We start from the raw sequence: 144,179 nt of genomic DNA on the forward strand, positions 1-144,179 counted from the left end.
TATATAATAACTATAAAAAGAAATTTAAAATTAATTCAATCCTTACCGTTGTCATTAAATGTAGACCATGAAGAAACATATTATTTATTTATTTTCATTTTTAACATGGAGATATTTTAAAAAATAGACTGATATTCATATCCTATGCTATTCCTTAAAATCAGACAAGTATGTTTCTTTCAATCATGTTAAGTATGTTATGTTAACCATCTGCAGAACCCAAAGCATTAGAAAACTAATGTTCTTCATGCAATTTTATGTTTCGGGGAGATAGTTCAACATCACATTAAGATCTTTAAGTATAATATTTCTTGACAAGAATATGTTTATATATGTAGTGATCTGAAGTCAAACATGGGTATAACTGAACAAAATCAGATATGAGTTAAAGAACCTTCAAATTACCTTAAAAGACTCTAATATCTATTCATTCCTTGTGGGAACTAATAAACATGAAATAATATTTTCTGATTAATTCATTTTATAAATTATAAGAAGTATATTTTATATTTTTAATAACGGCATGCAATAATTCTTCAAAACTGGATATTCCAATCCTTCATTGTGCAATTTAGATATATTAGTAATAGTTTCTTTTTAAATTAAATGATTGATTTCCATTCAAGTGCCACAACTCTTTAAAGGCCCTAAAATCGCTGGTTTTTCAGAGGCAACTAGGACATACAGTTTAATTAATATAGGTTTGAATTGTATATTTTGCAGGGTCAATATTGTAAGTAAATCATATTTAAGATGCAAGCTCTCCAAGACTTTTTTAAAAAAAAACTATTAGAAATAAACTGATTTTAGATGTTGATCCTTTATTTGTTCAAGATTCCAATGAAGCATCTTCTCCACTATTTTGAAATTTGGGTTATGCCACAATGTGATTTTCTCAAGAGAATTGGGATCAAAATATTATGACTGTTCAAAACTGGAACAAAGATTCTTGTTTATTATACCTGAATGCTAAGACTTGCCAAGATTTTGGAGCTGTTATATGTTTGTTGTCTAAATAGGCCTACAAAAGAAAATATTGATAAAAGGTCTCATTCCTAAACAATAAAGATGATTACATAGTTTTGAAACCTAATAATATAGTTTTAAAATCTGGTAGGATGAAGCTACTATCATTATAGAGTAATTTCAACATGGCTAGGGTTATAGCCCACTATAAAGATATTATCATTAACTAATATAGCTGTGTAAAATACCTATTAGGGACATCTTTCTTAAAATGTATATTAATCTCAATGTAATATTCATTTTGATAACATTAATCATGCCTCAAAAGTGTTAATGGAAGTTTAACCATGGAGTTCTATCTACTAAAAGTACCATCTATGTATTTGGATATATTTAATTTTTAAAATCATGATAAATTTCAAGACAGATTGAAACCCAAATATTTTATGAAGCCTGTACAAATTGTAAATCCCAATTTAGACTAAAGGTATAGTAGATCTGAAAAGCAACAAATTAGAGTTGATATAATTAAATAACAAATCTCATAACATCCTTCTAGCCGATTTTTCGTAGTTGCTTCTGCACACGCAAATTACTTAAGTACCCAGAATCATTGAAGTCAATTTACTTTTATAAATTTCCTGATATACAGTATCTTAATCCCACTTCCATATAGTAAAGTGATTTGTATTGAGAAACATTCATTTATCACACAGTTGACGTTACTAACCAATATCTTTATATAGCATTTGCATGTTTTGCATTCATATTAAGCCTGCATCTCTGTGTGTATCCCCCCCCCGAATGCTATCACTCTGCTAAACAACTAATTCCCACAACACTGTCAAACTATTTACTAAGATTGTTACTAAGAATAGTAAGACTATTCATTCTTATTACCTATATCCTCCCACTTATGACTATAACCTTGTTGCTTGTATCTCTACAATTTATATTGTTTATTTGTTTCCTAGTATGATTTGATACTAGGAAACAAATAAACTTTTAGTTTTTTTACTTTTAGTAACCTATGACTATCACTGTGTTGTATCTTATTATTCTTGATGTATGTACTTTTTTATTTTTAAGTATACTGACAGCACCAAAGACGAATTCCTTTGTGTCCAATCACACTTGGCCAATGAAGAATTCTATTCTATTCTATTCTATTCTATTCTATATGTGGTTTTTTAAATAAGCATAATAAGCATGTTGCTTCCAAAAACATATTGACACAGTCATTCTGACTTTTCTCCTTTTATCTACACCATTGTTTCCTTCCACTTGCTTATTTTAGGAAACATATCAAGCTATCATCACAGATTAAAATACAACAATGTAAATCAGTACAAAAAACTGAATCCGTCAACCTTGATGCTGCATAACTGTAATATTTTTTTAAGAAAATCCTTTCTCTTACTAATTGCAATATGTAAAAACCAACCTTATTTTTTTTCCATTTTCAGGAACTTATTGATAAATGTTTCACAGTAGAGACTGTAAAGGACAGGAAGCCATAAATAAACAATGAACATTTTTAAGATGCTCTTTTAAGTTGAAAGAACCATCCATCAACCCATTCAAAATCCATCAGCCCATAAGAAACTGCTACCAGGAGCAATTCAGTGCTGATATTAGTATTTCACTTATTTCTGGAAGAGTAACATTACCAGTCTACATAACTAAAGAAAAGTTTGAAGGCACACATCTAGGTCTCCTTTTCTTCTACTCATTTGCCTCCAATTTTAAATTGATTTTTAACTGGTAGAAGTAAAGAAAAAGACAAATCTACTTGAAACAGTAGGGGGCATGAGGTAATTGCATATTTGGCTTGCCATTCATTCTAGTTAATATTGGATCCTACAAAGTGAAAGAGGAAGGAAGATGTTGTATCTCAGGTGTCAATCAGTGCAGTAAAGAGCTCTCATTGGTCAAGACACACTGAGTATTCAGGCAGGAGAATTACACGTTCTAATTGGTTGCCGGTTTGACAGCTGCCATATAGAAAGCTGTCAAACCGGAGTGGTTCTGTTACGTTTAGTTGTTTGAATAAACTCTTCTGGTTAACTTGCCTCTCGCCTCAGTCCGTGATTCCTTGTTCAGAATACACAAAACTGGTGACAAGGATGGGATACTAATTTCCCTCAGCCACCTTATCTAACGATAGAATTCCAGCCTCAGAATGTCTACTATGCCACCTTTTGCGCCATTTAGCGCAGAGAGAGAATCTTAGGAAGCCTTCGTAGAATGGTCTGAATGCTTCCTAATGGCTAATGACCTGGCTGAAGTACCTAGTGACAGAAAGAAAGGGTTTTTCCTAAGTTCCTGCGGGCCGGAAATGTTTGGCACAGCTCGGGCGCTGTCAGTGCCAATGTCAATAAATGCAGTGCCATGGGATCTGCTCTTAACTAAATTAAAAAATTACTATGCTCCAGCCCCAGCAAGGATTACCAGAAGACATGCTTTCAGACAGTGTCTCCAAAGAGAGGGAGAATTTATAAGCCATTATATGGCAATACTTCGTAGGGAAGTGATCAATTATGAGTTCCCTGTGTTAGATGATGCCCTACTGGAACAATTTGTGCATGGTGTTAGGGACTTGCAACTACAATGGAGGTTGCTGGCTCATTCTGAAATCACCCTCCAGATAGTGGTCGATGAGGCTAGAGCTGCTGAAATGGCTGAGAGATATACAGCTCAAATTCAGTGCTATTTGGCGGCTGCCTCCTCCGGGCTGAAATCGGCTGCTGTCAACCAATAGGAAAGCCCTGAGGGAGAGAGGGACAAGGACTATGAGGAAATTGACTGCCTCAAGACCTGACTCGCCAAATGGCCTCAGGAGGGTTGCCTCAGTTGTGGAGGCAACCACTACAGATCAAATTGTGGTTTTAAATCAGCCATCTGCAGACGCTGCAGGAGGAAGGGCCATTTGGAGTGTGTATGCTGTTCTACCATGCCAGCGGTCAGCCAGGCAGGGGACACCTATGCAGGAAAGAAGACCGCTAGGCAAACCAGGAGGCCTAAAGTGTCCTGCGCCGCTGTAGATGATGACCCACCACAAGGAGCATGGGATGTGCGATCCACAGGAGAGCGTGCATCTAAAGGGAATTTTTTCCCCTCACATTGCTGATTGAGGGATCTCCAGGCAAAATGGAGATCAATACCGGGTCTGCCAAATTGATCATCTCCTGGCACACCCTGAAACACATAATGCCTAACCTTTCTAAAGACTCTCTTTCTCATTACATTTGCTGTCTCCACGATTACCAGGGGAACTCTATTCCTGTGCTGGGCAAGATTTCAGTATTGGTCGAGCGCCTGGGGTTTAAAGGACACTTGCCGCTCATCGTAGTTGCCAATCCACTGGCTGACTGTTGCCGGCATTCATGCATCTACCGTTTCTGATGACTTTGATGACCTAGCTAAAGAATTTGCAGATGTCTTTGATGGGATACTTGATAATTATAAGGGCACCCCTATTACACTAAATTTAGATCCCCAGGTTTCCCCAATTAGGTTAAAAGCACAGAGAGTGCCATTCACACTCAGGGCAAAAGTTGAGGCTGAATTGGATGTTGATCAGCCAAGGAATCCTAGAACCCATCAATCATTCGCAGTGGGAGACACCCATAGTCACCCCTGTGAAAACTGATGGGTCCATTAGGATTTGCGCTGATTACAAAAATACTTTAAATAAAGCATTGCAATCCAATCTGTATCCTGTTCCGGTGGTGCAACACTTATTGCACTCTCTGGGGCAGGGACGGCTCTTTACTAAATTGAACATGGTGCAGGCATATCAACAGCTGCCTGTTGATGAGGCTACTGCCAATGCCCAAACAATTGTGACACACAAAGGAGCCTTCCAATGCCGCAGACTCCAATTCAGAGTCTGCGTGGCTCCTGGTATTTTTCAATGTTTAATGGAATGACTTCTCCAGGGACTTGACAGAGTGGTCCCATATTTTGATGATATCTTGCTAGCTGCAAAGGATAGGACAGATCTCATCCTCAAATTACAGGCCGCACTACAGCGTTTTAGAGATGTCGGGTTACATTTTAAAAAAAGTAAATGCCAATTGGGTGTGTCCTCTGTAGAGTTCCTAGGATTCCTAATTGATGCTACCCAGTCCAAAGTGGAGGTCATCCACAATGCTCCTACCCCTAAATCAAAGAGTGAACTCCAAGCATTTTTGGGCCTGCTTAATCTTTATGCGGTTTTCCTCCTGCATGAGGCTTCGGTAGTGGAGCCTCTCCACCATCTACTTGGGTTGGCGGTGTGGCATTGGGGTGCCAGAGTATCCAAGGCTTTTGCTGCCATAAAGTCCCTTCTAACATCATTGGCAATCCTCATACAGTATAATGATCGACTGCCCTTGACTCTCACTTGTGACACTTCGCCTTATGGCATTGGTGCTGTCCTGGCCCACAGGCTACCTAATGGACATGAGGCTCTATTGCTTACTTCTCATGCACCTTATCGATGACTGAAAGGAATTACGTTCAACTCGATAAGGAGGCATTGGAGGTAGTGGCAGGAGTCAAAAAATTCCATGACTACTTGTACGGCCACTGTTTCCTATTGGTCATGGACTATAAGCCCCTACTGAGCATTCTGGACGGCAACCGACAGACCTCACAGATACTCTTACCTCACATGTTGCGCTGGTCAAAGTTTCTAGTTTCTTATTCATACCACCTGGAGCATCGGTCTGGAAAGAGCCTGGGGCACCCTGCCACTTTAAGTCATTGCTCACTGCCAGTCCCAGTGTAAGACCTTGCTCCCACATCTCCTGTTCTAGCCGTGGATGACCTTAATCTACCACTTATAGCTTCTGACATTGAGGCACACTCTCGCACTGACAAAATACTGTCCCAAGTCATTGATTACGTATGCAGGGGATGGCCTGCAGATTTGATAATGCAGGACTTCCTACCCTATTATTGCAGGTGGATGGAACTGTTGGCACTTAAAGGTTGGCTTCTCTGGGGCAACAGCGTAGTGGTTCCATTAGCTCTGTGGCCCCAAATATTGAAGAGATTACATGAGGGTCACCCTGGTATAGTACACATGAAGACCCTGGCCCACAGTGCAGTCTGGTGGCCACGAATAAATAAGCCCATCCAAGTGTGGATAGGGCAGTGTCAGACTTGTCAAATTTCCTGCCCAGCACCACCAATAGCTGAGGCTAGGGAATGGGAGACTCCACCATTTCCATGGTCCAGGTTACATCTAGACTTTGCTGGCCCAATCCAGGGTACCATGATTTTGGTAGCAGTAGACGCCTTCTCCAAATGGGTCGAGATCATGACCATGGGCTCCACCATGGCGGATACTACTATTAGGATTCTACAGAACTTGTTTGCATGCCACAGGTTACCGGACGTTGTGGTCTCTGATAATAGACCACAATGGTTGGCAGCAACATCCCAAACATTTTTAGCCTCACTGGGTGTTCGGCAGGCGTTAACTTCCCCGTTCCATCCAGCTAGCAATGGCCGAGTGGAACAAGCAGTCCGCTCAGCCAAGGAAGCATCAGGAAGGATGGGAGTAGGTAATTTACAGGACAAAATATCTCACTATTTGTTATTGCAACACACAACCCCTTGTCCTTTAACTAACAAAACTCCAGTGGAGCTTCTGATGGGCAGGAGACTCTGCACAACTCTGGACCGCATACACCCCAATTATGTCACCAGTCAAGGACCACTTAGAGAGTACAACACTCGGGGGTTCACTAATGGGGACAGGGTGTTCACCCTAAACTTTGCAGGAACATCAAAATGGGTGCCAGGGGAAATAACAGAAATATCAGGACCCTGCTCTTACAGGGTCCTATTGAGTGGTGCTGGGTGTGGCAGTGGCATATAGATCAACTACTCCACTGTGAGGCATCAATGAGCCTGGCCGCCGCTGTGCACCCAGGTTCCAATGAATCACTGATACCGGCAGGCCCAACCGCCGCAGAACAACACGGGATCAATGAACCTCCGCATGCCGCCTAATGGTCAAGTTCTTTGCCACCGCCATTCATTAGACCGACCACACCATCCAACACCGCAACAGACAACTCACCTGCTAAATCCATGATTCCATCGAGGGCAGAGTCTTGAGAAGGGCCGGGTTAGTGTCACCTTGCAGCTCCAGCAATGAACCCAACATCTCCTACTCCTGGGCTGACACCAAGCCTCAATCGACAACATTCAGAAAGGAACCAGCGCCGGCTGGCCTACCTTTCAGACTATGCATGCATAGTCTGGGGGGGGAAAGTGGTGTTGTATCTCAGGTGTCAATCAGTGCAGTAAAGAGCTCTCATTGGTCAAGATGCACTGAATATTCAGGCGGGAGAATTACTCATTCTAAAAGGGTTGCCGGTTTGACAGCTGCCATATAAAAAGCTGTCAAACCGGAGTGGTTCTGTTAGTTTAGTTGTTTGAATAAACTCTTCTGGTTAACTTGCCTCTCGCCTCAGTCCGTGATTCCTTGTTTGGAATACACAAAAGAAGAAATACTTCAAACATTTGGACTGGAGTGGAAGAGGCCAATGACAGCAGGGCAAGTGATACCAAGTAGCCAGAGTTTCTCACAGTAATCTCAAGAATAGAGTGTCACATTTGCTGTTTCCAGGCTGAAGCATGATGGAGAGATCAGCACAGCAAGTATCTAAGATGCTGCTGTCCACAAGAAGCCAAAAGTCATGATTGGACATTTGGGTGGGCATTTCAAATACTGACTTGGTTGCATAGACCAACATAGATTTCAAGCCACTAGTTAGTTTAGCTCTCCCGGATTTATGATGTCAAACCACAAACACATGTTAGCTCACAGGGGTGACACTGGTTTAGTGGTAACATTCTGATTTCATATCATAAATGTTGGTTTAGCTTCCAGAGACTTTTGATTTCATGTAGCTTAAATAGATTTACTGGCAGAAATGTATGATGTCATATCATAAAACATGCCTTTATTTGTATTTTATATCTCAAACATCAGTTCAGAAGCAGGGGAATTTGGTTTCTGTTGAAAATGTACTTCAGTTGTAGTCTTTCTCAGAGTCACATAATCCCACTGACAAGGTTCAATGAGGTTCCTCAGTATTTCGCTTTATCTCTTAGTCTACTTACTCTTTGTTTCTGTGATTGCTAATCTCACAATCTTCCTTCCCATCTCTGTTCTCTAGGCAAGCAGAAATGCAATGGAGGCGTGGTAGGATGCACGAGCTACATATGTATTTTCCATCAATAAATTTTCCGTGGGGTCTTTGATGCTCTCTGATCTTGGTGTTTTTCTTACAGACATTTCATTACCAAACTAGGTAACATCATAACTGCTGCTGTTATCTAGTTTCATAATGAAATGGCTGCAAAACCCCCACCAAGCTCAGAAAGCACTAAAGACCCCACAGAAATATTCACTTTTATCCAATAACTCTTCTTTCTACTGAAGTTAATAAGCTGCTTCAGTAGTCTTTCCATAGGTTGGAGTCCATTGTCCAATAACATAAAATGTTTCTTCCTAATGTTTCATATCACAAACATTACTTTAGCTTCAGAAACTACTAGAATAGAAATTGAAACTTGTAATTTGCCAACCACAGCAACAGTTTGGTAGAGTTTCATGATTTCAAGCAAAAAATACAGATTTAGGTGCCACAGATTTAGGCTATGAAAGAATACTTGAGCCCAGAGGTGGGTTTCAAATCCAGTCCGCTTATGCTCTCGTGCACACTTTGCGTGCATGTGACACTTCTGTGCATGTGCAGAAACATTGGGGCAGGTGGGCAGAGCCTCCCATCACTGCCACTACCAGTTCGGCCGATCTGAACCGAATTGGGAGCAACTCACCTCTGCTTGAGCCATTTCAGCTGATTGAATGATTAACAGCAACAGCACTTAGACTTATATGCCACTTCATAGTGCTTTAAAGCATTTTCTCAATGTTTTACAAAGTCAGCATATTGCCCCCAAAATCTGGGTCCTCACTTTACTGACCTTGAAAGGATGTGTCAGCCTTGAAGCCCATCAGAATCCAACTCCAGGCAGTGAGCAGAATTAGCCTGCTATACTGCATTCTAACCATTGTGCCATCATGGCTCTTGCACTTTTATTGTAGTTTTGCTCTCATAAAGGAACAAAAATAAACAAATTATGCCTCTGTTGCCCATAAACTAGGTCCTCTGCTTCCTGATTTAAAATATAGCAACATTGGTAAGAAATTCCTAAGGGCTTTTTTTCTTTTTCATAAAACAATCTCTCCGGGATTCACTTAAAATTCAACACAATACAATTCTTGGTATTTTGAACTTTGTGATTCCCAAGGCGGATTTATAGTAATCCTAAATGGGTGTACCCTTGTTGATCCAACATGATTTTGTTTGGGCAACACTGGTTTATAGTCTACCAGACTTCAAGAAAGTTATTTCCAGCTATGAAGATAATCCCACAGAGGTCAAATACTCTATTTTGAAAGTACAGTTTGTCAAAAGGAGCATTGTTCATGAGTTCCCCGACTTCAGGTGTTTTCTTATATCAAACATATTTTATACAACAAGTGTGCTTCTTAAAGGAGTTGCTGAAAGTTATGGATAAGCTCTTGTTCATAAGGCACAGGATAAATTACTACCTTGTTGCCAAATGAGCATGTATTTCATAGTTTATAAAAGCAAAATAATATTTGGGTGAGGTCCAAAATGGGAATGATAAAAACATTATAGTGTTGGTTTTACAGCTAATTTATGAAAGCATAGGACAAGAGAACCAAGTGATTAGTGTAAGAGCTATAAAATATAATAATGTTCATAATGTATAGAAAGGATGAGAATTGAAAAGCATTGCAGATACCTGTCAACGTCGCACTCCATGAGTATCAAGAAAAAAGGGAAGGGAAGTAGAAAGATAGGAAGGAAGAAGGAGGAAGGGAGGGAGGGAGGGAGGGAGGGAGGAAGGAAGGAAGGAAGGAAGGAAGGAAGGAAGGAAGGAAGGAAGGAAGGAAGGAAGGAAGGAAGGAGAGAGACTAATTTGGACAGTCACAAAGGCTGTGACATCTCTGAACAGTATGAATCATTCTAATTATCCCCACATTAATGCATAATTTTGAAAGGTCAAAATGTCAAGAGTCAAGCTATTGTAAGAGATATTTTTAAAAATATCAAATACTTTTATTAAAAAATAAAAACTTAAAATATATTTATTTTTTAATTTCTAACTACTAAATTACTCTAAATTATTTAATGGCATCTTCATCTGAAAAGTTTATTTTTGTCCCAGATGTGCATATTATGATTAAAATCACAAGCAGGGAAAATTCCAGAAGAGTTCTATCTCCTCCATTATTATTCATATCTTTCATAGGATAGGGAGGGTGGTTATTTGCTGGGAAGAAGTCGGGACTCCTTGGAAAAGCTCTCAGCATGGTTTAGAATAGTACAATTAATGTATAAATATTTCCATGACCAAAAGTCACCTTCAATTTGTATGGCAGTGATGGACGTATGGAGTTAGTACACTTGCTTCCCTATTCCATCACCTAAGATACTTAGAATGCATGATTAGGTTTAAAATTAAGAGTGGAACTAGATGCTGTTTCAGCAGATTTGAGGTCCATACATGGACTCATGCTATGCAAGAGGCCAGTAGAAGAAAGTTAACAGGCAGGCCTCACCTTGCAAAATCTTCTTCATCTCTGAATCAGCACTATTTTCCAATGTCAGGAGCACTATACATCTTTGACATTAATTTACTAGTAAGAAAAAAAGAGATATTGACCTTAATAACATAGAATTATTATTTGAACTTCCTCAAAAAGAAAATTGGGAAGCTTATCTATATCTGATATCTATGTCTATCTGTATAAAATCAACTTGAATTTAATTACTACAGAATAAAAGCCCAAGTGGGCTTGGGGTTGTTAATCTATCACATTGATCCAGTGAGGATTGTTAATAAACCCAATTCCTGCATCCCTAATCATCTTTGTTTCTCTTCTCTGCACTCTTTATAGAATCTCAACTTCTTTTTTTGGTGATCAAAACTGGATGCAATTTCCGGGGCAGTTGTCAACTAAGTCAACAACCAACAGCTCAGTTTCAAAGACCATGAATGCAGACAAGAATCCATTAAAACATAGAAAAGGGAGAAAAAGAAGCAAGGGTGGGTACTTGTATGGATATAAGTGGAGAATACCCCCCCCCCTTTCAGGCTAACAGAAGGCAATTAACTGCTTGGTCTAGTTTCATTCTAATTAAACTATATTATGTCATGTATTAGAAAGAGTTTGAGTGAGTCTAAGCCTAGCAGCCAAATTTAAGTTGTATGAGGTGAAAAGACTAGGAATTACTGCTAGATCCAGGTAATGGAAGCTGGACATTGTAGCAAGATAGCAGAGTGCCACAGTTTTCTGTTTTCAGTTGTTCAATGACAACATAACATATTGTCACCTATTAGCCTTCATTATGAGACATCATTATTTCTTGTGGACTGGCAGAAAGCGTCTTCCCTACTTTCTCTAGGAGCTCATTGTTAATTAATTAAAATGCTAATTTCAATATCTAGTGGATTTTTAGAATGGCAAAGTCCCAGACATATTTAGGTACATTAAAACTTTGGCAAGGTGGAGATTATACAGCATTTGTTCAGAAAAAGGGAGATTTGTTCTTGTATCACACACATGATAAAAGAACATTTTTGAATTGTTTTTTCCCACCTAAGAGTGAAGTATGAACATATACACTTCTAAAACTCTAATTGTCATGGCCCTTAATGATGAAACTGTGTATCACAGAGCAACAATTTTTGAACCAGTGTACCTCAAATGAATTTACAGAATGCATTTCAAATCTAGGACCCATGACCCGAGGGAATGAAATCTGGGACCGTTTGGGCTGCTTCAGTGCTACTGGCTACTTCTTTGCTGCTGCTGCAGTCATGTAATTTTAATTTTCATCATTCTGTGATAATTTCCCAGCCAGACTTGCAATCCATCACTCCTTCTGCAACCTATGAGCAGCCACATAGAGAGAAGGGAAGGGAAGGAAGGGAACTTTTCTGATGTTCCTACCAGATTCCCACAAGGAAACTAAATGGAAAAGCCACAGGAAATTAGATGAGGCTTTTGCTTTTTGCCTACTCTTGGCCATTCAGTTTCTTTGTTTAGATAAGGAAGTATCTCTGAAACAATGACCCAATAGTACACAGGTTGTCTAGTTCTATACAAATACATACGTCCTAACAGATACTTTCTTATGGATTTTTCCCCACCTGTTAAACCCAGGCCAAGTTCCTCTTTGAAATAAAGTGAAAAAAACAACATAATAGAATAGAATTCTTTATCGTCCAAGTTTGATTGGACACACAAGGAATTTGTCTTTGATGCAAATGCTCTCAGTGTACATAAAAATACAAGATACATTCATCAAGAATCATAATGTACAGCACTTAATGGTAGTCATAGGGTAGAAATAAGCAACCAAGAGATTAAGACAAATTCTGCTGTTTGATTAACACAGCATGATCTTTCTCCCTCTTGCACTCTCTCTTCTAGTATGTTGACCTTGTGGCCATTGGGGTATCATTACAGGTCTGTGTTAAGCAACAAAATATTTGGCACAACCTCTATGTATATTATCATAAGAATGTGTGAAAAATCAAATCATACTGATAGCAACAACACTTCTCAGAATCCATGCCATCAATTCGGGTTATAGTGAAATTCTAGGACAATAAGATAAAGCTAGTAAGTTTCAATCATCTCTTCTCTGCTCTTGAACTGTGTAGCAGTCCACCTGCCATTTCTTTTTCTGCTCTGCCATTTTTGAATGGCTCACCAGTTCTGTCCCACTCTTTCCAGAGTTTTTCTATACTTATCCTCATCCTCATCCTTACTGATCAAAGGGTAGAATATTTGTAATCAAAATAAATGCAATAAGTAATAATAAATTGATCAGATTGTATAAAACAATGGCACAAATAAATTTGGGAAAAACAAAGCGTTTCAAAGGTCTGAAACAAGCAAAGGCTATTAATAATGCATTCTCCATTTGGGTGCAGTCCTACCCCAATAAAAACAAATAAAACCTGGCAACAGTTAAATACATAAAATAATAAAAATGTATTATAATATATTTACAGTCACAATACAAATAATATGTATATAATTTGTTATCCGGGAGTCTTTGTTACCTCGTAGGGTCCCTGCTCCGGAGCTTGTCGGGTGTGAGTCCCTGCTGATAAAGTTGGACCTCAAGGGTCAAGTGGGTTTGCTGCTAACGTACCTGCCTCCCAACTGCGTTGCAGCATCCCTCCCCTCGCTCCTCGAGTCAGTAGCCGAGCTGGCAGTTGAGTTCCCCAGGCTTATAGTTCTGGGGGACTTCAATTTGCCATCGCTCGGTGAACGCTCTGATGGGGCGCAGGAGTTCATGGCTTCCATGACAGCCATGGGCTTGACCCAGGTAATTCGGGGCCTAACCCATGCAGCGGGTCACATGCTCGACCTCGTATTCCTCTCGGAGCAGTGGATGTGTGATCTTGGTCTGAGGGGTAATGAGATCATACCCCTATCGTGGTCAGACCACTGCCTACTGAGGCTTGACTTCCGGAGGCCAAACCCCCACCGTAGGGAGGAGGAACCGACCAGGTGGTTCCGCCCCAGGCGACTTATGGACCCGTTGAGGTTCCAGACGGAGCTTGGGGTTATTCCTGATACTCTCGCCCACAGTTCGGCGGAGACTCTGGTTGCCGCCTGGCATTCGGCGGCGTCGGAGTCTCTTGATCGGATTGCGCCACTACGGCCCCTCCGGGTCAGTGGATCCCGGAGGCCTCCTTGGTTTACCGAGGAGCTCCGGGAGAAGAAACGCCGGAGGAGATGCCTAGAGCACCTGTGGAGGTCCGATAAGTCCGAGGCGAACCGAGCACTTCTGACCACCTGCACCAAGGACTACGTTAGGGCATTGAGAACTGCCAAAAGATCATACATCTCTGCCTTGGTTGCGTCCGCCGAGTCACGCCCAGCCGCCCTGTTTAGGATAACCCGCTCCCTCCTTAATAGGAGGGATGCGGGAGACCCCTTGCAGGGTAGGGCTGAGGACTATGCTCAATTCTTGGCGGACAAAATAGCTCGGTTTCGGTCGGACTTGGACTCCACCGCAGTAGATCCAGCCGAGACACAGGAGGACCACTTGGCAAATCATCTCTGGGTTGAGTTCCAGGATGTTGCCTCTGGGGATGTGGACAAGGCCATTCGAGCTGTAAGTGCCTCCACCTGCATCCTGGACCCGTGTCCCTCCTGGCTGGTTGCCAACAGCAGGGAGGTGACACATGGCTGGATCCAGGCGGTCGTGACCGTCTCCCTTCGGGAGGGGCACTTCCCCGCCGTACTTAAAACGGCGGTGGTGAGACCCCTCCTGAAGAAACCATCCTTGGATCCAGCCATTTTAAACAACTTTTGTCCTGTCTCCAACCTCCCCTTTATCGGGAAGGTTGTTGAGAAGGTGGTGGCCTTCCAGCTTCAACGGGCCTTGGAGGAAGCTAGTTATCTTGACCCCTTCCAGTCTGGCTTCAGACCTGGTTACAGCACAGAAACCGCTTTGGTCGCATTGACCGATGATCTCTGGAGGGCCAGAGATGGAGACTATGCGTCCATCCTGGTTCTCCTTGACCTTTCAGCGGCTTTCGATACCATCAACCATGGTATCCTTCTGCGACGACTGCGGGAGGTGGGAGTGGGAGGCACTGTTCTGCAGTGGTTCTCCTCCTACCTCTCGGACAGGTCGCAGTCGGTGTTGGTCGGGGAGCAGAGATCGTCCCTGAGGCCCCTAACATGTGGGGTGCCCCAGGGTTCGGTCTTATCCCCCCTACTATTTAACATATACATGAAACCGCTGGGCGAGATCATTCGGAGGCACGGGATAAAATACCACCAATATGCGGACGATACGCAGCTGTATCTGTCCGCCCCGTGCCAACTCAATGAAGCGGTGGACGTGATGAACCAGGGTCTAGAAGCCGTTAAGAAATGGATGAGTGCTAACAAACTGGTACTCAACCCGGACAAGACCGAGTGGCTGTTGTGCTTCCCTCCCAATAATTTGGCTAATGTACCAACGCTTAGGCTGGGGGGTCAAATTTTATACCCCTCAGATAGGGTCCGCAACTTAGGAGTCCTCCTGGATCCACAGCTGACTTTTGACCACCAGCTGTCAGCTGTGACCAGGGGGGCATTTGCCCAGGTTCGCCTGGTCCGCCAGTTGCGGCCCTACCTAGATCGGGAGGCTCTCACAACAATCACTCGAGCCCTTGTGATCTCTAGGCTGGAATACTGCAATGGGCTCTACATGGGGTTGCCCTTGAAGTACATCCGGCAACTACAGCTAGTCCAGAATGCAGCCGCGCGAGTGATAGTGGGCGCACCGCGGTTCGCCCACGTTACACCCGTCCTCCGCGAGCTGCACTGGCTACCTGTTGGTCTCCGGGTGCGCTTCAGGGTACTGATGACCACCTTTAAAGCACTCCATGGTAGTGGATCTGGGTACTTGAGAGACCGCCTTCTGCCGATCACCTCCCTACGACCAATTAGATCGCACAGACTGGGCCTCCTCCGAATCCCATCTGCCAGTCAATGCCGACTGGCGACCACACGGAGGAGAGCCTTTTCTGTTGCAGCTCCGACCCTGTGGAACGATCTCCCCGTTGAGATCCGTACCCTCACCACCATCCAGACCTTCCGCGCAGCCCTCAAGATCTGGCTCTCCCAGCAGGCCTGGGGATAGGTTTCCAATTCACCCGCCCGAGTGTTTGATTGCTGAACGAAAGTTGTGTTTTTACTATTTTTCTTTGTTCACATTTTGTTTTGTTTTTTTGACACTGCACCCCCCTCCCTTGTGGTTGTAAGCCGCCCTGAGTCCCCTCAGGGAAAAGGGCGGCCTATAAATCCCAATAAACTCACAAACTCACATAATTGTGTATGTATTATATTACATTACATTAATTTATTTTTCACATTTCTGAACTGCCTGTCTTCCCCAAATCTTCCTTCTTCTCTCTAACTTTCTCAAAAGATTGACAACAAACAGATCTACCATTTAACTTTCCTAACCATCATTCTCATTATTTGCTCACATCTACTTCCACCAGTCTACCTATTAAATAGTTTCATTGACAATAGTACAATAGTGGTTGGTCATTGCCTTCTGGAATGCTTATTTCTGACCCCAATGTCGTTTACAGCTCCTGGATTTCCTGGTTGTCTCTTTTTAAAAATTCAGTTAAGGTTAGCTAGATGATTTTAATCTGGTACTGGCATTTGTTCAATAAACTCAGTACCTGCAGTGCAGGCTGTTGCGTGCCAAATGGGTCATGAGAAAAAACTTTGAACATAAAACAAAAACATATTCACAAATATTTTATCTGATTAGGTTAAACAAGTTTTAAGGTTCTTCTTTATTCAAAGATTATATGCAAATTAATGAAACTATACAATTATAATCAGAAATCAAAGGAACAAACCATGTGAGATACTCTTGAAGTGGGTTGGAGTTGATATATGGCCTCATGTTGTCTGTGACAATTCCACATAATTAATTAGAAAGAAAGATGTATTTTCTACTATATTTTTCATCATCACATATTTGTTTATTTTTAAAAAATACCACTGTCTCAGAAGAAGAATATTGAAAAGTATATTACAATCAAGTATAATAAAAATATAAACTTGGTTTTCAGATTCTTAGCTGCTTAAAATATAATTTAAAAAGACATTTCAAAAACATTATTTTATAGCATATATTAACATAGCAAAATCATAAACTCATTTAGGAAACTTCCTTATGATCAAGTTACATTACAATTCTCCAGTCCTTGAACTACCAGATTATTCAATGTACATATCTGTTGCTCCCATTGATGAGCCCTATCCTATCCCTGTGGACAAGATACCTGAATTTATTTATTTATTTTTTATTATTGTTGTTGTTATTTTAGAGATGGATTCTAAAAATATCTTGGTACCAATTACAACTGCATAACAAAAGATCAAATCCATTGAAGTTACAGCTTTTGCTATCAACATTGTAACAATGTATGATAGAAAAGTGACGGGAGGAGGAGGAAGAGATGATGATGATGATGGACCTGTCTAGTCAGACACAACAAATGATTGCTGCGGCAAAACATTTTGTAAGTTTCATAAAATTGTTTCTAGACTGTTTGCTTAGAAGCACAATTCTGACTGGCACAAGCCTTAGTATCTTCTCATAAATGGGAAGATTGACACAAGACATGAGGTGTGATCCCGGGGACACCTCAAAAGAACATCTGTGAATGATTCAACCTTTGTGTCTAAACAAAGGCAGAAGTGCTCTTGATAATGAATTCTGTAAAATCTCTTCTCCATCACCTTCAGGAATAGGCCATCAAATCACAACTAAATAAATGTCCTTTGGTGCCTGCCTGAAAAACTATTGTAAGCGTACTTGAGAGACCGCCTTCTGCCAATTACCTCCCTGCGACCAATTAGATCTCATAGATTAGGCCTCCTCCGAATTCCATCTGCCAGCCAGTGCCGGCTGGCAACTACAAGGAGGAGGGCCTTTTCAGTAGTAGCTCCGACCCTTTGGAACGAGCTCCCCGTGGAGATTTGTACTCTCACCACCGTCCAGGCCTTCCGCATAGCCCTTAAGACCTGGCTAGCCCGTCAGGCCTGGGGACAAAGATAGCCGCCCCTCCCGAATGATGAATGAATGTTGCCTATTATTTTTACTTATGTGTGTCTACGTTATTGTTTGTATTCCCCTTCCTGATTTTATTGTGAGCCGCCCTGAGTCCCCTCAGGGAAAAGGGCGGCCTATAAATGTTAATAAACTTAAACTCAAACTCAAATTCAAACTAAGCATATTTCATAATAACATAAGGAGCACTGATAAGGGTGTGATAATGATGAAATGATGATTTGGCCCTAACATCTATAAAACAATCAGCTAATTCTGATTATTTTACCTGCATATTTACTAAACCCAGCATAAGTCATGGATTGAGAGTCTACAATATTCTTTGTTTTTTTCAATTCAGGGTGAACTGAGCTAGAAATTTGCCTTCAAATATTTGTTTTAGCCAGTATTTCAGCCAGCTGTCTCCTTCAGGTCTCTAGCAAAAGGTTAGCCACAGAGAAGGATTTTAGAAATTTCAACTATTCTACTGTAGCTGGATCCTTGTGAGTAAAAAGGAAAGTCATCACATTACCTTTGCATAAATTACAGGGACTGATGGATTCTCCAAACATTATTTCCTCCCTCCCTTCTCCACTTCCAAATATCAGCCAATAATTCTCTCTATAAGATCAGTTGGCATTGAGACTGAGGTAAAAGATGAGTTTTGACTGATGCTAGATCAGCAGATTTAGCTATTTGACAAAAGTTCCTTTGGTTTGACATAGGTATGTTGCATAGCTGCAGTGAAAGGGAGACTGGTTGTCAGCTGATAATTCAGCTGCTTTGCAACATAGGTTTAATGTTATTATAAAAAAACACTAGGTCTGGAAACCACTTCTGGACTTTGTGCCTGGGGTGGAAAACTTTGATTTTGTGTTTTGCTGATTAGATAGGTTTGTTTTTATAGAAATGGCTGGCATATAGTACTATGTAAAAGTAAAAACTTGAGGTTGTGTGTTATTACTTTATTCTACTGCACTAAAAAGAGCAGAAGTCAAATGCTTTTCTTTTCCTTTCCCCTATTCCCCTACACTTTTACCTCTTCCTTTTTTGTCCCCTATTTTCCCATTATTTTCATTTTTCTTTGCATTTTATATCTCAATGAACTAGTACAATTTATAACCAAGATAAAACAGCACTAGATCCATGGACAGCTTGAAGCAGTTGACAGGCAGAAGGAAAATTATACTTGAAAAAAGCCGAGACATCTTCCTCTCTCCTGCTTTGCTACGTAGACCCATCCAGGGGTTAAAAATGAGTGCACATAATAATCTTCTCACATTCTTCTACCATAAGTATATCCACCTTAAATCCTGGTTAAGTCCCTTAGCCAAAAATGGTTTCCATTGCTTCATCAAAGTTTTCTTTTTTAAAAATTCCCTTTTTCATCTGACAACATAAATAACAGTCAGTATGAATTATGCTCCCCTCCCCGCTAATTTAATGAACCTAAGGTATAAAATATGGAGTAGGTACTTCATAATAAAATTCAATTCTTTCCTATGGTTGAAACACTTGAAATGGTTTTATTCTACTGTACTGGAGTGTTCCAGATTAAGCTCGACACAAAATAGGTTTTCATTTTTTGTATACTTTATTCTGTTGGAATGAAATAAAGGTACTTCATCTGAAAAATAATGCTTGCTTCAATTTCTTCCTTTTCTTTCATTAGAAAAAAAATCATTTCCTAATTAACAAGGGCCAATTACAAGAAAAGAACTGCTTAGCATCCTCATTATGTTTTTCAGGTATGAATTCTAACTCACTCATTCTTTTTTCAAAGTAGGCCACTGCCTAAATACATAGACTGTTTAAAATGCAAATAAAAATGAGCTTGTATTTATTTTTCGAAGCACAAACAAAAAAATGTGTCCTTATAGTTTTATTTTTAAAATACAGAAGCTACTTCAGTGATAATTAATTCTGAAAACCTGACCTAGAAGTGAACTTCACTGAATTCAGTATGACTTCTTTAAGAATAGATAGATATAAGATTGCACAAATAAACTTACAAAGGACTCATATCCCTAGCCTATTCAGAAACTACCTGTAGTTTTTAAAGATTAAAAGTACTGTGCAGTTGTATATCTTCAAATCCAACTACTACTCAGTAAGATTGTATAATAAATGCAACACTTCATTAAGGATCTGAGTGCACACTCCAGTATATCACTGTAAATGGAGGAAATGTAGCATCTCAGGAAAGTCATGTGACTTTTCTTAAACATTGCATACCTATATTAATAGTCTTCACTTAGTGTCTGCCTCGTTTAGTGTCCAAATGTGATGGAAAAAAAACCTTTGTGACCAATCTTCTCATTTATCTTTACATGTTTATAAAGTAATGGAAAACTAAAGTAAGATTATAAGCACAATGGGGTTTCACTTAGTGACTTAACAACTGCATTTATTGATCCCAATTGCTGCCATATTTGGTTTATTTAAAGTCAGATGTTTCTTAATTTTTAGGTCTTTTCTATATAGACACAATGAACAATTGTTTAAGGATAAATCATTAGATTTCTGCCAGAAATTCATCCATTAACCCCAAGACTGCAGTAGGATGCCAATCTTATTTTTTTGACATTAACCCATATTTGCCCCTAGTTCTGCTAAGTAGCATGTTTTCTTTTTCTTTTTTCTTTTTTTGCTGCTTAGTTTCTCTTTCATCAGATCACTATTTCTGTGGCATTCAAAAGATGTTCTACCAATTGTAAATTCACTTTCAGGTAATCTGTATCTTACCACCCATCCTGACAGATGGTCTTTAAAACCATTGGAATAAGTAACAGCTATAATGCTACATCTGAATTAGTAATGCAGAAGAGCAGGGGTGGTTCACCACAGCCATCATAAAAGGAGCCTGGGAAATACAAAATATTGAAGGAAAATGCAATATATGCCATATGTAGTTTCTGAGTATGTCAGAGATCATAATTATGGGATAAAATGCTTGTGCAGATTAGCTTGTTTTAGACAGCAGCCTGATTAGAGGGGACAGATGAAGGCAGAATTAATGCTTGAATAGGGCAGATTACTTGATCCAAATCTGATGGAGTAATATTTTAACTCAGTTTCAGTTAGCAAAATTACTTGGCAGGCCAGGGCTGTTGGCCTATCTCGTGCAGTACAGTATTATTACAATAATTGTGTCATTTTAAATTCAATTGATTCATTCTGGATATAGTCTAGCTTAAAATCTTCATACTGACCCTGGCTTCAAAATGTTATTTCTAGCCAAACAGTATTTCATGAAACAGGAACACGTGAATACATATATACACGAATCCTGCAGATAGCCTGAATATTTTGTCATTTATGTATATTTACTGTATGCCTGTGGAACACCCTATTGTTTTATCATTTATTATGGCAGTTCTAATATGTTCAGTAATATGTACAGTTTAATAGTTCTAAAATTTTAATTCTCTATTAAAATGCAGCACTGCAGGCTACTGCTAGATCAGCAGGTCAGCGGTTCAAATCTCACCGGCTCAGGGTTGACTCAGCCTTCCATCCTTCCGAGGTGGGTAAAATGAGGACCCAGATTGTTGGGGGCAATATGCTGACTCTCTGTAAACCGCTTAGAGAGGCCTGAAAGGCCTATGAAGCGGTATATAAGTCTACTGCTATTGCTATTGCTATAATAGCAATAGCACTTAGACTTATATACTGCTCCATAGTGGTTTACAGCACTCTCTGATTGGTTTACAAATGTCAGCATATTGCCCCCAACAATCTGGGCATTCATTTTATTGAGAAAGGCTGAGTCAATCTTGAGCTGGTGAGAATCAAACTGCTAGCTGAGGGCAGAGTTAACTCTGCAATACTGCATTGCAACTACGGCTCCCCACTGCGCCACCACAGAAGGCTGATGATCTAAAATATGAATACAGGTAGTCCTCAACCTATGACCACAACTGGGATTTCCTTTCCTTTACTAAGAATTTAGTATTTCAGAATACTTCAGAATTACCTTTACTAAGTAAGGTGGTTGTTAAGTGAGTCACAATCAATTTTACAAGCTTTTTGCCTTGATTATTAAGTGAATTTTTGTAGTTGTTAAATGCACCATGTGGTCATTAAGCAAATTTGGCTTCTCTCATTGACATTGCTTATCAGAAGCTGGCTGGTTTTTTTTTTAAAAAAAAAAAACTTTGTGGAAACCCTTAGATTTAAAACAGATTCTACTGGCCTAACGGATCTTACTCCAATGTGAGTGTACTTTGAATGACAGCCTAATTTTCAGAAGTGATTTTTTTGATCAAAAAGAACATGTAAGATTACTAGTGGGGAAAAAACCTTTTTCATTAGCTTTTGATTATGTATTGGTTTTGGGATTTATCAATAAAACCAACATCAGAACTTCTCATACTTATATTTCATTATTGTTTCCATGCAGCTTAAAATGTAAGCTAGACATAGAAGGCTTGCATATTTTTCATGTATGTCTAGTATCAATGAGACAAAAGTGAGCATCTAATAGAGTTTATTAACACAACATACACTTTTTTCTATGCTCTTTCTATGACATTTCTGCTTAAGAAAGGATCAGGTGAATGATGTCAATCTATAGGAAGCACTGCCAGTGTAAGTCATCAGGCTATACCAGGTCAGATGGATGCCTTTCACTGGGAAGACAATTTCTATGTTCTAGGATTATGGTGGTTTTAAAATACATAAATAATGTTTTTTTTAATGATCTTTCCCATAACTTTAAGCCCTTTGATCTCTAGACCTACCTGTTGGTGGCTGAATTGGTTCATCTGAAACATGTTTGTGATTCATTTTCTAAATTTGCTTCATAAAAGATGTGTGCTGACATCTGCAATGAGAGGCAGTAAATGAAAATTTCAATCTTCTTTTGATCTGTACTATTCAGATTCTTGGGCCACACCCATGGTAATTATATGTTGAGCACTCATCAGCAGCATATTAAAGTGTGACAACTTCTTCTCCATAAAGTAAACGTGCATGCAGATAGTTGAAAGCATTATTGTAAATTTTGTGTATAAAAGCATTACATTAATCTACCCAGGGTAGACATCAAGATATGTGAAGTGCAGGTGGTAATTGCCTTCTTCATTATTAAAAGCAGAAGCAATAACCCTGGGCTGTAATATCTCAAGGTTCTACACCATGAAAAAAAAAACCTCAGGAATGTGAGAGGAGAATGTGAGAAGAAATTAAGTTCTGTTCAGACTTGGACAAGTGCGCACACAGATGACCTTATTTAGCTCATGGACTATAAGGAGAAGGTTAGGGATGAGGGAGGGAATCCTTTGCCACATTTAACTTTCAAATATGTTGAACAGGATGTATGTATTTAGGGTAATGAGTGGCAAACGATTTCCTCCCTCACCATGGTTTGATTCTGTAATTCTTGAGGAAGTGGGCAGAATTCTCTTCACCATTCGTCCAGCCACCTGTTTATTAGACTGAAATGCCTCCTGGTCGGTTAGGGCCACCTGAAAATTGACATGTGGTTGGATGAATAAGCATTGCATTCATTTATGGAGTGAGGATAATTCTACCTGTTCATTAAATATAATGGTTATGACATATCCAATATTTCATATTCTCTTTTGGGGTAAGATTGTAAAGAAAGTTGTCTAGAAAGATCAGGAGAAAATGGAATGACCAACTTCAGTCAGGTTTCAGGCTGAGACACAGTAAGGAGACAGCATTGATCATATTTGTTGATGACTCTGGTAGAGTCAGAAGGATGTGATGTGGCTATTCCTAGTTCTTTTTGATCTCGGCGTATTTGATATAATTGATCATGGTATTTTTCTGGACCGTGGGAAGCATGGTTTTTCTCCTTTCTCCATAGCCTGTTTCAATCAATGTTGACAGGTGACAAGGAGTTGAAGCCCAAGCTCTTGGTTTGCAGGATGCCTCAGAACTTGATGGGCTTGCTTCTCCTGTTTAACATGGACTGAAACTACTGGATGAGGTCATTCTTTGACATTGGGTCAGATACAATAATGATACTCAGTTGTATTTCTGGATCCCTAGTTGACACGTGATAATGTTGAGGTCATGTTCCATTGCCTGGAGGCTGTTCAGTTCTGGATGGGAAGGAACAAATTTAACCCTGACAAGACTGAGTGAACATAGGTTCATGGTTGTTCTGGTCTTGGTGATTTTTCATGATTGATTCTAGATGAGGTGGCACTTTCCTAGGCAGAACTGGTGAACAGTTTACGGTAATACTAGCCTCAAAGCTCCTGTTAGAAAGGAGATGGCAGCTGGGCCAGGATGCTCTTTACTCAGATTCATCTAGTGATCCCTTTCTTGTCCTAGACCCAACCAAATGAACTTTCATCTCAATAAATCTGCCACATCCACAAATACAAATACAAATTCTATTTTTATCTGGGAACTTACATAGTATATCAAGCCACCTTCCTTCTTTCCTGCTAAAATAAATCTATCACCCACATTTTTATAAATCAAATATTTTATATCCTTTTTTGCTAATATGCGTCTCTTCTGGACAAATTATATCTTGTTTTAACCCCCCCCCCCCCAATAATATTACTCTTGCTCTTTTGAGAAGCTCATGTTCTATTTATAGCCTGCATTAAGAATTTGTAATCCCCAAAAAACCCAAACATTTTTTTAAAAAATGATGGTTAGAGAACTTAATACATTATCATTTATTTCAGTTTCCTAGTCTACCTTTTGTAGGTTTTGTGTAGTTGATACCTGCATTTGAATCTTTTCCAATTCCTCTTTATATGTTTCTAGAAAGTTCCTTACCTTCTGAACAGAATGTGATCAAACATCTGCTTTTTAAAATCATAAATCATGTGTTCCAATTTGTACCATCAAAATGGAAACTTTTTCTGCTTTAATCTCTCAGTCGAAAACATACTCTTGTCTTTCAGAAGGTTCTAATCTCTGACAAGGTTCTTAAATTTATTTAAGAACAATTACATCTATACTATCAATCTTCAGTCTTGTATTAAAATGTTGCTGCAACTGTAACCCTTGTTTTGTTTCTGACAAAATATATTAAAACATTGATTAATTCTTGCAAATCTTGTATTTATTCTAAATACTTTATCAACATCTTCCTTTGTGTCCTCATTCCAATTTTTAAAATGCTAAAGTTTTTTTTCTTTAATATCTTCACCAGAATCCTGTGGGGTTACTCTAAATGATGAACAAAATTCCTTCTTTCTCAATTTTAATAAATTATCTAGTTCTCTAACTTACTGCAAAAACCTCAGTTCCTGCAATCTATTCATGAGGAATAGCTGTGTTGAGTAAAGTGGTAAATCTCACAATCTCTCCTTTTCCCAGAGAGATTGCATGGGCCAGATTTCACTGTCTGATTGCTAACCTCCACTGCAATATGAATGCCATCCCAACTCTTTCATTTAATTCACCATGAATGTCACCAGAAGCTAAGTTTCTCTCCAATCTTAAATCAATTACTACTGTTACTATAGGCTGCATTGCTTAACTAAGTATTTTTCATGCTCTTAATTCTGACAGTTATATCAATTTAATTTTTTTATTTATTAAATTTATATACCATCCATCTAACTATCCAAAGTGACTGTTTTTATTTTCATTTTTGTTATTTTTTCTAATAATCTATCAACACTGTTCTTAATTTTATGACTGTCTCTCAGGATATTACTATCCCATTCATTTTTGTTTATCTTTAGATAATAGTAAATAATGTTGAACATATTGCATAATAATGTGCATACTTTCCAATTGTGTGGGTGTTTATCCAGGCTGGATATTAGGAATAAAATCAAAATAAAAAAGAGGAAGAAACTAAAGTCAGTGACATAAGAAAGTAAATGTTGCATGTGTGACATGAATAGAAAGCCACTGGAAAAAAAGGAAGAAATCTCTATTGACAGGTGTCCTTTATTATTACAAGTGATTTGTCATGTTAAGCAGCCTAGACATGACACAAAAGGTTATCAATTTAGTGGTACAGATTATAAAATAATCTCTTTTACAAAATTATTAATCTGTCAATTTTCTCAGTTTATTTTTATTTTCAGGCATTAAATTTTGTTTTTACACAAATGTTTGTGTGGTATGAGGCACTCTGAAAATAGTTACACCAACTTCATTTCCAGATTTTCTGTAAATCTTGCTTCTCCTTTCCTTCGATCTGTAAAATCACTTCCAATAATAAATGCTTTTCTGTCTTTTAAGTACCCTGCAAAGGTACTGAAGTTGTAAAAGAGCTGGTTTAATTATAAGCACTGCTGTAACAAATTCAAGTGCACTAATTTATCTTAAACAACTTCTCCATCTGTCTCTGAAGTATGCTCCAAAAATTATAAGAGTGTGATAATATTATGGTTCAAAGTTTACCATATTTGCCACATTTTCTTTGCCATGCAAGGAGCATGTTATCTTTTTATATTATTGCTAAAAAGGCTCTTTCTCTCTCTCGGTATGTGTGGTCTAATTTATTTTCACTTCAACCTATTAGGATCAAGTATTAATCCCTGTAGGCAAAGGAAGACTGGAAAACATTTCCCTAGTAACAGAAAGGAAAGCAACTTCTCAGGCGTTACAACATCTTCTTTTAGTCCAAGGTATAAATTGCTCACAAGCATGGAGAGCTTTCACATGCCTAATTAGCAACTCCTCACAAATATTTTTTGTATTAGCTAACAATCCACATACACTTGTAAGTAAACAACAGCAACATACCTAATCAATGCAAAGAGAAAAGGAGAAAGAGAGAGTTAGAGGACGGAAAGGAAGGAAGAAACCCCCAACAGAATGCCTATTAAACATCTGGATGCAGTTTTCCAGTTTGGCTTAGAACAAAATGAAAACATATGCAGGTTCTTTTGATCTCTGCCTCAACAAAGAAATTATTGGTCTTTTTTATATGTATATAAAAATAGCACGCTGGCCAGTGAATGTGTCATCTTCTTAAAACCTGGTCATTTTTCTTCAGTTTAATTCCAGTTTTGCTCCCAGTTTAATTCAGTTGGTTTCCTGAAATCTTTAATTTAACTCTATTGTGTGAAACCAGAAGAAGTTCTTTGGATTTATGTTTTAAATACTCACCAACTCTGCTACTGATTTTTGTTTGTTCTTTTCAGTTTAAAACATTGGGCTGCATTTAGAAAGCATTTCCCTCAATGGATGGCTTAACACATTACTTTATAATAGGAATGGAGAAAGGTTCTTAAAGAATGCTACCATTTGGCTTTCTATAACAGTTATTTCTAGAGACTGCATTGCCTTATTTATTCCTCCTTCATCTCGGTCTGCTCTTCAGAATAGCCAAGAGCATAAAAGAATCTAGAACTATTATATATGGTTTAAACAAAAAGTCAAGCAGATAAACAAGTAATGGTCATCACCACCAACCTCTGGTGTGCTAGAACTGGCTTGCACCGACTTGCCAATGTAGATTGTTAAATTTTCTAGAAGTTTGCAAGCTGTAGCAATGGAGCTAGCAGACCCAGTTCTTAAACATTTAGCAGCACACCACTACCAATATCACAAACAAAGCCTAAACAAATATCCTAGAGTTAGTCACACATTCCTATGAACAAGGGCAGCTTTTATGAAGCTGTTTGGTTTAGTAATTGATTATCTATGCATTCAACTTTAGTATTAGGTATTAGTGGGTGGGAACCTCAGAGTTGAGAGGTTTTTTTAAAAAAAAATTATTAATAGAGCTCCAATTTTTGATATGTAGCCCTTGACTTATGATCACAATTGAGACCAGAACTTTCATTGCTAAATGAGGCAGTTAAGTGAATCATTTCCAATTTTAATACCTTTTTGCCATGGTGGTTAAGTGAATCATGTCTCTAAGCATGGGGAGGAGCCAGTCGGGAAGACTGCAAATGGCAATGACATACTCTAGGATGCTGAAATTGTCATAAATATATGCCAAGCACCCAAAGTTTGATCATGGTCTGTGGGGATGCAATGATTACAAGAGGACCGCTTGTCTCTTTTTTCAATGCCATCTGAACATTGAACAGTTGATAAAACACCAAAGTGACAGTCGGTCCTCCCATAACCATTGTTAAATTGTGTATATTATAGCATACTCCAAAACTCTAGAACTCTAGAACTGTTCTCCAGTCTGAGATGAAGTGATGTAAGACCCAGAAATCTAGAATGATATCAATATTTTCCATAGGGACTTGCAGAATGTGGATGTACAGAGCTGGTCATTTGTTGGATAATGCTGGGCAGTCTAATGGATAATGCTGGGCAGTTTACAGATTAGTGTAAGGATAAAATGGAAGGGAAATAAATAATATGGATGAAGGAGGGACTTTAGAAAACCATCAAAATTACCACTGGGCCTGCAGATATGATGATGTTGTGAAACACTAGATTAAACCTGGTAATTTAAAACTCACATTACATTCTTTATTAGATTACATCCAAGCACCACAAAATCATCAAGGGCAATATTTCAAGCTTTCTGATAGTAAACTTTGTATACAATAGCACTAGTAAATTTTAATTTATGTTAAAAGGCCACTCTCCATCAGGGATGTCCAACTTTAGCAACTTTAAGACTTGTAGACTTCAGCTCCCAGAATTTCCCAGTCAGTATGGCTGGTTGGGGAATTCTGGGAGTTGAAGTCCACAGGTCTTAAATTTACAAAAGTTGGAAGTAGTTGACCAACATCAAAAAGCAAGCAGTTTTATGTGACCATAAAATAATGTACATAAAGGGTTTTTTAAAAAAATATTTATGAATACAGTGCATTTTCAATAAAGGAAATTGCACGTGAGACTCTAGAAATGTGACTTAATTCATAATGAATCAATGGATGCATATTTGTCTATTGCTGGAAACAAATAATAGACTAAGATTCTTGGAAAAACTTAGAACCAGGATCAAAAATGACATCTTACTACAAAAAGAATATAATTATATGAAGTGCACGATTGCTTTAAAAAGTTGGTAGTATATTTGCATTCTCACAAGGTTTCAAGCATTTTTTCTGAAATATTTCCAGAGACTGCATAACTCGTTTATCCATATGTCAATGCAACATGTTTTGCTGTTGGTCAAATACTTTATATATTTTAAAATCTAAACTACATTATTTGAATATGAACTTTTCATTGTCCTTTTAATTAATAAGAAAGTTTAGTAAGAATGAGGCACTACATGCATGCTAAGTGAAAAATTCGGATAAAAATAGGTTAATTAATTAAAATAAATTATAGACTAAATGGGCTGCTCTCTATAGAAATGTAGCTATAAATTTCAGCATCTGAAAAACATACATAAACCTCATATGGTATTCAATATTGTTAATATATATTGTTGTCCTTTAAAGATGTACATATAAATATTTTTTTCTCTAACTTAATGAAACCCACATTACTGGGCTCACTTTTCATTATTAATATTGTAATATAAATAGATGATGTAATGAATATATTGTTATAATGGTGACAATATATGACAATATGACATATGGTCCTACATACTTCAAGATCTTAATGAAGCTAATTCGATGCTAATCATTTATTTGATAATGAAAAACTCATCTTCAGTGTCATAGCCTTATTTCCATAATATTAAAGACAATATTGATTTAAGTTTTAATATTAGTTTCTGTCACAATTGTTCAACCTACATGGTAATGTTTGTTGTGGGATGGGAATGCAAAATGGCAGGCACAGATTTATCATGAAAACTAAACTTTTTAACATGCATAAAAAGATGTGGGGCTCCGATCATGACTCTGTTCCTTCAGCTGGAAGATGTGACATATATTGGCAACTTAGAACCTGCAAATTTGTATGTAATTCCTAAACTGTTGAAAATATTTCAGTTGTTCTCCTATCCCTACCCCATCCCAGTTAGAAAGCAGTAGAATTCTTCTAGAAGTGGCGTGTGAATGGGCTTAGTTTGAAATAGACACCATGGTCAGATGTCTGTGGATTAATATTAAAAGTTGTTCCACATTTGTCTGTAGGAAAATAGCAAACCGCATACTTTTTGAATACTTTTTGAAAGGTCTCCAGTACATGTATTTAATCAATTACAAAGGCGATCTCTTCATTTTAATTTGTAAATCAGGATACCAAAGAATAGGTTTTATCATCCAACCATCAAATTAACAAAATAATTGTTAAATATGGAAACAAGCCAGCATTTATTGCTTTAAATAGTATTTACCAGCATCATTTCAACAGCAGAGCTTAGGAGGGAGGAAAATGTTTGCTAGTATCAAAAGTAAAAACTCAGCTGGCTTAATGATGATTGCTTGTTTAGTAAAATTTAGTGGACCTTCAGAATATGTCAAAATATGTTTTCCAAAAATTAAGCTTCATCAATGTTCTGAGCACAAGTACGGTAGGTTTCTATAGCAGGAAGGTAACAAAGCTCTTGCTTATTTTACAGAATACATGGTTTCAGTCAAATTGAGCTATATTACCAGTTTCTATCAGTGTGTTAATCATAAAGTCTAACCTGGTGTTTCATAATTCCAGTGGTTCTAGTATCATGTATACATATTTATATTTATGTCCTCTTAGAAATAAGTCCCATTGACAACTATGATGTCAGGTTGCCCTAGATAAACCTTCTCTAATCTAACATCATGCTGATGTATTTGGACTGCACCTCTTACAATCCTCAGGCAGATTAGAAAAAGCACTGCTGTTCAGAGCTGCGGATTGAAGTGCAATACAGAAAACAAATCTATTATGTGGTAGAGCCCCAGCAAGGTGTATCTTCCACCAAGAAAGACCATCAGCTACTTCTACTTCGGCTAGAATATGATTGATACATTAATTAGCATCATCTTCTTCTGATACTGAAGCAGTTTTTTTCATTCTCTTTCTTTATAGCTTTTACTGTAAGCAAGGATGAGAATTATTTATTTAAGGCAGATGTGGGGAACTATGGTCCCTTTATGACTTGTGGACTTTAACTCCCAGAATTCTGGGAACTGAGGTCCACAGGTCATAAAAGGGTCATAATTCCCCACCCCTGATTTAAGGGGAAAGAGATCAAATCCAATGGACACTAGGTAAAAGATATTTAAAAGAAAGGGAAAGGCATGTGTTGGGTTGGGTTTCATTTTTTTTTAGAACCTATTCTGTAGGTGTGGCCTGTTTTGTGGGAGTGGCTTGGCGGGCAGGTGACCAGATGGATGTGGCCAACTGGGAAAATGTGGTGAAACTCAATTAACAACACTCTTGCTTAGCAACCAAAATTTTGGGCTCAATTGTGGTCATAAGTTCTCTTTCTTTGTCTTTCTTTCTTTCTTTCTTTCTTTCTTTCTTTCTTTCTTTCTTTCTTTCTTTCTTCTCTCCTACTTTCTTTTTCTTTCTTTTTTCTTTCTTCCTTTCTTTCTCTTTCTCTCTCTCTCTCTCTCTCTCTCTGTGTGTGTCTGTCTGTCTGTCTGCCTGTCTATGTGTGTGGCTCTTTGTCTCTCCCTCCCTCCCTATCTCTGTCTGTCTGCCTGTCTGTCTGTCTGTCTCTCTTTCTCTGTATCTTTCTGTCTCTCTCTCCTCCCTCCCCCCATCTGTCACTCTTTGTGTGTCTGTCTGTCTCTTACTCTCTCTCTCTCTCTGCCTCTCTGTCTGTCTGTCTCTATCTCTCCCTCTCCCCTCCCTTCCTCTCTCTCTGTCACTCTGTTTGTATATGTGTGTCTGTGTTTGTCTGTCTCTCACTCACTCACTCACTTAATCTCTCACTCTCTGTGTGGCTCTCTCTCTGTCTCTATGTCTATCTGTCTATCTGTCTCTTCCTCCCTTCCTCCCTCCTCCCTCCCTCCCCCTCTCTGTGTCTCTGTGTGTGTCTCTGTCTGTCTCTCTCTGATTCCCTCCCTCCCGCTCTCTGTCTCTCTCTCTCTCTGTGCCTTCTCTTTCTGTCTGTCTGTCTCCCTATCTCTCTCTCTCACACACACACAGACACACATACTGTGGTCACCTTGTATTCCAATCACAGGTTAAAAGTACCTGGCAGCGGTGTTTTTCCCTGGGAGAAAGTCTCCGAGGCTGTAATTTATGGGGTGTGCGCACGGGCCTATGTTTTCAATGGCGTGGAGCCACAGTGAGGCTCTGTGCTGCTGGCGATGACTCTGGAACCCATCCAGGAAATCGAGGTATGCGAGGGGGACCCCTTCCCCCATGGATGGGCTCCGGACCCCACACATCTTTCACAGTCTCCTTGTTTCCAATTGGGGAGATCCATGCAGAGGATCCCCCCCCTCAAATTGGAAAAGACAAGGCAGCACACCCCACAGAAGAAGGAACAGGAGGGGAGTTCACGCCAGCCACCAGTTGGTTCAGGGCAACCTCCACCTGCCCACCAAGTGGTGGCTGGGTGGGTGCCTGGTAGCCCCGCTGTCCTGGCTAAGTGGTAATGGCGGCCATTGCTTACCTTGAAGGTGACCTTGTGGAACTCGCCACTACTGCTGAATGAGGCCCAGCTGGGCAGCGCCTCTTCGTTGGCCGCCCCCTCATGGGCTGTGCCTGCAGCCCTTCCCAGCTCTCCCAATGAAGCGGTGGTGGCAGTGCATTGCTGGGTGGTATGCAGGGCGGAGGGGGTGCCCTGCATACCACCCAGCAATGCACTGACACCCTTGCCACTGGGGCTCTTCTTGCAGGACATGCTGGCTGGCATTGCTTCAGGGTGCCACGGCCGCCGGCTCCTCCATGTGCAGCCTGGCTCCAAGCACCACCGGCATCCCCTCCAGTGCCCATCCTCGGCTGCATGGTCAGTCTTTTTTTGGGGAAATCCCCAGAACCAGGTTGGCCAGCACCCAGAAGAGATATGTGAGGGGCTGCAGTGGCTGCAAAGTACAGCATGAGGGGCAGAAGTCCCTGAACCCAGTGGGCCAAAGGTCTTCACTCTTGTGGCATGCCTCAATGCAAAAAATGCCGAGATCGGTGCTCTTGGGGCTGCTGCTGCGACGTCTAGGTAGGCTAAACCAAGGCGTGTGCCTCTCCCAGCCACTTTTGCGGCTTCTCAGAGTGCCAATAACCTTTGCGCTCTTCTCGGTGCTCTTCTCAGCTCCTCACGACTTCAATAGACGTCCAGAAGCGGCAGGGGCTGTCGGCTGGAAACCCAAGCCCCATTAGCCCCAAAAGCCGCTGCACCAGTAAAGAGCTTACTTACCTCCTTGGCAGGCAGTAATAGAGAGCCAAGGGCTCTCTATAGGGCTCTTCAGAGGCGTGATGCGGATGGGCGGGGGGGAGCAAGCAGATGAGCTGCGACCAGATTGGTGGAGCCTGGGGGGTGAGCGAGTGAGGGGGCGTTCCACTGCTAGAACCAGTTCTAAATGGCACATTAGATTTGTGGAACCTCTTCTAGCTAACCGGTTAGAACCGGCAGGAACCCACCCCTGATATAGTGTTGAATAACTGACAACAAAATAGTTTAATTTTGCTGGACGTTCCAATATGCCTGCTGAGATTTATAGAATTGATATCAATACTGTGCTTCTTGCACAGTACCTTGCACTTAACAAGGTACAGTAGAGCATAACCATTGGATCCTTAAGGTCTTCTGGAGAGAACAAGTTCCAAACAAACCTGGTTAGTAGAATTTTGCTATTGTTTTTTAACAGCTAACTTTAATCTACACAACCTTCTTTCTGGTGCTGTCATTAACAAGAAGTTTAGCAAGAATGTTAGGGAACTTGTTGCCATTCCCATCCCTGCTCCTCCCAAATTGCATCTGGCAGTCACCATCTAAGCATAAATGTATGAAAAGATTTAATTCAAGAAAGATCTTTGCCAACTATTTCTCTAGTCCAGGGATGTCTAACTCAAGGCTTGCAGCCCGCAGGATGCTTAGATCTTGTCCACATGCCCACCCTGGAAACAGTGAAGGACTGGCCTGCCAGCGAAAATGGAGCTTGGGAGGCCCGCGTGGTTCGTTTTCATTGGTCGAGGGTTGCAGAAGACTGTCCCTGCTGAAAACAGAGCTCGGGAGCCCATTTTCACCAGCAGAGCCCCCCACCACAGGCAGTCATGATATGAGTGACATCAAGCTGGCCATGCCACTCTGGCCACACACACCACACACACACACACACACACACACACACACACACACACACACTGTGGTCAAACACAATCCTAATGTAGTCCTCAATGAAATAGAGTTTGACACCCCTGTTCTACTCACTATTCAGAATCTCTGGTTTGTCTACACTGTTTAGAATCTCAGCCTCATTTACAGTTAACTTCCTTGTACCTCAAAGCAAGGAAGCTTTGTGTTCCACAGATTTGTAATTCAAAGTGCTGCCAAAAAAGGGTTAAGGATTGCCAACATCTCATTGCTAAATACTGTCACTATGAAAAGTGATTTTCCTCCCCCACCCTATTAAATAATGTTCAGGATCTGAGTCCAGCATATTTTGTGCTCCTGAAAAGAACTATTTCTTTTCTTTTTAACTAACATGATGTTTCACTGCAGTTCTCACCTATTATTTTGAAGGAAGAGTCTATAAGTTCATTATGGTGATTCCTGACCCTAAATGGGGCAGAGTCAGAAGTGGCTAACTGGGATAAATAAGTTCCATCAGCTGAAGGATGAACATGGACTCTGGCCTTACTCAGCAGACCTATTAGGGATGCAATGAATTTTATTGAGAAGGACTCTGTCTTACTGTCTTCTTCTCAGAGTCTGGTATTGACTATTTTTTCCACTGTTAGAGGATGAGGATGAGTTTCTGGGTTCCTGCCATTCTGAGTTAAAGGAAATCAATGGAGTGGCCTTTATAGGCTTTATGTGGATGAGTGCGGCCAGGAGATCCAATTACATTTTCTATGCCTATTGTTAATATTTCTCTAGGATACCAACTGGGTTCTCTAACTCCTGAATGCAGGTGGCTTCCTGATAACTTGACAGATTTATGCTGACCTGCCAAAAATATAGCTGCCACTTGAGTCATCTAAATAGCATTCTTGGAGTAGCAACTCATTCTTTTTTGCAAATTAGGCTGTTTGCCTAGTTTGATCTTTGGCTATTTAGATTTCTTCTAACAAAACTGACCACCTGTGCTTTTCTGAAAATAACATCATTACTCTGTTGCTTCTTCCATGCCTCTAATATGCAAATAAACAGTAGACTTTCCCTATTCCAGAAATTATTATTTTTAAGTAGTTCTCTCATTTTCTTTAATTTCTCCATCTCTACTATTTCCTCTTACCTTTCAGTTCTTTGTCCTTTACATGTAATAAATCTCTAGAGACTACTGGGAAGTATCCATGAGACACAATTTATTTGTTCTTATTCTTACCAAGTTTAAATTCTTTAGAGGTTTGGACATAGTGTTCCTTTGCAGTGGTTATAGCATCAGAGTGATCCTAGGGACAGTTTCTTTGTTTTATTACAAATTTTTCAAGTTTGGGAAGTTTAGCCTTTGGTTTCGAAGTAGATTCAGTTTAAACAATTTTGGAAAAATGTTTCTGTCCTTTTGAAATAAAGAAAGTTAACCTTAACTTTCAGTTCAAAGTGACGCCTTGTTTTAGTGGCTCTTGATGCAACAGACTTTGTCGATAGTGGACCCAATTTCCACTGGAATTTTGCATCATTTTAGAAATATCATCACAAAAATGCAATTTACTTCATTTTTTTTATTTCTTGTGATTGCATTATGCAAATCCCCTCCCCAATGCCCTATTCTCTGGTTCAATGGACTTTTGTCAATAACAGACAGCTCCACCCCCAATTAGCCTGTTAAAAATTGGTTTTAAAGTGCTTAGCATTACTATCTTATCACCAGTAGAAATGCAAGGTTTATTCAAAACAAATATGAGGGATAATGCAGGAAGTCTTTTGCCTCTTGCCAGATTTATTTTGAAAGAGGGTGGGGGAGAAAGAGAAATAGACAGTGAAAATAATAACAAAAGTTATCTCTACTTGGTAAATGATGTATATGTTCACATGAAATGCACATGCACAGACTGAACAAACACTGAATCCCCAAAGGACACCAACAAAGGAACAATATCAACAACTGAAAGTACACTGCGAAGAATGAGATTACTTCAATATATTAGCACTGTTTTTCCTGTGCAACACCCAAATGCCACTTAATCCAAAAGATGTCCTGCTGGTCTGCTTTAAAGCAAGCAAAACTGAGCAGCAAGGAAAAAATATATCTCTCCTGAAGATGCTTTCTCAGTTTGCCTCTTTCAAAAACAAACTAAGCATAAATTCCTCTCCAAACAGGGAAGGTGGAAGAGCGCCACTCAGAAGGCCTATTGCCAAGCTGAGGGCACCACAGCTTCTATGCAGCCACAAAATTCCAGATTTTTTACGCTCAGAGCTGCCCAATATGGTTTAGCAGCAAAGCCAGAACTTTGGAAGCCATCTGGGGGTGGGGGTGGGAGTGGGGGACAAAGAGGAGATTTCACATCACAACTCTCCAACTCAAATCCAGGGATACTAAACCAACCATAGATCCAGATTCCTGCCCCGGAATAACCTTTTAATGCTACCCAGTGCAGTTCAATTAACTTCAGAATAACAGAAAGGGAGGAAGTGAGCAATGCTCTCAAAAGGGAATAGCTTACAAAATTTCCCAAAGTCCACAACAATGAGGAAAGGGAAGGTGTGTTACTTAAGGTGGCGTGTCCATTTCCAGATGAACCCTTTTGTGTAATTATGTGGGGGGATAATCTCTGTCCCCCCACATAATTAACCCACTTTTGGGGGCTTCTGGTAATATAGGGCCACTCAAACTCCGATTTCAAAATTGACAAAGGACTCTGATAAAAGACCTTCCCCTCTCCCTGTCTAACCAAGGTGAGGCCAAGGAGTACTTTGTCTAGCTGTTAATCCGACACAACTATGGTAAGTTTGTCTAGTGCAGTTTAAGTGAATCTCAGGGAAGTCAGAGGTGAGATAAAAGCGGGCCTCGTGTTCAGGGAATGCTGAGCATATTTTCCATCAAGCGAGTAGCAAGCCATGGAGCATTTTCGGTCGAACAAACAATTTCCCAACCACCCTGCCAGCCTCAAGTAGAAAAATCACATTCAGGAATATTTTCAATAATCAACACTTCAACCTCTCCCCACCAAGAGCACAAACAATGAGACAAGAGTATCACAGAACATACAAAAGCAAGCTTGCAAAGAACAAAAGAAAGTGCAAGAGATTGATTTTCCAGAGCTACTCAGATTTAATGACTCAGGTTTACCTTGATTTTTGAGTCATGTCTGCTTGACGTTCTCCATCAGCCTGTAAATACTTCCATTTACCTGCCTGGATGCTCACTACGGTAGTATATGTAAATTGAGCCCACATATAAAGTATCTTGTGACTTGGTGAACCCTGGTAAAAGCTTAAAGCCAAAAACAGAAAAGAAAAAAAACCCCATGAACTTCAGAAAAACTAAAATAATTTCAGGAGGATTAGAACAGAACATAAACTGAGAATGTTTCTAAATCAGGGGATTTAGAATCATACAATAAGCATAAAGAGCAGGATTTGTAAGTTTGATTGAGAAATATGGGGAAAAGGAAGCCTAGCATTGATGTAATCCCAGAAATCAAAACAACTCCTACAAGAAGGAGTTAAGGACCTGTCAGCCGCAAACTTTAAAGAGAGTATGCAGACGTTAAGGGACGCGGTGGCTCAGTGGCTAAGACGCTGAGCTTATCAATCAGAAAGGTCGGCAGTTCGAATCCCTAGTGCCGCATAACAGAGTGAGCTCCCGTTACTAGTCCCGCCTTCTGCCAACCTATGAGTTTGAAAGCATGTAAAATCTAAGTAGAAAAAATAGGAACCACCGTTAGTGGGAAGGTAACAGTGTTCCGTGTGCCTTTGGCATTTAGTCATGCTGGCCACATGACCATGGAGACATCTTCAGACAGCACTGGCTCTTCAGCTTTGAAACAGAGATGAGCATCACCCCCTAGAGTCAGGAACAACTAGCACATATGTCCTAGGGGAACCTTTACCTTTAGTTTCATAGTGAACATTTACGAAAAAAAGTGAAAGCAATTAGATGTTAGATGGCTGAGGAAACAAAATGAAGAATGTAGGAAAGCAAACTTGTCCTTGTCTGCTGGCTTGGGTGCACTGGAGGATTGGCTTGGCTGAACTTCTGAAGAAATGGTAGGAGTCCTTGTTCTGCTCCCAAACTTGAATCAATGAGGGCCTTTTCAATCCTTTTACCAGGACATTTAGCAAATTAAAAGGAAACAAAATCCTCACTTCAGGATGTCCCAAGTAGACTCTAGGAACCATCAATAAGGTATCAGAAAGAAAGTATTATGCTTCTCCTTTCTCCTTCCTCAACTGAAGGGACAGGAATGAATAAGGAAATTCCTTAGCATAATAATCATGGGGTGAAACTCTAAAAGGAGACAATAGAGCCCACCAAAGATGTTTGCAAAAGCTCAAGTACTTTGCTGGGGGCCTGTCTTGCCAAAGTTTCAATAATGGAGGGATTTCTTTGCCAAACTGGAATGGAGCCTCAGCCTCTTGTTACAGGCTATCTTTAACAAAATACGCTAGAGTTGCCTAAGAGGAGTTATCACAATAGCTGTCACTTGGAAACATTCAAAGAACTGGGCATCAGCCTGAGCTGAAAGAGCAGTTTAAAATCACCTGATAAGAAGACCTCCAACATGGCCCTAAGGAACAAGCCGGCCACTTCACATCTGTGATTTTGGCTGAATATATTTAAATCTATGGATAGATACCAGCGTGCTTCATAAGTCTTTGTGGCTACCTGGGGCACTTCAGCCTACACTTTCCCCGATCTGACAAAATTAAAGAGAAAACTGTTGTGAGAAGAGGCTACATTTCCGGAAGCACTACAAGGCGGCTTGTTCCGAGGAAACTTTTGATACAGATCGCTGTGAACACATCCTCCTCCAAGGCGACACCAATGCCCCTCGATCCCTCCATTAGCTTAAACAGGGAAGCATCTATCTAACTGTAGGTACTGCTTGTCCTGAATGAGGGATGCATTATTTATCTCTCCGCGTTATTTTCACAGATTTCTGAAGAGAGTGGGGCAACGTAAAGGAAGAATAATAAAGAGAGAGAGAGAGAGAGAGAGAGAGAGAGAGAGAGAGAGAGAGCGGAGAGAGCGCCTAGCAGTTATTTTTCTCTCTCTCTTGCTAGCTCGCTTGCATATTCTACCCCACGTTACTTTGATTGACAGCCCAGCCTCTCCACTCTCCTTCTCCCCGACCTTCCTTTTCTCCCTGCCTGCCTGAACGTTCCGCTGCCTCCCATTGGCTCGCTCAGAGGGGTCCTGCAGCTCAACTAGAAAGGCTTCCTAGGAAAGTGGGAGGGAGGCAGAAAGGGAGGTGAAGCTTACCAGAGTCAGCTGCCATTGGTCTGATGTCATTGCCCCACGTTGGTTCCTAAGCAGACGATTGGCCGTACGCCCTCCTCCCTCTCGCTCAGGGCGGAGCCAGGAGGCTGGTTAGCTCGAGGAGTGTGAAACCGCGTGTTAATGTAACCAGCGCGGGCGGATACATTGTGTCCCGTTTATTGAGATCCTGCCGCCGCCGCCGCCGCCGAGCTGGGCTGTGTGTCCTGCGGAGTTTTCTTATTACGTGCCGGTTTCGTCTCCATGGAAGAAAAATCTTTGCGATAATTTTGGGGAGGGGGGAGGAGAAGGTCTCGTCTTCTCCCCAACCCCCGCCTGGATGGTTCCTCGAGGGGATCTTACAAAGAAGAACTTTGGCCCGGGGTTGAGCAAGAGAGAAAGAAAAGCAGCGGAAGGGAAACCAGAGGCCGCCGCGACAAGTCTGCCCGGGATGCTTCTGCCCCAAACGGAGGGTTTCGTTTCAGGATTCTAACGTGGGGATCCTGGCCGAGGCGCTGCGGGCCTAGGAAGACAGCCTCGGCACGACTCCGAGGGAGAAGCGGCTCTTGATTTGGAGACCCACTGCGGTGGGAAGATTGGGTACCAGGAGGGAGAAGAGCGGCTGAAGTGGGGGTGGGGTGGTTTTTCCGTGTAACTCTCAGGACTCTCTTCCTTCAGTCCGGCTCCTGCCTCGTAACCCTCCCCCCCTCCCTCCCTCGATTTCCTTCCTCGAGTCCTGCGCCCGATCTGGCCTGAATCGTTCTCCCGACGCGGGGGAGAGCGCGGCCTTTCGCAGGGGCGCTCTTCGGCTCTAGCCCCGCACCCCGATCGTCGGAAAGAGCCCCTTTGACTTGTTTGGATTTGCTCCTCCGATCGACTCCAAAGCCACCGATCTTTCGGGTGGTTGGTTGGTTGTTTTGTTTGTTGGGTTTTTTTCTAAGTGCGTTTGGCGGCCGAGGGAAGGAAGGTTGTTATTTCCTGAGAGAAAGAAAAGAAAGAAAAGAAAGGGGAAAGAAAAAAAAAACCCAGAAAGCCGAAGGAGCGACAACAAGAACAACAACGGCGCGGCGAGGAAGGACCCATCCCGGACTGGCCATCTCTTGCGCTTGCTCGGGCAGATCCCCGGTGACTTTTTCTCCCCTCGCTCTCTCTCGAGCTAACAACAAAGGAAGCGGCTGGGCTGGGGCTGGAGGGAAGCCGCGTGTGGTGGGGGGAGGATGAGCCTGCAGCTGAGCCAAGAAGCGGAGTAAGCGCCCTTCCCCGCTTTCCTCCCACCTGGCGTTTGCTCTGGAGCTTCCGCGGAATCTAAAGTTCAGGGGGTCGAGGCGAGGCGAGACCTGCGGAGGAGGAAAGCGGCGGCCAGAGCCATGTTTCCTCAGAGCCGGCATCCCGTAAGTGGCCTTTTAGCTTCCTCACCTCCTCCTCCACCCACCCACCCCCGGTCCCCTTTTCCCGGGCAAAAAGTAACGCGCGGGTCTCTTGGCTAAACGCCGGAGTCCGAAAGTGTAACCGGCTGCTCCGGTTGGCCTTCTGCGAACTCTTGTAGGGCCGAAAACAGCTTTTTTTGGGGAAGCGGTGTGTATGTGTGTGGGCGGGCGGGCGAGGAAAGGCCTGGGAAACTTCTGCCTCGTCAGCTGGCCTGGCCGAGGTTTGGTTTGAAAAGCCTCGCTTGGCTTTTGGGGGAGCGACCAGCGAAGGGGAGGGGGGACGGGCGGCGCGTGAGGCTTCCCCTTTTGTTTACTCGTAGCCCTGGCGTGGCCGCTTCGGTTCCCTTTCCCGGTTCCGGACCCAGCCTGTAAGTCGAAGAGCGGCTGGGTACTTTCCCCTCAAAGCCCGAATGCGAGACGCCGCTGCTGCCATTTCCTGGAAGAAAGAGGTCGTTGGAGGGAGTGCTCTCTTGCCCGCCAGTGGCGGTGCTTTTTAATGAAGGATAGCAGCGATGGGGCCATCCCTACAAAGGCGGCTTCGTGGGGGATTCTGCCTTTGCCCTTGCCACGTGCTCTTTCTGAGCCAGGTGGCAATTGTTCCCTCGGTAGCTGTGGCTGCAACTTTTCCTGCCTTTTCTAACTCTGCCCCCTCCTCCTTTCTTTCTTTCTTTCCTTCCTTCCTTCCCTCCTCTTCAGACGCCACACCAAGCTGCAGGACAGCCCTTCAAGTTCACAATCCCGGAGTCTCTAGACCGAATCAAAGAGGAGTTCCAGTTTCTCCAAGCTCAGTATCACAGGTGAGAATAGCTCTGGCCGACTGAGAAGGGCATCTCTCTCCCACAACCCTTCACTTGGGGAAAAAAGGAAGGTTTCTTCTGGGCTGAGATGTTCAAGGCTCCATAATGTGTTCCTTAGTTTGTGTGTGTGTATATGTATATAGGGTGTGTTTTGCTTCTTCCAAATGTACTTAGTAGTTATGCCCAGGTGGTGGCGTGAGGAGGCAGTGAAAAGTCTGTCACTCACTCACTGAAGGTGAGTGTGCAAGCAGGCTGGTTGATCCGGCTATTGTTTTTATTTGTGTTGGGTTAATACACTTTAGGTGCATGAGCTGCTCTCTTGCTACCTCCATCTTTCTATGTGCTTTCAGAGCTTTACAGGAACTGTCAATATTTGCTCTGGAAAGTTTTAAGAGACTGAGTTGACATTTGGTCAACCAGGGTTCTTGTCCTCATATTACAGCATGCCATCATTAAATGAATAAAAATAAATAAATAAATAAACCCTATTTAACTGTGTCACCACAGCTCCTGAGAGAATAGAGCATGCTAAGTAAAAGGATTTCTAAAAACATTTTTACAAAATAAAGTGTTTAAGCAATAAAACATGCTTATTTGGTCATTGTTTGATCCTCTTTGTGCCTACTTAGAATTATGTTTTATTCAGTTCAGTGCAAAATATTCCTGAGATAGTGTACATAAAAGTTCAGCAAAGTTTTCAATGCACAATTTGCAAACAAGAAATAAAGTTAGGGTTATTTACTGAAACATTAACTTGTACGTACATGTAAGTAAAATACACGTCTAGTAAAAATCTGAGGAACACATCTTTAAAGTAAACATGTTCCAGGGCCAGACGGTTAGTATATTATCTTGGTTTGGTTTGTACAAACAAACATACATATATAAAATTGAGCTCAGCTGTTATATAGCTCAAGCACACTGTGTACACAGTCTTAACTGCAAAGATCAAGCCTGTTCAAATAAGTAGTATTCAAACAGTAAAGTTTTTACAATAGTGTGAGAGTCTCAGGAATTATGGTACACACCTACAAATACTCTTTAATCATAGCAGCAAAACAGAAAGCATTTAATTATCTAAAGGATTTTGCTTGATGACCTTCAGGCTTTTATTTTTAGTTAATAGAATTACAATACCAATCCTAGAAGTAAATTTCCATTGGAAATAATTTGTAAATGAATTTGAAGCTTGGCAGCTTGATTTAAATTATTTTACTTCAATGGAAAGCTATAAATTATGTTTGGGTCTAATTAAACGTTTATGTATACTACTATAAATTACAGTGCTGTATTATCTCCAAGTAGTTCACATGATGGGCAAAAGTTATTTAATTTGGTTATGCTTGAAAAATTGATTTTGGGAAAATACAAACCAAGGTGTTATTTGCTAATAATTCACATGGATTTCTATAGAAATTTATTTTCTGAATCTTTCATAGGAATGCTGGAATTCTGTGTTAGTACCTCTTTAAAAACATTTTCCCACTATATTAAATTATTTCTATATTTTGTAGAAATGCTTTTATCTGTTTGATCTCCTGTGCATATTCAAATGTTGCCATCTATTAAAGTGGGTTGATAAACATCTCTGTATTTCTACTTTGTGATCCCAGAACAGTTTCCATAACAAGCATCTTTTCAGAATGTAAATAAAAACATATCTTAAATCCATATATTTAAAACAAATACACATCTTTATCTTTGCAGCCTTAAGTTGGAATGTGAGAAGCTCGCAAGTGAAAAGACAGAAATGCAAAGGCACTACGTTATGGTAAGTACAATCTTGTTTATGTGCTTTATTAAAATGTAAAATCAGAATTGGAAGAAAACATGGAAAATAGTTTAATCTAGACCCCTGTTAAGGGCAGGACACACTATATAGTATCCCTGACAGCTGGTGGTCTAGCTTCTGTTTAACTTCCTCCAGTAAAAGACTCCCTTAGCAGCTTGCTCCGTTGCAGAATACATTTTAGGACATTTCCTGTTGTTCATTAAAATCAGCTTTACCACAGTTTTAATGTATTGGTTTACTTCTGTTTGTTTGGAACAAGAGAAAATGAAAATTCTGGGCATGATAGAACTGTTGTTTGTATGTTTGTATTTTAAATAAACTTTTCTCTGCTTTGTTCACAGTATTATGAAATGTCATACGGATTAAATATTGAAATGCACAAACAGGTAAGAAATTGTTATGATTGAATTCTGTGTTAATACAAAATTACATTACATGAATATCTAAAAGGTTGGAGAATTATAGGGAAAATTTCCCTATAAATTTCCATTTGGTTTTATAAATACTATCCTGGCCTTTGTCGTTATATATGAGAAATGCTTAAAGTTGAATATTTTCAAGGAAATAGTTTTCTAGAAGAAAATTTGGGGTCGGTACCGCCTTGAATTTGCCTAACCAGTATTTTATGTCTAGGCAGCATATGTTGATGGTTGCTCAAATCTAAGCCATTTAAAAAGCATGAAAAGATTAGTGACTTGGAAAGCATTCCTTATGACTGAGTTTGCAAGTTCCCATAAAATTCACACTTATGGCTACTATAATGGTGAATAAAAAGAGTATTGAACTGGAACAAGACACTAAGGACCTCATAAGAGAAAGAAAGCTAAATGATTGCTCAGCCCAAAGGACCTTCAATTGAGTAGTTATTGTCTGCCAAAGAAAGCATTAATGGCAGGGTGTAAATATTCTGTAGATATGCTGACATCCACTTTTTCATCAAGATGCTGGTACAATAAGTCTTTCAGAAATCGATGGCCTCTTAAAAAAATTATCATTAGATGAAGTTGCACAGTTGGATACATTTCAAAGTGCAACAATACAATTCTTTCTTGATGTATATGTGCTATTTCATCTGAAACTCTTGTTTCATTAAATTAAGGAGCATGGCTGACCAGCTAAGGCAAAGTGGAGAAATTGATTCGTTCAGGTTTCACATCTTCAGTGTATTCAAAGGCTCCCATTAAGCAAGTGTGCTTGAATGCTGAATTCTGCTTTTGTAATTCTGAGCTCTTTTGATTTGGGGGGAGTATGTGTAAAATCCATCAGATGCTAGGACCTTTGGTAATCTAGAATTATGATTCTCTCAAAAGTAGACACATTTTAGATGTATAAAATATTGCATTTGACATTTACATATTAAACATTGGGTCACATAAATAATGGAAGCTTTTAAGCCTTAACTAAATTGTTGGAATTTAGGTATTAAGAATTCTCATTTTTCCTTATAGTTGTTTCTATTTGCTTTAAAATAGTATTATTACATTGCACTAAATACTAATGTTTTTCTACCACCCCCTCCGAAATGTGTAGGCTGCCATTTGCTTAAAACTTACTAATAGCTTGTTACAGATCAAAGGTTTTATGAGCTTAATTGGTCATACTTTTGTCCAACATAGTTTAAAAAATTTCTTCTTTAACAGCAAACCAAATGTGTAAATCGGAAACTAGAATTGAGAACTGGATTTATTTAAAGATTAAACAAACAAAACTGAGAGAGTTATTTTAGTCGGTGCTTTCGTATACCAAATTTTATTTAGTCTGAATATGAAATTTATAAATAACCTTTTCAGATACAATAAGCATTGTCTATATTATTTCTGTAAAAGGAAATTTCCAAAATAATATTTATATTTGGTAGAAATTTGCTATTTTTATATAGTATACAACCGAAGTAGCAATGATTTCACCGTATACTTTTCATGTACGACATAGTTAACTATTTCTCTATCTTAACAATGTTATTGAAAAAAGAAAATGAATTCATCTTGGAAAAAAGGATGTGTGTACGTGAGAATTTCATGATTTAAACATGAACAGTATGTTCTTAGGCATTTGCTGGAGAGTAATCATAATTCTTATTAAAACTGTTGATGTGTATCCCCCAGGGAGTAGCTAGGCTCCAATTGATGCTTTTTGCTGGCTGATCACCAGCCTGGCCTAAGTGCTCATTATGTTGTAGAGAGGGTCTTCAGAGCTCTCATTACATTTGACAGGAATTCTCTCTAGGGGGAAACTGGGCATTAGCTAGACTCCTGACAGGCTGAAATTATTCCTGTTTTATGGCTTATAACCAAATGCTTAGCAAGGCACCATCAAGAGACATAAAAGTCATCATAACTGACTTTTTTTAAAACACAAAATGTAGTGATGGGATTTTTTTTTCATTAATTGTAATGTCACCAATGCATTCATCTAATGTTATAAATGTGAATAAATGCTTTCAGAGATCTATGCCCCCTTCACTCCAAACTTTAGCAAAGGAAATTGCAGTAGTATGGCAAAATAACAACAAAAAGTATATGTTAATCTGGAGGATTATTTTATCCTTATTTCCATGGCTGTTATTTCATGTTGGCAGTATTTTCCAAAAATGAAAATCAACATAGCTTGAACAGGCTTCTACCTGCTTGGTAGGAACATAATTTGATGTAGGCAAGCTCTTTCTATTCCCTCTTTGCATGTCTTTTGCCTTTAAGCAAAGTGGATGGCATCCAGGAAATTATGTTTCGGATTCTGGCCATCTTTTATAAAATTACGATGATTCTTTACTCATATTTTATTTTATTCTTTATTTAATATGCCATTAGTTATTTGCATTTATATAGTGTAACAGACTGGACAAGACTCAATTTAACCTTAGAGTTACTGGATAGCTTTGGATCAATCATTGTCTCTCATGTCACCTCCCTCAAAGGATTTTTGTGGGAATAAAATGAGCTAAATCTTCATGGTAGCAGGAATTCCAGAAACATTGTGATTTTTTGTGTGTATTTAGACCTATTTAGAGAGCAATGAGCTAAGGACCAACATAACATCTCAGACAAAAAGCTGCTACTTTACATCAGTACTTTCTACTTATCACAATTATTTATTGGGTTGACTAATGCACAATTTTCTTCAGCCACTAGAAATTCTGTTTTGCAGAATTCATCAAGGAGAAGAACAAATTTCCCTGATCTCCCCTTGTAGTTACTCTTATGAGTGGAAAAGTTTCTCTCCAATCTTTTGGAATGGATTATTTAGGGCATGAGACAAATGTGCTGGAACTACTTTTATCTGATCTCAACCTAAATGGGGTCAGCCCTGGTTAGTTCTCGGACGAGAGAACGCTATAATTCCAAATCTTTTTGAATAGATTGCGAAGTTAAAATAAAACAGTAGAAGAGAATATCTATAGCTCAGGGTTGAACTACGGAGTCCTTGATGCTCTCTAAGCATCATGTTGTTGATGGTTTTATCATTAGTTATTTGCTTGCAGATGTTTCCTTACCTGACTAGGTAACATATTTAATGGTAGAAGAGAGCGAGGTTTCCCCACCTCCTTCCAATACTGAAGATACTAACTACTTGGGCAACAAAACATCTGCAAGCAAACAACTAAGCTCTGAAATCACTTAGTTTTTAAAAATGCATTCACTTGCAAACCACTTCTTTTATTTTCCAAAAGTACTATGTGAATATAGCCATCAAGAGTTGAGTGCCTTGCAAGGTTATCTTTGCTTTGGTAAGACAAGTAGGTAAAAAATGTTCTACCCTCCTCATCAATATGGTTTGTCCTGGGAATTCTTTACTACTTGTGGGATCTCTGGATTCATCTTTTTTTAGGACACAAAAAGAAAACGGGGGTGGTGCAGGAAATGAAGCATTAATTTAACCAGTAGTAAGCTTAATCCTTGATCTGACAAACAATGGTAGCAAGTGTTTTTTCCCCTTTAGGTTGCATATTTTGCTTATGCATATATGATTTTAAGCCTTTTGCTAGCTTATCATAGTACTTCTTCCTTTCTTTTGCTTCTCTAATAGCATTTCAAAAACTATGCTGGTAGTCAGTCTAGAGCTGATATAGATCTTTCTAGGGAATTGCTTAAAGGTTATGAGTTTCATTTTTAAAAAATACTTACTCATTACGGCAGTTAGGGTTAGCAATGATTACTGTGGTAAATTTGCTGCCAAGATACAGGGTTTCTTGGATATTAGTAGCTGCATGGGAAATGTTTTCTCTGTGTCGTTCTCATCGTTCCTGTCGGATGGCCTTCAGAGTAAACCAGAAAATAAACCTTCTTGTGTGTTAAAACCCCAATTGTTTAGGGGTAAGGTTAGCCTTAGTTCAGTGGCAGTCAGCCAAATAAAGATTGATCACTGCTGAGCCCACAGACAGACTATATAAACTACTACAGTGTTTGAGTTCCTGCCATTCTAAAAGTGACAGGTGGGCCTTTGTCTCCTCTGAGGGGGATAGCTATGATCTTTCTGACCTGCCTTCAGGCAAGCTTGTTACTTTGCCCTGCTGAGGTTTTCTGTTTGGCTTGCTGCCTTCTCACTTCCAAATAATTACAACTTCAAAAATGGAGCATAGTGCTAACAGTGCCAGTCTTTTCTTTGAAGGAGCCACTCACAAAGCTGTCTGTGTTCAACAGCCGTATCTCCTGATGGTTGCTCGTGACATCATTGGTAATAGATGGCTTCAGACAATTCAGAGATTTTCTTGATTTTGCACAGTTCTTTGGATAGGAACGATCGTGATATTGGACTAGTCTTCCTCCATGTACTTTTTAATGTGGCTTCATTAATTTAATTGCAAGCAGGAGCTCAAATGAATTTGTGAAACTAATAACTTCTTTATAGCAAGTTAATGTCAGGCACATGGAATTTTAAATATTATCTTTTTAAAGCATGGAAATGGTTTTGTGTGGAGTAGCATAAATCAAAGTATCTTTCTGAATTGTGTTGCAATATATTCTCAAACCGAGTATTACCATATCAGCAAAAGATTGGCTTTTTAAAAATAGATTTCCTTCTGCTTGGCTGCTTTTATTTCACTTATTGCTTTCTGACTTTCTCGGTATCTTGATTTTCTGTCATCAAGGTATTAGGTGAACATATTTTAGCACTAATGAATTTTGTCATTGTCCCACACCCCAAAGGTCAGAGAAGCCTAGTGTTGAAAAACAGGTTGCAATAGATACAATCCTACTCCTTCAGGTCTATTTTTTCTTTACATTTTGATCTTAAACGCCTGCCTTTTATATATTTAATTCTTCACAATATTTTGTATAATTTTTAGCTTATAAGACTATAATAAGACAATCCTTTGCACTATTTATTCATCACCAGCATTAAGCTTTTATATATTCATAGCAGAGATTTCTATCACTACCCTTTACAAAAGTTCAAACAGAGTAAATGAAACACCTCTTTGTTTGAAAAGAGGAAATTGTTGTAGTTGGATATGCTTCTTGAAACCACAGTTTGGAACATAGTTATTATATTCTAATCAACATGGCTATAGCATAGTTATCCTAGTTTTATCCTGGTTAATCAGAATAGCTTCCAAATTAAACTGATTAAAAATGATTCCAGTTAGGAGATGCCTGATCTCTTGTGTAGCATGCTGCTTTTGGACTTGTGACAGAAAATGTTGGACAGAAAAAGGAGAGTCCCCTTCCTTGTTTTCGGTCTTTTGATATCTTATGTAAACAATTGGTCAAAGTAGCTTATGGAATAAGGTGACCAGTCAGTGTATTGACAAGAACATACACAATAGGGAAAAAACTGCATTAAGAGACCAAGCCATTGGGATTTGCAGTAAATATATTACTGAACACAAGTGAATTGCCAATACTGCTTGTTTAGCAGTTTGCAAGGGCAATGGCAGTATGGATTTTTGAATTAGAAGGGAGAAAGACTGTTCTTTCTCTGTGCTGGAACATATAGTGGATAGTTAAGAAGAGAATTGATTTAAAGAACAAACTGCTGCAGCTTCTGTTTTGAGCCATTTGAAAAGCTTCTGTGGATTACTGGATGAAAACAAAAGGGTAGTTTTCCATTTTGTGGAGGAACAGAGAAAAAAGGATTTTGTTTGCTATCTGGATAGGATGTTAAGCCTAAAAAGATATGAAGTCCATTCCCAAGGACAGGGATGGACTACTATAAGGAATTCTTTGGATTACTCTGCTTAGGTTAAATAGTAAATTAAAGGTTCTCCTTGTACATATGTGCTAATCATTCCCGACTCTAGGGGGCAGTGCTCATCTTGGTTTCAAAGTTGAAGAGCTGAAGACATCTCCATGGTCATGTGGCTGGCATTACTAAATGCAAAAGGCACATGGAACACTGTTACCTTCCCACCAAAGTGGTTTCTTTTTTTTTCTTCCATTTTTACATGCTTTTGAACTGTTAGATTGGCAGAAGCTGGACAAGTAACAGGAGCTCACTGTTATGTGGCACTAGGAATTCAAACCACCAAACTGCTGATCTTTCTGATTGACAAGCATCTTAGCCACTGGGCCACCGCATCCCAGTTTAAATAGAGGGAGCCTAAATTAATAAATACATTTTCAGTTTGCCACGAAAACCCACACAAACAAACCAAAAATGCACATGATACTCCTCCCTCCTTCCCTCCCTTGCAACTTGGTCCTCTGTGTATTTACTCAAAACTAGCTTAACCGAGTTCTATTTAACACTTGATCAAAATACTTTCACAGATCTATATTTAATATGACATCTTACTTACAGCTTAAAAAGAATGGTTCATGAAAACGAGGTGGTAAATGTGCTTTATTAGAATTCAGTATAGAACTATCACTATCCTTTTTGTGCACCAAAAATAACATGACCTGCAAATCACTTTTGTGGTTTTCAAACTTGCTTACACATGTGGGAAATGAATGTCCATAACAAGGTGATGGCGATGATGTATTCCATTTTGATATTCTAACCATTTGTAACTAATATTACAGTTGATTTAATTGAAAACCACAGCAAGTACCCATGGTTGTGGCTCATCAGTCCAGGCTTAAACTATAATGTACGTCATGTAGAGTCATTCTAAATTTGGATTCCCCACTTAACTGGTTTTCAAACCACAGTGATTACTTTCAAGCAACCCTGCCCTTGTTGTTAACGGGAAGAGACAAAAGTTGTGTGTGGTACTCTGTGGGGTGAGTTTACCATTTAACCATTTCCTTCTTAAGTGGATGTGCAATCAAAGTCAAAGAGATAGACTCATGCTGTTTTTATTAATCTTAAGTGCTGCACCTTTACACGAGGTCGGGGCAATCCATACATTCTGCTCTAAAAATGGGTGACAAAATATTTTATATTTAAATATGTAATCAGACTTTGAATGAAACAATAGTGTATATTTGTTTATTCAGACATTTATGTATTGGCCTACTTTCAAGAATGATATTAGTAGAGTAAATACTTAGCAATTTAGGGTTTTTTCCGTGTGTATGTATGTGTGTGTGTGTATGTATGTATGTATGTATGTATGTATGTATGTATGTATGTATGTATGCTGGTCTTGTTGTATTTGGGTCTTTTCCCGTGTAAGATTGAGATTGTTTTGACAATGTTTTGGCGAGGTCTCACTTGCCATCTTCAGGTTGGGTTTTGGGCTTCAGAGATGGCGAAGGAGACCTCGCTGAAACGTTGCCAAGATAATCTCAATCTTGCATGGGAAAAGACCTGAATACAACAAGACCAGCATACCTACACCTGTGAAAATCTACGAAAACAAATATATATGTGTGTTTGTGTGTGTGTATGTATATATGTATGTATACACATGTATACATATATAAATATGTATATGTGTATATATATATGTATATATATATATATATACACACAGAGAGATATATATACACACACATACTCTAAAAGATAGCAATAGCAATCCATGTCAATATACTTCCATGTATTTGCCCATATAGTCACGTGTAGCTGAGCTCAACGGAAGGGTACCTTTTTTGTACTTTTAGTTATATGCATAACACTTCGAAATAGATGAACTCATAGATTTTGTATACAAAATCCATTGTAGTTGTCTTTAGCAGTAGCAATATATCATATAAAATGAATGTTAAAGTTGCTTAGTAAAAGATTGGAAAAGATACTATGTATCATGTGCTAAGAATAGAGAAAATTGTTCTCTTATTTATTTGCTATGCTTTTTTCAAGAAAAGACAAGCCCAGTTATTTATAATCAATACAGAAATGTATATGATCAAAACCAAAAAAAACCCCTCCCATGTTGCTCATACTTTAAGATTCTTTTGGAAGGCATTGGCACGTATGTGACTTGAGACCCACAATTCACTGAATCAGTGAAGCTATTCTGATAACAGAATGTACAGAACACAATAGTATTATATGAAGTAAAAATATATCAATTAACAGTCTTACCCACTAACCAGTTAAGAGAATGAAATCTGCTTCAGTCAAATTACATCAACTTCTTGAGAATAAAAAATATGAATGAATTACTCAGAAAGACATGGATGGCATTTGAATTTAATACCCACTTGCATTCTTGCTGCCCAAAACATGTAGGTTTTGTTTCTGATATATCAAAATCTGTATTGTATGCATATTTGATTTTTTAACATGGAGTCATATATAATCATAACATAGTAATCATTTTTAAAGTGCATGCATGGTTCTATAGGATATAAGTTTGGTAGAACTGAAGTGATGCACTGTTTTGCTAATATTTGTAGACAGTCATTGATCAAAGCTCATCTAGTTTATGCGTATGCACGCACAGTCCTCTTTATCAATCTGAATTTAATCTGTTTGATTATGGCTTCACAACTCTTTCTGTTGATTGCAATATTAATGGTGACAACACCGATAACTTGAAATATACTGGGAGGCCACCTTCACGACTTCTTTGTGTAATGGTTAATATGGCTGTAAATAAGAGATGAATGTGGCTACTTTTCTAAGTCTATTACTCAGGAGGCCTGTAAACATGATTGGCTGTTACAATTCTAGCAGAATCATTCGATTTGAGAGCAATAGAGAGATAAGGTATCCAATTACCCAAATGATTTGCAGGGCTAGCGGTGTTGTCATGGAGATGTGAGTTGGAACAAATTAAATTTTAAGCAATAAAAATAATCTTAAAGCACGTCTGGGAACAAGAACATTTGGCAATGGCACTTACCTGAATTGAATCTTAGTTTGACATGCTGTTGCTTGACATTGATATACTGTGGGGGCTTAATCCTCCAGATATGGCACACAGCCTCTTAATACGTTGCTGTCATGGCCAAAATAAGAAAACAGTACTGCCTTTTTCCAACAGGCACCTTCTAGAGATGAAGGATTTCAGTTCCCATCATCCTAGGCAGCACATTAGCTTTAAAAATATGATAGTTAATAAGGCACACTATTGTAAGATAGGAGAGCACAGCAATAGTTGTACATAAATGAGCCCAAAATTTCTGATGCTAAGCAAAACAGGTGAGTTTTGCCCTGTTTTATGACCTTTCTTGGCACAGTTATGAAGTTAGTAACATGGTTGCTGCAGTTGGGAAGTTAGTGATTGTTAAGTAAACCTTGCTTCCCCATTGGCTCTGCATGACCTTGGGACAATGCAACAGCCATAAAGGTGAGCCACTTGCCAAACGCCCCAAAATGGTCATAAGTCACCTTTTCCAGGGGTCTTGTAACTTTGAATGGTCCCTTGAATAATTGAAATTGCAGTGGCTTCATACATCTGACATTTAACATTTCAATTTTAAACGTGTGGCAACTTTTCTTACAGCCCTTTAAAGGCAAGCAAGTTACGATGGCCATTATAACCTTGATTATATCCTTTGGACTGTTTGTTACGTTGGCTCTTTTAGGTTGTCTTGAAGACCGTTTTTTTTTCCCTTGAGCAAATGAAACCTTTTAAAAAAGAGGGGTATGCTGTACAAAATAACTTCCACTGTCAGTTTCACTTACTGTCTTTGTGGAAGAGTCTTTTGTCCTGCAAGTCACTCTTGTGGAAGGCTGCAAATTGGATGCTTTCTGCCCTCCCTGGCAAAGTGAAGGTATCTCTAAGCCATTTTGTTAACAATTTACAGATGTAAGGAAAGTAACTTCTGAGAGAAGGACATACTTCAAGTGATAAAGAATAACAATCTAAATGTGTTTTTGAGTCAGAGAAGCCTACTTTCCCCCTTATTAACGCTATATCAAACCGATTCGTGCCTTACAACATGGTTTTAAAAAGAATCCTGTAAAAAGCTTTCATCCTTATATCGGTTAGACAGATGGAGACAAAAATTGGACTGAGGTCAAGCCATTTGCAGCATACTCACAGCCTTCGATTTTCCTTACCACAGATCATCTCAAATGATTCAGTAATGACCAAAAGGGCAGCCTTGACCTTTATTCCCTGGTGGATTACTGCTACACTGTATATAAATGGCAAGAACATTTTGCTCATTCAGATGGAGTTTTCAGCTCTATTTTGCTGAAATCTCTATAGTACCAATGCAGGGATTTGAACACAGTTAGTTGCTTGTTTTGTAGAAAAGCTAAATATATAGTTTCAGTTTCAGTTAGGTGATCATACTGTCCTTTTGAAAGGTTTTTTTCCCCCCTGCCCCAGAACCTTGAGTTTCGTGCTATTTTTTTAAAACCCCTTTTTTAAAAAAAAGAAAATACTGATAGTAAATGAATTTGGCAGAAGTTTGTATTTTAATTCTTAGTACAAATATTTCCTTTCTCATCTTTGCAATATTTAATTTGTCTATAATAGTTTTTCTTTTCTTATTTTGGCAAATGGTTTTGTATGGATTTTTTTAAAAAATATCCTTCATGACATATCATATTTCAAATTTATAGTGCATAGCTTTCTAGAGAATAAAAGATGTTTATTTGGTTGTCTATGTTGTAGGGTGATTTTTAAATCAGAATGTCTTAAATCTACAATGAGTAATAGCTGGATAAGTAGCTAAGTCCAATAGATTGTTTTGGCCAATGTATATAATAAATGAGAACTAATAGTTGCTCATTATAAATAATATAAGAACAATAATAAGGCCCGAAGAGATTACAATTGTTTCTATGGTTGAAATTCTATTGTTCTGATAGTCAAAAAAAAAAAAAGACTGTAAAATAGTCTAGGTTTGCTTTGAATTTGAACGATACAGGAAATAGAAGTAATGTAGATATGATTTGTGCTTTCCTCTTTGTGGTTGCCTTTTCACAGTTCCCATACCATGCAAAAATTCACTCAAACAGTGCAGCATATTATATAGGAATTTATTCAGCTAGGTTTGCTCAGTACAAAATGTATTTTGTTTCTAGAATCTCCATTGTAATGTTCTGCTGAAATATTACAAATTGTCTGTTCTTCGATTGGAACAAAGTTATTCAATGTGTTGAATATTCTAGCATAGAAAAGCATTATAATTTGAGGCCAACTGTTGCTGCCTTGCTCTTTTACTCCAGCTGCAGGAGATACATGATGATTGTTCATGTTGGAAATAGGGAGACGGAGTTCTAGTCCCACCTTGGGCAAAATGCAGTTGGGTGACCTTGGCTTGTCATTCTCTCTCAGCCTTAAGGGAGAAGACAATAGCAAACCATTTCAGAAAAACCTTGCCAAGAAAATTGTATGGACTTCTTCAGGCATTCTCCAAGAATTGGACATGATTGAAGGGAAGAAGAAATAATAATTCTGATGTGCCTTAAATTATCTCAATTTTTCTTGAGGTGCTTGTTACTTGTTTTTACACAGTGTATGTGCTAGTTGTCAGCCAAAGAACAATGAAAATCAACTTCATTGTTCCTTCCACAAAGTTTTGCCTGCACATGGGGTGGAAGCTCTGGAAAAAAGGCCTGCTGATATTATTTAATTGTGTGAATATTATTAGCTAGTTTTGCCTAGTGGTTAAGGTTAAGGCACCAGGCTAGAAACCAGATGACTGAGTTCTAGTCTTGTTTTCAGCATGAAAGCCTAGTAGGTGACTTTGGGCTAATAATTGTCTCTCAGCCCAATCCATCTCACAGGGTTGCTGTTGTGGGGAAAATTGAAGAGAGAAGAGATATTAGGTATGTGTGGCCCCTTGTGCTATAAAAATAATAAAGGGTTAAAAAAATTAAAACAAAAGAACATTACTGTAAGATGAGAGAATATATATATATTGAACACCTACACCAAAATTCAATCAACCAACTAACCAAACCCAACTTGCATTAGTAATTTACATTTATACAACCTCAACATCATACGCAACACTTGTATGTGAAGCAAAATAGTGAGTGCACAAAATACAGGTAATGTTTTACATTACTTGCTTGATTTTAAAAAAACAGAAGCAGAACAAACACAATACTTGGAGAACCCATACAACCACCCACTTGAATTTTTAACTTCTCCCTAGCATCAGAAAAAAAGCAATAATTTACTAGGCAGTCAAGCAGCTACAAGCAGTTTTCTCCTGTCTGACCATGTGTTTAATTGCTTTTCTCCACTCAACACTCCTCTCCCACATCACCTTATTCAATCTAAAGCAATAGCAAGAAAGATAGACTGGTCCCTGCTGTGGTATTGGCTATGCTGGGTGAAAAAAAAGCAGTCACAAAACAACAGTCCAATTACGGTGCTATGAGCAACTGGAACATTCAAAACTATGCATCTCGAGACAGCCAAGCTTATTATTATGCAAATTCTACTATTTGCATAAAAATACGGTGGGGGGGATGGAAAATGCATGTTTTGTTTCATGATTAGAGCCTGCTTTCCTACCCATACTATACCCAAAGTGGCAAACAATTAAAAAATGTGGGAGTGCTGTTGTTGATTTTAATCCAAGGCAGACGGAGTTTTCCACTGGGGTTTCATGTCTAGGATACACAGTTCATGCCACTTCTAGATTGGCTTTTCTGGAAATGGCATGATAATGACAAACATGTCATAAGGCTGTCAGGATTTTTCAGGGCTCTATAATCCAAATAGCTACAGGAACCACTTCAGTTTAAGAGGACCTTAAGAGTTACATTAATCATAAAAAGGATGCTGTCAGATTGAACCAAGTACATGTTCTAACAATGGACATATTAGAGTTGCATTGAATTTTCATGAGATTTATTATTTTTCTGTGAAAGCTGTCATTTTGGTAAGTGTAATGAAGTTTACATGGCTTTCCTTCCACCCTATCCCTTATTTTTGTGTGTGTGTGTGTGTGTGCGTGCGCGCTTGTTTCCTCAATTTGCTGCCACTTGGAGATGGTGGAAGATAGCTCCTGACAGCAGTAGAGATATATTCCTTTCCTGTGGGAGCTGCCCTCTATGCACAGAGTGAGATAATGTTTTGGAATGACATTTCTGGCTGACTAACTTCATGTGGATTCTTTGAACAGCATCATTGTCAGTAGGAGGCACGTGGGAACATCTGTCTTGTTTGTCTCAACAGTGAGGGTATAGTCCCACCTCCTTGATAGCTGTTTTTCTGCAAGCAGATTTTGCCAAAGGTGCTGAAAATTACCAAATATTTACAGATAACTCTTCTGTATATAACAGAACCTAATTTAATAGTAGTGTATGGATTTGTTAATTATTTATGCACCAGATAGCCAAATATATTTTTTCAGAATATGGAAAAACCAAAAGCGTGAAATATTTGGTTTAGTAAGCAATAAGAGAAGGGGATGATAGATGTTATACATCATAATAAAAATAATTGCTTTTAAATGTATTTGTCACCTAACTCCCAGGAACTCTATACATCTTTAGTTTAATGAAATTACAGATGTCATTTGTAATTATGCAGTGAAGAAAGATTTTTAATTTATTCTGAGATGCATTAGAAATTGATATTACAGACTACTTCCACATAAGAATGTCTTCTATAAGAACTAATTGGTGAGATGAATTTTTGAGGATTTGAATGGAATATTTAGTTTAATTTCTCCCATCTAACAAAGAACAATGAGGAGGATGCCTTTTGAAGTCAGGAAACTGGATTGCCTTTCAGATAACAAAGCATTGCTTCTCACAAAAAAGTAAAAGCTTTTGGTGATATCCCGTTTAATTAACATGATGAAATTGCATTTTCTAAGACATCTAGCTTTTCATACATCTCTAATTTGTATTTCAATTGTGGGAAGCACTTACTCCTTTTCTCCTGCCCCAAAATATTATTTTAATCACATCATGGATAACCTCTGACAAGGTCTGGCGTTCTTCAGTTAAAATTACAAGGACAGTTTGTTGACTGTGACAGGAAAAGATAATTCAGATAAGTAAAAATAGGAGGTTACAAGAAAATAGGAAAATATTGGTGCATGTACTTCATCTGGGATTTATTGTTTTTATTAATATGCCACAGTAAAGAGATTTGGAGTGCATATTACAGCTGTAATCCTAGTTTCAGCAATTACTTACGGTAAAACAATTGAAGTCCTTGCAACTTTCCAGTTCTAAATAGACTAAATCCAACTCTTTTAACATAGAATGGAATTTTGAATATTCCTGTGTAGAAATCTGGGAGAATGTTGGTCTAATTTTATTTCCAATAGTTTAAAAATAAGTTTCTTCTTTATTTTCCGGATATTGTCTCAGGTTTTGTTGTTGTTGTTGTTGTTGTTAAACTGTGTGTGTGTGTATGTGTGTGTGTGTGTGTGTGTGTGTAAGTACCGGTACATATACTTCCAAGATTGATAAAATGAGGACCTAGATTGATGGGGCAAATGTGCTGACTCTGTAATTAGTTTAGAGAGGGCTGTAAAGCACTGTGAAGTAGTAAGTCTACATGCTATTGCTATATGCATTCTGCAATATAGGAGCTGAAGTAAAAGGACAAAGCTTATTTTTCTTTTTTGCTGATTACTTATCACTGCCACTTGTCAGGTCAGGAAGACAAAGCAGTTATTGTGAATGGATTTTTTTTTATTGTGAATGGATTTTTTTTAAAAAAAATAGGTATAAAATAATTCATTCTTAACACTACAGTCCTTATGCTTGGAAAAATTTCTCAGCTCCATCTATTTTATAATATTTTTGCTAATGGAGAACTCAGAAGCATTCACACCTTTTTTTTGGTCATTCTAACAAAGGCATCACTCAAGAATACGTTTGGAAACTTGTTAACTTTCTGTGCTAAAAGACTGAGCAAACATTTCCTGCTCTAGGTCATGGTGCCTTATGATTTTTGGTACACAGGTTCTCAATAGTGTGATTATTTATCTAAACTTCCAGTTTGTTCAAGGAAATACCTTAACTTTATTGTTGCTTTTAAATTTTTAATGAGAATTCACTTTTAATGGGGAAAAATGACCCATGGAAACTGCTGTATTAAGAACAATGCATTAAATTCTTCTGTGGGGAAAAGCTTCGAGTATCATACATTTTAATCTTGGTTAAATATATGTGGTTTCCTTCTGTAGAAAGGAAAGAAAGAAAAGAAAATCTCTGATCAAACATTTACAGAATTTGAAGCAGGCATTTTTGAAACTGTTCAAGCACCTGCCTTTCCCCCCCTTAATCACTCAGTTCAATATGAAATGTTGACAAAATGACAAATAACAACACTTGAAGCTGACTGTGCTTCAGATCAAAACACTTTAAGTTAGTAAAAAAAATATACACATACCTCCCACAGAATGCAAACAATTTCAGTCTCAACTTTATCTTGAATTCCCCCATCATGTTTATGATGCTTTAGAAAGGAGGGCACTGATTGAGTCTGGAGCCCCAGCAAGCTTGTCATTTACAAATAAATCAAAAGGTCATCATTGCCATAGCAAAGGACTAATGACTGGGGTTGCTGTTGTGCTCTTTGATAGGCCCAACACTCAAGCCTGCTATTAAAAATGAATGCATTCAAGAGGCCTTACATTAAGAACATAAACAATTAAGGGTACTTGAGGGGCTTTCACAAGAGGCACCAGTCTTGCAGATCTGCTTTGGTGGCGAGCAAAAAGAATCCGGGCAATTAGTGTTGATGTATCTGCTGTCTGCAAGGGATGGTTTCTTTCATCCCCCATTGTTTTAACTGTCCTCTGTATTTGCAGATCAGAAATCTAGCGATAAGCTGTGTCAAGCTAGCTACGACAGCTCAGAATTCATGAATATTACATGAACCTGAGGGGCTGTGTCAGGAATTTCAGAGATTTAATGCCATCTATATTGCATATTCCTAAAGCATAGCTTATATTTTTGATTGATTGACTGGTTTGGGGCTATTCACCCCTCTTTTTAAAGGTTGGATTCTGGCCTCTTGAGTATTTCTTAGGACTTTTTTCATGCTGCAAGCTTGTCTTCATTAAATATCTGAAGCTATCATTACTAGTTGTGGAACATTTCAAAGTAGATTGAGTTCTTACTCAAAAAAATGAAAGGGTAGCATAAATTAAAGTTGAGTGTAGATTTTTGTGGCTCACAGATGGTTTGAATGAAAGACTGCGTCAGTGCCATACAATCATATATAGTGCAGTATTGACAAATACAGATAGTCTCCAATTTATACCAGTTCGTTTAGCGACCATTCAAAGTTACATCAGCACTAGAAAAAGTGATTTATGACACTTAGAACTGTTACCACAATCCCATGGTTACGCAATCAAAATTTGGATACTAGGCAACTGTTTCATATTTATGATGAAAGGCCATGTGAACACCTTTTCAATCTTCTGACAAGCAAAGTCACTGAGGAAACCAGATTTACTTAACAACCACGTTACTATCTTAACAACTGCAGTGAATTACTTAACAGCTCTGGCAAGAAGATCGTAAATAGGGCAACATTCATTTAACAGATGTTTCATTTATGGCAGTGATGCAGGATGCCCTTATCAGGTATCTTGCATCTCTGCCATAAATATCACAAGATACTAAGCATAGATTGTTATAAAGTACCTACTTGGATATCAGTTTGTGAGGTTATCTACTTGTGACTCATTTCTCCTTTTTCAATACTTAGAAGACTTCAAATAATAAAAAATGGGGAGGAACAATAGATCTCATGCTAGCCTTGAATTCATGCTTTATTTGTTAATGACTTGTGTAGTAAGAATATATTTGTTTAAATATACGTGAAGCTGTAGCAGATGTTCTTCAGTAAAATGAACTCTTTCAGCTTAACTACATATTCTAGATATTTGATGTAATATTGGGGTACTTCACATTTTATAACATTTATCTTTCACATGAACTTGCGAACTAAAATATAATGTGTGTGTATTAATCCAAATATTTACTTTTCTCTATAGACTGAAATTGCCAAGAGATTGAATACAATCTGTGCACAAGTCATTCCATTTTTGTCTCAAGAAGTAAGTACAAATGTTCAGCTGTTTAAAGTGAAATTATGTTGCATCTTTGTTTGTAAATTAGTTTTTAAAATGTTAATTTTATCAAAATTCAGAAGAATGAGGAACATCTGTTATAGCTGAAGTATGCAGGCCCCCTGTTAATTTGGTCTAGCAGATGAGATGAGATACACCAACTGTATAACTGGTGAAATAGCTCAACCACAAAATTATTCTTTCCAACACAGGAGGAGGCAGTCTAAAAAGATTATCAAGATTTTTTTAATGCTAGCATTAGCTTAGCAGCTGCTAGTCTAACCATTTGTTAAATCCTCTGTAAATAAAAATGATAGTGTTTAATAGCACACTAAACTTTTTGAGTGGCATTTGCAAAACCAAAAAAAACATCTAAGAATTGGTTGAAATTCTGAAAGCCCTTTTACGTTTCATTTGAAACATTAAAGTCTAAGAAAGGAGAAGTCTAGCAAAAGTCTAAGTCTAGCAAAAGGCCTGAATTGTAATCTGCGTTAAATTTCTTGACAGACATTTATTACTGTGTTTATTGTTTTGGGGTTGCCAGGCGGCTGCTCCCTTGTGAGCAGACTCCCGAAAAGCTGGGCACAGCCTCAGGGGTGAAGCAGCCATGAGGTAACCATGCTCACGAGCAGCCACCCGGCAAATCCCCTCTCTAGCCAGGCAGAGCGCCATTCACTGACCTAGGGGGTATCACTAAGGCGCCCGTCATGTGGCGCTCTGCCTGACCCTCAGTTCCCATGGCTTGGCACATTCGGGATACTCCATAAGTCAGTGCATGGAGCTCTGCCCGGCTGGAGAGGGAGGTTGCACAAGCGCCTCTTCTGCCCCCAGCCTTACCAAATCCTTCCACAGTTCTCCCAGAGCGCCACCGCTGCCCGCCGCCATGCTCTGAGCATAACTTCCGGAATCCAAAACTTGGGGCTGAGTCTTCCAGCATCGGCCGCTCTAAGAGTGTTCTCTATGGTGGGCTGGCTGCCGGACAGAGAGTCTTCCTAGAGCGCCCAATGCTGGAAGACTCGGCCCTGAGTTTTGGAGTTTGGAAGTTATGCTCGGAGCGTGGCATTGGCGGGCGGTGGCGGCGGAGTCTTGGGAAAGCTGCAGAAGGGTTTGGTGAGGCTTGTTTGGAACAGGAGCTTGCGCAACCCCCTCTCCAGCCAGGCAGAGCTCCATACACTGACCTAGGGGGTATCCTGAATGTGCCAAGCCATGGGAGCTGAGGGTGGGCAGAGCGCCATGTGGCTTGGCACCTTAGTGATACCCCCTAGGTCAGTGAATGGCACTCTGCCCAGCTGGAGAGGGGATTTGCCAGGTGGCTGCTCCCTTGCGAGTGGACTTCCAAAGAGCCAGGCACAGCCTCAGGGGCAAAGCAGCCATGAGGTAACCATACTCATGAGCAGCTGCCCGGCAACTCCCTTCTCTGGCTAGGCAGAACACCACTTCCCAACCTAGCGGTATCCCGAAGGCGGCAAGCAACATGAGTGCCTTTCCCCTGGCTCCCGCGGCTTGGCGCCTTCGGGATACCGCTAGGTCGGTGAGCGGTCCTCTGTCTGGCCGGAGGGGGGGTTGTCTAGGGGGTTTATTTTGGGGGGTTGGCTTATATTTTTGCAAAAAATGTGGCAAGGCATTAGTTTCGGGACAGGTCGTATTTTCGGGGAAACACGGTAGCATTTATGTAGCAATAGATGTGAATTTTGGGGAGTATCAAAACCTGGTTACTGGCACAAATGTAAATTGAATTTAGTGTATGGGAGAACCTGGTGACTAAATTGATACCAGGACATTGGTAGAATGCTTATTAACACAACACGAATAGGCCAGATATACTACCCTAATGCTTTGTCACACACACTTTCCTAGCTCACAATTGGCACCCAGGGGTGTCTTCAGTGATGACTCCCCAATGAGGTAGTGTTAAGGCAAGGGTTGAGGTTGTGACCATCATTAGCCAATAGTATGCTTTAGCACAGTTTGCACAACAGAAGTGTTACTTATCAGCTTTGGAAGAAGGTTAACTTGCAAATAAGCTATAGTAAAAGCTATGTATTTATGCATGGTGAAAGGAAGTTGTGTCTCAGATTGCTAATTTGAAATATACCTACTGCTTGATTGAAAAAAGACCTTTTTCTCCTACTTAAATCTGAAGATCTAAATCTGATCTAAATGTGTTCTGATAATAGACATTTATTTGTCCTTCCAGCATCAACAACAAGTGGCTCAAGCAGTGGAACGTGCCAAACAAGTGACTATGGCTGAGCTGAATGCCATCATCGGGGTACGTGGCCTTGCAGGTCTACCTCCTACAGTGTGTATAACCAGCTTTCCTTTTTTATTGCTTTTGGCATTTTTGATGTTTCAATTTTTAATATGTAATAATATCTTTGATAATTGGCTAGATTTTAAGTGTTTTCTTGGCACTTATGCATTTTTAACTGGTAGCATTGCTAAAAGCTTAATTTATCAAATGCTATTGCTTTATGCTATATATCGGGAGTGTATATTAAGTTGCCCTTGGCAATTTAAAGATTTGTGGATTTCAATTCCCAGAATTCCCCAGCCAACCATTCTGGGAAATTCTGGGAATTGAAGTCCACCAGTTTTTAAATTGCCAAGATTGGACATCCCTGTTATATATCGTAGACCTATTTTATATGTGGAATGTTTCTGAATTGCAAATTAATGTTTGGAATGGGTATGTCATAGGTTAGAAAAAAGAAACCAAACTAATTAGGACTGATACATTTTGTAGGGATTAACAGATTTTCTTGGTATCTGAGTCATTTGATAATCTGAATATCTACATTTACAAAAAAAAATAACATTAGCATGCTATAAAAGTAAAGTTATTTTGTTTATATTTATAAGTGGAAAAAATGATTGGGTGAAATGTTTATTTCTGCTGTTGCTTAGGTATGGTGTGCTATATCATCCCAATTAATATACTATAGTAATACTAATGTCATAGTTACATCCCAAAATAACATAACAAGTTGTATTTAAATAAAAGTAAAAATAGTTATCTAATAGTTATCTATCTTCCTCCTGACATTATAGAAAAAGATGAGAAAGAATAGTAGACAATCTAGGTTTGCCAGAATTTGTATACTCCTCATGTACTTAGAAAGTTTAAAACTTTTAACTTCATGGAAAAATCACCTGCTAATATATGAAAGCAAGTATATAACTTGCTTTATATTTGTGGGCATTGTGCATTTTACTTGTCATATACATTAATTTTATAATGCTGAAGACATATCACTTGTATTTCCACCCTATTGCTTCTGTAGTGGGCAAAAGAACTTGAAACAAGTCCTCCTTCTGATTTTTATTCATGTGCGAGTACTATGAGAGATTGAAATTATTCATTTACTAGTTTATGTTAATTGCTTGTGAGAAGATGCCCTGCTGGTCTTTATAGTTCCCTCAGACACTTTGTAATGATAATTAGACATGCTGCTGTATGGATTAACAGTGCAATAGTCCAGTGACGTGTTCAAACAATAGCACCGGTTAATCCATCTGTGCTTAAAATTACATCCCAACTGGAGATGGGGGAACTCCCCCCATCCCCACAAGACCTAAGGAGGATTAAAAGATGATCCTCTGCTTGAAAACTCTGCTTTAATCAATTTCTGAATTGTAGATCTGTGGAAAATTATTGGCAGTCAATTAGGTGAAATAAACTGAGAGAATGACCTTCATTTCCTTTTAATAGCCATTCCTCCCTGCAAGTGTCAGTAGATTTTCAACTTAAATTTTATTCAGGCAGCCTTATTACATGCCACAGATTAGCTTTGCATAAACACAACTCCTCCTTTAAACTAGGTCCTTTTTCTTCCTGCTTGCCCCATCCAGTCAACTACCTTTTTCCCCAAAAGTCTTTATTTGTCTTCATGACCCATGACTTGTCCCTATGATGTCTTTACTTGGAATTTAGTTCAGAAGTTCAACTGGGTATTTTCTATGCCTGCAAGTGTTGTTTAGCGGACACAGCTCAAAATAGCTTTTAAAATAAATTGGAAATGTTTATATTGGACAATGAATATTTTGTGGAGCATCTGGCTTATATCTTTGTACACTGCTGCCTTTTCCTTAAGAGCACCCAGAAGCCAAGAGAACAATACTGCAATCATTTACAGACTACCTCCAGTTGAATGCCTTCAGCACAAACTTGGATATTTTTAAAGGAACAAAGCTACCATCCATTTATTTAATACGCTGATTTCATTTTAAGTGAAACAACATTAAAAAAGACTGTAAATTGAGGTTCACCTCATATGCAGTGAACTCCTCCTGAAAAATAATTGCATACTTCTTAGCAAGAAAATAAGATTTGCTCTGTCAAATTGGACCAATTTAGTCCAGCATTTTTTCATTGTGATAAAATACTGGACTGAATCAAAGTAGGGTGATCACAGGCAGGAGACTGCAAATGTTATTTGGGGGGATGCTGCCTTAAATCCTAAAGTAACTCTAATTGGTAAATTACTCCTGAGTGGATGTATCTCAACCCACCGGATCACATCTTGTGGAATGAATTCCATGGGTTAGTTATGAGCTTGTGAAGATGGACTTTTCTTTCATTTGTTCTAAATCTCTTTCCATTGGATAATTCTTTTGTGAGCAGGAAATAAACCTTTTTACTGTCCACTTACTGCAAGCTATTCATGACTTTATGCATTTCAGCCATGTCCCTCTCAATGGTACGTATGCATAGGTTATCAGCCCTGTAACAAATTGAGGCATTTATATGTTATCGTCAACTATAATATATCTTATTTTTCACTATTTCTAAGCATCATGTTTTTTCCCAGCCTTTCCCCCCAATCTAAGTAGTGCCTTGCCCAGCTGATCTAACAATTGTGTTATAATCCAAAAAATGTTGTGCAACTGCAGTCTCACTTTACACATAGATATTGGTGCAGCAAGAGATCATCTCTTCCACTGCACATTTGTATACACAAATAATTATCCTGTGCTGCACAATAAGTTTCATGCTCTGACATATGCTTGATTTGTTTGAAAGGGGTTGGGTACACTCTGGAAAATTGGAGTAGCATAAAATTGGGCTGACAATTCACTGGCCCTTTGCTCCTCTTCATTGAACATTCACTGTGTCAGCCTGTGTCCCTAGAGGGGAGGAAGCATCAGGAGTCGGTCTGTTCCTACAAGCAGCAGCTGCACTAAAGTAAACGCCAGCTCAGTTTAATAGCAGCTGTCAGTATTGTTCAGAGACCCAACTTAGTATAAAGAACAATAGTGGAGGCCATGCTCTTAAACTGCAGTGTCTTTCAGGCTAATAAAAGAAATAGTAATTTAACGGTTTAGACATCTATTGTGAGCCTGAAACTTCATGAGTCTTTTCAAAATGCAAATCAACTGCTGAATTCTCCAACATTAGAAGCACAAATCAAGTAGCCACCGGCTAAGCAAGGCCCAAGAAATGTGAGTTGCATTGAAATAAAAGCAGTAGAGAGGCAACAAATTGAGGGGAAAGTTGAGTTCCTAATAAATGTATGGAAATAGTTAAGATCCATGTTTTTAGTGATGCTTAGTGAGATTTAGGATTTTTTTTAAAAAAAAGTTTTGTTGCTTGACATGGAAAATAATTGCTTCTAAATGGTGCCCTTACTTCTTTGTTGGGAATGCCCTTCTACCTCTAGACTTGTATTCCATTTGGCACAAGAATTAAGGCACAGGAAGGTGTGAGGAAGGTATGTGGGAAAACATTCAGTTAAATTGGAGGGTGGGGGAGTTTGCTCTCATAAAATCTGTAAGCTAGATCTGGAACTGTGCATGTTTAATCCTGATGGAACAAATTCTAACAACCCCACAAACACCTCTCCCACAAATGTAACACTCTTGAAAAGTGTCCAGGTTCCTTTTTCAGGAGTCCGAGCCAGTATGGATTGTTCATCTGCAAGTTCATGCAGTCCAGGTCGTTGAGATTGTATAGTGTTTATTTGAAGATAAGGCAAAAGGCTCGTAGGCAGAATACCTTCACATACATGACACACATTTGCTTTGAAGGATAATGAGTCTAATTTTAAATGTTACAAAGTGAACTAGCAAAATGGCAAGTGAAACAATCATTCTCTTCCTATTTCAATGTTCCAAGTGTGGTGATAAATATTTTATTGGAATGGACATTTAAATGGATTTCTTAGTAAAGTTTTAAGAGATTAGAGTAAGAGGAAAATATAGTCAGCGGTTAGGAAAATTAAAGAAAGTTTTCATTAGGACAAGGGTATCAAACTCAATTTCATTGAGGCATTGTGTTTGGCCTTGGGAGGCAGGGTGGGGGTGGCCAGCTATACGTTAGAGGAGTGTCTGTGATAGCCCGACAGTTCTGCCAGTGAAAATGGGCTGTTTCCAGGGTGGCCCACAGGGTCACATCTAAGCACCTGTGGGCTGGATCCAGCCCCTGGGCCTTGAGTTTGACATCCCTGTATTAGAATCATAATTAGGCCACACTGATAATTAGAACACTTTAAGAGATTGATATAGATTTGCAGATTTTTTAAACAAAAATGAACTGTAGAAATACATCTTAACAAGTATCTTTTGGGTCCACAAGACATTGTGGATATTTTAGTTGAGGTGAAAAAGAATTTAATACTTTAATGATTGAAGGGTTTCCTCTTACCCCTTTGAGGTGTGCTGTTCATGCTTCTGTGAAATGTATCAGTTGGATTGATGGTATTGGTGAGACAGATTGAGTTGTTGGCAACTAAAGGGCTTTGTGCCATTGCATGAGGTGATTGACTAAAGGATTAGCAAACCACTGGATTATTTTTCCTTTCCTTGGCTATGGTATTTCTGAGACGGTAGTGTGTGAAGCTTAAGAGGATGAGGTTAACCTCTTGGGGGTTTATTATGAGCCTGTAGTTAATCTTCAGAGCGCCTATAAATTACTAGAATATATCTTTTCCTGTAAAATAGAAATGTGGAGGCAAAAAATTGCTGCAGCAGCTTCTTATTGCAGAAGTTTTAGAATCGTCATCTGCAATTCTGACTTTACTTCTGGGGTGGATGGGGAGAAGGGGCCATTGCAGAGATAAAATGTCAAAAGTCTTTTAAAGAAGGTTGGGAAAAAAGGTTTAATAGTATTTCCCCAGTCCAAATATTTTAGGCTGCAGCTATCTAATCCACAACCCACCAAACCTCTAGCTGTTAAAATTAACTATTTGGGGGTAAAGTGGTGGAAAAAATCAGCAAGATGATGGATGGAGCATTGGGATACGTAACTCATTCCCTTTGCACATGTGTCACACATTCCAGCTGCCATTTGCCTCCCCTCCCCCACACACGGCTGGTTAATACTGATTGAAGATTACAAGAATTGTCTTTTTTGTTTGAGGAGTATACTCCAGATTTAAACTAAAAAACAAGATTCTGAACAAATAGAAGGATTTCTTTATCTACTTAAGGGGATCTAAATTACAAAGTATGCTAAAAACCAGAGTCTAGTATGTATTTCTTAAAACTGCTTTCTCCCCATATACCTTGCAGATTGCATTCGAAATATCAAGCTATGCTTTTGAAATAAGAAATATGTTTGCTGCTTGATGGGTGGTATGAATTTAGCATTAGAATTAGAAACAAAGAGCCATAAAGGTCAGATAGAGGAGTGTATAGAGACATAAAATAAATTTATTCAGACAACTATAAAATCTGTTATCTGTCTATTCTATTATTTCCAGTTTTTAGTTGGAAGCTTTTTTGTTCTTGCTTAAACCTATGCAATTGTGTTTTTATTCCCTGTGCTAATAATTATTTCAGAAATGCAAATTGAAATGTATTAATTTTGATCATAATTTTGAGAAGCTTTGGTCGTGCATTGGTTGGAAAGCAATATTGCAGGCAAACTGCTGACTGCCACATGTTCGATCCTGATGGGAAGTAAGGTTGAATCAGCCTTCCATCCTTCCGAGGTTGGTAAAATGAGGACCCAGATTGTTGGGGACAATATGCTGACATTTGTAAATCGCTTAAACCAGGGGTGTCGAACTGGTGGCCCGCGGGCCAGATGTGTCACATGCAGGCCACACCTATCCCAACTCCGCAAAGGGGAAAACATCTTGATACATCATGTGACGGCAATGTGATGCTGGAAGTTTGACACCCGTGGCTTAGAGGGAGCTGTAAAGCACAATGGAGTAATATATAAGGCTAAAAAGTGTTATTTTCTAGAAATACTTTATTGTATAAGTGAGGGGCAGATTGCCATTTTGGATTTATTTTTCTTTCTTTCCCTTTCCCATTGAATAAAAGTATCTAGAAGATTAGGACATGATTTAAACTAGAAAATATTCCAGAGGCTAAAACCAAACATGAAATTACTCAATTATAATTGTACAACAGTGTTACAACTTTTAAATTCCTGTTGAAAGTACCAAGTCTCTTCAGACTGCATACTTTTCTCCTTTATTACATCAGGCTTTGACCCCTGTTGCTGGATTTCACTAGTCATGCTGGCTAAAAAAATATTTGGTTAATAGTGATGCTACTCTGAAGTGGTATTTAATGGTTACCTATCTGAATTAAACTTGCAAGTTTAATAAAGGAATATCTTATTAAATTGTATCATTTAATTTGAATATTATTTTTCTCCTTTTGCAGTAAATATGCTACTTTTTTGATTTAGAACGTGATTTAAAATTCCTTAATTAAATTAATTACAAGTTTTAGGAAATTGTGTCATGATATATGTAAACTAGTTAAAAAAAATGATTCAAGTAAGCAACCAAGAGCTTTTCCAGGGGCACTCAATTTCCTGGTTTTCATACACACAAAAAGTTATAAGCATCAATCAACCTCTTTTTATTGGCATCCTAATTGCAAATCCAGCATATTGTCAGATGTACAGTGTTAACTTTGAATTCAAGATTGGAGAAGACCATCACCTACTACACCTTACTTAAGGAGAAAACCTATTCGAGTACTTTATTAGGAGTGGGAAAAGATAAAATTCATTGATCCACATGCTTTGTATACAGTAGGTTATAACTCGAGTGATCTCAGTTTTTAAAAAATGATTGATTAGGTGATAGGGGAAAATAATCCTCCACTTAACAGCCTGTATAGGAACTGGAATGAAGCTGAAGTGAACAGTAGTGTAATAAGTGGGAAAAAATAAATACTGAACTAGTATAAAACAGCTTATATAAATCCCATGTTGCTACATTAGCTTCACGAAGAGAGTTTTTTTAAAAAACACCTACACACATAGAAAAAAATGATACAAATAGAAATTTCTATACTGAATCTTACTAAAGTAAAGCTTAGGAATATCACTGACATTGATTGCAGTGTTTAAATATTTGAAACTGTCTTTGGAACAGAGAATAAAAGGGGCTTAAAACACATTTAGTTATTGTAGATATAGGGGTTTATATCACATGATTAAAAGATTAAAAGTAAAGAAGTTGTGCTAAACATAGTTTCCTGGTTCATATGAGATTGCAATTCTAGTTGACTGGAAGATTATTGGTTTGTCAGTTGCAGTATTCAAAGTGACTTCATATGTAGCCTAAAAATGAATATATACGTTCAGTCTGATATTTTAAATGTAATCTTTCCAGCTGAGATGAGATCATATAAATTCAGCTTCTGTATCAAATAAAATTTATTTACTGAAATATTGTTTTATTCTATATATGCATAGATAGATGTCCAAGCATCAGAATACCAGTTCTGTTGACTCTGCACTTCATAGCAAGCAAAAAGAAAAAGCAACACTTTTTAAAAAAGTCTTCTCCAAAATACTGTATACAGTAACATTTTACTACCATGTTGTGATGTTGAATTGTTGTTTAAATGCAGGATCCTACTCATTCCTTTTATAATACAATTTAAGAACCAAGGCTTAACTTTTCTGTTGGCAAATGCTGTTTATTTTATAAACACAATCTTAATTTTAATTTTTGAGCATTTAATTTTAGCATTTCTATGAAAGTTGGATGCTATTGTAAAACTAACATTGTAAATATTAATAAATCCAAAAATCACATTACACTTTCAACACAGTTTTGTGCAGTGTTTAAATAATCTAACTTCAAGTTTGGAATCTAAAAATTATGAGTGATATAAAAAGAAAAGCAAATGAATCTATCAATTATTATCAGCTAGCTTGATAATTCATGCAGAATCTCAGGTTTACTAAATAAAGACAAAATGAGTATTTTACTTGTGTATTATTCTTCCAGTAAGTCAGGCTGCTTCCAAATGATTATATTTTTTCTAAACAACAGATGTTTGATATTGGGTTTTGGTTTGCTCTGAAACTGGTACTTAATAGCTTTTAATTTTTAATAAAGGGCAGAATTATGGCTAACTCACAACCACCTGATGAAACATGCAGCTTTTTGTACTACACTGAATTGGATTCTCAGCATTCTTTCATCCTTTAATCATATTATCTTGTCTGTTTGAATCCTTAAAAATTTTCAACTGGGAATTCTTTTTTTTAAAAAAAGTAGAAAACAAGAGTGTTTTCTTGCGTCACCAATGAATGACAAGGATGTATGCAGCAGCCATTGTATCCCATTTTCCACACTTGATACTAAGGGGGAGTTACTATATGCTCAGCAGAAAGTTCCTTCACACATTATATGTGCATAGAACTCCTTCACATATTGTTCAAATGTTATGCGGATGACAGATAGGAAGTGGAATTTGGGCATTCTGTGGAAAATCCTTTCATATACTTTTTCAACATATATATTTGTGAAGCCATTAGTGGTGAAATAATTGAAGTGACATGAAAGTAATCATAATGGAAATATCTGATTTCCATGCAGAACATTTCAAATAAGTAGCATCTATATGAAAGAGATCTATTGCACAATTGTTCACCTTAAATGCTATATACTCTAGCCCTGACATTTGCATCTATTTACTATAAATCTACATGGAGCCATCATGAAAAATAGAGAAAAAAGATGGCTCTTGGATAATCCCAGACACTGCTTCTTTGTTTATTCTTTCTCTCCATAACCAAAAAATCTATGTCTTATTTCTATGTTGCCCCTGTGATTGTAAGTTTCTCCTACAGAATGGTGCCCCACTGTTCCTATACTGGATATACAAATGAAACTGGCTGATGTCTTAATACATTAAAATGAATATAGACAAAATAAACTAAAATAATGACTTCACTAACTTTCCTACACTGGATTTACAAAAGATACTTGTTAAACTTTTGAAAAAATTTGTGATAAAAAGACAAGACAAAGAAAAGACAAAAAAATATCAAATTCTGGGGCATTATGTGAAGGGATTTAAAAACAAGACCCTTTCATTGTGGGGAAAACAGTAAGAAGAAAGAAACTTAACAATTAGGATTGTTAAAAGTAAAGGGAAATGAAGTTGCTTTCTTTGATCAAGGTATATATGCATGTGTGTGTGTATTCAACTCTGATAATCATTAAAGGACTTTTGTTGGTTAGGACTGAATAGGAAGGTTTTTAGGATCTGTATCCTAAAGAGATAAGTAATGGGAAAAAGAGGGATTTCTTAAAAATAATTTAAACCCATCATTGTTAAGAGAAGGTGGCAAGTTACTAAATTTATACCTGTTTTGATGAGGCAGGAAGGTAATTTTCTATTTTTTCTTTTATGCACTTCTTTTTTCTTAGTTTGCATTAGTTTTTATCTTTTTAATTGTTCATTTTTAATAAAATTATTCTTAAAAAAAGACACTTCCAAATTTTTGGACATGTTTCTCGGAAGAAGCCCTAAATATAAACAGCTGTATAAAACCATGTTTGAGATTTTTTGATGTTGACATCAAGGTGGCATGGCAGAGCTCACAGTTGTAATAATTTTTAAATCTTTGTTTAATTATAGAAAATTAAATTTTCTAATGGGTTTATTTGCTAGAGGCCAATTTATTTATAAAAGTATATCACACCTAAACTGGATGAGATGCTTCTGTTGTGAAAGAGCATAAATTGCACTGTGCTTTCCTTGGCATGGTGCAGCTTGTTACTTCTTGTTAGTTAGCATATATATATATCATAGTTTTTATAATATGAAAGTGTTTTCACAATGACTGCATGGATTAAGTCCACTTTATGGTGATAGGAAGCAGTGCTAAAATGATTAAACAGTCCAGAGCTTTTTAATGGTTGAGACAGATTTTTAAATGTGTCTTCTCTGGTTACTGTACAAATTTAAATGAATATAGCATTAGTAACTCAAAAAAGCAGGTGTTTTGCTTAAAATTCTTGATCTAAGATACACACAAATGAAACACGTAATTTCCTTTAAGTGCCTCTAACATTCTGTTAAATGTTATCTTTAAGCACAGTTGTAATGATTTTCTTTTTCTTTTTTAAAAAAAAAATAGTAAGTACTACTCTATAGAGGTGATAAATGTAATTGATATGATTGTACCATGTGTCAAACACAGGACCTGGTAATGCTATCAGCTCTTGAGAGTTGCAGCTTGGCTGAAGTCATAATGCAGAGATCCATGCTTACAAATGTAAGCACTTATTAATTCTTTCAAAATTGGAAAGGGCTAAGTAGAACATCTCTTGCAGAGATACAAGATGTGGGCTGCAATTCTGTGCACTAGCCTTCTCCAACCTGGAACTAACCACTTGGGGAATTCTAGAATCCCAGTCTATCTGGAGAGAGTGCTAAGTTGGGGAAGGCTGTAATATTTACCTGGAAGCACGTGTGATTGTTCGCAGAGCGGCTTATTTCTGAGAAGATAAATAGTAACTTGAAGCCTTGCAGCTTAAGTCAATCTCTTGCCTTCTGTTTGGAGCTCAGTCAAGTTGGTTATATTATCCCTGGTGTTAACATTCAAACCAGGGGTAGTCTGGAAGGGGAAAATGTATATTTTCTCTCTATGTACGTATAACTGCATGTACTAGTCTTCTCCAAACAAGGCACCTTCCAGAACTACGAGCTGCAGTCCCAGAATCCTCAACTGTGATCTGAGGGAATTCTGAGACATGAAGTCTGCACATCTGGAGGGCATTGAGGCTGGAAAAGGCTAGCATATATTGTGATCTGGCAAAGATCAGTCTGATCGTCTGCTGAATTTGGAGATAGGTACATAGATTTGAAATTGTTGAGGTAAATCTCACATAGTGCCCTGAGAGTAAGGCTAATCAGATTAACACTCTGTATTCTGTCAGTTTTAATGTCAAGCATACACCGACGACAAGAATGAAGTGAAAAGAACACTTGTTTGGACATTTTTTCCAACTGGTGATTCAGTATTGGAAATGTTCCAAACAGAAGCTGTAACAGAGACTTATTTTAGATAGGGCCCTTTTAAGTTGTTGGTTTTCATCTTTATTCGAAGCAGTTGTGAAAACAAGCGTTTGGGAACAGGAAGGTGAGAGCAATGATATCTCTGTCTGCACTAATTCTTTTAATACGGAGATGGATTTGAAAGGTGCCAGCTGTCTTCCAGAGTCTAGACTACACAAATCTGTTAGTTGGCCTGCAGATTAAATTGCATGGCTTAGTTCTGTAATGCAAAAGAATCAATATCCAAGGCAGTATTCCTATAGTTGTGAAACTTAGCATAGGAAAGTTACCTAGACTAGGCTGAAATAGAGTAGACGTTGAGGCAAGACATGGTGTTATGTTTACTGGCTAACCAGTCCTCCTTTTCTTTCCTTCCTTCCTTCCATCCAATTGCCTGCTGCTTCTATCTGGAAAAACCACAACAAATAACAGCAACAGCAGTTGCAGGCTCAGCATCTTTCTCACGGCCATGGACCTCCAGTGCCTCTTACTCCACACCCATCAGGACTTCAGCCTCCTGGGATCCCTCCACTTGGAAGCAGTGCTGGCCTTCTTGCCCTCTCAAGCGCGCTGGGTGGGCAGTCTCACTTGGCAATAAAAGATGACAAGAAGCATCACGATACAGACCACCACAGAGGTGAGAGGCATGGGAAGCCTGATTAGGACGTTTCAAATAAGTGTTCGCACGTTGCTGAAAATTGTGGGCATCTCTAAAGAATTCTAAAGAGCTATTTAGAATGAAAACCAAGAACAATTATAATGCCAAACATTAAATATCCTGCATTTATATCATTGAAACAAAATTTAGCTTGAGGTACTTAGATTTTGAACCTGGAGTTCACTAGGATTCTCCTGCTTTGATGAAATGCAGGTCCTTATAACATCCCTACAGATGCTTAGTTGTAACCTCAGTGGCCAGCACAATATTGTGGATGATCATTACACGAGAATAAGTGGGCAATATTTTTGTTTCTTTTTTTAATTAAAGAAAGAAATCTCTTAACGGAAAAGGGGGCAAGAGGTGAAAGGGTGGGCAAATGAAGAATTAAAAAAAAAAACTGAGTTTGAATGAGTTGAAATGAAAGGTTTTAAGCATTGCTCCTTTTTTGTAGTTTTGTTTAGAACACCTTTAAATATTGGGCAAATTGCACTTGAATAATTTTTTGAAGAATAAAAATTAATTTATTCTGTCATGGAAAGAACTAGGCCTTGTGTATGGTTAAATTGTAAATCATGTTTACAAAATGTAATTTTCAGGAAATCACTGTATTAGGAATGTGCAATGACTTATATAAATAAAAGCCATTTTAAAACTGTTTGCGGCTTGTGTTCTAATTTCTTCCCCCTTTTTATTTCTGTTCTTGCCTCTGTGTCTGAACGGGCATGTCTGTGCATTTCTTGGTTACTACGGGAACAGACAGAGATCCAGGCACAGTAAGTACCAATATTCCTGCTAATGTTAACATTTTCATAATTACGGTAGTTGATAGCCTAGATATTCACCTTTTCTTCCCTGTAGACTTACTTTCTGCTTCTCTCTCTTAGTTTAGATAATGGTCACAGTTTTTCCTATTTGGACACCTCAAAATTGGGAGAATTTAAAAAAAATACAATTTATTTTTAATAGCCTTTGTGGCTATGGGGATAAAATCCTTGTAAACTAATCCGGTTTCAGGACACAGCTTTGCTAATTCAATAACTAATATGTGCTTGGAAAACAATATCAGCTATTATATGGTAGTCACCAGGAATGAGAACATTTTGATAATTTTATCTTCACAAACCTGACTCTTTTAAGTGTGTGATCAGACATTACACATCTAATTAACATAGAACTACCTATGTTAATTCAAAATTTGTCATTAATTAAAAAATAAATGTCTTGTTATGTATAGTTTGTAATATCCTTTTCAAGAGTTCCACTGTTTTAAAAAATATTTAAGAAAACAATAATATGCATCACATGTCCTATAAAATTCCTTGGGCAACATAGAACAATACTATTCAAGGAGTCATCCTCTTTTTTTATAATTTGGCCTTATTTAGGTAACATATGTGTGGTAGTTACACCCTCTGGACAATTATTATATTGAGTTACACATTTTATAGTTTTTATTCCAAAGAGATTGCTCAAAGCTTTTATTCTGGTTTGAAAGTGGTTTTTGAGAGACAAAATTAATGTGCTCCTCTGTCTTCACATACCTTTTTCAGAGTAGAACATGAATGCTGAATTTTAAAGTGTGGGATTTTAAAGAAAGAATCAAGATTTTATGAGTACACATCCTATTAAAGTTAGGTTTTTCTCCATCATTGTCTTCAAGGCCACTCTGATTCCATGGTGACTCTGGGCAGCTTATAAATTAAAATTAAAACAAAAGTTATAAGAAGAAGAACAATAAGATACCTGTAAATGTTAATAATTATTGTTTATGTTTCCTAAAGAGATAACAGATGAGATGGGCAAAAAGAATTTTGCCTGTTGTCCTCCATGGGGAGGTAGGCTTCTCAGTCCAATCATATACTTTGAATTCTGAGTTTGCACCTGATAGAAAAGTGAAGGTGATAAATTCTACTGAATTTATACCCTTTTGCACCCTCTTATATTAGAGTGAAGTTGTAAATTTGAATGATCTGTGAATGAATGATTGTAACTGGAGGACCACCAGTAGAGGTAGTCCTCAATTTACAACCATGACTGAGCCTGCAATTATAGTATAGTGTTATAAAAGAATATTTGTAGCTCAAGATTGAACTGTGGGGTCCTTGGTGGTCTTTGAGCTTGGTAGTTTTCTTGTAGATGGTTCATTACCAAACTAGGTAGCATCAATGCACCAACTACAGTCATATTTTGTGATGGTCATTAAACAGGTCACAATGTGGCCAATTTCTGAGTGTCCAAAATGTGGTCATGTGATCGTGAGGGGGAGGTGGCTGTCATAACTTCAGATTTGGGTAATTAAATCCCTTTTGCAGGGGGGTGTCCATTGTAATTTCAAACGTGAGCAATCATAAGTCAAGGACTGCCTATGTATGGTTTCCTTCAATTGTATCTTAATCTTAACTATTGTGTTAGCAGGAATCAATTTGGTATAGTGGTTAAGGCACTAGGCTAGAAGCCAGTTTTAGTCCTGCCTTAGGTATGAATCCAGCTGGGTGACCTTGGGCCAGTCACTCTCTCTCAGCCCTAAGAAAGTGGCAGTGGCAAAACACTTCCGAAATGTTGCCAAGAAAACTGTGTGAATTTGTCCAGGCAGCCACCAGGAGTCAAAACTGCCTTGGAGGCCCCTAAAAAAGTTATCTGTAACCAGATTAAAGGAGAAGATAGAAAAAAGATATATAAAGTTAGAATAACTCCCTATTTCATGTATACTTTCCTTGTATATAAAATTGGGTTAGTTAAGAAAAACTGATAAAACTCTAAAACTGCAACTTTTCTTTTATTAAAGAAAATAACAGTCAGTTGAAAAGATACTTTGAGTGGAGTGGTTGTGTTTTTAGGATATTTACCAATATTATAGCACATTGAGAAAAAAAAATTGATATAAAAAAGTCTATTTGGAATATTCCCACCTTATGGCAGTAGTATAGTATGAAATGTGACAAAATGAGCTTTTCTGATCCTCTTCTAAGGTGTTGGACAATAGCTTCCCCATTGGTCATGCTAGCTGGACGTTCTGGCAAACACTATCTTGAGGAATGCTGATGCAGAGAAAATGTACTAAATGGTCTGTAATAAAGAGATAACGTTATATGCGGTGAAGAATATCAACAGGAGATTTGAGCTGTGTATTCCCTAATGCATCTGTATTATTTTGATAGCTTGTGTAAAAGCCGCCTATCAATCCTTTCCCTTAACTACCACCTTAGCATGAAAAAAATGTGTACACTAATGCTATGCATAAGAGTTGTAGTTTCTTCTTAGACCAGTTGTTTTTGGCACTGAAATCGAACCAAGCATGGTAAAATTTTAAAAAACCCACACAAAATAAGTTCTCCCTCTCTACCAAATCATCTTAAGTGATTCTCCATACTTCCATATTCCATTCATTCTTTGTTGTTTTTCAAGATCATGACTTATAGCTAAGTAGCTAACTATTCAAATGATTCTATGTCACTGCAGCAATTTTAAATAAATTACAGAAAAAATATTTCCAATTTATAAGGTATATGACCTTTTCAGTTAGAAGTATTTTTAAAGACATTTTTATAAAGTTCAACAAAGACAGGACCCTCTCCTTTTGCCTCCAAGGGGCATTCACATACAGTGGGAGCCATTGCTAAGATTAGTGCTTAAGTATCCACTACTTCGGCTGAGTACTGTAAGTCTACAGATTGATTTTGAGGAAGCTAAACAAAGTAGGATGTAGTTAATATTTGCCTAGGAGGCCTCCAGAAATTGTAGACTACACTGGGAAGCAAAAACTATATTGGATGAAGTTGGTATAGCTCACTGCCTGGGTTTATTTTTTTATTTTTTTGTCTCTTTGCCTTTCTTTTCTGGTTAACACTCAGGACAGTTAACCAAATTTAAAACAAAAATGATATAAAAATATGGAACAATAAATATTAAAACCAGTCAGTCACCTTTGTTGAAAGAAGTGCTCCTTTAGTCCTTTCTTAAACACTGATAAGTATAACTCCAAGAGAATGCATTCCATAACCGAACAGAAAGCCTTCTAGAAAAATGAAATTTTAATAGTAGGACCACCTGGTGACTGCTTCCATTGATTTAATCTACAAGACAGATTTATAACAGAAAAGGTAGTCCATTAGGTAATCAGGCCTTAAACCATTAAACACTATAAATAGTATGCTGCTGACAACCAGTTCAGGAACCATATGATCCCTGTTTCTTGTATAGATCAGCAGGCTAACTATTATATTTTCATCAGTTGCAACTATTAGAGTCGTTTAAATGGTAGCTCCATGAAGAGCACATTGTAGCAGCCAAGACATAAATATCTATGATAATCAACATCTAGGTATGATCAATACCAAATCTCATCAGTTAGGGAGAATCACTGGAACAATAGATGTAATTGTTTGCTTGGCCACACCTATTTTCTCTAGATTTAATTTCAATTTGTTTTTAGCATCTAATGATATGACAAATCCATGGAGTTGCCAAGTGAGAAACTTGAGAGATTTTTTTCCTTACATGGCACTTCCCTCCCTTTTTCTATTGAGTTGTTTCTCCCTCTTGCTTCATCCCTATCCTTAATCTTCTTCTTCTTCCTCCTCTTCTTCCTCCACTTCTTCTTCTCCTCCTCCTCCTCCTCTGCTTCTCCTCCTCCTCTTTTGCTGAAAAGCAAAATAGCAATATTTGTGTATATGTGAAGATGGCTAACACATGTAACCTTGACTTTCATAAACTTGTTTCCTTATTTATATACAACTAGTTGAAAACCCGGTTCTGCATGATATTTGGAATGCTGACACCGGTATTCCCCGGGTATTTATTTATAGGGGGGAATTGTCCGGACCAAACATAATTTCTAATTTTGGATTTCCCCCCTTATCAGAGGAAGCCCCCTTGTGGAGTACTGTGAAGCCATTACCATGGCAACTCAACTGCATTGTACAGTAGAAGCCATTTTATGGCAGTACAATAGAAGTCATTTTAAGGCACAAAAGGCTGTATTTTAACAGAAGACAGACCTGAGAGGTGATAGGGGCATCTTACCCCCACAGTATTTTTTTCCAGAGAGTAAGTCATCTGTGTACCAAGTTTGGTTGAAATTGCTTGAGGCGTTCCAGAGTTATGCTGGAACATACATACACACACACAAACACACACATCCATTTATACACACACAGAGAGATTAATTTAAATAAGTATCAGTTAATATGTGAAGCTTTTAGATTATATACCCACAAGCAAACACATATAAAGGGTCACATGAATATATTCATTGAAGTATGAAGGAATCCGAAGGATTGGATTTAGGTGGAGATGGCAATCTAAATTAATAAAGTGGAGAAGATGGGTACTGCACAGAAACTAAGGTATTTTATTGGTTTTGTTTTATCTTGTCTGGCATGTCATCTTTTTTCTTCCCAGTCATTTTCCTTTTAGCTACATATGTTATGAACTACCAACATTAACACTACCACCCATGTTACAATAATTTTAAAACTGTGTAGAATGTTTAAAATCAAGCTGGATATTAGTAGTAGGCCAGTGAAGGCTTCTACTAAGAGTTCAGGCCTTGAATAATCAGCCGAGACAATATTTTCCACAAATAGAGAAAACTGGTTGTCCTTAAGCTGTTCAGAACACTAGCATCAGACATTTTGCAAGTTGATCTGTAGTGTGGTTAGGATGGAGGAAAATTGGATCAGATGTGCAAAGAGGACATTAGTGTGTTATCATGGGAGTGTGGTATTGATGCAAAACCAAGTAATGAATCTCTGTGTGAAATATCACTTGGTTAAAAAAAACATGTAATGAATGTTTTGGAATCTGCCTGCCTTCAAGAATAATTGCCATTATTCCACATTTACTTATTAAATTTAAATAGCCAACCATCTCACATATATCAGAACACTGCCAGAGGCTCAACAGGGTGTCTTCTTTTATAAATACCATAGTCCTCAACTTAGAACAATTCATTTAGTGACTGTTTGAGGTTAGGACGGCACTGAAAATAGTGACTTACAGCCATTTTTCACACACATGGCCTTTGCAGCATCCCCATGGTCATGTGATTTATATTTGGATGCTTGATAGCTGACTCATATTTATGATGGTTGCAGTGTCCAAGAGTCATGTGATCCTCTCTTGAGTTTTCTGACTAGCAAGATCAATGGGGAATCCAGATTCACTTAACAACCATCTTACTAATTTAACAACTACAGTGATTCACTTAAAAATGTGGCAAGAAAAGTCGTAAGATGGGCCAAAACTCACTTAAAAAGTTTCTCACTTAATAACATAAATGTTGGGCTCAATTGTGGTTATAAGTTGAGGACTTCCTGTATTATTTCCAAATGGATTTCCCTCCCCACCTCTAAAGAACAATCTTTCTCATTTTTAAATGTGACCCTTACCACTCTCCCGGCCTTCCGTAAAGCGACCAAGACCTGGCTGTTCCAGCAGGCCTGGGGCTGTTGATTGAAATCCAGCCCCACTTGACTGAATGGATGATATCTTATTTTAAATAATTGTATTTTTAATATTTTTATGTTTTACTTTTGTTGTGAGCCGCCCAGAGTCCCTAGGGAGTGGCCGGCATACAAATCTTATTAAAGGTAAAGTTAAAGTTTTAGATTTAAAGTGTATATTGCTTCATCACAGAAGTCATAACCCATTGATATGAATCAGTTTCATACAGCTTGATTTCAGTTTCCATTATAGAATTTCTATCTGGAGGACACGAAGGCAGGCAAGGTTTATGTAGTTAAGCTTAAGCAACTGCATGAAATCAATGGTTCAAAGTTTGCTTGCCTTGATGTGAAACAATCAACTGCGAGGAAATAGATTTTATATTGGAGAACATTATCAATATTATGTCTTTATATTTGGACTTTCCATTTCTGTCAGGATGCCAAGGCATTAACTGTTATCGTTTCTTGACTGAGAAAAGTGCATTTATATCTACTAGTGTTTATAGGTCTTATCAGAGCTGTGTCCCTAAGGAAAGTAGATGTGGCTGTTATAAAAATGATGGGATTGTTCTGACACATAATTTCCTCTTCAGTTGGGGAGAAATAATAATTGAATTGAAATATAGTCTACAACTCTGTGGGAGATTTTGTAGTGTGGAACAAAATTTCTGATGCAGAAGTAGAAAAAAAATAATTCCCATAGATGAAGTCAAGGTAGACAGTCTACACAAATGAAGGTTGCGTAATCTTCTAGAATGCGGTAGATTGATGCATTAAGTCATCCCTCGGGAACCTGTGTATTCCTCAAATCTCTCTTTCGATTCCTCACTGTCAGAACATAATAGATAATGCAGAATGGAAAGTGTATTTTTCTTAGATCATGAAGTCTTGTCAGATAGGCATTTGAGGGCAAAATAAGATGACCTGAACTGTGGATTTTAATATGAACTCAGCAACTAATTGAGCTTAGAGCCAGTTTTCAGTAATTGCATAACGCTGTATAGGTGTGAAGGAAACTGTTGTCCCAATACATTTAGGTAATGTGACTACCATTATTGCATCCATAAATAAACAAATAGGCTGGAGATCACAGAGCCCGAGCAATAAGTTACCTTGAGGTAAGAAGGGTGCTTATTTATTTAATAAAGAAAAAAGCAAATAAATGGGAATGCCAGTTCTGCCTGCATGAATGTTGTGATATTTCAGGAACAAAGATATATTACTGGGAATGAATAAATGAGATTAAGTTGCAGTATTGCTCATGGGTCCTGATTTTTTTAAAAAAATCAGCTGCAAATCTTTATTCCTGAAAATAATTTGTTTTGCCAGTGAATTAAAATGTGAAGGGGATGAATAGACATAAAGTGTGTGTCTGTTGGATGTAAGGTCTTAGATGCGTGAAAGGTGGCCAATGAGGTCTTTTCATTATAGTGAATAGCAGATAAGTAGACCTAAAGCAAAGTGCCAGTATAGCGATAGCACTTAGACTTATATACCACTTCATAGTGCTTTTACAGCCCTCTAAGCAGTTTACAGAGTCAGCATATTGCCCCCAACTGTATGGGTTCTCATTTTATCCACCTTGGAAGGATGGGAGGCTGAGTCAACCTTGAGCTGATGAAATTTAAACTGCTGAACTGCAGCTAGCAGTCAGCTGAAGTAGCCTGCAGTACTGCACTCTAACCACTGCGCCACCTCAGGTCTTATTTATTGTAACTGCAGCTTCTAAGCAACTTCAAAAGGATATTACATATAGCGTGACCATTTTTTAGAGAAGCAGATTGCGTGTGTAGGAAATGTTAAACGCAATCCATGATGAAATATCAAACCTCTTACTTAAAATAGATGTAGCTGTAGTCAAAATGCACTATTGAGACTAATTCTATCCAGACCCAGCTTAACGCTGACTCAGTCTTACATTCTTCCGAGTTTGGTAAAATGAGGAACCAGATGGGGGCAATATGCGACATTTGTAAACTGCTCAGAGAGTGCTATAAAGCACTATGGAGTGATATTTAATCACTCCATAGTTACTCTTCTTCTGGTGAGGGCATTCTTTTGTTGATTTGGAAGTATGCTTTGGGTCATTGCCATGTTACAAGGTGAAATTCCTCTTCATCTAAAGCATTTTAGCAGACGTCTGAAGGTTTTGTACCAAAACTGACTAATATTTCATAATTCTCTCTACCTTGATTGAAGCCTCAGTTACAGTTGAAGAAAAGCAGTCCCAAAGCATAATGCTGCCATCACCATTCTTCACTATATGGTACAGTGTACTTTCAGTGATGTGCAATGTTGTTTTTATACCAAACATACTTTTTGGAATTATGGCCAAAAAATTCAACTTTGGTCTCACTCAACCATAACATATTTTCTACATGCTTTCGTCAGACTTGATGTAGGTATATGTAAATGTAGCTGTGCTTGGATGTTTTTCTTTGTAAGAAAAGGCTTCCGTCTTATCATCCTACCCCATAACGCATACGTATAAAGAATACCAGAGATTGTTGTCACATGTAGTATACAACCAGTATCTTGCCAGAACTTCTTGCAGCTAATTTAATATTACTGCAGGACTCTTGGCAGTGAGACTAGTTTTTGTCTTGTTTTTTCATCGCTTTTGGAGGGACATCCAGTTTTTGGTAATATCACTGTTGTGCCATATTTTCTTTATTTGTTGATAACTTTCTTCACTGTGTTCTATTGGTATATCAGTGAGTTGTTGCTGGCCAGCAGAGCTGGCAGCAGATTCAGATAATGAGGAGTTTGGGGAGGAACATGAGTCAGTCCTGGAGTCTGGGGAAGGCTCTGATGAGGACTCTGTGTTGGAGGCAGAGAGGGGGCCAGAGCCGTATGCCAGTTATCAGCTGCCTTCAGAGTCAGACCTCAGTGAGGCAGATGAACAGCTGGAGCCTGTTCCCAGTGTGTGCATGCACAGTTACCAGATGAAGGAACAGCTAAAGAACAGGGGTTCACTTGGGAGTAAGGACACAGGTGGATGATGAATGGCCTCTCCCAGAGGAAATAAAAGAGGAATGAAAGGGGAGTGGAGTTTGCAGTAGACAATTAGTTCACTTAATTGGTTTGTGACTGTCCAAGACTCGTTGCCAAGTTTTGCAGATATCAGCCTGGCAGCTCTCCATGTCAGATAAAGTCTGTGATTGTAAATCCTCCCTTGAAAGACTTTGTTGGATGCGAATGAGCAGAATTCACAGTAAATTAATAAAAGGGTTTTTTGTCAGGACAAGGAGTTTGCTTCATGCTCTTGGGAAGCCTAGGTCAGAACACAGTACCTTTGAAAAGTTTTTGTACCTATCTCCTGACTTCCAACACTGAAATCCCTTAAATGCTTTGTAAGCTCTTTGCGGACCATGACTTTTGCTGTAAGAGACAACTGAGTAAATGTCAGAAAAATCCTACTGATCAGAATCACTTTACTTGATGGCAGGTGTAAACATCAGTTTGGAAGTATTTGGTTAATTCTGAACACAGCCATGTCCCTATTTAGAGGTTGTGAACACATACCACATTATTCAACTTTTCCCCCTACTAAACAATTTCTGGGGTTTTTTTCTCAATTGGATTGAAGAGAGGGCGAGGGGGAGAAGGAGAGAGAGAAGAGCTTTGTCTGCTGTCCTGCCCATTGTGACTAGGTTTTATAAATTTTATAAAATCTATGACATTTATAAAATTTCATTTTATTGTTCTTCATTTTGCAGTAATTCTATATGATCAAACTTACTTTCCTAATTTCATCAGTTTCAACTATAGTATTTTATCTCTTGGACCCTTAAATTTCAAAGCTGTTAAAAAGATTTCCTCTTCTCTGTCAAAATTACGCCTTTTAAGATACACTCATTTACAAACAAACCCAAACCAAACAGGGCATTCACAAAAGGGTAGGGAAGCAGTTGTGGCCACAGAGTCTTTGCCAACTCCATCTAATGGTATCAGCTGCACCCTTCCTAAATTCCTAAACCCTTCAGTCACTCATGCCCAAGTAATATCACAGCTTGGCTACTGCACTAAACCCTAGGTTGCTCTTGAAAACCACTTGGAAGTTTCAACGGATCCAGAATGTAGCAGTTCAGACAGTGAAAATTGTTCCTTGCTATGTCCTATGGCATTTCTGCTTCATGAGCTGTATTGATTGTCAGTATGCTTCAAGATGCTGATTGTCACTTATACAGTCCCAAATGGCTTAGGACCAGGTTATTTGAGGAACTGCATATCTCCTATGGTTTCTGCCAAGATGGTATGTGATGGCAGAATTGGCACATTCCAGGTTTTCTTCAAATTAACAGTGCCATCTATCAGGACCCAGGAAGTAAAGTTGCAAAGAGTAAGGTAGATGGCCTTAACAGACACAGACAAGATCCATTACCAAAACAATAAGGGAAAGAAACATATTAAATCACAAAAAGCAGAAAATACAGGACAGTTGCTCAGACAGACACCTTCCCAATTCACATGACTATAAGCGGAAGAGGTACAGAACAATCAGTCTTGTGAGATTCTGTTACTACAGACACCATAAAAATAGTTTTAACTTCACCATGGAGTTGATTTCTCGTGCAGACTACCAGGTGGGGAAGACAGTTTCTGCACCTTCCTTCTGGATCAAGATGCCCCCAGAGATCCATATGGTTCCCATCTTGATGGTATTCTGGAAGGCTTTAAAGACTTGGCTCCTGCCCCAGATTGGATGTTCTTCCTTGTTAATTGTGTTTTTGTCTATCACTATACAGAGCCACCAGATCCAAAATCTAGTGCTTTGCGTTGCATTATTGTTGCTTATTCTATTTTGTGCCACTCAGAACTTCTTTGGAATCAGACATTTAAGCATTTAAATACAAATAAACAAATTCCTATGTGCGGTAATTATTCTGATGTCCCTTTTGCTGTATTGGTATGTTTGTGCCCGTGTACTCTGAAAATTACAGGACAGATCGCATATGTCCATACTGGACAGAAGAGGAACATAGACTTAAAATGGAGGACTCTACAACACTCTGAGTAGCTGCCCAGCTGCTGTCCCCCACGTTTTAGTGAGGCAGTCTCTGGCCTTATTTGGGCCATTTTTGAACATTTTTATTTTGCTGACTTTTTCTCACACAGCGGATTTGGTGCCTTTCAGTTTAACTTTTGAAGAATTAGTCTATGATAGACAGACAGAAAGGAAAATTTTTTTTACACAATTTATTTCCAAGATTTCATATAATACAAAACATTTCTGGATGTTGAGCTTTGTTCATTGTGTAAGGATCCTATGGTCAACAACAGTCGACCTGGCCCAGCAGGTCACAGAAACCCAAGTCTGCAGCTTAGAGGGATGTTTGTTGTAATTCCAAGTTGTGCAAAGGGCAAATCTAAAATGTCAATGAACAGTATCCATGTATATGAGTGATCTGAATTCATACAATGTCTTGACATGGGGCTGGATGTGTCACATGCTGGCCATGCTCATGCCCAGTTTAGCAAAGGGGGGAAAAGTCCTGATATGTCACGTGACAACGCCATGGCGACATGAGTTTGATACCTCTGCTCTAGTGGTTAAAGTGCCAGCTTAGAAAGCTGGCTGTAAGTTCAAGAACCTGTCTTAGTCATGAAAGGCAGCTTTGTGACTTTGCATTAATCGCTCTCAGCCAACCCACCTCATAGGATTGTTGTTATGGGGAAAATAGGAAGAGGAAGGCATGTTGGATATGTTCAGTACCTTAAGTTATTTGTAAAAATAATAAAGGTGGTATACAAATTAATTAATTAATTAATTAAAGCAGTTAAAGTTAATAAAACATTCCTCTTCTAAGATACAGTTGATACATTTGATTTTCAACCATCTCTTGTGGTTGCTAATATGATTATTTATACATCTGATACAGATTTACTAGAACAATAACAACAACAAATTTTTTTTTACATCTGAACTGTTCTTAGATTTTCTCTTTCTTCCAGAAGTATAATACTGCCTGGATATGCATACATACAAAGCATGGTTTCTTAAAAAAAAACAAAAAACATGGTTTGTAGAATAAGCTATAGCAGTTAGCACATCCTGATAAACTCAACCAAGCTATTTTATAGGTTAGTGCAATATGACCACTCAACCACCTTTTCATATACTTCTAACTTCCTGTAAAGTATCTGTATATTTGTGTTAGCACTGAAAACCATTTTCAAATCTGAAATGGTGTTTGTTCTCAATTTTTCCTCTGCTGCTTTTGATTTGACTTAGCCCATCAAGAGATTTAAAAAAGGGGGGGGGATCTAAACGCATATCTCAAATTAATGAGTTCAGTGACCCAGCAAACCCACCTTTTCAATCAAGAAACACTGCAGTAAAGAGATGTGCTGCTTTTCAGCTATTTTCATGAGGCCCTCCCTTATGCTTTGAAGAACCCATACATAGGCTGAGGTTGAAGAAGCAGAAATAAAAGAGTTTGCCTTCAAAATACATGGTACCATAAACAAACCCTCCACATTACTTTAGGCAGTGTGCGTCCATGATTTCCTATCATTATAGGATACAGCTAAGATGTCTGTACGGCTTTAACATAGTGACCCTTATGTTTTGGCTGGGGAGGGCAGCTGAATTCTTTTTATAATTTTGCTTCTTAAGTGTTTGAATACATACAGATGTATTTCCCGGAGTACGGTGGTGAAGCATGTAACAGATTTTTGTGGAAATTTCAGAAAGCTTGTTGGCATGATGCTTTCATATACAAGCAACTTTTAGAAAGGTTTGTCAGGCCTTTTGTAAAAAAAGAATGGGTCCCCTACTCTACCCTATCCCCCAGCCCCAGCCCTGCATTCAGCAGTGTTCATGGTATTAACACACCACTGAACAAATTGCCCTTCTTGCATATGCTAATCCTGAACTTAAAAGAACCCATTGTGACATGTTTAATGCTTTAGCTGGAGGGAAGATGAGAATTGGAGGCATGTCAAATTATCATGTGACCCAGAAATATCTAAAATGCCTTTCTTCCCCTTTGGGTCAACAGTTTGTACTTAACATTATCTAAAGAAAGTAGCCTGCAGATTGTGGACAAGATTAGTCCTTGCTCTTGTTTTTTGGCCTTTCTTTCAGATTAAGAGTTGGATGCTGGAGTTTAAGGGGAGGGGGGAAGTGTTAGCAGTAAATTAGGAGAAACCAACAAATCCTAGATAAAGCAATAGAGGTCGCTTTGTATTTATTTAGGTTTCATTTTATTCTAGTTAAATACATGCAAATGAATGCTTATTTTTATTTTCTTACAACCCAATACACTTGGCAGTTTCTGACACTAAGAAATGTCACTCTTTATTAATAAGAGATTCAAACAAGTTAAACTTTTATTGATCCCAAACCACTCTAGTAATTCAACAGATCCCTAAACAGACAGATACAAGGATATAAAACTCAGGACTTGAGAAATCATTTTCTTCACATTGTTGCACTATTTTGGCCCACTAATATAATTTATATAAATATAAATGATTATGCTTTTCTCTCAACCCCAGCTGCAATGGACATAACTTCCTAGTTACGTGGAACCATTTGAGTTTCAAAAAGAGACTTTCTCAACATATTTTTTTTTGTCTTGGAACTAATCTGGAGTGTGTCATTGACAATGGTGATGGGAGTAGGAACAAGGAACTGCCCAGCTTTCTTATCCACCTTAGGCTCCAGTAGATATTCCTATGGATTTGGGCAATGAACCGCTTGGCCTTATGGGTTTAGGCTGCACGAGAGACTGGACATCTGGCTTCTGCAGAAATATTTGCCAGCAGCCTGATTGGCATGCCACAAACTAAATGTCAGATCCTATGCAAGCTCTTCATATCCTGGGGTGCTTTGAAAGAGATCCAGGTGTATTTTAAAAAAATAAAAACTGGTGTTTTCTTGAGAGAACATAATTGTGTTGTACACAAAAAAGTTTATTCAAGCTGTCTTGTGTCACCTGTGAACGCACTACAGGTTTTCTGTTCTGCTGACAAGAGGTTCTGCATAAGCATATATTTTAAAAAATATTTTTAGTATTCAAGAAGGCATTTCTGATGACTCATGGCCTGAAGGACAGCATGTTTATGTAGCTAAAAGGGAATGCCTTCAAAGTCTTTTCCTCCTCTATTTTATGTTTAAAATGAATATTGTTAATATGTTAATAGAGAGCCAATTTGGTGTAGTGGTTGAGGCACCAAGCTAGAAACCAGGAGGCTGTGATTTTTAGTTCCACTTTTGCCATACAATCAGCTGGGTAACACTTGGACCAGTCATTCTGTCTCAGGCCTAGGAAGGAAACAATGCCAAACCACCCAAAAAATTTTTTGCAAGGGCTTGTGCAGTTATGGTCAGGATTCAACACTGATACAAAGACACCCCCCCCCCCAAGCATGTTACTAGTTGGTAAAAGAAGATAAAAGGTAAACTATGATATATTTTCAACAGTTTTCATATAGAAAGAGATCAATTTTTTTCATGAACAAATGGTCCTTTGTTATCTCCATCATTACTTTGTCCCATAAAGCAGTACAAAGACGACTGTACATATAGAGTAGGTTGTTTTACATGGAATCCTCTATGCAGCAAGTTTCTTTCAAGGCAACACTTGCAGTCTTGTTTTTAGTCTTTGTGTTGTGAACAAAAAACAATTGTGCTTGTTGGAAATATCCATATAAAAGGATTCTAAAGGTAAACATGATGATCTTTATGTATTTGCAGAGTAATTCACTCTTGGTCCCGGAGAGTCTGAGGAACACCGATAAACGAAGGAATGGACCGGAGTATTCCAATGACATGAAGAAAAGAAAAGTGGATGATAAGGACTCGAGCCATTATGTAAGAAACCTCATCTAAAATGAAGCCAGTTTGACAATAGTCATCACCACTTTCAAGGCACTTCTGTTGGGTTGCTATATATTTAATCTTTCCCTTCCATGCCTTTTGTTGCTTATAAAATTATTCATCATATTACCAATTTAACATGGCCATTGATTTCCTAGCTTTGTTTTTTGTTTTTTTCACAAGAAGCTGAGGAATGAGGAGAGGGTGATGAATGATATGGTATTTATGTGTTAATTAATTTACCATCTGCTGATAGCAGAATAGAAACAGTTATTTATAAATCATCTAATAGGAACATCATTGCCAAACTAGCATTTGGAGTTACATATATTTGCATGTATGGCATTATGTTTTAAAATCGTCATTTCGAATATAAATATTCCAAAATGGGAGGCATTTCTGCTAAGAACAAGGAATGAATATGATTTTCACCGGAAAATATGTACGGTATTGATCCTCATACTCCTTTAACAACAGCACAAATATGCCCTGGCAACCATTTTTAAATCAAATGTCATTGTGACATTATGTTTATCTCATGAGTCAACATTAGCTATTCCATTTTTAAAGCATTATTTTCTTCCTCCTTACACAGTGATGGTTAACCTTTTTGGCACCAAGTGCTGAAACTGGAGCACGCATCCGTGCTGGGGTGCTGGAACCTGAAAGAGAGCAGCTGACTGGTGCGCATGCATGTGGCGGCCAGCTGCTCTTTCGGGTTCTGTCACAAAGAAATGGAACCCAGAAGAGCAGCTGGTAATGGCGCACGTACCCACAGAGAGGGCTCTGCATGCCACCTCTGGCACACATGCCATAGGTTCGCCATCACAGTCCTAACACAACTGACTACGGACACCATTTAGGATGTTTTAATCATAGGTTGGTGACATGGTCAGAGACTAAATATCAGCCACATTGGGCTGCAGTGAACATGTCTCCTTCTATGGTGGCTGAGCACTATGCTCCATTGGATTTTGGCTTGGTCTACAGGAAAGACTGGACTTTCTTTCACAGAGTCATCTTAACATACACCGATAGATGCTTGTTAGATGCTTATGTTTATATATCCCTTGTATATGCAGACTTAGCACTCTTTAAAAACACACTAGACTTATATTCAAAAAGTAATGCTAGAACTCTGAGATAGGTAAACAAACAAGCAATGGCGTAAGACAGTAAGAAACAGGTAGTCCTTGACTTACGACCACAAGTGAGTCCAAAATTTCTGTTGCTAAGAGAGACATTTGTTAACTGAATTTTGTCCCATTTTATAACAGTTGTTAACTGAAACAATGCAGTTGATAAGTTAGTAGGCAGGTTGTTAAGTGAAACTGGCTTCCCCATTGATTTTGCTTGTCAGAAGGTTGCAAAAGGTGATCACATGACCCTGGGACACAGCAAAAGTCATAAATATGAACCAGTTGCCAAGCGTCTGAATTTTGATCACATGGTCGTTGGGATGCTGCAAAGGTTGTAACTGTGAAAAATGGTCATATGTCACATTTTTCAGTGCCATTGCAACTTTGAATAGTCACTAAATGTAACTATTGTAAGAATGAGAGCGAATATGGAAGTGAGCAGACGGGCCATTACCCAAGAGGGCTTTTTCTCACTATATATTGCATCCCTTCTCTGCACCCATGCCCTATCTGCTTGGCTATTTTTGAACAGTGCTATTTCAAAGAAAGAACATCTGACAGGTCCCAGACATGGAGAACCTCCTGACCTGCAATTTGTCATTCAGTCAATCCAAATGTTGATGAAATTCTGTCTGGGACACCCACTTACATATACTCTGCTAACCTAGGAAGGTAGTTTGTTAAAGGGATTATGAGCGGGTGTCCTTTACTTTTGTTTTGTTGTTGGTTGTAGCGAGTAGTGAGTTAAAGTCCAATATACTAAATATTGTTTTTAAATTTAGGACAGCGATGGAGACAAAAGTGATGACAACTTAGTTGTGGATGTATCTAATGAGGTAACTTGCTTAGTGTTTCTTTTACTGTATCTGAAGCTGAAAGGAATATAAATATTCTAGACTATAGGGTGAATTATCTTGTTAGAAACCTGCATGAATCTTTATATCTCACATTCTTCCTTAGCCATCTTTGTTCATTTTAATGTTAATATTTAACATTTTAATATTTTAAGGTTTTGTATTGTTTTTATTGTGTTGTAAGCCACTTGGAATCACCTGATGGTGAAATGGGAGACATATAAATTTAACAAATAAACATGCTATTAGTAATATATCTTCATTACAGAAGCCAGACAGTGGTAGGAGTTACACTATTATTAAATTCATATTTACTACAGACTAGAAACCAAGGGATCTGTCCTGTTGCTTATGGATGTTTGGGAGTCCTTGATATCTGTGTTTATTCTGTGGCAATTGTGTGCAGTTTGCTTATTCAAAGTTCTCACTGTGTGTATATGATCATAGATAAATGAACAATGTTTATTCTGGATATATTAAAAGAGGGTGTGTGTGTGTGCAGAAAATATAAAGAAAAGGAAGCCCTTTAAAGAACAATTCTGATCTTTTTGGTGTGATGTGGAAGCATATACAGGTGAAACTCGAAAAATTAGAATATTGTGCAAAAGTTAGCCCAGGTAAGACGCTTCTGACGTTTGTTGTTCAGGTGTGGCTTTACAAGAGGAATGCGACATTTGAAGCCCATGTCCAGGATCCGTCTGTGTGTGGTGGCTCTTGATGCACTGATTCCAGCCTCAGTCCACTCCTTGTGAAAGTCCCCAACACTTTTGAATGGCCTTTTTCTGACAATCCTTTCCAGGCTGCAGTCATCTCTGCTGCTTGTGCACCTTTTTCTTCCACACTTTTTCCTTCCACATAACTTTCTATTAATGTGCTCTGATACAGCACTTTGGAAACATCCTTTTGCAATTACCTTTTGAGGCTTTCCATCCTTATGGAGGGTGTCAATGATGGTTTTCTGCACAACTGTCAGGTCAGCAGTCTTTTCCATGATTGTGATTCCTACTGAACCAGACTGAGAGACCATTTAAAGGCTCAGGAACCCTTTGCAGGGGTTATGGATTAATTAGCTGATTAGAGTGGGACACTTTGAGCCTAGGCTATTGCAACTTTTCACAATATTCTAATTTTCTGAGATTGTGAATTTGGGGTTTTCCTGAGCTGTAAGCCATAATCATCACAATTATGAGAAATCACGGCTTGAACTATCTTGCTTTGCATGTAATGCATCTATCTCATATATTAGTTTCACCTTTTAAGTTGCATTACTGAAATAAATGAACTTTTGCACGATATTCTAATTTTTTGAGTTTCACCTGTAATCATGCTTATTTATGATCAGTAGAAATTTAATACAGTACTTTTGCTCCCCCCCCCTCTTAAACTATAGAAGATGTCTTTTTAGGAGGCAGTAACATGTAATATTGTCTATCTTGTTTACTGCCCCGTTTTGTTCCTGGGAATTTGATCTAAAATGCACCAAACATTTTTGTTAGTTGTTTGAAATAGTCCTGTTCATCATTAAAGCAAGGATTTCCAACCTTGGCAACATTAAGACTTGTGGACTTCAACTCCCAAAGTTCCTCAGCCACTGGCCAAGGTTAGAAACCCCTGCTTTAAAGCATAGATAATTTTTCCAGGTGGTAGATATTTGTAACTGGTGTAAAATAAATTACAATAGAGTCATATATTTAACATAATATTCACCAAATGTCAAAGCTTTCAAACCATGGGTACAAATTTACTGCATTTAAATTAACAACCCTAACTGTATGCCTTTGTTACTACCCTTGCCCATAAAGGACCCTTCATCTCCCCGAGCAAGTCCTGCTCATTCCCCACGAGAGAATGGCATAGACAAAACCCGTATCTTGAAGAAAGATGCCTCTAGTAGCCCAGCATCTACTGCCTCATCAGGAAGTTCTGCTTCCATGAAATCCAAAGAAATGGGTTTGGTAAGTATTCTTCTCAATTGTATTATATTTTGTCAACTAAACATTATTTATTACTGCATTATGTGCAAGCTTCATGACTTAACTATAGTTATTGTGGTGAGACAGATCAAAACTGCAGTAGCAGTTCATTATTAACAACAACAATAAAACTTACCTGCTCATTAATTATTGGGCAATGTTCTCCTTTCTTTCTTTTTTTTCATTTTTCTGGTACTGTCCACTTCATGCAATCTGATCACAAAACCAAAGTTGGGATTTCAGTTTGGATTTGATTTGTGATTTTCTTTTGTGGGTGTCTGCAGCTTTTTCACATTTTACACACAATACTCCAAATGTGGATACTATTTTTCTGTTAATGTTTCTGAGTCCTGTATTCCTACATAAATGATTTCTTTCATACATTATATCAGCTGTCAGGATACTTTATGTGTCTTATTGGAAATTGCATGGGATTCTTCCTTTAGAAAAATGGCAAACTAGGCTATAAAAGGATGCAATAATATCAAAAGACATTTTGGATTTAAAAATCAAGTCTGATTGAGAAATAATTTAATGTTGAAGCCATTTATAGGGTATAATTCTAGCCATAGATTTATGTCACATACAAAGTTGGATTTCTCTTTTAAAAATGTTATACTTTGCTGGATTTATTATGACGGCGGGAGATTCTAGCATGAGTCTGAAAGTTTGAAAGAGTAAATCTCTGGTCCCAGTGACCAACTCAAATTCAATTTCACATCATTATCCTGGGACACAGATATTTGCCTTCATTCATGAGGGTAAAATGTTTAAAATTAGTTGGAAAATCCTGTTAATCATTTATTCTGTCTGATCATTTTTTACAGCAGTTTCCTTTGATAATTAGTCATTATTGATTTCCTTTTTAAAATAGTCAAATATGATGAAAGAGTATTTTACATGTAGCATTAATCTAATATTCTATTGAACATACTTATAGTATTCAATTTAACACAGGTTGTAAATCTGTTTTTAATTTCTCTTTTGTTCATTTGTCTAGTTTTAGTTGTATATCTTAAAAAATAATGGATGAAAAAAGCTCAAGCTGTATCCATTCTTAATGAGGTCATGGGAATAATTTATTTTCTTGTATACTAGAATTTTTTTAAAATCTTTCTTCCTTATGAAGTTTCTGGCAGAGAGAACAAGTCTTTTGTAGTAAATCACCATCCTTTTGAATTCAAGTTGAAGCATAACATTCGCCTTTTGTCTCTTTTTTCAATTGATTTGTAAAATATATCTTTGTCATCTGAATTACTTTGTCATTTACCTCCTTCAAAGACCTATATTTGAATTAAAATAGTTGAAAAGTTAAAAAAATTACAAATAACTTTCACATCTTGCCAATGATTTATATAACTAAAGAACGTTGCTTATCAGTCTTTCATTTTTTTTGTAGAAATAGGGAGGGCAGACACTACTAATATTGAAAAATAAGAGGTTGCCCAAGGATTTTTAAATGTAAATATTCATAGTTCCACATGGTGTTGAAATTGAATACTCAATAATTTGTATTAATAACAGTACTTATTTGATTTGTTTAATGATGCCAGCATGAAAAGGCGAGCACACCAGTCCTTAAATCCAGCACACCAACACCACGAAGTGATGTACCGACTCCAGGAACTAGTGCTACACCAGGTCTTCGTTCCGGTCTTGCTAAACCTCCAACCATGGACCCTTTGGTCAACCAAGCTGGTAAAATAAAATCTTCTGTCCTGCACCAAATTATTACTACTGATATAATTTGATGTGGTTAACATGTACCTGAGGATTATCATTGTCTTCCCTCCACTGCTGAGGGAGCATAGATGTGGGAGGCATAAAAGGGCATACATAGGGGAAGATATGTAAGCTGAATAGGCAGCAGTCCTTAACCCTACTGAGGTTAAGGGGAAGGATCAATCCAGATATGGCTTGGCTTGGAGTGAGTCCTCACCAAATGGCTGATGGCATTCAGTTAACAATGGCAATAGGGAGTGCTAAGATTACCATCAATAATCAATGTATGTGATGTATGTGTATGTGACAATGTATGTGATGTCACACTTAGCAGCAGAAATTCTTAGTCCTTGTTACTATTGTAATTGGAGGACTATCTGTATAGGGGAAGTCTAGGAAAGGTTTGTAAGGAAAGAAGGATTCTGCAAGTTGACTAATACTTTTTTTCTTTTGCATTTTGACCATGTTTATTAACATAATATTCATAGCAATAAAGTTAAAAATTATCAGATTCCAGATAGGCAATATGAGTTTATTATGGCCATTTATATGCTTGTATAATAGCAAAGTGCAAATATAATCAATTGGAATAATTGAAAAAAATAGAACAATAGTGAAGTCAAATGTTAGAAAATGCCTGGCGATGTCATTGTGGATGGTTGGCTCCCTTCTTCTTTAACCTTCACCTTTGAAAACTCATGAATCTTTGAATAACAGAGTTAGTCAACTTTAAACTGGATAGTGAAGTTATTCTATTTCATATGGGAACGCAACCACATATAGTCTAACCAGAGTTTGCTGTGCAGATAGATTAATATGAAAAAAACAAAAATGAGTTGCATTTTTACAGAGACTATCTCCTTTTCCTACAGCTGCTGGCTTGAGGACACCTCTGGCTGTACCAGGTCCCTATCCTGCTCCATTTGGAATGGTACCCCATGCTGGCATGAATGGAGACCTGACCAGTCCAGGAGCTGCCTATGCTAGTCTCCACAACATGTCCCCCCAAATGAGTGCTGCCGCAGCCGCGGCTGCTGTAGTTGCCTATGGACGCTCCCCAATGGTAGGTTTGCAGTTTTGTCAAATAAGGGAAATAATTTACTGAAATATGAACACACTTCTTTAAGCATTAAAGAACATTAGGGATGCTGCAGTTCTAGACATGAGGTTTTTGTCCCGTACTATGTTTACATGTTCCTACACAAAATATTTTTCAAATAAGGGGAAATACTAAGGTCTCAGTTCCTTCATTTTTAAAATGTTGCCATTAGTTAACAAACAGAATCTCACAGCTGTACTGAATATTTGTTTTCTTAAATGAACAGGCTTTCGTCCTTTTAATGAGGCAGGAAGTATATATTATGATGGTGGACTTTGTTAATAAATGAGAACACAGATATCTAATTTTGGTAGACTTGTGTTTTCTGAAACCTACTACGAGGGAAAGTTCAGTACGTTTTCTAACTGATTGGCCTGTTTATTTTTTTGATGATTTTTATCAGGTTGGGTTTGATCCTCCCCCTCATATGAGAGTACCTGGAATCCCTCCCAATCTGGCTGGAATCCCTGGTGGAAAACCGTGAGTAAATTCTGACAATTGTAATGAAATTGAAATTAGTCAGTGCACAATGTTTATAGTAAGAAATGAGCACCCCCCACCCACCCAACCCCAAGATGCAAGTATGATAAGTTTTCCTAGAAAGGCTACCATCTTCTACTACAGGTAGTCCTTGACTTACCAACCGTTCAAACTTAAATCACTGAAAAAAGTGACATGATCATTTTTCCCAGTTATAACCATTGCAGCATCCCTCTGGTCACATGATCAGAATTCAGATGCTTGGCACCTGACTATGTTTATGACCTTTGCAGTGTCCCAAGGTCATGTGACCACCTTTTGCGACCTTCTGATAAGTAAAGTCAATGGGGAAGCCAGATTCATTGAACTATGTTACTAACTTAACTGCATAGATTCACTTAACAATTGTGGCAACAAAGGGGAAAATTGTCCACTTAGCAGCAGAAATTTGGGGCTCAATTGTGGTCATAATTTGAGGATTACCTATACTATATTTTCTAACAATATTTACCATTCTGGAACAGAACACTTTATACTGTTTTTATGCCATTTAGTTGGCAGAAGATATTGGCAAGATTTGTTGTCTCTTTCTTAGAATTTTGCATTACCAGAATGCTAAAGGAAATTGGATTTTAATATAGGCTGATAAATAAAACATAGTTTTGATTTGCATTTAAGCTAAAAACATGTGTGCTAAAAATGGTGATTCCCACTTCTAAGTTTACTAGGACTTAAAAGATAATTTCATTTTCAAGTTTCAAACAATTTCAGAATATTTGAATACATTATTTACTCATTTGTTCCTATGCTGCAAGATAGTAGAATGGGAATACAAGGCAAATATTCTGCTTCCGAGTTCAGAAATAAAGCCTGTCAGTCACATTTCAATTCTTTACAAAATGTTTGCTCTGCATGTTTCATTCCTAATGTCCATATTCCGATGCAAAATTCAAATGCCACATTTGAAAAGTAGTTCTGTAACCTAAGTAATTCTCTGCAAATAAAGTGTGCATGTTATAGCTGTGTTAAATTTCATCATGAAAGAATTTGGATCAAATCACATTGCTAATGTTACTTCACCAATCAAAGAGGGTACCTGCTTGAAATCTTTGGTTTTGAAATGCTTTGTGGTCTTTCACAATGTTTTTCAGAATTGATGTCTTTTCTGGTGCTATCAGAGTTTATGTAACTTGAGAGAAAGGGAGGCGGGGTGGATTGAGGGGTATGAGGAGCTCACTGACAGATTTGAGTGGCTGGCCTTTGAGTTTTATTGTCACCCACACTCACATTATTGCACTCTCTGTTAGAACTTGGGAGGTTAATAGTAATTGGATGCCATTTACTTTCTCAGTTCTCAGCTTCTTTGTTCAGGTTAATCAGAAAAGAAGACCAGTCAGTTCAATAAGCAATTTGCATCAAACTATACTTTTAAATTCTGTCTGAAATGGTTTAAATCTCTCAAAAATGAATGAATGAGTGCTAGACTAACAAAGGGTGTCCTAAATGTTAGCTACTTTTAAGAATAAGTTTAAGAATAAGGGCTACATCATCTTACGTAGCCTATCTATGTTCTGCCTGCCTATAATTGATTGTGCTAGCCTGGTTTTGCTGCCCCTCTAATTAATATAAACTAATACCAGCAAGCATAATCCTAACACAACTGAGTCCTACCTCCAGTCGTTTCTAGGAGAGTCCCAGTTTGCAAAGCTCCATCATCTCCCAGTCTGAGGAAGAGCAAGTCTCCTTGACAAAATTACAGGCACCTGAGCTGCCTTCCTTGCCTCCCATTTGAGTCTTTTCCCCAGCTGCAGCATGGCAGAGTTGCCAGTAAAGCTGCAACTTTGATGCAGGTGTGGGAGGAGAATTGGGGAGCTGTGAGTTTTGGAGTTCTGCAGCCGCTAGCAAAGAGCATACACAACCAAATGAAAGGAGAGAGTTTTTCTTTCAGAGAGAGTGAATGGTCCTCAGAAAAAGTATAAAGGGCCCAACAAGAGAAAGCACAACTTTTTACATGCTGGCCATTAAAAAGCAACAATAAAAAAGTAATAAAAGTAGAAGAAACCACAATTAAATCAACCACCATATTTTTCAGAGTATAAGACGCACCTTTTTACTCCAGAAGAGAGGGTGAAAAGCTGGATGCATCTTACATTCCAAATGTAGCTGCCTGGGTCGTCTGAAAAAGGGGCGGGTGAAGCTGGTGCTGCAGAGATTGTGATGGCTGTAAAGGAGAGAGGTTTCACTTTCGGGACTCCTGCTCGGCTCCCAGGAGGGCTTAGGGGATAGCGGCGGTGGCAGCGGTTCCTCACATTGATGGGGAATGAAGTCATTGTGGCCATTGCCTCCCTTGAGCTGCCCGCCAAATCTCTGAGGCACCTTTTGCTTGCAGGAGGAGGAGGGCGAGGGCGGAGTATACCAAAGACTTTGAGTAACTGGGAAAGAAAGCCGCGCTTAGAATCTGCCAAAAACTGCCTCCCGAAAGGAACACCTTTCTTTCCCAGTTACTCAGATGCTTTGGTTTAAGGAGGCGGTGCTTTAAGCCACCCTCTTCCTCCTGCTGCAAATGAGAGGTGCCTCAGGTATGGTAGATTTCTCAGAACGCTAGATTGGGAAGTTAAAAACCTGAAATGGGGACAATCAAGCTTGATTCAAACGCTTTGGCTTCTGAGAATCCGGAGAGATTGATGGGGCGGGGGGGGGGGAGAGGAAGAAGGGAAGGGAAGAGGAACAATTTCTTTTTTATGAAAGCTTTTCTCAGAACGCTAGATTAGGAAGTTAAAAACCTGAAATGGGGTACAATCAAACTTGATTCAAAGGCTTTGGCTCCTGAAATTGCTGCATTACCAACCAAAATGGTGGTACCATGATCTCTGCAGCGCCCGCTTTACCTGATCCTTCTCGGGTGGTTCCAGGCAGCAGAGATCACGGTAATAGCATTTCTGGGTGGCAGCGCTGCGATTTCAGGAGCCAAAGCCTTTGAATCAAGCTTGATTGTATCCTATTCCAGGTTTTTAACTTCCCAATCTAGTGCTCTGATAAAAGTCTTCATAAAGAGATTGTTCTGCTTCCCTTCCCTTCCTCCCCCCGCCCTCCCCCCCAATCTCTCCAGATCTGCTTATTGCTATTGCACCCGGCTACCATATCTCTTTGCTGCATGACAGATCCAGGCGGCTTGGGGAAGGGGGTGGAGGAAGGGAAGAGAAACAATCTCCACAAAGGCTTTTCTCAGGACCCTAGATCTCTCTGGAAAAATGCTATTTGCATCATCGGGATTTTGGCTAATGTAACAAGCATGGGATAGAAAGGGAATTTCGGAATAGAGGAACACCGTATTCCTGGAGCCTGCCAGCTGCCACATTCTGAAGTTTTCTTTCCATCCCACGCTTCTTTCACTAGCCAAAATCCCAACGATGCCAATAGCTTTTTCCAGAGAGAAAGTGGAGATCTAGGGTTCTGACAAAAGTCTTCGTGCAGAGGTGATTGGTTCTCTTCCCTTGCTCCACCCCACCAATCTCTCCGGATCTGTCATTGCAACTGTTGCTATTGAGCCCAGCTACCATGTCTCTTTGCTGCATGACAGATCCGGGCAGATTCTCTCTCTCTCTCTCTCTCTCTGTGTGTGTGTGTGTGTGTGTGTGTGTGTGTGTCACAAAGGAGCTTCATTTCCTTTATGCTTCCCTTTTGCTGCTCAGGCACCACTGCGAGGAACCATTAAACCAAATGAAAGGGTCCCCACCATTCCTCATCCAATGGGCCGTTCCCAGGCAAGAACAGAAGCAGCCATTCAGCAGCCCCCGCATGTCTTTCCCTCCTCGCTGAAGAGAAAAGTGGATTTGAGATCGATAAAAGTCTTACTCTTTAAGAAGTCATGTCACATTTTTGTCCTCTCTGGCCCCCAGGAGCACTTTGCAGGCCTCCCAAACTCTCTGCATGTCCCATTTTTCACAAAAAACAGGCTGTGCAGATGGTTTGGAATGCCTGCAGAGTGCTTCTGAGAGCCGGGGAGGGCAAAAACTTTTTTTTTTAATTTACCTCTTCAAAATCTTGGTTTGTCTTATATTCTGGTGCGTCTGATACTCTGAAAAATACGGTAGTTTTGTAAGAAGAAAACAGAGCTATACAATAGTCAAGAGTACAGTGCAAACAAATAAAAGTTGTTATAGTAATAGAATAGAGGACGGAGCTAATGGGAAGTATATGTTTGCATATATCTTGTGCACAATTTTTGTAAAACACCCTTACAAAATAAAAAAAATCTTCCCTCCTTATAGGGAGATATAATGGAAACCCCCTAATGTAGGAACTAGTGCTTTTGTGTCTCTCCTAGGTCTGAGTCAATCTAATGATTGGTTGTGATTTAAAAAGAACCAATATCACCACACACAAAGAAAAAGGAATTCTCAGAAGCAGCAAAGCTATGGTGTCCCAGTCAGCATTTTTCTTCTGTTACCTGCCCAGAAGAACTCAAGTTTTTCCTCTGAAAGTCAACAGTGAGGGAAATCTCCACTTGAGTCTCTCTCTCTCTTCCCTCTTTCAGGAATCTCTCTCAACACCTTGGATCAGTAGCCTAGACTTTGAGGTATAATTTGAAGGCTACTTTGCTAAATTCTTCCTCTTGGTGATCTGGGCCTTAGAAAAAATGAAGAGGAATTATTTTTATTTTTAAAAGACCTTCCTGTGAAACCTTATAAAATGCTCAATATAAATTAGGCAGGGTCAATGTTCTCTAGAGAATTTTATCTTTTAAAATCCCTTTTGCTAAAAAATAAAAAGCTGCAGGTAATTTATATGCCTTTCCTTTATAGTCTATGGATGATTTCTTCCCCAAGTCAAATCACAAAGTGTTGTGAATGAAAATCACTCTTATCGCTGAATCTCAGACCACTAAATCATACAAAGCTGATCTGTAGAGATCAGTTATTTATAACTTGTTAGTTATTTGATTCAGCATGGTGTTAGTACTCCTGGAGAACTCTAGAACTCTAGATATCTAAGAACTGAAGTCCTGTTTTGTAGGATCCTTTCTGAAATTTGATCTGGGCTTCAATTGTAAATGTGGAATATTATGTATCCTATCAGTTTTCTGTTACCTACAATACACATACACACCCAAATCATCACAAAAGAATTCTGTTTTGTTTTCTTTCCCCAGTTGCATGTCTATCTTAGCATGCAAGTTTCTGTATATTATGTATTAACTACATATTCTAGATATTGATGGCAGTTTTTACTTTTTTGTTTTTATTTAAAATACTAATGTTCAGACTTTTGATGGGAGATTTCTTTTTTTCTCTGACGGTATGGTTGCAAAACATTCAGTTAAGTTGAAAAGTAAAACCTTCATGAATCGGGCTCTGAGAACTTCAGGGTCATAAAAGCCCCAAATCTCCTGCTATTGTTCCCCAATCTTGTTTCTTTGATTGAACTAAAAAATAATAATACTTTCTCTTTTGACTCCTACACAACATATAACCACTGTATATTTTTCTACCTTAAAGAAGCTGCTTCTTTCTTAGTCTTTGTGTACTATATAAATAGACAAGATAAACTTTGAAAATCCTGGGTGCTGGGTTGATCTCCTTTCATTATTTGCTTTTGAAACTACGACGTTACGCCTGATCACCTCAAGGCAGTAGGATGTCTTCAGTTACCCATAGCAACTTTCTGATGTTATAGCCTTATCTGTGATAGATAAATCAATTGAAAATTTCTGGTGTAGGAGTTCAGATAATGCCCTATGTACTGCAAATTTATATTGACAGCAGGAGAGTTTTCAGCTTGAGTTTGAAAACGAGTTCCTTTCAGGCACACAAATCAGGATGTCACATTGAATTTATTTAGCAAATGAAATAAAGGCTCCTTGCTATGTCTCTTCTTGACTGGGGGAAGCTTTGCCGCTTTCATTCATAGTTCAAGAACTCAATAGGGTGGAGTGTGTGTGCTCATGGGTGTGGATTTCTGTTTAGTCAACATATATTGTTCTCTTTCTAGCAAAATGGATTTCTGAACTAACACATGACATTTACAATAGAAATAGATGCTTGTTGCTCAAAATAACAATAATGAGAACAATCATGATTTTAGCATTCAAGATACTAGGAGAAAATAAGGCACATAACTGTTGCTATCTTCCTCCTCCTCCTTCTCCTCCTCCTCCTCTTCCTCCTCCTCCTCCTCCTCCTCCTCCTCCTCCTCCTCCTCCTCCTCCTCCTCCTCCTCCTCCTCACATATGTGGATTTCCAGATGCTGATTAATTTCAACTATCATTTTTATCATTTATTTTTTACTTATTTATTAAATGTATATGCCACCCATCTAATTGACAAATTATTATGGGTGGCTTACAAAAATATTTCTGACCACTGACTATGCTGGGGCAGGGGCTGATGAAATATGGAGTCCAACAACAGGTAGAACATCAGAAACTCCATCCCCATAAAACTTGTAGCTACTAATTTATTCTAATACAAAACTTGTTTTGTATTCCATATCGATTGTCATCTCAAAATTTTCTTGCATGCATTTTATTGGATGAAGGAAGCGGCATGCAGTTGTGGTGATCTTTTTAGGATGAAGAATAGTGTTTTAGATTAGACATAATACCTTTAATATATTTTTAGGTTCTTGGATTGAGAGTGCACTTTATGGCTCTTTGCTACGTTATTGTCCATTCCTTGTTCATGTCACATATTGATATTTCAGTTATTGATTAAACACTTTTAATCTGCATGGAGAAGTTGGCTTAATTTACAATATGTTTATAAACTAGAATGTGCAATCAGGAACATATCCTGGTTCCTAAGCAGATAAAAGACAACAATTTCTCAATTGCATTAATGATACATTTTGATTATATTAGTCCTGAAAAATTGTGTTATAGCCATGTGGTAAGGTCATGAATGATATTCAGATCTTATATCTGAACCAGGCCAATGTTTCATGCTTAATCAACTAATTAAAAATCTGCAAAATCTTTAGACACATGTCTGGAAGGAAATTTATTTTTATTTATATGTTGAAGATGATAGTTATATGGTTCTGTTTGTTATGGTTTTCAAATTCAGCAGAGACCTATAAAAGCTAGTGGTAAATGAAAATATAATATAGATGGGAACAGGAAAAGAAGCTTTTTGTTCTTTTTTTTTCTTTTATACATATGACATGTTTGATGCATATCTGACATATATATATACACACACACATACACACATACACATACAGAGAATGGAAGCAGTCTGCTTCCTTCCATATTTGGGCATACCAGGGGTTGTGACACTAAATACATACCTACTTCCCTGGTTCAGCTGATAAGGAGGAGAACCTTGTGGCTTAGTAGTTAACACAACTGCTTAATATGTAATACAGCACAGGTTCAAATCCCAGTAAGGGTATGGCTAGCTGATGAGAGCTAAATAGCTTGAAATAGATCTATACTAGTCTCCCTTTATTTATTTATCAGCACAAATACAACACACACACACACACAAACATATATATATGCTGGTCTTGTTGCATTCAGGTCTTTTCCCGTGTAAGATTGAGATTGTCTTGGCAACATTTCGGTGAGATCTCACTTGCCATCCTCAGGCTGGTGTTTTTGGCTTAAAGCGTGGTCAGAGCTGCTGTCTTTCTATAAATCTTGGTGGGGTGTGTGTGGAGTGCTGGCTTTGTTTCAGTAATTGGATTGATTGGCTGTGTGGTTGTATCATGAATGGTTGATTGGTGCTGATTGGTGCTGGCTGTTTGTCCGTTGTTGTTTTGTGTTGTAATGGCCTGGGTGGTGGGTGGGGCTCATTTGTTGACTAGGGCTGGTTGGCAGATGTCTGGTAGGCGGGAGGTATCATCACATTTACTCATGTTGTGGGGGTGTTTCTCTATTTCGATACCTTCCATAGTTATTTTTTTGTCGAAGTGTTCAGTTTTGGATAATAATTTGGTTCCTTCAAAATTAATTTCATGTCCTGTAGCTTTAAGGTGCTGGAAAAGGGAGGAAGTTTTTTTCTTACTGCGTTCTTGTGTTCTGCAATGCGTGCATTTATTCTCCTGTTCATTTGTCCTATGTATGTTGCAGAGCAAATTTCCTCCCTTTTCCAGCACCTTAAAGCTACAGGACATGAAATTAATCTTGAAGGTGGTCCTTGACTTATGACCAAACTCAACCCAAAATTTATGTTGCTAAGTGAAAAAATTGTTGAGTTTTGCCACATTTTACGATTTTTCTTAGCACATTTATTAACTGAATCACTGAAATTGTTATTAAGTGAATCTGGTTTCCCCATTGATTTTGCTTGTCAGAAGGTTGCAAAAGGAGATCGCATGATCCCAGGACACTGCAACCATCATAAATGTTAGTCAGTTGTCAAGCATCCGAAAACAAATCACATGACTATGGGGATGCAAGGTAGTAAGTGTGAAGGTAGTAAGTGTGAAAAATGGTCGTAAATCACTTTTTTCTGTGCTGTTGTAACTTTGAATGGTCATTAAATGAACTTTTTGTAAGTTGAGGATTACCTGTATTAGATAGAATTGGGATATAATCAAATTTCAGTGACCTTTATTGAAGAATTTAGACAAGCCAGTCTTTCAATAAACAGATTCAGTCTATGTATTTAGCCTCTAGGAACTGGTTAATGAAGCTCTAGAAAATGGGGGAAAGGTAGGAAAAGTATTTGAACTGAAAAGGCACATCAGCTAAGAATTGATAAATATTCCTGATAAATGTTGCTGTGAAAAATAAACTATATTATCTGTTCTGTGCTACTGATTTTCTTTGTTCAGATAGAAACAGTTATAGGTAATCCCCAACTTAAAACCACAATTGAGACCAGAACTTCTATCGCTAAAAGATATGGTCATTAAGTTGAGTCACACCCAATGACCTCTTTTGCTGTGGTTGTTAAACCATGTACTGTAAACAAATCCAGTGTCCTCTGGGAAGGTTGTAAATGGCAATCATGTGACATCCCCTCCCCAGAATGTTACAACTATCATAAATGCCAAGTGCCTGGTTTTTGATCACATGACCCCAGGGATGCTGCAGTGACCGGGAGCACTGATTGTAATTCACTTTTCAGGGCCATCATAATTTTGAACGTTGATAAATGATTGGTCATAAGTCGAGGGTTACCTGCATTCCATAGAATGTTGCAGATAGATGTACACTCACAGCTTGAAATGTGTCAATGATTTGACCTTTGTTTTTCTTCCCCTACTCCCTGCCACTTTCTTCTCTTCTCACCCAGAGCATATTCGTTTCACGTTACTGCAGACGGCCAGATGCAGCCAGTTCCTTTCCCTCCAGATGCTCTCATTGGACCGGGAATACCTCGACACGCTCGCCAGATCAATACCTTGAACCACGGGGAAGTGGTGTGTGCTGTTACCATAAGCAACCCAACAAGACATGTGTATACTGGTGGAAAAGGGTGTGTCAAAGTCTGGGATATCAGCCAACCTGGCAACAAGAGTCCTGTTTCTCAACTGGACTGTCTGGTAAGAAATTCTGAATAAAGGTGGTCTCATTGAAATCCAATAGTAAAACTATTGGGTTCAGATAAACCTAGTTTACTCTTGAGGTTATTTCTACCATAAAAACAATACTTTTGAAACCCCTTTTATTAATTTACTGTGAATTTTGCTCATTCACATCCAACAAAGTCTTTCAAGGGAAGATTTACAATCACAGACCTTATCTGGCTTGGAGAGTTGACAGGCCGATATCTGCAAAAACGTGGCAAGGAGTCTCGGAGACTCACAAACCAATTAAGCGAACTAATTTGTCTCCTGCAAACTCTACTCCCCTTTCACTCCTCTTTTATTTCCTCTGAGAGGGCCATTCATTGTTGCCTTACTCCCAAGTCGACCCCTGTTCTTTAGCTATTCCCTTTGTCTGGCAACTCTGCACATGCACATACTGGGAACAAGCTCCAGCTGTTCATCTGCCTCAGTGATGTCTGACTCTGAAGGTAGCCGATAACTGGCATATGGCCCTGGCCCCATTTCTGCCTCCAACAAAGAGTCCTCATCAGAGCCTTCCCTAAACTCCAGGACTGACCCGTGTTCTCCCCAACCTCCTCACTGTCCGAATCTGCTGCCAGCTCTACTGGCAGCTGGCGGATCACAACAACTTCCACCATATTACAAGATATCAGTGTTGCCAAAAAAAAAACCCACATTTTTCAGCTGCAGTGCTTCAAGTGGCTTAACTTAAAATGCAATGCATCTGCCCCAGAGAAGAAGTATCTTATTGCACTTTTTAAGAAAAAGGAATTGTTTGTTAGAACTGTATTTTCTAGAAGCTTACAGAAGTTTTACTAAAAGTGAAAATGTTGACAATTGTTTTCAGTTTATGAATTGGAATCTATAATAACTTCTTACTTTTTCCATCTCTTTTTGATTTTGGGATTATTTAACCGTAACAGAGAGATCCTATAATATCTTTCTTGAAGTGTTTTGAAATAAGAAAAGTGTCATAGCCCTTTAATGCATTATATACATTTTGTGTTTCTTCTCCAGAATAGAGATAACTACATCCGGTCTTGTAAGCTACTCCCCGATGGATGCACCCTGATTGTTGGTGGGGAAGCCAGCACGTTATCCATTTGGGACCTGGCAGCGCCCACTCCACGTATCAAAGCAGAGTTGACATCCTCGGCTCCTGCCTGCTATGCTCTAGCAATTAGCCCCGATTCCAAGGTGTGCTTCTCCTGCTGTAGCGATGGGAACATTGCAGTATGGGACCTACACAATCAGACCCTGGTCAGGTTAGTTGCTGGACTTTATCCTTTGAAACTACTCTGAAAGCTACTTTTATATAGACGTACTCCACCTGCCACTGATTTTTTCAGAATGAAAAGTTTGAGTACATCAAAAGTTTTTAGGATTCTATGTTTCAGTTTCAGAAGAAAATCTGTGGCATTCAATTGTCTGGTTCCTGTTACTTGTTTGGGAAACAAAACCTTATGAGTGGGAAGCTGTATTTTTATGGATAATGTTTTCCAAACACTCAGAAGCCAGGGAGATGACATTAAAAAAAAATCCAGCAATCAGTAATGTGGTTTATATTTTCAAATGCTATCAAAATAATTAAAATCAGTGAAAAAAAATTAGTTGTATGATTCATTGGAGTAGATTTTGTTTGAAACTGAGATATGATTCATTGGCATGGATTTTGTTTGAAACTGAGATTTTCTTTGTTAAAACTGATTGGTGTGGCTTCAAATTATAAAGCTGAAGGAACAATGTCCTATTTTTTCCTCTGTTTCATTTTCAAAAACAACAGTTCCAACATTTGAGAAGATACATCATTAGCTACTTATATATAGTTTATTTACAACTTTTGTTTTCTTAACTAGAATGGAAAGTAACACCAATTCTCAATTTCTGCACTTGCTTTGAGCAAAGGTACATTTTTGGGGGGTGATTGTTGTACTTGTCTGGCCAAGGCAGGGAGTGAATTTTATTCTAGAGAATATTTATTTGACACCATTTGTAGATAAATGACATTCCTGTCGTAAGAAAAGAAACCTGGGTGTTAGCCATCTTGTCTTCCAGAAAAACTGCAGGTGTGCTCTGCAAAGACTTGAAAATGCTGAGTATTAAAAATATTTATAGCTTGTTTTCAGATTATCTAGTTATCTTCAATTGTACAACACATACTTTGTATCAAGGAAAAGTACAGGTCGTACTTTTTTCGACCCTTCCCTGTTGAGGATTAAGAGTGGATCTTCAACAGTTCCAAGTTATGATGGCTTCAGAAAAAGTGACAACCCATTCTTGAAGTTACAATAGTCACACCGACATGATCACAATTAGGGCTCTGGGCCTCTAGCTCACATTTACAACATTTGTAGCCTCTTACGGTCATGTGATCATGATTTGTAGCCTTCCCATCTGGCTTCTGACAAGCAAAGTCAGTTGGGATTTGCTTAACCGCCATGCTAAAAATGCCCATAAAATTGGGCCAGGACTCGCTTAATAACTGAACCCCTTAGCAACAAAAATTCTACTCCCAAATGTGGTTGTAAGTTGAGAAATACCTGTATGAAATACAACACAAATCTATTGGTATGTAAGTACAAATAATCAGTGACTGAAGGATTTCCCATTCAATTAGCCTCCACCAGGGATAGCTGATAACATTAAGAGTGAAATGATGGCAAACTTGTTACATAATTAACCTCTTTTATAATGTGCCTGATCAAGAGTGGATCCTCTATTGACATTCTTCATCCATTTTTCCATCATACTTTAATAGCTTTTCATTCTCTAGTGGGCTTTTTTAATTTGAGTTCCTACTCTACCTGACCTCTTAATTCTTCAATCATCTTCCTTAATTCAGTTACATGTGGGCTTTCTGCTTATTTTGAACTACTTCTCTACTGATGCTGGCTTCAGGCTCTTCCGTAGCTTTGTTTGTTGACATATGCTATTCCTCATTCTATATTCTTAAGAACATATTCTTGAACATGTTCCAAGTGGCGCTATAACTTGCACTTCTACTTAAAAAATGGGCAAAGGAGTTCTGGCCACAAAGCTTCTACCTGCTGTCCAAGCAGGAACCATGAATCTAGGTGGATCAACAAAATATAGATTAGATCCATGATGGTGAACCTATGGCACGTGTGCCAGAAGTGGCACGCTGAGCCATGTCACCTGTTCCTCTTCCGGGTTTCTGGTGTGTACGTGCGATGATCAGCTGACCTTTGTCCGTGTGGCAATGCCAGAAACTGGAATAGCTGGTCTTCTGTTTTCCTGTGTCAGCATGTGTGCCAGCCAGCTGATTGTCACACACGCATGTACACCAATAACTGGAAGAATAGCTGGCCGGTGTGCATGCATGTGCCAGAAACCAGAAGTGCATTTTGGGGTGTGCACATGCACCCTGGACAGCTTCTCTTCCGAATAGCAGGCCTGACAAGCACACATGTGTTCCTTTTCAGCACTCGGTGCCAAAAAGGTTTGCCATCACTGGACTAGATCTTCTAGAATAGGGGTCCCCAATCCCTATCCAGGGAATTTCTACAGACCTCTCAAAACGCCACTCAGTCCTCTCCATTCAAACAGTTTATTATCATTTATCCACATAATTGTGCCTTCTGCTACACATTACCAATTTTAGGCATTTTTGTCTACCTACCTGCAGCAATGCCAATGAAACCTTCCTCATAGTTCCTAGTGGCACTCATGCAGTCAATGTACTATAGTAAGACAAGTGTTTCTACACTACCTAGTTCCCTCTTTCCATAGTTTGGTCTTCTTCCTTTCTCCTACCTCTTACCTGGGAATTCCAAAGTCCCCCAACAGATTAGCCTGTTCTTTCAACCAGACTCCCTGGCCATTTGAAGGTCCTTCCATTCTCTATCTTCAGCCAATATCAGATCAGCTTGGGCTTGGGTTTTCTACTGCTCTCATTACTTTTCTAGGCTCTGATCCCAGTTTGGGTCTCTCAGTGTCAGCTGTCAAATCTTCATCACAGCCTCTGCCTCTTTTACCAACCCAACCTCTGCCAGAATGTGTGTGTGTGTGTGTGTGTGTGTGTGTGTGTATTTTCCTGATTGGGCCTCCTTTTTTCTCTTTAGTGGCTGCTGAAATAATAATGGCAGCTGCTATATTTTTCTCTCATGACTGAGGCCATCAGAAAATTGCTAACCTGAATTATCCCTAATTTCCTCACCACAGTTCTCCAAATCATAGGTCCAAGTTATGATTCAATTTGTGTCCATGTATCTCCAATAACACATCCATCATTTCTCACCTTTTGGCCTGACCTTTTGTCAACAACTTCTCATAGCGTTTAATATTTTCTCATTCTTCTCCTTACAACACAATCCCATTACTCATTCTCTTATACACTTTTCTCCCCACCCATCCCCCATTCCTACAAATTCTCACTTAAAATTAGGCTGGATGCCTAATTCAACCCTAACCCTCTTGCTAGCCAAAACAGTTTCTACCCAAGGCAATAAAAAACTATAACAAAACTTTTATTTATCTGCACTGTATTCTGGCACCACTCTCATTGTTTTACCTGCCCTGTTTCATGAAGTTTGCTGAAAATTTAAAATTACACCTTTAGACTGTCAGAACTCTCTTCCTGTTGCCTTAGTGTGGAATCAAAAACCTTTTTGTCATGATACTTTGAATATTAGTTTGATAGCATCTAGTCTTGATGATCTCGGAGCTTTAGTCTCCTGGCATTAAACACATAGTATTGTGACAGGCTAATCTCCCCTTCCCCCTCACCACACACACAGAGACTTCAGTTTGTTAAATGTAAGACAAAATTTAAGTTAATTAAATTTAAGACTATCCTCAAATAATTATCAACTTAAGTGTAAATGAATGAAACAGCTCTCAAACCATTCATTTTCCTAAAGGATAAATAAAAATAAAAATTAACTCAAATAATGTCCTGCTTTTCTTGATGCCTTTGTTGGTTTCTAGTGAGGGGTTTCTCCCTGCTCCCACTTCTAGGTTTTGCGGCTTCTTTTTGCAGACAACCTCTAATATTTCCAAGCTTGCAAGGCTGGGTGTGTAATTAGCATAATGCTCACATAAGTAATTTCCTTTCAAGCCTTCAAGATTAAAAGAAAGAATGTTTTGGTACACCTTGGTGGGAATGTTTTGGCAAGGCAGCAACTTTTAACAGTCCAAAATAGCTTTGTAATATGACAATGTTTGGTGGACCACAAAACCAACTATTCATATATCACACAAAAAACTGTGCACAATAAATCTCAGCAAGCACAGCTGACATTTGCACCTGCCTTCATAATGAGAGGCTATTTAAAGCATCGGCATTTGGCCACTTAAGCATTTCTGGACACTTGCAGACTGAATGAGTCATCTTAATTACAAGCAGGACTGTGAACCCTATACTGATGGGCCAAAATCAAATTAATTTAAGTTCTGCAGCTTGTGTATTATTATTTTTTTAAGAAAATGGACAGCTTTGTATTTAATTTATACCCCTAAAGTAGAATAGCAAAAAGTTGAAAATTCAGTCCCTAACTTCAATCTCTCTCTTCCCTCCCTCCCTTTCTGTTCCTGGCTGATACCCATAATCATAAAGTTATTAGATAATATTTATACTATCAACTGATGCTATGCATTTCTACTTTTGCAATGCCACATTTTCAGACACATACAGTGTATGCGTCTTATTTATAAGCTACAGCATCAATAGTTGTCTTTGGAAGCAACACATTTAGATGTTTGACTCGTCCAAGTCTATTGAAATCAGGTTACCTTGAAACAGTTGTCCAGTTATCACCTTTGATATAATTTACATGGCACTGTGCATTATACCGGAAAATTTTGGCCAGTACTTCAAGTGAAAATTATTATTTGTATCTGCCTTTATCTTCTGTATCTCTTTTTCCCTTCATCTGTAATTATAAATGGGTTTGGGCTTTACTTATGCAAGTGCTAATTACACAGTAGATCAGATCCTTTGAAAAGGGAGTGTGGTACTGAAATATAAGATGTGTATATTGGAAAAAAGACAAAACAGCAATAAGACATTTTTTCAAATGCTTTCATAGTTTTCCTTTTTGAATAATTGTCACTTTCCTTCAATGCCTTGGAACTTTTTCACTACCTTAGAAAAACAATCTGATTCAGCATTGACATTCTTAATTTGGCTGTTTTATTTTTAAAATGCAACTAAAAAAATATGTGGAGGCCACGCATGGCCTCAAGTGGTGGTTTTAATGTTTCCTCTGCTTGAATCCTGATTTTTGGGGGGTATATTTTTTACCATGCTCTTAATAAAACAATACAGGTGCTCTCTCACATTGTGTGTAGGATGAGGGAAGCCAACAGTTACTCAATAGTAGCACAAAACACCTGAAGCTTATTCATGTTGGTGTTTACTACAATAGATGCTAATTATATGACTAAGCCAATTGAGTGAATGCGTACAAGAGAAAGTAATCTAAAAAATTATTTTGTCATGAAGTTATCTCAAATCATGACTCCAAAGTACAAGCAATTAATAGTTGGATAAAATTCTATTTAAATGACATATACTCTACATGTATAAAGTTTTTTGGGGAAACAACTACTACTTTAGTTTATATGGCCAACAGAAAAAACAAAGTTTAAATCCCCATAGTGAGCTTCTAAAAGCAAAGGTCTCTTCTCAGTGCCATGTAGCATATTTGAGTTGTGCTTTGGAAATAATTTGGATATTTATTTTGAAACATACAAACATAGCATTGTTTTCAGCCTTTTAAAGCAACTGCATCTTTTTCAGAATCATAGAGTTGCACCTTTTCCAAATTACTTTTGAAGGGTTATTCAACCCTATTGTTGAACACCTGAGTTCTTGCCCAGTGTTCTGAGCATAAGTCTTGATTGAACTTGTGATTCCGTTCAGCCTTACCTGCAGTCAGTACAGGTTGTAGAAAATGAAAGGAGTGCACTGGTTGATAACCCTTTTCACTTTCAGAGAGAGAGAGGGGGGGGTGACGGAGGGAGAGAGAGAGAGAGAGAGAGCAGGGGTGTCAAACTCACGGCTCTTGGGCCGGATGCATCATGTGCTGGCCACACCCATTCTTGGTTTAGCAAAGGGGAAAAAAGTTGCAATACATTACGTGATGACAACATGTGGTCACGAGTTTCACACCCCTGCTCTAGGGCCTATCAAGCTGATTCACAGCTTATCCCAAGATAGTAGTTCTTCAGTTGCTGTTATTGTTATAAATTGAAATGAGTAGCTGAAACTAGTCGTTGCAGGTCTCACTCAGACCCGCTGTTAAAGTGGGAAAATACTTTGTTCAGATTGGTTGACCAGCTGACAGCTTCTATAAAAGGAACACTGTTAGGCAGTTTGTTGTTGTTGTTGTTCGTATGAGCTGAAATAAAGAGTTTTGCTGAAGATCACTCTGGCTTGTTTCTATTCTCACCCCAGCTTAACAGTAATGACATGAAACCAAAGCTAATTGCTGATGGGAATAAAAGCACAACCTTTAAACATTCATTAATGTTTAATGTATAAACTTAGGGTTTAATATATGCTTGTGGTTTTATTACTGAGAACAAGGGCTTTGACATACAAAAATATATTAAAATTATAACCATTTAAAATGTAAAATGTTGAATAATGATGACAAACCTAGATCAGAGTTTTGCAAGGCTTAGTCAGGCCGTGTTTCTGGACAACTCCCTCCTTGTGTTTATGTAGCCAAATCTTTTAAGCATTTTTTAAAAAATGTCCTTGATTCGGCAGCTCGACAAAGCCTATAAATAACTGGCTCTTTCTGTGAGCCAATTTGCCTTTTGTATATTGAGTTTAGCTCGGTAATCTGTTCAATTTTATTTCCAGGTGTTGTGGTAGTGAATTACAGCTTTTCAAAGAGTCTTCCACCTTTTACAGATCAATGCACACATATGTTTGGTTCTCATTACCCAAATTTGCGGTTCATTCCATGTGCTTTGGCACCTGCAAAAAAAAACTTGCATACAGGGAGCTCATTTCACAGTAGGGAAAGGGTGCAAGATTGCTGCTTCATGCACATTAGCTAATGCAGAGAAGATGATACTCAGGCAGAATCCAAAACTAACAACACAACAGTGTTTACCTTGAGTTCTGGCAGGAAATCATTATTCAATCTGGTTTGTTTTATCAGGCAATTCCAGGGCCACACAGATGGAGCCAGCTGTATTGACATTTCTAATGATGGTACCAAGCTCTGGACGGGAGGCCTGGACAACACTGTCAGATCCTGGGACTTGAGAGAAGGAAGGCAGCTCCAGCAGCATGACTTCACATCCCAGGTGTCTTTTATTTTCTTAAAGCATTTCTAGGATGGTGAATAATACACATTTCAATTCCTTCATATACTGGGTACATTTAGTAACTCTGGGAAGAGGCCAAACATTTGTCTCAGAAGTACTGCTTAACTGTGTTCACAATTTAACCTTATTATCTGTATAGGTTATTGTAGTCTCAAGCTACTATTAAGGAAGCCATTTATTAGAGGATAAAAACCACTTCTAACAAGGATGTATTTAGGAATTTATACCACCTGTTTGTGACAATTTATTTGAAAAATGAGTATTTCCTATGCAATCTTTAAAACTGGGAGTGCATATATATCTTATTTGGCATTTTCATTTAGCTAGATGAAAACAAAGGAGAATAAAATGCAGCAAAATGCCTTCATAGGTGACAAGCCTGTTTAGCACTAATCCACATATTCTGGAATTAATATAGACATATTATAAATGTATATTGGTCCTGATTTCCAGCTCTAAATCATCATCCTATGTTTCAGAATATATACAAAACAGTTTCCATTTCTCTCCCTCCACCCCATCCCTCTCTTTCTCCCCCCCCTCTCTCATTGTTTACCCTTTTTGCTGGAATTGTAAATAGCGCTCTCTCTTTATTTTAAAGATATTTTCCCTTGGCTATTGTCCCACTGGTGAATGGCTGGCTGTGGGAATGGAAAGCAGTAATGTGGAAGTACTGCATGTAAATAAGCCAGACAAATACCAGCTTCATCTGCATGAAAGCTGTGTGCTATCACTCAAGTTTGCATACTGTGGTAAGTTAGAGGAATAATGTCTAACATTTGTATAAATTAGCCACAGCTGCTCTTAAAAGAAGGCAAGGCACTTTAATATTTTCATTCCACTTTGTGTTAAGAAGTAGAAAAGAAATGTAGCTCTCTTCTTGGTGGTTCTCCCAGCAAGGATGTGAGAAGGCTTACAAAATAATAATATAGTGGATAGGATCACTGTGTACGGTATTCTTAACCACCTGCAGGAAGTTTGCAAATTTGGAGTACTCTTTGACTTGCAATTCCTGCTGGATCAGTTCGTGGAGTCTTGCCAATTTTAACTGATATGCCAGTTGCAGCCTTACTTGAAATAGATGGCATGACTACAGTGGTCCATGCTCTTATAACCAATTAAACTGCCCCAAATGCTCAACATGGGGTAACTTTTTTTTATTGATGTGGCCGGCCATCTGGGATGACTTCTTGTGGAGATGTGTATGTGTTTAACATTGTCCTTTTCTGAAGGACTTTGGGGGCATTGATGTGTTTTCGTTTTATTTGTCAGATACATATCTTTCTATATACATTTTTAAAAACCTTTCTGACCTTATGAAGCACTGAGAATCCTGTGATTGCAGCAGGATATAAAATTGCTAAATATACAATAGAATCAAAGCAGCATCTCAAAATAGCTGGTAGCAGAGGGTTTTCCTTGCTTGCGAAGCAAAAATATGTTGAAGCTCCAAAGTTTTGATACTCACTGGACCAGTTAATTATAACCTTTTAGTTAAATCATGTATTTCAATCACTTCATAAGGATCACTTGAAAAGTTTATTTCAGAAACTCCATGGCTTACTTATGCCAGCAAGCATTTGTCAAAATGAAAAGTTGTATTAAGTTTTGTAAAGTGTTCTTTGACACTTTTTCATACTTTCTGTTCCCCTTGTCCTCTTCCCTCCCATGTGATGTTGGAGTCATAGAGTTGCTTGTATTAAGGAAACCTAGAAACAATTCAGAAGAGAGCTTTTATGAAAACAGTGTATGTCTATCTAGTATGTCTAAGTGTTCTCATCAATGATCATTTTTCAGGCAAATGGTTTGTAAGTACTGGGAAAGATAATCTCCTAAACGCCTGGAGGACCCCATATGGTGCCAGTATATTCCAGGTAAGAACTATAATTTGCATATAAAATAAGTTTTAAAATGGAACACTTTGAGATGGGGTGGGGGGAGTTTTAATACTATCAGTATCTTTTCTGCTGTGCCAGGAGGTTCAAGGAACGGAGCATGGGCTGGCCTTATTTCAACCTTTAAAAAATGTCATGTTGCACTCACATTACAATTTAAATCCAAAACTTGATACGTTGTGGGTAGGAGCAAGAGAAGATTTGTGCATAGGTGTGTGTTCATACATAGATCCTTATACTTCTCTTTCTTTTCTCCTAGTCCAAAGAATCATCATCTGTGCTCAGCTGTGATATCTCCGTTGATGATAAATACATAGTTACTGGATCTGGAGACAAAAAGGCTACCGTCTATGAAGTTATCTACTGAGAAATTGTGTTGGAAACTGTAGATGTAGAAGGACTCTACTTTTTTAAAATGATGAAACGAAGAACTTGGTTCCCACATCTTCCCATGACGCTCCTCAACATCTAGCAAGAAGGACTAATGTAGCATAGCTTTAATGGACTTGAACAGCAGAGTCTGTTGCATCCTTTTGGGACCCTCCTTTATGACATCATAGAATCATGCTCATTGCTTGACGATGTGGGATGACGTTTCAGCACTTGCGGTTCCACCTGCATTCTGTCTTGTGTAGAACAGTGGTATCTTGGATAAACTTGTTTCCTGGTTTTTGCCTCTTGGGATATGGGTTTTTGTATGTTTTGTTGAAGATCAAACATTTGTATAAATTGTAAATATATTTGGTTTATTACAGTAAAGGCTTTAGTATCAATAAACAGTCTCCTTTCTTTCCCCCCACCGATGCCCCTTAAATAATTTAAAAGAAAAAAAACAGTATATAGTTTAAAACTTATAAGCTAGGCCAGTGATGGTTAACCTATTTGGCACTGAGTGCCAAACCTCGAGCATGTGCATGTGCGCACTGAAGCACTAGAACCCAGAAGAGAGCAGCTGGCCAGCACGCATGCGCGTGACAGAACCCAGAAGAGCAACTGGCGATGGCACAGATGCCCACAGAGAGCGATCTGCATGCCACTTCTGTCACACAGGCCATAGGTTCTCCATCACGGAGCTAGACTAAAACTGGGAAGTATTTGCTAGGGTTTTCTATTTTGAGCACCTGTAAAGTTTATTTAGGGGTGTTGCATAAGAATTCATAGTTCATGTTGACAAGCAAACAAAAGTAATACAGATCTGTTTAGAAATATATGTACATACTTATAAAGTGTAGTACTCCTATTACTGATAGAAAATAGTTGTTTACCACACTGCATCAGAAAATGAGCGCAGGGAGTTCTTGACTTACAACCAAAATTGAGCCCAAAATTTCCCCTGGGAAGCAAGACAGTTGTTAAGTAAATTTTGCTCCATTTTATGATCTTTCTTGCCACAAGTGAATCATTGCAATTCTTAAGTTAGTAACATGATTGCTAAGTGAATCTGGCTTTCCCCTTGACTTTGCTTGTCAGAATGTTGCAAAAAGTGATCATATGACCCCAGGACACCGCAACTGTCATAAATACATGCCAATTGCCAAACATCTGAATTTTGATTATGAACACTGGGATGCTGCAATGGTGGTAAGTGGAGAAAATGGTCATATGTCACATCATTGTCACTTTGAACGGTCACTAAAAGAATGGTTGTAAGTTGAAGATTACCTGTAGTTGAGACCCTGATTTTGAGCTATTCCATTCTTCCATGAATTTTGCTACTTTGCAAGGATATGAATATAGTTAAGGTTTAAAGAAGAATTTGGCCATAATATCAACTGCAGATACACCATGCTTCAGATCTGAAGCTGAAAAGGTGAGCCAAATGCAGATTTACTGACACTACCTGGGGAGCTCAGGAAAAAAAAGATATAGCTCTTCTAAAAAGGTGCTGAGAGAGATGGAACATGTGTCTATTCCCAACAATGATGAAATCAAAGGTTTTTTTTTGCCATCGGTTCTGTGGGCGTGGCTTGATGGTGGTGGTAGGGGATCATGTGACCAGGTGGGCATGACCAACTTTTTTCCACTTTTTAAAGCATTTTTTCACCTGAACCGGATGAAAAAAAATGCTTTAAAAAGTGGAAAAAAAATTGGTTCAGACGATCGCGTGGATCAGCTGTGAGCTACTTGGACCTTCTTTATTTCACTTTTTAAATTTATTATTTAAATTTAAATTATTTCCTGCTGGTTCGGGTGAATAGATAGGAAAAAATGCTTTAAAAAATGAAATAAAGAGGGTCTGACGATCACGCAGCTCACAGCTGATCCGCACAATTGTTGGAACCTTTTTTTTTCACTTTTAAAGTGAATTTTTTTACTACCATCGCATGGCACAGCTGAGTGTCACGGAACCTCTTTTTTTCACTTTTTAATTTTTTTTTTACTACCAGTTTCAGCAAACCTTAGCATTTTTTGATACCAGTTCTAGCGAACCGGTCAGAACCGGTAATGTTTCACCCCTGGTTCCCACTCTGAATGACCTTTTTGAATCCAAAATGCATCTCTTTAAAAGTCAACGTGCATTTCGTGCAACTGGTACACAAGATAAATTTAATCATATTGGGGAAAAAAGAAAACGGGGGGGGGGATGTAAATTTTGTTTCTTAAATGTATCTGACACAACTTGTGATATGTAACCAGCTTCTCTGTACTGATTCACAAGAATGTCGTCTGAAAATCAAATTTAAGAAGGATCTCAAAGCAATGTTGGCTTAAATATGGACAACATTTTCCATTTGTCTGTCATCCAGTGCTTGAAAAGACATTTTTTTTCCAATTTACCTGCTCATTCTGCTGAATCCATTTTATAGCAGCATGGAATGATAATAGTCTTAATATAGATATAACTTTGCATCTGGAATATAAAATGTAAAGTATTTTTGATGGCCTAGAATGCATTGTCTTTAAAATGAGCAGTGTCTACATATCAACAGACTTGTATCAGATGTGTATCTATATGAAAATGGCTGGCTGAGTTTTTCATTTGATATGCCATTTTTGATGCATGAGGTTCCCACATTACAGACACTTTCAAATCCTGCTCTGTATCAAGCTATAAAGAGGTAAATATTTCAAACTATCTTTTTTTCCTCCTTCTCCGCACAACCTTACTGCTCCTGAACGGATCGTCTCTCTTTATTTTTCAGTGTGATTGTACACAGCAGGATACTTATAACCTTAAAAAGAGTCTATAGTTGCTGTTTTTGAAATGTTGGAAGTCTTGGTTCTTTGGATGAACTAATATGAAGATGATATCCATTGACTTAGGCAGTTTTAAATCAGCATGTAAGTGTTCTGCTTGCAGATTTTCTTTTTGGTTGCAGAAATGGAGTTGCAGATTTGCTTGTTTTTGCAAGTAATTTTCTCTCTCTAATGGACTGAGGTCCCTAAAGATACAGGTAGTCCTCAACTTACAACCACAATTGAGCCCAACATTTATGTTAAGTGAAAAATTTGTTGTCAGTTTTGCCCCCTTTGGCAACATTTCTTGCCACATTTATTAAGTGAATCACTGCAGTTGTTAAATTAGTTACCTGGTTGTTAAGTGAATCAGGTTTCCCCATTGACTTTGCTTGTCAAAAGGTTGCAAAAGGGGATCACACGACCCTGGGAAACTGCAACTAGCATAAATGTGAGTCAATTGTCAAGCATCTAAATGTAAATCACAATAATAATCATAAGTGTGAAAAATGGCCATAACTCACTTTTTTTCAGTGCCGTTGTAATTTTGAATCATCACTAAATGAACTGTTGTAAGTCCAGGTCTACCTGTACTACTAAAAGCTTAGCATAATATGCAATAATGGGACAAATGATCTTCTCTAAGTAACGTTACAGAATACAGCCCAATTTGGAAGGCAGGGGTTGGCATCACTCAGGTGAGGTAGGCAATGTAGTAATGTGATAAATATGAAAATAAGTAAGCAAACATTGTTTACTTATCAAAAGAATATTAAAATATTGCTTAGTGAAAAATAAGTAAACAAATAAAAGGAAACAATTCTTAATCTTAACCCTAACAATTCCAATAAACAGAAAGAGATAGTGATCAGCAGTCCCTGTGCAAACTAGCTTAGTGATGCACCCGTATAGTGATCAGCAGTCCCTGTGCAAACTAGCTTAGTGATGCACCCGTTCATATCTTCTATCTATAGTTTTATCACAAATATTCCTGCTGCATGAGGATTGCTTTTGTTTTGGAAATCCACACAGCCAACAAGCACTTACTAGCAGTAGAATGGCCCCATTATTTCTGCCACTCCCAGTTTCTGCTACCAGGAAGTAGCAGAACATAGCAGCAGGAGACCTTATCCTGTGTAAATAGCTGGGTTGATTCCAGATGCCCAATCTGTACTTCTAAGGCTGATGCTATGAAGAAAGTATCCAGGGGTAAAGCAATATCTTCTTCTAACCCACAAATTTCTAATCATTTTTTTTTAAATTTGGGAAGATAGACCCAGCAACTGACATTTCTGGAGCAAATAAGGCTGATTCGAATGTTCTTCGATTTAGCTAGGTTTTATCTCTTTAACCTACATACAAACTTTCATACATATACTGTAGTTTTCAGAAGGATTTTTTGTACATGCCACCTGACTTTCCTGAAGCAAATTAGTTGATCCAAGGAGGCAGGTCTTCCTTTCTAACTGTCAGGGTAAGCTTCAGACTTTTCCTGTTTTTCTCTTCTGTAAAGGCTATATATAGTCTTTTGTGTTGTATTGAGATCTGCTTAAATCAGACATGGTATTGTGCTATAAAGCTCTTAAGTCGGGGTCGTACAACCTTGGCAACTTTCAAGACTTGTGGACTTTAAAAGTTCCTAGCCAGCATGGGGTTGGACACCCTTTCTCTAAGTGATTTAGAATCAGATTGTGAGATTCTGTCAATCTGCCTAAATTCTATCACATGGTTTCTTGATGATAAGGTCTTCGTACACAAGGACATTTAATGTGGCAATACCTAAAGTTTGGAAGAGACTTTCTGTAATCAGTATTTAATTTGGTATTCTTTCTCCCTCTGTGGTTTGTAATATAATTTGTGATTACTCTTCTACTGATTTTTAATATTTGCAGTAATAAGAGAAGAGTGGATTAGAAAGTCTGAAGTTACTAAATAAAGCATGTTCTGTGATATCTGCTACCTCTTAAAGAAACTATTCCAGTTGTGGCCCACCAGCGGCCAGCAGAGCTGGCAGCAGATTTGGACAGTGAGGAGGTTGGGGAAAACCATGGCCAGTCCTGGAGCCTGGGGAAGGCTCTGATGAGTACTCTGTGTCAGAGGCAGAGAGGAGGCCAGGGCCATCTGACAGTTATCAGCTGCCTTCAAAGTCAGATATCAGTGAGGCAGACGAACAGCTGGAGCCTGTTCCCAGTATGCTCATGTGCAGTTGCCAGACAAAGGGAACAGCTAAGGAACATAGCAATAGCAATAGCAGTTAGACTTATATACCGCTTCATAGGGCTTTCAGCCCTCTCTAAGCGGTTTACAGAGTCAGCATATTGCCCCCACAGTCTGGGTCCTCATTTCACCCCCCATGGAAGGCTGAGTCAACCTTGAGCCAGTGAGATTTGAACTGCCGAACTGCAGCTAGCAGTCAGCTGAAATGGCCTGCAGTACTGCACTCTAACTACTGCGCCACCTTGGCTCTTCTAACAAGGGTCAACTTGTTAGACAAGGGTCAACTTGGGAGTAAAGTCACAGGGGGATGGTGAATGGCCCCTCCCATAGAAAATAAAAGAGGAGCGAAAGGGAAGGGGTGTTTGCAGGAAACAATTAGTTCATTCCTGCATTCTTGCCAAGTATTGCAGCATCTGAAAGATACCGGCCTGTCTACTCTCCAAGGCTGATAAAGGTCGGTAATTGTGAACTATCTTTGAAGACAGTGGACAGGAAAGACTTTGCTGGAGAAGAATTCACTGTACATTAAATAAAAGGGCTTTATTGAGATGAGGACTCGGCTTCGTGCTGCTGGGGAAGCTTAGGTTAGAACAATTCCATGCATTCTTTTCACTCATGATCTTTATGAAATATTAGAAGATACCAGTGGAAAGTCTATTCCCTGGTTGGCAGGAAGCATCACAGAGTACCAGACATACTAATTTTTAGATAATACATATTGATCTAGCTTGATAAGAGGATTTGATAGGCATAAACCCCATGCCTTGTTAGAGGCTGATGTGACCATAGTTAGCTCTATGTTTTTGTCTTGAATACATGAGGATGAAATGCAATGGCTGAATTCACTGCCTGTTCATGTTTCAGGGTGCTTTAGGGGCCAGTTCACACAAGATGGATTATCTACTCACAAATCAAATCCCAGGCAGGAAATTATGCAATTTAGCATACGAGAACCAGCTCAGGCACATTCATTTTGCTGTAGGTAAAGTTTATCTTGTATGAAGTAGTCCTTGCAGACCTCAAAGCTGAAGATGAGAGTTTTAGAACTGAATATAATAAGCCCTCATCTTCTTTAAATGATTGTGCTTAATGACAAGAAGAAGAAAAATTACCAAGCAGCATGAGAAGGTCACAGTGGGAAGTTAACCCATAACATGGAAAACTACAAAATCACTTGTTGCATCCCAGGGAGTGAGCTTAATTTGTTTAAAATCAAATCCATCTGTTCATTTCACACGCTTTGTTCCACTTCCTTGCAGCAATCCACAGTGGAGTACTCTGTTACTTTAAAATTGGCTGCAATTATGATAAGCTAATAACTCTTTATTTTGTGGTTAACTGCATCAAGATATTTGGATCACTTCCAAGCTTTCAGTTCATTCTTCAGAATTATCCAAATCATCCATTGGGCCAAGTGTTCACTGAAAAAACCCTAGGTTTAAAATTAATGCCCAATTTTAATATTTATAAATGCTGTATTAACACTGTCATTCAGTCACTTGCTCCTAATTAATCAGCCATGTATTTCCTCTTAATGTGAGCATAACCTTAATGTCAGACTGGTGTTTGGAAATGTCGCTCATGTATTATTGGAGAAAATTGCACATTAAGATTTTACTCATCCGGTTCAAATACATCTCACTCTTTAACATAACTTTCTTCTATTGTGACCCTTCCTTCTGCAAAGTTAGTTCTCGCCATGTTGTGCCTGTGAAAATTTATTTAGTTTACTGAAAGCTAAAAAAAATCCTTCTCTACTGCAATGCAGTCTATATGGGATTCCCCTTGAAGACTGCTCAGAAACCTCAACTGGCGGTCCAGAATACAGCAACATGGACAGTAATGGAGTCCACTTGCTTTTTTCATGTAACACCTTGGTTGTGTGAGCTGCACTGGCTTCCAGTTTATTTCCGGATGCAATTCAAGATGCTGGTTATCACCTATAAAGTCCTATATGACACATCTATAGGATCACCTTTCCCTAATGACATTTACCCATCCCACCAGGTCAGATAGAATAGGCATGCTCCTAGTCTCTTCCCCTAAATATTGCCATCTGATGGGAGCCGGGAGGCATGGCTTTTCCATGGCAGCCCTGTCCTAGGGGACACTCTGCCCCCTGAAGCTCCTACCCTTCTGTAAAGCTTTGAAGACCTGGCTCTCCCACCCCACCTCCCAAGTGCTGGAATCAGATTGGATTACTGCACATTAACAGTTCTACTTGGAGCCAGGTTTTGGGGTATTTTTGTCATTTTCACAATTTTAGTTTTATAATTTTAATATGGTTTTACAAGTTGTTTTAACTATTGATTGGGAACACCCACCCCCACCCCCCCCCATTGATCAGAATTGGCATGGCTATTAAAATGTTTTAAATAAATAAATTCAACACTTAGTGGATTTGATCAGGAACCAAGCATGTGGAGATTTAACTCTTTAATCCACTTTGCCCCTAAAAGCAATAGCACTTAAATTTACAAGAAATGACACTTGTCTATAATGTAAAGTAGTGAGTATACAGCTTGTATAAATATCCCCTCAAAATAACACAACACACAGCCATTAATGTATAAACTGATGGCAAAAGTTATATTTAAATATTTACAAAATGTGAGGGGGTGTACTCACTTCTGTGGTATACTGTACATAACACCTCATAGTGCTTTACAGCCCTTTCTAAGTGGTTTAAGAGTCAGCATACTGCCCCCAACAATCTGGCTTCTCATTTTACTGATCCAAGAAGGATGGAAGGCTGAATCAACCTTGAGCCCATCCAGATCGAACTCCAGACTGAGGTCAGAGTTTGCCTGCAATATTGCACTCTAACCACTGTGTCACCAGGGCACTTGGTTCTTAAGATTTTTTTTACTTCCAGTGTCCTGAAGTGAGGGTATGATTAGTTGTCCTAATACTGTCACTACTTTAAACTGAGGGGCAGGATGTTACAGCTATGTTGAATCTACTCAAGGAATGTTTCTATGTTCTACGGCACGTTTAACAGGGATACTTCAAGGCTTCTTAATGTGAAGGACTTTCAGCTGCAGGTGAGCCAAAATGCTAATTACTCCAGATGTTTACTCCATTAACCATGATCATTTAATTTCATTTCAGCTTCCAACTTAGGTTTCCTATAAACTTCTCTGCAAGTGCAGCTGTTTGTGTTTTTTTTTAAATAATTACATTTAGAATGGTAATTATAGATTGCCTCTTAATGTGTCTGAGTGCAAGTCACTAACTTTTCCATGCTTTGAAGAACAGCACTTCATTAAAAAAAAAAAACCACCCAAATACAAAACAGGATATTAAGTGCTGCATGATTTAAAACAGAAGAGTTGTTAAGAAAGGCTGTTTTGATGTCTTCATTATAACTTTGTTTTTTGTTCCATTGGTGAAGTAATTAGACTCCTAAAGATAAAATACCATGTAATTTTATATTTTTCGCTCTCAATAGGAAATATTTATTCCATGGGGGAAAAAATTACTTCGGCTCATTTACTTTTATGTCTGAAGATCTAAATAGTAGATTCTCATGTTTCTATTCAATTCGCAAGCACTGTTTTCTGCCCCAAAGAAGTATACTCTACTACGTATATGATTCCTTCCTCTAAACCATGCCTGGAATTGAACTGTAACATAAATTCATATAAACATTTAATATAAATACTTCTTTTGCAGGTATTTACTAATCAGATTTAATTATATAAATGCTGAACATTAATACTCTTGCTAATGGCATAAGCTTTTATAGAGCAGGATACATAGACTGTTTCTCTGAATTACCAATTATGTATTTACCTGAATAGAAAGGGGAAATAATAATGCCTGCAGTACAAATGGAAAGTTTTCCACATCATCCAGGAAACGTTTCCAGTGTGGAACTTGGAATCCAGGTAGGCTCAATGAATTTGTGCAAGAGTTTCCTGATAAAATAGATTGATGTTCAGCCATATCATACCACAGTTTCCCAGCCCACACAATATCCTTTGCTCTTGAACATCATCAATACTAATTCCATAACTGACTTCAATTTTCTTTTTTCTTTTTTTACATTTGGGAATTTTTGATAGAGGATAGACTTAGGATCACAATTGAACCCAAAACTTCTGCAGGCTAGGTCAGACTTTTATTTTTGACCCGTTTTATGACCTTACTTGCTGCAGTTGTTAAGTGAATCACTGCAGCTGTTAAGTTAGTAACACAGTTGCTAAGTGAACCTGGCTTCTCCATTGACTTCACTTGTCAGAAGGTCGCAACAAGGGATCACATGATCCCAGGACACTCCAATCGTCATAAATGTGAGTCAGTTGTCAGGCATCCGAATATAAATCACATGACCATGGGGATGCTGCAATGGTCATAAGTGTGAAAAATTGGTCAGTCACCTTTTTCAGTGCTGCTGTAATTTCAAATGGTCATTAAACAAACTGTTGTAAATGTACCTGTATTTTATGTAATCCAAGAAAACAGAGATAATTATATGTATTTAGGAATTAACACAATCCAGATTCTGAAGGGAACAGATCCCTGGAAACTGTCGGCTAACTCTGTCCTTCTGTGCTACCACACAACTCTGTTTTATACACTTCCCCATCTTTTTTCTGTGCCATAAGTCTTTAAAAATCCAGCCTTTGCCATATTAAATGACAGTACAATTAATTTTGACTGTGGTTGCAAATCCCCTCAGGAGATGACTTGCTGCCTCTTCAGAAAACCGATAGGACAATATGACTGACTACGATATCTGAATGCCCAGACTCTGCATTTCCCTATTTTGAATCTGAACAATGTCTAGGAAGCTATTTGAAAGGCCGTTAAACCACTAATCGCATGCAATCTATTTTGTAACCGTGGGTGATATGTGGTGACGGCAAATTCAGATGGAAGGAGAATATGAAATTCAGATAGCAGCTTGAGTGATTTGGTGTTAGCATGGGGCCCAATAACACTACAAAGCTATAAACTCTGTCGATCTAGATTGCCCAGTTAGGTGGCAGAGATGCAATTTGTCTCTTCTGAAGCCACCTGCTGCTTGCTAGCTCCATCTCCTGTCACAGCCTATTAGCTCCCCGAGAAAATTGGTGGGAAATTGCCTGCAGATTGTAGGAAATTGCATCTCCAGGCCCTGGAAAAAAAAAAGTAGGATAGCACAACAGTGACCCTCCCAGAGCAGCTATTAATACAGCAAAAGCTAACCTTTGGCTTGGTGTGAAACGGCTTTGCTATTTATTGAATAAAGGCTGTATTATGTGCGGTTGCAGGAAGGTACAAATTATTATCCCCCACTATGTGGGTAGCGGTCCTGCTTTGCTGAGCTTTTAAGTGTTCCTCTTCTTTGAATCTTGGAAATGGCAGAGAAGAACTGCTTAGGGCCTGGAGTACAAAACCTCTTGAAAGGAAGGCTGGGAGAATTCTTAGATGTGTTGTAAACTTTTAAAAATTCAAAGTTGTACATAACAGGGCACCATCCTAGTGAAGACTGACCCCTTTCTGTTTTTCCTCCTTTCTTCTGTGATTTGAACGCTAAAACAAATTCTCTGCAGCGGCTTCTGTCTCTTCCTCTCCCTCATCAATATCACCAGGGATGTCCTTGGCTGATTGATAGTACTAGAACGAGAACATTCTTAAAGACAGATTTTATAGGATTTTTTAAAAAGTTTATATTGTAAATTCATCCTCGGGAAAATAATAGCCTGTAATCCTTCTCCACTTAATTGAAAATAAGCCAAAGTATGCTAAACAGAATTTAATTTTTAATAAATTGGGATTAAAAAACCATCCACTTATCTCTGCAGATAGAAAATGGCAGTTAACTTCCTGGTTTTTGTAGATCCCTTCAATATCTTAATATGTAATAATCTGAGTTCACCTTCTTCATTCTCACATTCTTTATAGTAAGAAACTGACTGGCAGTATTAAGACTAGATTGGCACCCAGGGAAATACATCTGTCCAGTGACATGGAGAATCTAATGGATGCCTCTCATTTCCCTAAATCGGATGGATAATTGCTTCCTAGATATCTAAAGATTCAATACACAAGAAATGAAATAATGCTTTGGTTGAATGACAGATTACACTTTTAATCTACAATTTCCTCTCTTTCCCCTACTACCCCATTAGTAGGGAAATGACATCCAGTAAAAAAATATATTTGCACTGAATAGATTTGTAACACATCTGATCATTCTGAAACTTGATGTATTTGAAGCAGAAATGAATACTGTTTGCTGTCTATAGGTCTTACAGTTCTTGCTAACTAAACATGGCAGGCTTAAGTGCTATGTATAAAATTATACACAAGTGCCTGCAATTTGAGATGTATAGCCTTATCCATTTTTATCCTCAAACACCTCTGAGATATGTAGGTTGGGTATCCCATGGGCCTATGGGTGCTTGATCTATATAGCTAGTCATTTTGTATGTTTTGTACTCTAAAAGAACATCTGCTTCAAGATCACTAGTGGAATCCATATAAAAGTCAACTTGGATTTCTTTCTTCCACATTGTCACTTTGGCTAAATTAATACCACAATATCAGATATATTAACTTGTTAAATATGCCATAGTGGCCAGGTTCACATATCATGCTAATGGGAAAAAAAAACATGTTTTAAGAAATACAATAGCTATATTTACACAGAACGCAAAGTGAGAAACAAACTAAAAGTGACATATGTTGAATGCCTACTAAGTATCTATATGTAATCCATATGTCAGCAGTGCTCTCTTCTATAGCAGATGTCTTCCGAAAATTTAAGTTTTTCTTAAATTAAATCTTTCTAGTCTAAGCAGAAAAATACAGGATCTTACAATTCTCAACATTGGTTTTTTTCATTCTTAGTAGAAAAGAGAGACTGTTTCAAATCTCATTAAATCAGAATTCATGCCAATCCATAGAAAAGAGGAAAAGAAAATGTCTGATATTAAAGCCCAGGCATCAGTTATATTATTAAAATAAATAATTTTAAAATAAGTCTTTATATTCTCCTATCTAATTAGACCCATCTAATTCACTGTAATCTCGTGAACATAATTTCAGCCATGTGGAGAACCCGTATAACTTCTTTCTGTGAACATCCATAATAACCTTGCTGAATATGGTGTCAATATAATCTCAGACTTCCTACACTAACAAAGCTGGAGTAAAAGGAAGAAAGGGTAAGAATTCTGAGCCATGGTGGAACAGTGGCTAGAGTGCAGTACTGCAGGCTACTTCTGCTGATTGCCGGCTGCCTGCAATTTGGCAGTTCAGATCCCACCAAGCTCAAGGTTGACTCAGCCTTCCATCTTTCCAAGGTGGGTAAAATGAGAACCCAGATTGTTGGGGGCAATAGGCTGACTCTGTAAACCACTTAGACAGAGCTGTAAGGGCCCTGACAAGTAGTGAATAAGTCTAAGTGCTATTGCTATTCTTTTCCTGGCAGGACCAGAGTAGTTATAGGAAGAAATCATTGGTATCATTCAGCAACTCTTAGTTAATAGTTATTGAATTATTGAACAAGAGAATGAATGATCAAATATCCCTGAAGTATCAATGCAAGTTATATTATGATGGCTTCAATCTAAATGGAAGAAAAATAAATGCTTCTAGTATCCCAGTGCAGCAAAAAATAACCAGATTTGTATTAATGAGGTTTTAATTTTATCATCAGAAGCATACATTTTTGAATAAATAACTTGAGAAATGCATCAATGTTCAATATGCATTGACTGCTATATATTCAATGTTCTTACCTCCAGAAGTGGTGCTCATGTTGACTACACATATTTAGAGCATCCTAAAAGAATCAACAAGTAAAGGCAAAGAAGAAACAGGAGAACAGATACTGAAGAATCAGTTTAAAATATCAAATTTTATAGTGAGTCCATCAGAAGAATAGTGCTGTAATCTAGCATTGGAGACTAAAAGTCATCTAATAAATATTTCAAGGGAGAAATCACAGAAAAATCTTTCTTGACAATGCTCATCAGATTTTAATAAGCAGGCAGGTTAATATACAGTAGATATTAAATATATTGCTTAAAAGTCATATGTTGATGCTAAATTCATAGATTCATTTTACTTCACTGAGATGAACTTATGTACTATGAAATAATTTAGGCTTTCATTCAGCCATGATGTTTATTAAACAATCTTGATTTATAATCTCACAATCTTGACCCATTGTTCAGCCAGATTTGTTCATAGGGCTATTGTGAAGACAGAGCTGGCAACAATCATGTCTACGAAACCTAGAGGAAAGATAAGCCATACATGAAAAAAGAAATAGATGTTGATGCAATTTCAACGAAACTTGGTACACAGATGACTTACCGTCTGGAAACAAATATTTTTGGGGTAAGAAACCCCTAACCCCCCTTGGGGTCTGTGTTTTGTTAAGATACAGCCACTTAAAACGGCTTCTACTGTACTGCTGTAAAATGGCCTCCAACTCCAGCACAGTGGAGTTGCTTCACAGTTGGTAATGGCTTCACAGTAATGGCTTCACAGTAATCCAAGGGGATTCCCTCTGGTAAGGGGGAAAGTCCAACATTAGAAATTACATTTAGTCCAGACATTTTCTCCCTATAAATAAATACCCGGACAACACCAGGTTATTGGCTAGTAAACAATAAATCTTGAAATCCCAAGATCTCTGTGTCAAAATGTTATACAGAATTCTACCATAATCATTCTGTTGCAGAAATCTAATTGAGTTACATGAATAGTTTTAGATTTCTATATTTAATAAACATGATATAGAACTTTAGTATGTCAACATAACTGTGAATGCTTCATTGCTTTAATTCCAGTGAAATTCTTTGAACCCCAAGTGTCTCATTACAAGAAGATGGCTGTAATGGCTATGACTACTAAGTATGGGTTTGCATTCACAGCCAATAGAGCCTCCTCTGTTTACACAACTCTCGGCCGGGGTATTTTCCTGTCCTGCATGCCATTTTCAAATACTTGTTATATCTTTATAGCTTTCCAGATGAGAAAAGCAGATGTTTCTGCCTTCTCCTGCTTTCTTCCCCTACAACTGATAGAAAATTGTATAGAATTACATGCCCTTTTTCATGGAAACGCAATGCACATTTAATGGCAGAGTTATCTGAGGCACCTCATTGCTCCATCACCAGAACAGGCAGGCAACTGTTCTGCCTTGGAGGGCATAAATGAACAACAATGTGGTTCTTTATTAATTCCCCACTCGCCTTCAGAGTGACTTCAGGGTAGGTTTCTCTGTCTGCTTATGAAGACCACTTCCTGCCCATTTGAAACAGAGTACTTAAATCCGTTGCAGGCTAACCACAGCACAGTCTGTTGACTATTTTGCAGAAGAAGGACTACCTTTTCAACTGAGCCATTGGTTACCCTACACATTTGCTTTGTAATTTGAGCAAAGCCAGCAAAATTTCCTCTAGCCACAATCGGAAACCAACTCTATGAATTTCTAAAACAAGTGAATCTCTTTGAATCTCTGGCATTCTTCTTTCATTCCAATTTTTATAACAAGCATAATCTGTTATTATCACCCTGCCCTGTAGGTCCCAGTTACTCTCCCCTACTTATATCAAACATTAAAATGCATTTTCACTACCCTTGCTTGTGGTTTCTTTGGGACTATTGCTTCAATGACTCAAAAAAGAACAATTCTTTTCCTTTTCTGTTTTTATTTATCAGAGGATTTATGAAATAATCTGATGCCTGTTTCAAAGACTTTGCCTATCACCGGTGATTTTTAAAACATCCCAGGTGTCCATCTACAACAGAAAGAGCCAACCTGAAGACTAAAGGTCAGGTTGATTACAGCTATGAGACTGCTGGTCCTTAAATAGTACTTTTTAATATGCTAGACCAGGGAAATTATGAAATTCATAAGTGTGAGAGCTAGATCTTTTACCAGAACAAGCACTAGTGACAACTGTGCCTCCTGGGCAAAGTTTGAAAATTTCCATTTATTACAACCCGTAGGCAGGGGAAAAACCCCAAAACATGAATTGTGTTTTTACCCTAAGCAAAAATATTGCATTTTAAAGCTGTTAGTTTCAGAGTTCTGTAACAGCTTTTATAGTTTTTGAAACATGGCCTGATCCTTGAATCACCACGTGCAGAAATTCTAGTCTACCATCAACTCAGAAAAGTCTGAAAATAAATCTATGGATGATTTCAGTTCAAATGAAATCTGGTATTTTTGCCCTGCTGTCAAGCCTGTAGCCATCTTTTCTTTCGGATCTTTGGCCTGCCACACTTTCTATTATTATACTATGCATTTTCTATTGTGGGAAAATGGGGGGGAGGAGGATTGTACGGAGTTAGATGACATGTAGCCATAACAAAATTCTTTCTAGAAAGCCAAGGTCATCCTTTGTCTTTGCACCTCTGCACCTGACCAGAACTGGATGGATGGAACTGCCAGCATGGCAGTGGGAGATTGGACCATGTGATGGACTTGTGGGTGTGGGGGCAAGATCTTGAACTTTCAACTGCGTGGAGAAAACCAGGAAGCTTTCGGATTCAGGTTTCCCCAGATGTGCCAACATGGCTCTCTTAATAAATTGGGACTTTGAGCAAAACTTTGCCTCAGACTCTGATTTACTTTTGGATGCTATTTGGAACCCTGACACCTACTTCATCTCACAACTTTTTGGAGTGTACCCTCCCCAGAGGTCAAGTGCAGTCCTCAAGTGTGGAACAAGTTATGAACTTTGACATGGAAACAAGCATACAAGCAACTGCACTCAGCAAGAGACGATAGCCAGTCACAGGCTTCTGGGAGTATCACATTTGTCACCTTGCATCCTGTATTCAATTTAAGCATACATTTCAAAGATCTTTGCTATTCATTAAAAATATAATGTGTCCAGGATTCTGCACTCAATCTCAGGAACATTTCCTTTTGCCTAGAATTTACAGTTCATATAGGACCAAACAAGAAATGACCGAATTGGGTCAGGGGAAGTAAGAGAGGCTTTGAACTTTTAAAGTTCTTTTTTAAAAAAAACCACATATATATTGCCGTGGGAGGCCCAGACAAAGCTGCTGGCTTTAATTTCTGCTTTCTTTCAATTTCACTTTTCATAACACGGGTTTCTTCAGACTAACGTAGCCGGAAGCTGCCCCCTAAGGATCTGGAGACACAGTCAATAACTGGCATGTTTTATTTTTGATTGCATGTCTTGCTTGAGGCATCTTTTCGAGGCTTTGCACGAAAAACGTGGGAAATTGCTATGGATAAACCTCAGGATTTTAAAGTAGGAGCACAGTGAGAAATACTTGTTATAAACACAGACTATAGCACGTTGCAGAAACAAAATAGCAGAAAATGATTTTCTTTGTCACAGGAGACCATCACATGCCCATTTAGGCAGTCAAATATTCACAGTGTTATAAAAAAAACAACGTCTTCCAATAAGTGCGTCTGGGACAACTAAACTACCACCAATCTTTATGTTTCTTGTGTGTTTGTGGTTTTTAAATACTACCCTCCAAATAGCTACTGCTTACCTAAGCAAAATGTTAACATTAAGCAGGTTCAATTGTTCAGATCTTATTGATTGGACAATAATTTCCAATAATTATTGATTTGGCATCCACTCCAGATAAATGTTTTCCCAAGTATTTCTATTATAATAAAGCAGCTGATAACCTTTTTGTTCCTTAATCCCACAAGTGCTGCTTGAGGATATTCAGCAGGAAAGATACCTGGAAGCTTGATTCCAATTTAATCATTCAGTGATTTGGTTAAACCTATGAATGCACATGAAACCCAGCCTGATTAAGGCACGGGTCTACAATTCAAACCACTCTGAATGGTTTTATATCAATTCAGTTCCTAATGATTTAAGAAATGTCATTTTACATACATACATATTCTCCTTATGTGGGAAGGCTCAAAGAAAAAAATGAAAAGAAATCAAATTCTGAGCTGTTATTTAAAGGGACCAAAGATCAAGAGTGTTGAAAAGAAAAAGAAAAAAAAATTAAAGTTGGTTTATATAATCAAGTTTAAAATAGATACGTTGTTATTCCTAGTACTCCTTAATGGGTTTGGCTTATCTGAATGAAATGATGAGGTTTTTAAGGATTTGTTTATAGATAACAGATGGGACATGGTAAAAAGAGATCATTTATTGAATTTTAAGAGAGAGTGATCATTTCATCATTCATCATCATTTTTAGTCATTGCCTATCTACTGCTTATCTACTTCAGGATTGTGAGGGTTGGAAATTGAGCCCTGTCCTGGAGGTTGAATCGTGGTTTTCCTTGTGGTATACTTTATGATTAAGTAAAATAAACCCAAGGTAGATTCTAAGAAAACATATTTTTATTGTAAAATAAGTAACAAACAAACTTACTGGCTAATAACTACATTCTGGTAAAGTTCCTAGCCTACCTCCTTGTGGCAAAACAAAACAGAAAGAGAAAAAAGAAAGGCAAAAGGACATGCGTAGTAAGCTTACAGAGAAAAGTCAGCCTACCGTATGTCTTAGAATATAAGCACAGCTGGCAAAACAAAGAAACATCGTGACAAGGATGGAGGCCTCTTCTGCATGTTTCCAACCAATTCAGTGCTGAACTTTCTTTTGCCAATTGGGCCCACAATACTTGCTGATGTCATTGATCCATCTTGTTTTAGGTCTCATTCATGAATGCTTTTTATCAAGTGGGATCTATTTTATGACTGCCTTAGTCCACCTGCCATCAGTTCTTCTTGATATGTGACCTGTTCATTTCCATTTCAATTACTTTACTCTCTTGATGATATACTTTTGTTTGTTCCCTAATCCATGTCTGTTTTTTTTATATCTTGTCTTGTGATGCCGAGCATGGATTTTTCCATGGCTCTTTCTGCCACTCTTACCTTTTGTATCGATTGTGAGGTTAGTGCCCATGTTTCACGGGCATATGTGGGAGTATGTAGCACACACTGATTGAAAACTTCTCTCTTCAGGCTTAGGGGAAGGTTGTTCTTGAAAATTATGCTTAGCTTGACAAATGTCGGCCAACTACATTTAATACACCATTCGATTTTGTTTATTGCAGCATTGAAATTCCATTGGCCAATGTAGTAGTTTACTACTGGTGTGTCTAGTTCTTCTCCAGATATAAAAAAGTTATTGCTTTGGTGAATTTATTAAACATAACCTGGCTCATTTTTAGGTTTATTTTTAAGCCAAATGTTCCTTCTGCTTTGTACAGCTCCTGTATGTATCTTTGTAGCTCTTCTGAGTCTTGTGCAAAAGCAAATATTAAGTGATTTAAATAGGTGCTACTGATTTTTATTCCATCTTTTGCCCAGTCTAGTTTGTGAAAGAGAAGGTGATAAGTTACTAAAATTGTTTATACTTGATATGAAAAAGATGCCATTTCAGTGTATGAAATTTAAAAACAATTTTCCTAATCAAATGGCAACCTTTTAAAAAAAAAGCTGCTTTGCATATTATGAATCAATCACATCATTTATCCACTTCTTCTTGTGCAACTATTACAGAATTAATACAATAAGGTAAAGTGCCTTTATCCTTTATTTGCCACATTGGTATTCAGGTCTTCTGTCATGTAATTCAAAGCAGAATTTCAGCCTTACAACTTCTCTATAATATAAGCTAAGCTGCAGGAATAAGGAATTTGTCCAAGGCCACCCAGTATGCTTCTAGTTAAGTGAGGATTTGGTTCCCCATGTCCAAGCTTCTTTTAGCATCTACTCTGTAATGATATACATGGAATGGAAGTCCACAGCGAGGTTTGAATTGCCATTAAGAAATCCCTCGGCTTGGCAAAGCAGGAGGGCAACTGACGAGAGCCCACCTCTGTGCTGACATTACCTTGGCTACTCTATAGAAGATCCATTAATATGCTCAGTTATAATGGATTGCAGAGATTGTGCAGGGCCATTAAAATGAAGTGGTTAGGACCCATACTGCTGAGGACTTCATAAGTTGTGTATTCATCTCCAAAGAATGGACTATGTGTTCCTGACTCTCTACTTGGATGTAGCATTTAGTTTTGTAAGCATTCTCTTGTGGTTTAATGCAGTTAAACTACAGGAGTTATCACACCTTTTCTGAAAAGTGTGTGTGTGTGTATGAGAGAGAGAGAGAGAGAGAGAGAGAGAGAGAGAGAGAGAGAGAGAGAGAGAGAGAGAGAGATATGGCAAGGGAAGGAGGGTGGGAGGGAGACAAAGAGACACACACAGAGAGAGAGAGAGAGAGGGAGGGAGGGAGGGAGGGAGGGAGGGAGGGAGGGAGAGAGAGAGAGAGAGAGAGAGAGTTTGAGACTAAAGCTGTACTAAAAAGTATGGCTCTTCTCAGAAAGTTGAAAAATATGGCCAAAGAGGGAACATAGCACATCATTTTATTTGTAGATACAGCTGAACAAACTACTCTAAGAGTGTCAAGGGCCGCTATAATATAAACAAAAAGAAGCAATGACCTGCAATGTGCACTTGAGACACAATAGATATTTTTTTCCCCTGCTGTTGTTTGCTTTCTGCTGAATCAGGTCTCCGTCAAGCCGAAGAGGGATTTGTGCTGAAAACACCTTCCAATCAAATCAACCTTTTGGGTTTGTTTGTTTTGTATGTATATTTTCCAGATCAGGGTTTGAAATGTTTCAACTGCAGCTGTCAAAAAAAGAAAAGAAAAAAGACAATGACTCTTAATTGTACATTATGTTGTACCAACATTTTGGGAGAAGTGGTGGCCCATTTGGGATTTTGGAAAGCTGCTGTAGGTCCTTTTTAAAATGGCTGAAATTTTCATACATCACAAACGGATAGAGAAATACTTAAAAAACAAAACAAAACCCAAACTTGAAATTCTGAAACTTGTCAAACTTGATCTTCTTAGAAGAAGGGGGGGGGAGGCTGCGATTACATTTTTTTTTAAATCGAAATGTAATTCTCTTAAATCACTTGTTGATTTTTGGTGCTAAACAATGGGAAGGAATAAAGTTTTAGATAGAGCATCTGAAGACTTCCAAATCATATTAGTTTTCAAGCATGAAATCAGAATCTAAAAAACACTGCTATAGTTCCTGTACTGAATGCATAATCATGACCTAACTGGAAGGTGCCATAGTTTACAAATTTAGATTAACAACTTAATGAACTTACTTTATGATGTTGTACTTTGCTCACATATCAGTGCTACATATCTGATTTTTGTGATAAGGTGTCATATCTACATGCATTTATTTTGCTGATCATTGAAGGTTCAGTTTATGGCTTATGTTGAGGTTGTAAAAGTTGAAAAATCTGCCTAGATGTTGCTTAGAGACTTCTCCCCCCCCCCCCACTAATGCCTTTATCAATATTAGGTCATAATGTGGAGGAACAACTGTTGAATGGTTTGCTTAAATGTTCTATAAAGTAGAGCTATTCGTAGGAAATACAGTAGCTCCTGAAAGCATGAAGGCAGGTGTATCAAACAGCCTATAATTAAGTGAATCCTTTATAAGACGGGAATAGCTGAAATTCTTTTTTGATGATCTGATGTAAAGATTTTAATATTTATTTGTATTCATCACACAAATCACTTAACTTTACCTTACTTGGGGGAAGCATAACAAGTACCATATTCTTCAGAGTATAAGACGCACAAAGATTTTGAAGAGGCAAATTAAAAAAAAAGTTTCTGCACTCTGCAGACCTCTCCAAAATGGCCCATTTTTTGTGAAAACGGGCCCATTTTTTGTTCAAAAAAAGAAGGCATGCATAGCCTTTAGGAGGCTTATAGAGTGCTCCTGGGGACTGACGGTGCAAAAACAGCTTGTTTTTTGCTCATTTTTGCCCTCCCCAGCCCCCAGGAGCACTCTGGAAGCCTCCTAAAGGCTATGCATGGGCATTTTTGCAAAGGAGGTGGGGTTTCAGGAGGCCAAAAATGCTATATTCAGGGTATAAGATGCACCCAGATTTTCAGCCTCTTTTTTGAGGGAAAAAGGTGTGTTTTATACTCTGAAATATATGGTATTCTTAAGTAGGTTATTCTAGGTTAATGCTGTGTTAAATATGCTGGAATGAATTCACCTTTTTACTTGGACTAGTAATTTTCAAACTTTTGGTACTGCCATAAATCCCAGCCACTATGAGACATTTCAGTCCTAAGACATTTATAGAGAACAGATTGAGGAAAGTCATTTTAAATGCACGGGTGTTCTGAATGATGGACAAGAGCAAAATATCTGGCAATCTGTTAAAACCTAACACATATGGTCCCATTTTATGTGTACTTCAAAATGCAAATGGTTTCCAATAAATTCATTAGAGCCTCATTATGGATTCCTCCCCCACCCGTTATACAACATTAATGTACGTGTGTGTACATATCAGGTGTATATGTGTGCATATGTGTGTGTGTGTGTGTGTGTGTATGTATATATATAAGATTAAGTAGGTCAAAACCACCTATTTATTAAAAGTATTTTTCTATATTAAATCCATATCTGGACATCCATAGAAGAACGTTATGCAACTTTTGACAGTAAAATACTAGTGTATAATAAGTGCAATGTGGCTACTGACAGGGATAATTATAGTCTTGACTAGTAGGAGGATAATACAGTCATTTCTCTCTGAATAGTACCTTTCCATAGAAGCAAATGGGATTCATGTGGCTTTATTAACTGCAAAAAGAAATATTGAATTTAAAGTAAACTTTCTAGTAGATGAGGGTAATAAGTATGAAATGATAATATCGGATGTTGAGTTTGTCTGTCTCCATAGCAAACATCCCTCGGGGCTGATCCAAAATTGCAGTACTCTTATTTTCTAATTCACTGAATATATCTGGGCTTACTATAAAATAAGCAAATTCCCCAAAAGAATGGGGAAGGAATTCCCACAGCTGTCTTTCTCAGCAGCAAGAAGTTGACACTGTATGGAAGGCAACCTAATTGAGTGAATACATGCTGATTGGTTAGGATCATTAATGTCACCAGCATAAACAATGCTATTTTCAGCTTGGGTTTTCTTTTCCTAATGCTAATAGCTCCGGGATTATTTCTGCTACATTATCTCCTATTCTCTAAACTCAGATGATAAAGAAAGGAAAACAATGGGATGAGGAAGTTTTGGTGAACTGTAAAAAGGTTAAGAAAAGTGCTTAGGGGTTAGGTCAAGACTAAGGCAAATAAAGTGAGTATTAGCTTAGCTAAACTAGTTACTTATTACCTCCTTGATTCCACCCCCACCCCACCACTTCTATTCAATCGTGTCTGATTCTTGGAAACTGCCTGGACAGGTCTCTGCAGGTTTTTTGGCAAGGTTTTTCAGAGTCGGTTTGTCATTTCCTCCTTTCTAGGGTTAACAGAAATTGACTGGCCCAAGGTCACCCAGCTGGCTTGATGCCTAAAGCTGGCTCCCTAGCTTGATGTCTTAATCATTGCCCCAAATTGGCTCTTACCTCTTTGAATATGCTCTTTTATTTCACCTCATGTTTGGAATTCATTATAGTAGTCCCTCTTTCCCTTTCTTGCTTTAGAGAAACTGAAAGGAATAGAAAATCCAGCTTCTGTTACTTTTGCCGGACTAAGCAAAACGTTTCCATCTTGGCGATCCGTGGATTTATCAGAAAATTACCTATTGGCTGAGCTCAACTTGCTAATGACTTCATGGTTGAATGGTAAAGATGCTTACTAGGTTTCACCTGCTGTGCCATTATATGAAAAGGAAAGGCTTGGGCAGGGATGGAGGGGCAGCAGAACAAAAGGTGAATTCAGACCTCTCAGCATGGGGTCAGCCAATGAGATGCTTTAGGGAGCTCTTTCTATTACTCCATCAGAAATAAGGCAGTTGTCAAAATGATTTTTAAAAAGTTCTGTAGCATTCAGACAATTTAGCAAATGGGTAAAGGCAGCAAGTATAACATTCCTGCAACCAACAAGATTTACAAGTAGAATATTGCTGATTTTAGTGATCTTTACAATTATGCATATTTATGCAGGTTGGTAGGGATAACATTGTTCACCAGAATTATTCCTTTATGGCCTCTGGGGATATAGCCAAGTGTCTGTTCCAAGAAAGAAGAATTATGATTTCCTGTGCGTAAAGGTCACCCTTTATGCACAGAAAATGCTAGTTTTCAGAGACAGCATAATACCAGACTTATTCAGGAAATAAACTGACCCCCTCCAAATAATTTGGTAACATTGTTAGATGTTCTGTCATAGTGTTTCTCAACCTTGGCCACTTGAAGACATGTGTGTAGACTTCAATTCCTGCTGGGGAATTTTAGGAGTTGACGTCCACATGTCTTCAAGTAGCCAAGGTTGAGAAACACTGTTCTATCTCAATAAGTCCTGGATTCTTCCTGATATGATAACACGTTTTTATGCCAACAAGAAGCTTCAATTTGCACACCATTGTAACAGAAGGAGCTGTCATGTGGTAGAAAGTGTTAGTGATGTCACTGTGAGTTAGGAGAAAGTTTAAATGTCACTTCCAAGGCAGATTTGAATCCAAATCTGGTGATCCCTGAAATTATGCTATATTGTGACACAGCATTGGTCCTAATGAATTATTGGAGAGAATGCATGAGAAATCCATGCTAAATCTCTAAATTCCAAAGACTTGTTGAATGAGATTATTAGGTGTTAGGGCACAATATCACTTTTTTTGGGGGATACAGCACCTGATTTGCAAAGCTTGTTTTAGACAAGCTTGTTTTTCATCCACAATGTTTTAAGAGTGAAAGATAACAGTATTTGCACTGCTCAAAAAACTAAATTACTAGTGGGGGAGAGCTCCTGTTTTGAACATGTATAAACTGGTTAACCATATCTGGATACAGTGGAAATGAATTACACTTTTTCAGGGATCTGAAAAGAAAGAATTACAATCTGTCAAAATTCATTGACAGCAAGTTGTTGGTTGTACTCTTTGTGTAGTACAAGGGCATGCTAGGCCAAACAGGTTCCTCTTGGCTGAGTCTATGAACAGCTCTATACTTATGCAAACAGACAAGCCCAAGTGAAGCTAGGTTGGGATGGTCTAATTCAACAAATACATCTAGCCTGTCATGGCCTTTGGCTTTTTAAGTGTTGTTTTGACAGCAGACAGACAGAAACCAAACACAAAAGTTGAACCCTACACTGGAAGGCATATGGTCAGCATCTTAATGACAGACAAAACATTGAGTGGAGGCAAAGTTCAGTGATGTTTAGAAATAAGAGTAACCAGTCATAGATGGATGGATTTGTTAATGTGAGACCACAAGCTTTCACAGACAAGTGGAATGATGGAGGGTAGATCTCTGTCATTCTCTCCCTGTGTAATTCTGTTCACATCACCTGGTATAGATATCTATAGGCACCACTGTAGCTCACTGAGAAGGATGTTCCCTTTTGATAGCAAGTTATTACAGTGACTGTGACAAGGGTGCTACAAGGCACACCCAGTTCTGGCATGGTAGATTACTACACACCAACCAATCATAGGGTGGTCCTCATTCCTATTAATGTCTATGAGTATGCAGAGTTTCAAAGAGACCACCTGATTTGATGGAGCTTGGTCCAAGCCAGGGGTGGGTTCCAGCAGTCACTACTGCCAGTTTGCTCATAGGTGTGCCGCACGTGTGCATGCGCAGTACAATAAAAATTGTTCTGTATGTGCAGAAGCAAAAAACAAGATGGCAGCACCATAGGAGAACCAGTTCGGAGGTGTGGCAGGCCCAGGTCATTGCCGGTTCCAGCAACCCAGGCCGCCAAACCATTACCAGTTCGCCCGAACCAGTCTGAACTGGTAGGAACCCACCACTGGTCCAAGCACATCTTTTGAAACAGAGCATCAAGGGGAAATGTGCTCTGCTTTAAAGCACCACATGCCACCTCACTTGGAGGTTTAAAACTGAGTCATTGATGCCTGATAAACACCATCTTTCCTTTGAAACCACTGGTCTATTTTTGGTCAATGAAATTAGATGTGGCTAGAATTCCACAAAAGTTCTAGCTGACTCTATAATATTTGAACTAATTGCTGGCTTTCTCAAAGATAGCAGTCTCTTTAGAGATTGAGGAGAAATATAGCAACTAGTCACTGATAACTCAGGGAGGAAAAGATAGATGGTACATAGTATGGAAAATTTACTTCTAATTATTGTTCCATACTCAATATATAAAAATATGGCTGGATCAATAAATTAAACGCATTGCTTTTTTAACACTAGAAAAGCAACCATCAAAATCAAGTGATCAAAAGCAAGATCACTCTCTTTTTATTTTTCCTTCTTTGCAGTTCTTAATATTGGCTGCCTCTGTTGAGAGAAGCCAAATGTATTCAGTATTTGCTCTATACACATACACACATTTAGGAAATACTCTAGTATTTCCAAACCACAGGATGAATCTCTTTCTAACCTGGAAACCCAGAAAAATCTAAGATAAACTGCTTGCCACCCAAATCATTTCAGACACTCATTTCTTATGCTGGTTGCATAAAGGTTCAATTTTTTTTTTAAAAAAGAAAAGCTAGCAAAATTGCATGGTTTATTTCAGCCTTTCCCAATCCAGATGTGTGAACTTGAACTCCCATTATTCTAAGCAATGGTCCTCTAGGTTGCAGAACTTTGGGAGCTGACATCCAAAAAGCAGCAAATGCCTGAGAAAGATGCCTTATTTATTTATTTTTGCATTTTTAAAATACATTTATACTCTACTTTTTCTCTAATCATTTAAGGGACCATTCAAAGGTCTCTCCCCCCATTTTTTTTTGTTCTCCCAACAACAAAACTATATGGTAATTCAGTAGATATCCAGTGATTGGTTTAAAGTCACACAAACCCTTCTTCCAAATGAAAACATTTAGCAAAGGACCCAAGCTAGAATAACTATATCTGCATCACAAGTAGAAAGTGAAAAATCTTTTGCCAATTATTTCAGATAATTCTTCCTGGCATGATATGTTCAGTTCTTCAGCTAGCCTGAATAGACAGGAAGATTTGTAGAGAGTGGTAGAAGGTGTTAACAAGCAGCAGCTGAGCAAAGGTTAAGCATGCTGCCTGCCAAAAGGTTGGCAATGACCACTTCAACTGGTGTTTTCCACTTCAAGACCTTCCTTGTTTCTCATTCATACTCTCTCATCAGCAAAGGAAGGGAAGGCAGCCTTGTAAAAATGAGGCTTTAGGACAGTTGAACCATTCTCTGATACTGAAATCCAAACTCCATAGTTTAAATTTTTATTCCCAATCTCTCTGCTACTTCAAACAGCTAAAAAAAGGGATCCAACAATATCTGGGCCCCACTCTCTGGAATATTCTCCCATGAGAAGTGAGGTTCACCCCCCACACTCCTGGACTTCCAGAAGAGCCTAAAAACGTAGCTTTACTGCCTGGCCTGGGGTCTCTATAGTGAGATCTATGACAATTTGCCATGGCCAACTTGCCATGGCCAACTCACTGCAGGACAAGAGTTACACTAATATAAAAGAAATAGCGGAATAGAAAGGACGCAAAAGGAAGGACAGAATAAAATATGAATGACCAAAATTAAAATATTTTTTATTTATTTTAAATAATTAAATAGACTTGTTAAATTGTCCCATAAAGAGTTGTCTTGCAGTGAATTGGCCTTGGCGAGTTGTCCTGCGCCAAGTTGCCTGTGGTGAGTTGGCTACGGTGAGTTGGCCACAGCTAGTTGGCTGTGGCAAGGTTGTCCCATTCCTCTAGAGGGGCCTATTGCATTTGGGGTGGTTGATGGGGCAAAGAAGATTCTCAGTTCCAGGTGGCCCTTCATCTTGGTTTTTAATTTTAATTTTGACCTTTTCTATTCTAATTATTTTTGTACTTTTAAACTTTAATGATATTGTAAGCTGCCCAGAGACACTGTATTAGTGACATGGGTGCCATAGAAACCCAATGAATGAATACTTTAAAAAGTAAACATCTGGATCTTATGAGTTCATATTACATACAGCTACATATAGATAAGAGCTCCCATTTGAAAATTCCTTGTGTGTGTTTGTGTATGAAATACATAGCTACATATATTTAAAAAAATCTCACATAAACATTTCTTTGACTGGGATTTCTCACATCACTTACTGTGCCCATTTTTGGTGCCAATCCTTAAAGGTTAAGTGAGGTAAAAAATGAGTCTCCTTTACATTTGTCTTCCTGAATGGCAGCCAACTCCTGCCAAATCTTTCAACATATATTTTGTGGAATGAATAAACAGATTCCATAAGCTCTAGGGTGGATGGCTGTAGGAAAGCGGCTGCTTCTCTTTGATTTCTGCTGAGCCATCATTTATTTTATTTGTGGTTACAGGATACGTTATATCTTTGGATTGCGAGTGTGAGTCAAAAGCCTGCACCCAGTGCCTGAATTAATGTAACCATTTTCCCGAGTGTCTCATAATTTGAAGCATTTCAAAAATAATTTTG

The 144,179-nt window shown here is 38.4% G+C and overlaps 1 protein-coding gene across 6 annotated transcripts; it reads left to right on the forward strand.

Annotated features, from left to right (window-relative positions):
- The first annotated feature begins 39,099 nt into the window (after positions 1 to 39,099).
- TLE1 (TLE family member 1, transcriptional corepressor) lies at positions 39,100 to 117,201 on the forward strand. 6 transcript variants are annotated; one of them, XM_014058832.2, is made up of 21 exons: positions 39,100 to 40,338; positions 41,071 to 41,171; positions 42,879 to 42,942; positions 43,305 to 43,349; positions 60,183 to 60,245; positions 62,455 to 62,559; positions 72,670 to 72,744; positions 73,959 to 74,163; positions 74,944 to 74,960; positions 89,338 to 89,454; positions 91,382 to 91,435; positions 93,256 to 93,408; positions 94,980 to 95,124; positions 96,021 to 96,211; positions 96,651 to 96,727; positions 105,970 to 106,219; positions 107,243 to 107,490; positions 114,361 to 114,508; positions 115,131 to 115,281; positions 116,327 to 116,403; positions 116,684 to 117,201. In XM_014058832.2, the coding sequence occupies exons 1-21, from the start codon at positions 40,315 to 40,317 to the stop codon at positions 116,789 to 116,791; spliced, it is 2,418 nt and encodes an 805-aa protein (XP_013914307.1). In that variant the 5' UTR covers positions 39,100 to 40,314; the 3' UTR covers positions 116,792 to 117,201. The 6 variants fall into 6 exon arrangements, with proteins under 6 accessions (XP_013914307.1, XP_013914308.1, XP_013914311.1 ...); XM_014058833.2 differs by having other exon boundaries at positions 62,455 to 62,529; XM_014058834.2 differs by lacking the exon at positions 72,670 to 72,744 and having other exon boundaries at positions 39,101 to 40,338.
- The last annotated feature ends 26,978 nt before the right edge of the window (positions 117,202 to 144,179 follow it).

Source organism: Thamnophis sirtalis, unplaced genomic scaffold, assembly GCF_051295495.1.
Source record: "Thamnophis sirtalis isolate CommonGarterSnake01/CBP01778 unplaced genomic scaffold, rThaSir2_p1.2 scaffold_5, whole genome shotgun sequence".
Taxonomy (NCBI): Eukaryota; Metazoa; Chordata; class Lepidosauria; order Squamata; family Natricidae; genus Thamnophis; species Thamnophis sirtalis.

Coding starts and splice junctions, on each gene's coding strand:
- TLE1 (XM_014058832.2), top strand. CDS start 40,315: ATGTTTCCTCAGAGCCGGCATCCC. Junction 41,172..42,878: donor CTCCAAGCTCAGTATCACAG/GTGAGAATAGCT, acceptor TTATCTTTGCAG/CCTTAAGTTGGAATGTGAGA. Junction 91,436..93,255: donor TTGTGGATGTATCTAATGAG/GTAACTTGCTTA, acceptor TTGCCCATAAAG/GACCCTTCATCTCCCCGAGC.